The 117,135-nt window shown below is 45.7% G+C and overlaps 2 protein-coding genes across 6 annotated transcripts in view; both read right to left on the minus strand.

The window, feature by feature from the left end:
- Nucleotides 1-3,760, minus strand: part of GPI (glucose-6-phosphate isomerase) — a 23,305-nt gene extending 19,545 nt beyond the window's left edge. Inside the window, exons 1-4 of the mRNA XM_035023480.1 lie at nucleotides 3,554-3,760; nucleotides 2,388-2,478; nucleotides 1,976-2,044; nucleotides 533-652 (exon numbers count right to left, since the gene is read on the minus strand). Of these exons, the coding sequence (XP_034879371.1) occupies nucleotides 533-652; nucleotides 1,976-2,044; nucleotides 2,388-2,478; nucleotides 3,554-3,675 (402 nt within the window). The 5' untranslated portion in view covers nucleotides 3,676-3,760. The remainder of the gene's footprint in view (nucleotides 1-532; nucleotides 653-1,975; nucleotides 2,045-2,387; nucleotides 2,479-3,553) is intronic.
- A 7,483-nt stretch (nucleotides 3,761-11,243) lies between these two features.
- On the minus strand, nucleotides 11,244-92,422 carry GARRE1 (granule associated Rac and RHOG effector 1). 5 transcript variants are annotated; one of them, XM_035023484.1, is made up of 15 exons: nucleotides 84,500-84,608; nucleotides 72,880-72,934; nucleotides 62,416-63,700; nucleotides 37,936-38,142; nucleotides 32,810-32,950; nucleotides 32,496-32,591; nucleotides 32,216-32,377; nucleotides 31,169-31,327; nucleotides 28,584-28,681; nucleotides 22,974-23,099; nucleotides 21,028-22,049; nucleotides 16,831-16,996; nucleotides 15,914-16,051; nucleotides 14,363-14,441; nucleotides 11,244-13,872 (listed from the first exon to the last, which is right to left on the minus strand). In XM_035023484.1, the coding sequence occupies exons 3-15, from the start codon at nucleotides 62,908-62,910 to the stop codon at nucleotides 13,564-13,566; spliced, it is 3,198 nt and encodes a 1,065-aa protein (XP_034879375.1). In that variant the 5' UTR covers nucleotides 62,911-63,700; nucleotides 72,880-72,934; nucleotides 84,500-84,608; the 3' UTR covers nucleotides 11,244-13,563. The 5 variants fall into 5 exon arrangements, with proteins under 5 accessions (XP_034879375.1, XP_034879377.1, XP_034879376.1 ...); XM_035023486.1 differs by lacking the exons at nucleotides 72,880-72,934; nucleotides 84,500-84,608 and adding an exon at nucleotides 92,356-92,422; XM_035023485.1 differs by lacking the exons at nucleotides 72,880-72,934; nucleotides 84,500-84,608 and adding an exon at nucleotides 85,366-87,390.
- Between the last annotated feature and the right edge of the window lie 24,713 nt (nucleotides 92,423-117,135).

Below are 117,135 nucleotides of genomic sequence, written 5' to 3' on the forward strand. Positions count from 1 at the left end.
GTGTGTGTGAATACATGTGCACACGTGTTTCAAAGAGGAGGACACAGATGTACACATACATAGCACACGCACAGGAAGCTTCCAGAAGATCTCACAGGAAACCCTATAAATGCGGCTTCTGGAGAGTTGGCTGGGGGTACGGCCAAGCAAATGTTAACACACTGATTTTATCTAGTTCCAGCCTAGAAAAGGAAGGCATATCGCTAAAAAGATTAGAAAAGGCAAGTCTCTCCCCTACTATCCCACCCCTCAGGGGCCTCGCTTTTCTTTTTGGATCTCCGCCCTGGCTGGATGGTCACCACGAGCCCACAGGTGTCTAGAGTTCGGCGAGAAGGCTGCTCTGTGGCCGCCCGCGGTAGGTTCCTTCACCACAGGGGCAGGGAAATTCCCTCAGAACACGGGGTGATCCCGCAGATCGCCTCCACCTCAGGCTGCAGTGAGGCCGTGGGTCCTCTCCAAGCAAGGCCCCCAGATTCCCAGACCCACGCGCACACGCGTGGCCAAAGGCACGTCCAGCGCAGCAGCGGCCTACCTGGCAGAAAGACTTCATCTTCTCCAGGACCCTGTTGACCTCTGGCATCACATCCTTGCCATCTACCAGAATGGGTGTGTTCGCCCGGTTCCGCAAGGCCACGTGCAGCACCGCCCGATCCTGGGGACGACAGTCAGTGCGTGAAGACCCCCACCCCAGGGCAGCCACCCCGGCTGGGGCAGTGAGGGCCCGGTGCAACATGGCCCTCACTCCACTGGACACACCCCCCCGAGGTCTACTGACAGTCACAAGGGGAGGGAGACCTGGAGAAGCCCAGAACAAGCCCAGAGGGCCCGTAGCTGTTCAGGGCATGAAAAGCCAGGGAAAGAGGAACAGAGTGAGCAAAGGCAGAGAATGGGGACAACACAGCAATAAACAGCTTCAGAGGACCAGGGTTCGTTAAGGCTGGTCTCATTGTCTACATGAGAGCACATTGGTGTCTTTGCCAGCCCCTTCTAAAAAGTACGCCCAGCCGCCTGGATGTGGAGCAAAGCAGGCAACTCAAACGGCCCTCGCCAAGCAGCCCCATCATGCTAACTGCCAAAAACCAAATGCACCTGTAGGCCTGTGACAGGTGCCAAGAAGCTGGCCTTGTCATGTGAGAGCAACAGTCCCATCAAGCTGAAGCCGGGAGAGGAGCCCTTGAAGGAAACAGATCTAAAGACTCCAGGTGGGCAGGAAAGGGATGGTCGCTGGACTCCAAACCAAGGAGAGGCCCACTAAGGTGGAGAACTTCATGCCACTCTGCCCTCACCCTGCCCAACTTCACTCCTGTCCCCCATTCCATAGGAAAATGCACTCCTCCAGGAAGCCCTCCTTGACTGCAGCCTCCCTTAGCCAGCAGCAAGACAAGTGGAGTTTGAAACCTCTGTCTCTTACAGATATGATGTCTCGGGTAAGTGATTTGCCCTCTGAACCTCAGCTTCCTGGGGCATAAAAAGAGAATGCTAACCCTGTGAGTAAGAGACTCTGAGCACCCAGTGATTATTATGCCCCCAGGCTGCCACAGCAATTCAGGAACAGGGCCCCCAAGCCCTGGCCTTATCGCTGCTTCTTACTGACTGTACCACAGAGGAAGCGGAGCTTATGTCCTAAGATTCCTCTTTTCACTAAAAAAACATGCAGCAAAGATAGCCCCGAGGTAAGTTTTCTAAGCATGCCTTGAGAAGCCATCTCCCTGCAAGCCTGAGACGTGCTCTCCCCAGGCAGACACTGGGAGCCATTCCACGCTCACCAGATCGAGACAGCCAGTCCCGGGGAGGATGCACCCCACGGCCCTGCAACCCACCCTAGGAAACAGGCTTTCATGCCCCTCGTTAGGCAAAAACATTGCTTAAGAAGGGAGATGAAGACACAGTGTGATGCTCTCAGTCAGATGAACCCCAAAGGGAAGGAAGAGGCCCTGAAGGGTAGGCAGTGTCTGCCGTCCACAGACCAGCTCACCTCTGTGAAGTTGATCTTCTCGCCGCTGAACATGCGCTCCCGGGCAGCCTCCACACCCCTGGACTTGGCCTGAGAGGAGAAGATGCTAAGGCTTGATCCCATCCACACTGGCGACCAAGAGCGCAGGCCACCAAGCTCTGGGCTTGATGCAGCCCCCAATGGGGCTGACAGATGGCTGCAGCCTGCTGCCCTCCCCCGCTGCCTGCAAAGGGTCTGCCCTGGGTCCCCTGGGATGCTGGTCAGAACCTGAGCCAGGGGGCAGGAGCTCAGAGCCCTACACTGGCACAGAGGCAGTGACCGAGGTCCACCGAGAGAAGGAAATAAAGCTGCTCAAGGACCGGGGGCTCCCAGGAGCCCAGCTCACTTGCCAAGCCGTGGGTCACAGGTCAAGCCCCCCACAGCAGAACATTACCAGGTCCACCAGCATCTGCATCACAGTTTCGGTCACAAGGTTCTTTGAGTAATCCACCAGAATATGCCCATGGTTGGTGTTCAGGTTCAAGCTGAAAAAGATGGCAGAAACCAATGGCCACACCCCAGTTCTCCCCTACCTATTCTCTGACCAGAGCTGCATCCAGAGAAAAACATCCCCCCGAGCCACACCCCAAACAAGCCTCAGCTGCCCAGCACCGTGGTGGTGTCCCTCACCTGTCTGCCCACCAGCAGCGGCAGCATAGTGAAAGGGACCACCCTCGCAGAAGGGAGGTGCAGACCCCTCCTGAGGAGCCATTCCTCTGCTAAACCGGCGAAGACAAACAGCTGGGTGCACAGCCCCTGCCTAGCCAGGGGAGTGACCATTCCCTCCTAGAGCCTCCACGCTGCGACTCTCTCAGGGGCGGACTCAGAAGGCAGGGCTGGCCATGGGGACTTCCAGTCCGGAGCCACAGACGCCCCCTCCCCAACACACCCGCACCAGTCACCAGAGCACCCCGAGATTCCTGCCCCCCCCCCAAGATTTCCTCCAACAGACTTCCTTCCATTTCCTGGTCGTTCATGGGGCTCCACACCGAGCCTCTTTCGCAGAAATCATGCCCCCTCATCTCCACCCTTCCCCCACGGCTCCCTGCAAATCCCCCAGGCCTGCGCAGCCTGATGGCACCTCGCGGACGTCCCCACCCGCTCGGGGCCAGGAGCGGGGGGAAGGCGACAGCCCTTACCCCGCCTCCTGCGTCAGCGAGGGCCCCTGCCCACAACTGCGGAAGGAGTCCCTTCTCAAATGGCAGGGGCTAGGAGGACAGGGGCGGGGGGGGGGCGACAAGAGGTGGAGAGAGAGAGGCCCCTGCAGAGACGCAGTCGCGGAGGAGCCGGCTTCTCATGACTAAGCAGCCCGGGTGCCGAGCCCTCCGGCGAGCCCGCGAGCCCCCCAGGAACCTCCTTCAAGGAGGCGTCAAGGACGAACGGAGGCCTGGGCCCCGATCCGTGGCGGGGGCGGCCGAGAACCCCCGCCGAGGACGGCCGAGGACCCCCGCCAAGGACCGCCGGCCGCGCCGTGCCGACCCCGGGCCTGCACACCTGACCCCGTGCGCCCGGATCCAGCTCCCGCCCGGCCGCGCCCCGCCTGTGGCCCCGCGCGCGCACCTGAAGTGGCTGAAGCGTTCCTTGTCCCCCTCGAAAAGGCGACGCAAGTTGAGATCAGAGCCGTGCTCGCGGTGCCATTTCAGCAGCTTCTGGAACTGCGGATTCTGGGTGAGCGCGGCCATGGCGACAGCAGCGGGGTACACGGGCTTGGACGAGCTTGGAGGAGGAAGAGGGGGTGGGCGGTGCGCAGCTAGCGGAGGCCGGGTGCGCGCAGCGGCCTTTATGGCGCAGGCGCAGCGTCCGCCCCGCCCCGCCCGCCCCCTCCCCCCACGCTGTCCGCGCCCTCGGGGCGACCTTGGCAGCATCTGCAGCTCTGGGGCCTTAGCTTGTCTCTCCTTGCAACAGGTCAGCCACTTGGTCGGCCAGCCTATGATTGGAAGTGACTGCGGTAAAGAGGCCGAGCTCCCCATGCCCCGGCCAGCTTCCTTCGTCCATTCATTCATTCAGCACCTTCCACATCCCAGGTCGTGCTCCAGGTGTTGAGGATACAAAGTGATAAATAAAATATGTGTGTGGGGGGGTCAGAGGCAGGTAGGTGCTACTGACAAAAGGAAAGCTGGAAGGGGTGATGGGAATTGGGATTGCAGTTTTTTTTTTTAGATTTTATTTGAGAGAGAGAGCATGAGGGAGAGAGAGAGCAGAAGCAAGGGAGAGAGGCAGAGGGAGGGGAAGAAGCAGGCTCCCTGATGAGCAGGGAGCCCAATGTGGGGCTTGGTCCCAGGACCCTGGGATCATGACCCGAAAGGAAGGCAGACGCTTAACCCATGGAGCCACCCAGGCGCCCCAGGGTTGCAATTTTGAATAGAATGGCCAAGGGAAATGACAAGTGGAGGTGACTTTTTGAGCAAAAGCCTGAAGAAGGTGAGGAAGTCAGCCAATTAGATGTCTGGGGGGAAAGTGTTCAGGCAAAGGGAAGAACGGCTGGAAAATTCCCCTGCGAACATGCTCAGGTGTTTCAGAAGCAGAAGGAGGCACGTGTGGCTGGAGTGGGGTGAATGAAGGAAAGAGAAACTGAGGTCAGAGAGAAGGAAAGCAACAAAACCACATAGAACTTGTAAATCCAGGTTGCCTGCGTGGCTCAGTCGGTTAAGAGTCTGCCTTTCGGGGGCGCCTGGGTGGCTCAGTCAGTTAAGTGTCTGCCTTCGGCTCAGGTCATGATCCCAGGGTCCTCAGGGGGAAGGCTGCTTCTCCCTCTCCCACTCCCCCTGCTTGTGTTCCCTCTCTCACTGTGTCTCTCTCTGTCAAATAAATAAATAAAATCTTAAAAAAAAAAAAAAGAATCTGCCTTTGGCTCAGGTCATGATCCCAGTGTCCTGGGAGGCATCAGACTCCTTGCTCAGTGGGGAGCCTGCTTCTCCCTGTCCCTCTGCCTGCAGCTCCCCCTGCTTGTGTGCTCTTGCCCCGTCTGTGTCAAATAAATAAAATCTTAAAAAACAAAAACAAACTTGTAAGTCCTTGTGAAAATTTTGGTTTTCTGAGAGAGATAGGAAGCCATCGAAGGGTTCCAAGCAGTGGAAGGACATCATTTGACAAGCTTTACAAAGGATCAGACCCACAGTGTAGCAGGAATGGAAGTAAGGAAAACAGGTAAGAGGCAGGCCAGGGAAGAAGGTGACTGAGTCAAGGTAGTAGGAGTTGGGCATGGTGATCTAGACACACTGAGTGAAGAACTAAGAGACAGAAAAAGAACAGTCAAGGTAAACATCCAGTTTTTAATACAAGTCCCTGGAAAAATGGAATTGTCCTCACATCTTGGAGAGATGAAAGTTCTTTTTTGGGGGGGGGGAAGATCACAAAATCTGTTAGAAATCTAAGTGTAGATATCGAATTGGGTGTTTCTGACTGGAGTATGGGGAGAGAAGTTTCGAGCTGGAGGAAAAACTTGAGAGTCATCAGTGGATAGATTGCATTTGAAGTCAGGAGCCTCGGTGAGAGTCTGGATGAGACAGTATGTATATATGGTTCAGAGGAGCAGAGGTCCAAGAACTGGGCACCCAAATTGAGCCTCTCCATTGTCTGCTTCCCCTAGAGAGGCCAGCCACCTGGGACTGAGCCCTGTCCTGCTGCCACCCCGGCCACCTCCCAGCTCCATGGAGTCACTGCCCCCTCTGACCTCTGCAAATGGCTTTTCCCTTCCTGCCCAGGAATATCCTGCCCAGGGGTCCTAAAGACTCAGGAAGAAAATAGGGAAAGGCTGAAGACTGAAGAAATGAGTGGTCAATAGGACTTTACAGGGAGCCACCCTGTCCACATGGGCCCTTACTCACCCAGAGTTTTGAGTCAACTGTCAACTCTGAGATATAACTGAACTTTCCATACTCAGCACACCCGACAGCACTGAATGGCATCTGTTCTGGAGTCCCTGAGAAATACTCCAACCAGAGTTTCCCATGCAAGCCAGTGCCTTGTCTACACAGAATAGCACATCCCATCGCTAAATCCTGTGTTTCATAACCTCATCCAAAAGGAAGGCTAGCCTCAGTAGCCACCGCCCCAATCATCACTTGCCCTGTGATTCCTCAGATGACCCTAGCCCAACCGTAGCCACTGACTGCCTTTTTCTAGTAGGCTCTTTCTGGTGACCACAGTGGATGTCTGTTGTCTTTATCCAAAACCACTGCATCCCACTCCCGTGTCTCTTTCTTTGCCTCCCCGATTGCATCAGCATGACCTAAATCAGCCAAACAAGTACCAGCAGGAGAAACTCAGTTTTGTGTAGGGTTAAGTTGCCCCTTCTGGAAGAGTAGGCCGGAGGATCAGTCTGGTCTGAAGGAAAACAATGCAGAGAGCAACCCCCGGAGAGATGCCAGAGTCAACTTCACAGGGCCCGAGTTCCTGGTGCCAGGCCACCTCCGTCTGTGGCTGGAGCATAAGTCAGTGATTTCCCTTAGTGTTGATGTTGTTTGGAGCTGGGCTGTCATTTATAGCTGCAAGTCTTTCCAAAGGTTTTCTGGGTGTTCACCTAAGTACTGCCACACTGCTTCTCTAATGTGGTCTCCTGGCCACTTGAACCCCACAGGTACTGCTTTGGTTATGAAGAAGAGGCTGGACATAAGGCCTGATGATTGCCTTTTTGAAGGCTTTATTTTCTCTTTGACATTCTCTGATATACACCTCCGGCAGTTTGGCCTCTGTGATTCCCAGCAGGTTCAACTACTCCAGATGTCCCAGTAATATTTTAAGTTCGACATTGTGCTTTGAAAACCCAGTTACATGCATTTTCTTTCTTTCTTTCTTTCTTCTTTTTTTAAGATTTTATTTATTGGGGCGCCTGGGTGGCTCAGGGTTAAGCGTCTGCCTTCGGCTCAGGTCATGATTCCAGGGTCCTGGGATCGAGCCCCGCAACAGGCTCCCTGCTCCGCGGGGAGTCTGCTTCTCCCTCTCCCACTCTCCCTGCTTGTGTTCCCTCTCTCACTCTCTCTGTTAAATAAATAAAATCTTAAAAAAAGAGAGAGAGAGCGATAGGAAACAAATATGAAGAGACAAAGGAGATCATTATTACTTGAAGGTCATGCATCATCCAACTACTAGCATTGTTACTGCTTCTGCTAGTTGACTGTGTTTGGAGCTCTGCGCCAAATGCTCTCCCATATAATCCTTACAGCAGCCCTGTTATCCCGCTGTCCTCCCCACTTAACAGACAGGTTAAGAAATCTGAAAATAGCCACTCTGTTGCTACGTGGAGCAGCAATCCAAGGTTGCCTGATTTCTTTATCACAAATAAGAGCCCTGTTCTTTATCACAACCCTGTCCTGCCTGCCACTTTCTGGCAATTCCCCATCATCCCAATTCTGTTTTAACCTCAATTAGGCCTCTATGATATTAATTCCAATTGACAGGGTAGAATTTTACAAGTGGAAAAGGCCAAGAATGGCATCTCAAACAGAAAGGACAGGAGCTTAATCATAGGAAACAAACTGAGGGTTGCTGGAGGGGGTGGGATGATGGACACTGGGGAGAGTATGTGTTGTAATGAGCACTGGGTATCATATAAGACTGATGAATTACAGACCTGTACCCCTGAAGCAAATAATACATTACATGTAAATTAACTGAATTTAAATAAAATAAAAAGAAAGGACAGCAGCATGGAAAAAGTCAGAGAGGTAGGAAAATCCAACCACTGTGTTAACACTGGTCCCTTTGTACCGGATCTAAGGATTTGCGTAGGGCAACAGGGAGAAACCCTCCAGGGAAGGTGCTGTGTGTGGGAGGGTGATCAGTTACTGGAGTGTGAGGTTAGCATCCCGGATCAAATCTCGCGGGATGGTTTGGGATTTGGAGTTTGGGAAATTTTCAGTGTAAGGTAATTTTACGTTCCCACAAAAGTTAAACCCTACTGTTTTCTACCACCATGACCACCATCGCCACCACATGTTGTGCCAAAGCCCTGTCTACAACTACCCATAGTGTTCAGATACCTTAAGATCCTGAGGGCAGTGAAGCTTGGAGGGCTGGACTAAGCCACAGACGAAAGAAAACCGGGCTCAGAGCCTAGTGCAGCCTTGGAAAACCTGATGGGTCCCACTGAATATTTGCGAAACTAGCACTTAGTGAGCCCGTGGCGAGCGAGCAAAGTTCCAAACAAGAGCCCTGTTCTGTAGATGGGGAAACTGAGGCATGGGCGTTTAGGTAAGTCAGGCCTTAATTCGGGACAGCTGGACAGGAGTCAGGCAGGATCTGGAGCCTAGGGAATCACCCACTAAAGTAGGAGATGGTGCAGGGGGAGGAGAGGGGAGAGGCAGTTCTGCGGCTGAGTTGAAGGAGCCCACGGGAGGTCGGGCGCGGGGCGATCCACGCCGACGGATTTTCGCCAGCTGTTCTGGGGAAGCGCACCCACCGGGATGCCGAGTCATGGCGGCCCGGCGAGAGCCAGAGAACTGCGCCTCCGAGGAGCCGCACGGAGCTCCTACCACGGTAGCCACTCTCAGGAGAGGGCGGTGCGCACGAGCCTACGTGCAGCCAAGGCGGGATCGGCGCAGGTCGGGGGCGGTTGCGCGCACGCGTCTGCGTGTGGGCTCGCACGTCCGGGGTGCACGTGTGCGCATGTCCCCGCGCTTAGGGGGTTGGGGGGCGCTGGGGCGCAAAGAGAACTAGCAAACGTCTCCGTCCGCACGTCTGGGATGGACGTGCGCGCGCATGTGCGCAAAGTCTGAGTGGGGCGGGTGTGCGCGTGCGCACGCGAGCAGAAACGCGAGTGGGGTCGCCAGCGCCCCCTGCAGGCCGCGGGCTTGTTCTGCGTCGCGATGTTTGCCTGCGCGACAGAGATTTGTCGCTTCGGGATGTCGCCCCCAGATTTTCCCTGTGACTCCATGGTTAGGTGCTTGAAAAAAATTCCTTACCGCACAAAGGCGTGGGTTTCCACGAGAATAGAAAACTATAGTTACTAAAAAGCTATATAATCCTGCTTGCAGTTCTAATGTCAATTTCACGTCACAGTTCTGGTACAAACTCTGGTCATCATATATTATTCTTTTAGATGTGAGAGTTAATTCTGAGTCATTTTTTTTTTTTTTTTTTTTTTTTTAGCATTAGAATTTGCTCAATAATTTGCCCATCGACACCTCGTTTGGTCTGGCTCCTCTGGAATTGCTTCGCACTGTTCTGCACCCCGGCCATGTGGCCGTGAACAAGACTTGTCCCCTTCTCACAGGAGGCCTTTGTTCTAGTGAGAGGGATAAAGGCAAACTCAATTCCAGGGGAGGGCTAAGTGCTGTAATGAAAAACAACGCGAGGGTGCCTGGGTGGCTCAGTTGGTTAAGCAACTGCCTTCGGCTCAGGTCATGATCCTGGAGTCCCTGGATCGAGTCCCGCATCGGGCTCCCTGCTTGGCAGGGAGTCTGCTTCTCCCTCTGACCCTCCCCCCTCTCATGTGCTCTCTCTCATTCTCTCTCTCTCTCAAATAAATAAATAAAATCTTTAAAAAAGAAAAACAATGCGAGTAGAGGCTGGGCTCTGGCCCAGAAGAGAACAAATGGAGGCAGAAGCAGGGAGCACTGTGGGAACAGAAGGCAGGTGGGCACTGGGGGAGGGATGCTGAGGTTGGCAGAAGTGTATGGGAAACCCTGAGGCCAGACAGGGAAAGGCAGGAGCCAGGTGAGGACCAGATTGTTGGTAGAATATTTAAGAAAATGATGGAATTCAAATGTGCTTGAAGATAGATTTGTGGGACCTGCTAGATGAGGAGAGTAAAGAAAAGAATTAAGAATGTCTTCTAAGATTTCTGCCAGAGCAGCTGGGTGGATGGATGGTGGCACCTCTTAGCAAGGATGGACAAGATGGGGCTGTTGCCCCTAAAAGACTGAGTTTTCTTCTCCAAAGAAGACTGAGTTTTAAAAGCAGAGACTGCACCTTCTTTTCAGCCCTGGCTCCTAGCAAAGGCCTTGCCCCTAGGTGACTTTAGATGTTGAAAGGAACATGACCTCCTAAAACAATCCTTCCTCCTCACTTAAGCCTATATTCCAAACTCAGCCCCAGTACTAGCCACACGCAGTCCCCCCACCAGACATGCAGAGGCCTGAGCCCAGCCAGCCTACCCTTGTGGAATCAGAAGGCCAGCTGTGTGTGTTACTTCCAGGAGGCTGCCCCTGGACGTTCCTCAGCATATGTGGCTGGGAGGCAACCAGTCATGCTTTCCATGTACATGGCTTCTTGGCATTTGAGGAGCTGGCCATTGGAGGGGTCTATTTTCTCTGTGTCTCCAGATCAGAAAGCAGGTCACAACAGTGGTCACACAATGCACAAAGGGCCATCCCCTCAGAGTGCCACATCTGTTCAGGTTTCCACGCTCACCCATCTGGCACGTAGCCAGGCCCCAGGACTCCTCTTCTGTCTCCACCACTGCTGGGAATTGAAGTCCGTGAACAGCACCACGTACTGGTGTCGAACAGGCACATGCTTGAATAAAAGGCTAGCATTTTAATATGCACTTCTAGTGTATTTCCTAGCACACTCATACAACACAGCTGTTACTAAGTAGCCTTGTCCTGAGGTGCATTTTGAAGGCTCTGGGTCTTGGTCCCCATGCTCAGCTTCTGGGCATTTCAGCAGAAAGAAGCCCAAGTGGTACTATGTTCATATCCATTTTCCTGAGTTCATGAAAGAAAGTTTTGATCTGTCTTGCTGTAAGTGAAAAGAAGTTGAAATTCCCCTGTAACCCACCCTCCTTTTGTGGTTCCCACTGAACAAGCTTTCCTTTTACTAAGCAGGATGACATCATCCAATGAGACGAGTCCTCGTCCCTGAAAGATATGGGCTCTTTGCCAGACATGGGGTCCCTGGCAGAGCAGGGGGAGAGCTTATCCCTGGGTCCGTTCCTTGGAAAAGCGAGCTGGGCAGTTCACAGTGCCCATGGTTGGTGGAATGTGGGTGCTGGCAGACCACAACCCAAGGAGAGAACTTGCATCCTTCCAGATGGTCTCCTTCACCACGCCATTGGCTCTGGCCCCACAGAGGCCTCTCCCAGCTTTGGCTTTAGGAAAGCCGACTGGAGAAGTGTGGTAGGTTGTCTGCTTCCTGCCCAACCACCGCAGCTCATCCTAACACTCTCGGTGGTCTTTCCTCTCGCAAGGCCTCAGAACCAGAGGACGAACTGACCTAAAAACCAATGTGGGTGCAGCTTGTCAAAGTCATGAACCAGGCAGGGCTTCTGGCCTGTCTGCTGCAGTTCATTTCAAACAGAGATACAAAATATTATTAAATGTATATTTTTAATAAAGCCAATAGTTATTTTACTTATAGGAGCTTTAAAAGGAAGATACAAAATGTAGAGTTCCAGTTTGGAAGCGTTTAACTATTCACACGATGTCCTGCTGATGCCCGAGCAAGGCAGTCACGCCCGGCCATGCAAAGGACACACACACACACACACACGCACACACATGCGCTTTGGCGAGACCCCTCTGCCCAGCGCAGCACCTGGAATTACCAGTGTTCAGAGCAAGGCGGTGCCGAGAACACAGCACCTACGAGGAGACCACACAAACAGCTTCACACAGTCTCACAGCCCACGGAGATGGCGATTACAAAATGTCCCGCTTAATCGAGAAAAACAGACTGGAGAGTGACAACGTGGCGGTATCAATGTCACCTGCACTGGGGCGTCAAGGGCTGACCTCCGTCCAGGGTGAGGTCTTTGGGGAGGCACTATGAAAACAAGAGTACTTCAGTATAATCGAACTTGAAATACAAGGTACTGTGGACACGTTACGGAAGGAGAACAGAGAACTATCCTACAAGGAAAAGAGCCACAGACGTCGGACAGATTAGTGCACACACTGGGACAGCGAACAGACAAGAGCCACGCAGGGTCAGTGCAAAGCACGGGCCTGAAGAAGTCTATGTACAAAAGAGTTCTCTGTAAACATGGTGAGGTGAACGTTCGGAAGCCGCGGTGAGAGGATCGTAAGTGCAGGCAGCAACGACATCCCCACACAGCACAGAAGACGACACCCGAGGCCTGGAAACAGCCGGGCAACACAGTACTAAAAGGTCAGGTGGCTGGGCTCAGACACCCGAGGGGGCCTCTCTCATTAGTGTGTATACATACATATACATATATATTTTTTCTTTTTGGTATTTTTAAATATAAATTTACTTATATCCGTAGAAAAATGAGAACATAAATGTGTTATTACAATGTCTGCTGGAAAAGCTTATATGGAGTTAGAAAGAATAAACCATTTATTAGTAGTTAACATATATATTAAAATGGTTTAATGATTTAAGAAAATATAAAAAAAATATTAATACTGTCAAACTTTCATACCAGAAAATATTATGGATTTTTCTCAATTAGACTTTTTCAAAGATGAAATATGAAAAATTTAAATAAGTTTTATATAAAGAACTTCTGAACCTCGATTAATATACAGTGGGATGTCTACTCTATAGAGATATATGTATCATTATTTCTCAATTTAAGCACCATTCAATTCTTCTGGATCCATTCTGGCTGGAAAATATCCCTAAATCCACAGGATGTTATCTCTTTAATGGCACATGTTAACTGAAAATGAGGTGGTTTTGTTCTTTTTTTTAAAGAAAAGACTTTAAATTAATTCCTATCTACATCTTAATTGGTTTGTCTTGAGCCAGCTCACAAATGTTACTGCAAGTTCAAGTGCAGGTGTCTCTGTGCAGCCTCTTGACCACACCCCCATGTTTGGAGACTGTGTCAAAGCCTCTGGCCACGTGTGGATCTGAGGGCAGCAGGTGCAACTTTATCCTGCACACGGACGCAGCCAGCTGGCTCATCTCCATGCACCATCAGGAATATGCCCCTGACATCAGTTTTACGATCCTGCTTTTGTAAATCCGGTCAGGACTGCACCCCTTGGGTGCTGCTTGGGGTGGCGAGGGGCTGCCCACCCACAGAAAACCCCAGTGATTGCTTCCAATCACAAATATTCTGTATTTTGCCCATTTTGTATAAGCTTAAATAAAGATAGTGTTGAACAAACCTCCAGCCTCTATATCTGTTATCTTAAAATATTCAATGCTTTTTAGGCGGGAGATGTTTTAACTAGAAACCTATATGAAAAATAGCTATAAAATACAGTGATTGATGTGGTCATCACTCAACATGTTAAGAAGGGGGAGGGGGAGGGTTTCAGAAGAATGGTCAGTTTTGCTCTCAGCCTTCAGGCCTGATGCCTTCCCAACACACACAGTGGGACTACAAACTCGAGAGCCGTGTTTCTCAAAGTGCGGCCTATGGCCCACCTGCATCAGAACCACTGGGGGAGCTATTTAAGCTCAAAGATCCCCCAGCATCTCCCTGAGGGTCAGAAACCTGTTTCTAGCTGGCCCTTCAGGGCTCTGATGCCTCAAAAGTTTGAGAAGCCAGGCCTTAAAGGCTTGGAGCTGCCAACTACCCCCATGCCCAAGGATCCCTGCCTGGGACAGGGGGGCACTGGTCCTCTGGGGGGCTGGTGCCAGCTGGTCAGCCCTGGGGTGGGGACACTGGCCCCGACAGCTCTGGGCAGGCAGGCAGGCAGGCTGGCCCTGGGTCAGTACTGGGGCAAGTAGGCCGGCCTGCGCTCAGCCTTCCCGGGGAAGGCCTTGAAGCCCTTGGGTGCTGCCTTGTGTGCTGGTGGGGGCGGGGGCTGTGGTGGGGTCTGCACATAGGTGAAGGAGGCGGTGCTGCAGTCGCTGCTCGCGGCCCACACTGGTGACTGCAGCATCTGCATGGTGTCGTTCCACTGGCTGCCAGGGCCGGCAACTGCGTAGAGTGGTGCGCTCGGGCTAGGCAGTGTGCTGGGCAGCGGGGAAGGGTGTTGCCAGGGTGCTTTGGGTGGCCACGTTTTGGTTTTGTTATCCTGAGAGACAGAAGAGGGTTCTTAGTGGCACTGCTGGCAATTCGTCATCTTTTCCCACCTCCCCAGGTCCCTGGGCCCATTTCCACTAGGAGACAGGGTAGGAGCCCCAGCCCTCCCACAGCCTGGAGCAGCGCTGTCCAGCTCAATTTGCAGTGATGGAGGGGATCTGCGTCTGCGCTGCTCCCACGCAGTGGCCACTCACCACATATGGCCAGTGCCACTAAGGAACTCAATTGGTATTTATATTTGATTCATTCCAACTTAAATAGCCACATGTGGCTAGTGGCTATCACAGTGGATGGCACAACCCCAGGGCTTCCTCTACATTTGGCTCGGAGATGAGATGGTTAATCATGGCGGAAAAAAGTTGTTCACCACAAAGAACCCGTCGTTGCTCTGAAGCCCTCTTAAAACTTAAGCTTTGGAACCTCGCTCATGGTCTGCACCCCATACAGCTGGCCCTCCGTGGCCAGAGCAGGGCCCACGGTACCTGGTTCATGTCCTCCACTGCGGTAAGAAGAGGTGGGGAGGGCAGCGTGCTGGTCTCCTGCTCTCCACTGCTGTGTTTCCTGAAAGAATCAAGAGCGCAGTGCAGTGGGCACCTGGCTTGCTGCCCCACTGACCTTGACACGCTAGCCACCTGGTTCTGGGCGCTGGTTCTAGGTGGGGAGAACTTGGGCCCAGTGCATGTGGGGGGATCGGGTGGGCGGCCAGTGAATGGAGCACTCCCAGAAGCCATTCCCGGGCTTGGGGAGGGGCGGGGTGGCAGGTGGTGGCTGTTTCAGCTGCTCTGATCTACTGGCTCGGGCTTTTAACATATTCAACAGATACTGTTCACCATACCCTGGGGAAGTGGGACTTAAAAGACTGTTAGTTTTAACTACAAACATGAAAAATTTCTGTTACAATGTTGAATGAAAAAGGCAGGACGGAGCAGGCTCCGAGCCAAGTAAATGAGTCTGTCCGTGCTCCCGTCCGGGCTTCCGCCTGCAGACAGCAGTCTCTGTAGAGGCGGTTCTACCATTGGCTTCCTCGGCATCTCATCGGCCTCTCCGACTGCCCTTGTCTAAAACAGACATCTTAGCCGCTACCCCTGGCTCAGTCGTGCTCCTACTGCATCCTCCTGTCTCAGTTCATCGGCACCCCCTTTCATATAGATGCTCCAGCCAAAACCTTACATATCATCCCCAATTCTTCTCTCTCACACATACCCCATTGCCAATTTCTCACCAGGTCCCTCATTTTGTTCAGCTGTCTGCTCATCAGAGGCCTCCCTGACTCCCATGTGTGTATGTGTGTGTGTGTGTGTGTATATATATATATATATATATATATATATATATATATAATTATTATTATTTTTTTTAAGTAGGCTCCATGCCCAGTGTGGAGCCCAATGTGGGGCGTGAACTCATGACTCAGAGATTAAGACCTGAGCCAATATCAAGTCGGATGCTTAACCGACTGAGCCACCCACGTGACCCCCATATTTTTCTTCATAGCAACTAACCCAACCTGACATGTTTGATTTTTCCTTTTTCCTTTTCCTTCCCTCCCTTTTTTTTTTTTTTTTTTGGGAGTAGCCTTCATGCCCAACATGGGGCTTGAACTCATGACCCTGAGACTAGGAGTCTCCTGCTCTATCAAATGAGCCAGCCAGGCACCCCTACTTTTAAAAACTTCTTAGACCTGAATATACTCTATTATGTTTTCTTTTCAACTTTGATGAAGAAACTAAGGATCAGAGAGGGCCAGGTTCATCTCCAGAACCCTCCCTTGCCTCATACTGGTATTTTTGGCTACTACTTGCGTGAGACTGTTCTGCCAGCAAAGCCTCAACCCAACGTTAAGTCACCTGGGCTACAAGCAAGCCTGCATGGTAGCCGCAGAAGATTCAGCAAGGCTGTGCTAGCAGAAGCCCTCTGCCTCTCTCACACCAGGCTGACAGGGAGCCATGAGGTTCCTGAGCTTTCCAGAGGAATAAGCTGGGGATCACATTCATGTGCCCCTCTGTCCTTTGTCTTTAGAAATCTCTTCCTACCTTCTCTGCTTGACAGCGGCCACGAGGTCAGGCCCTGAAAACATGGAGAACAAGCTGTCCCCGTTGGCGGAAGACGTCTCATCACTTGAACTGGCGGAGTCCCCCTGAGCACCTGACCAGCCGCTGTGCAGACCGTCCCTGAAAGCCAGAGAGAGAAGCTGGTCCCGGGCCTCCTGCAGCCAGCCTGGACACCAGCCGGACAAGCCTGAGGCCGCCCCCACACCACCAGCCCAAAAGGAACAATCTTTACCCTGCACCCATCTAACAACCAGATGACAGTCTCTTGTCTCCCCTTCTAAAAATCCAAGCTTTCCTTCCTGTCCTCCCTTGTTTCGAAAATAACATGTACTCGTCGCTGCCCTTTATTCTTGCCAGAAGCCTGTGCTTTGCATGTGAAATTCATGTTAGAGCAAAAAGCTGAAATGGTCTTTAGCTGTCCAGATTTATTAACTGGGTAGCAATAAGAGATGTGAAAAATCAACCTCCCGTTGTCTTTGGGATGCAAATCCGCAGTTCTCTGGGTACACTGGCATCTGAGCCATACACCTTTGCTTTTTGGAGGCTACAAGGATCCCATTCCATGAATCGCATAGGTTTCACAGCCATGCCCATTTCAGCATAGAGACCATGTTAAACGCTCAATGACCTCACAAACATCGTCAAATAAGTTCCTGGTTCCGGGCAGAAAAGTCTGTGCTGAAAATCATCACTTCCTACCAATAGTGTGTTCACAGGGACCCATCATGCCACTTGGCATCTTTGGGTCTGTCGCAAAACCGTGACCGCTTGAAGATCTGACCAGATGTCACTCTCTCACAGGGGGCCTCGGAATCAAGTTGCCTGATAAGAGTGCACGAGGGCCCCCTGGGGGATACCCAGTCCCCAAACTCAGTTTCCCTGCCACCCCCAGCACTCACCCTTCTGTGAAGAACTCCGGGAAAGGCCAGGTCCGATGGGCATCGTCCATGGGGGGCCAGTGGCCCCGGGGGTGGCCTGGGCGGCGGCCGTGTTGCACTTGCCGCTTCTGCTGCATTGCCTGGCTCACTCCTGCCACATAGCGAGCAAACTCGGGGTCCGAACCCACTGCGTTAAGACAAAGGGACAGAGAGGGGCTGGGGACACACTGGCCTCTCGTTTCCTTCCCTGCCTCCCGAGCATGTGTTGGTCACACATGCAGTGACAAGCGGGGAGGTGCTGCCAGGCTTGTGGCCTCGAGAGCCAAGGAGCTGGCTGCAGGATTGGGGCTTTCAGCCAGGTGTCTGACCTGGGGTACAGGGTGTGCACAGGGACTGTCAAGAAGGGTTATGCCCAGGACAGAGGCAGCTGAATGCGACCGAAAGACCGAGAGAGAGAACACAAAAGAATCCATGATTAAAGTTTAAAGACAAATACCAGATACTTAACAATGTTCCAACGTCTGTTGCTACGTACATAACAACTTAGAAAATCACATGCTTGATGTCTTTAGCGAACTGATAACCTGCAAGTTGTAAAAGCATCAGGGTCAGCCAGAGAGAGGTATGTCATTGCCACGTGACCCAACTCGAACCCAGGATTTTCCTGGATATTGGATGGCAGACCTACTCATTCCATGTGAAGATAGTGAGAGTGGTAATGAATGAGATGACATTTCAGAATTTCAGAGGTATTAAGAGGTGACTGGAAACATACTGGCCAGAGCTGAGTAAGGATGGGCAGGACAGTACAAGTGGGAGAAAAAACAGCATAGAGGACATTGAGAGAAAAAGTCAAACAAGAAGATACGGCAGGAGGGCGCCTGGGTGGCTCAGTTGGTTAAGCGTCTGCCTTCGGCTCAGGTCATGATCCCAGGGTCCTGGGATCGAGCCCCGCATCGGGCTCCCTGCTCCACGGGAAGCCTGCTTCTCCCTCTCCTCCCCGCTCATGCTCTCTCTCAAATAAATAAATAAAATCTTTAAAAAAAAAAAAGATGCCGCAGGAAGGTATCTATTGCTCACAAGCTGAATATGACTCAGCAGTGTATACTTCTCAGCTTCCGGCTGGGAAAGATACTAGGACAAAATCTCATTCTTAGCTCATCCTCAGGGCACTGCCACAGGACTGCTGGTGAGTCTGCGCACTGCACAAAGATGCCCACACCAGGGGAGGGGAGGGGCTGGGCCAAAATCAAGGCCCCCTTCTCAGTGGGTCAAGCCATGCCTCCAGGGGCTGTGTGCCCTGTCCAGACGGGGCACTCTGCTCTCACTGGCCCTGCCTGAGAGGGGGCTTTCTGTGATTCATCTATCGGGAGGAGTGCCCTTCCTTTATTTGGGGAAAGGGCAATGTAGATCTTATGCCCTCAGGGCGGGGTCTGCAGGAAGCTACATTAGGGACCTGCAGGTCAGATAGGAACTAACTCACGGAAGATAAAGCTAATAGGATTTGTAGCTTAAAGACAGAGAGGCCATCCAGGCCTCATCAAAGATCAAAGACGGTAAAATTCTGCCAAACACTGTTTATACTCTGGATTTAATTACATGACTATCAAAAGATGTAGACTGTTGAATAGCAGTTGAAAAAAATGTGCCGTGCCACGCCCACCCGTCAGTGGCAGCTGGGTGGGGCCTGCTCTTCTGGATGGGCGGGGGGAACCCTGGGCCCTTCCTGTGCCCCAGGGTCCAAGGATGCTCACATCTACCACCCATGGGGAGCAAGAGCAAGAAAGCGTGAGCAGCAGCATGAGGGATTCTTAGAAGACCTAAGAAAACATTTCTTTTCATTCGTAGCTAATGCTGGGTTGTTTTAGTAGGGAATTCCTCTTCTGCTGGTTATTTATATAAATATTTGCAATAATTATATATTTCACAGTATTCTCCTTAAATGAAATATATTTTCCACCTGTATACCTTTTGCTAAATTAGAGAAAAGAGTAACGGATTTCTACATATTTATCTTGTATCGACCCACCTTACCAGATTCGCTAATTCTAGGGGTTTTATTTTTTTATTTTATTTATTTTTATTTATTTTTTATTATTATTATTTTTTAAATTTTTATTTATTTGACAGACACACAGTGAGAGAGGTAACACAAGCAGGGGGAGTGGGAGAGGGAGAAGCAGGTCTCCCATTGAGCAGGGAACCCGATGCGCGGCTCGATCCCAGGACCCTGGGATCATGACCTGAGCCGAAGGCAGACGCTCAACGACTGAGCCACCCAGGCGCCCCTAGGATTTTTTTTTTTTAATCAAGGAGTCTCGTTGAGTTTTTCCCCCCCCTCCAATTCTATTGCCAGCAAAGAGATGTGCTTTTCAATGTATCTTTTTCTATAGCTTATACATGTCTTGCTATGTTTGCTAGCAAGTCCAGGACAAAAAGTTAGTTACACGCTATGGGCAGTAACAGTTGCCACCCTGTCTTGATTTTAACTGGAATGATTTTGTTTCACTATACAGAGTAATACTTGCTCCCGGCCCTTGGGACATAGTCTTTCTTTAATTGAAGAAATTTATTTCTATTCATGTCTTACTTGGAGGGTTTTTTTTGAATCACTGGTGGCTTTTACCAAATGTCTTTACAGCATCTGTTGTTGTCTGGCCGCTCCTGCAAGTGGGGTGATGCCAGGCATTACTGAGCAGCGGCAGAGCTGGTCCGCTGCCCCACCTGCCACCCCCGCAGTACCGGAGCAGTAACGGAGCTGCTCTTCCCATCACGGCTCCGGGGTCCAGCCTCCATCCACACTCCTACAGAGAGGACTACGGTTTGCTTTTTAAATAACCCTTATAACGTTTTTAAATCTTTTTTTTTTTTTATTTGGCAGAGAGGGACACAGCGAGAGAGGGAACACAAGCAGGGGGAGAGGGAGAAGCAGGCTTCCAGCTGAGCAAGGAGCCCGATGCGGGGCTCGATCCCAGGACCCTGGGATCATGACCCGAGCCGAAGGCAGACGCCCAACGACTGAGCCACCCAGGCGCCCCAACCCTTATAACGTTTTTATGGTAAAACCATGTTGGCTTCATAATTACTGTTCCAATTTCTTCCACTGAAACAGATCTGGGCAGGTTTTCCACTTCTTGGTACAATTTTGGTGATGTGCATTGTATAAGGAAAGAAGCCATTTTTCCAATCAGTTTTCAAAGATGTTGTCATATGTAGAAACGTCTTAAACTTCTTTTACTCTCTCCTGTTTCTGGAATGACATCTTCTTTCTCTTTCCTTTTTTTTTTTTTTTAAGATTTATTTATTTATTTATTTTAAAATTTTATTTATTTATTTATCAGGGGCGGGGGGAGAGCGTGCACACAAGCAGGCGGAGCACCAGGCAGAGGGAGAGGGAGAAGCAGGCTCCCCGCTGAGCAGGGAGCCCGATGCTGGACTCAATCCCAGGACCCCGGGATCATGCCCTGAGCCGAAGGCAGAGGCTTAACCGACTGAGCCACCCAGGCACCCCTCCTTTCTCTTTCCTAAATCTCGTTTCTCTTTGCTCTCTCTTATTGAGGCTTACAATAAATTGGTTTATCTATTTTGTTGGTCTTCAAGAGACCCTTCTTTTAGATTTTTATAATTTATACTATATTTTTCTTTTAAATTTCATCAGTCTTGGCTTTTCTCCTTAATTATAATTACTTCCTCCTCCTAGTTTATTTTTGTTTGTTTCTAAGTTCTTTTTCTAATTTCCTAAGATAACTCTGGTGGTATTTTCACACTGTTCAGGCCAGGAGAAGCCATATTCTCCGAAGGCAGGAGGGTGCTCTACCACCTTTCATAGGTCCTAGTGTTTAAGCAAAGAATCACAGAACAGGTTATGTAATCAGAAGTGCAGCTCACAAAGGGCCTGCCGCCTTGGCTCCCACAAATAGGAGGGCCCACACAGGAGCCCACTTGAACTATGAGACATGGAGCCATTCAAGGAACTTCTCTTAGCCTCAATCCAAGCTTCTGTACAGTGAGAGAAATAATGGTCCTGACCTTCTTAGCCTCACTCTCACCAAGGCTGCCTATCTTTGCTGGATGTGTCCCATACTTGCCATCCGACAGCGAGAAAGGGTCTTTAAAGAGAAATTAGGTCACTTGCCAAGTGTCGGATGGGCCCTATGAAGTCCTCAGTGATTATACTGATGTGAAAACCCCAAGGGGAGGGGAGGCGGGTCCACATACCTGCAGGATCAAAAGGCAGAATCTCTCCCAACATCCCAAAGACTCCATCATTTTGGTCACGGTTTGGCCAGGTGTTATTTCTAGGTCCCTGCGGCTTCTGCCCCAAAACCTCCGACATCACATTATCCATATAGCTGCTCACCAGACCCAAGCTGTACAAGTCAGAACTGAGATCAGATATGCCAGGCCACTGGCCAAGAGGAGACAGACCTGCTCCGACAGGCTGGGCTGGCTGCTGGGCTGAGCCGTGCAGCCACTTCCCCGGGGCCCGAGGCTGGGGCGGGGGCTGCTGAGGTCCAATGGGCTGGAGCAGGGGTTGGTAGTACTGGACCTGCGGTTGCTGCTGCTTCGGGGACTGCTGCTGGGGCGCCAGGCCCGGCTGGGGGGTCAGAGGTGTGTGGGCCCCAGCCGGGGGTGGCCGTGGAGGAGGGGGCACTGGCAGTGGCGGCTGCATGGCTCCGGCCTTCTGTTCAGTCACTGTGGCTGCGGCAGCGGAATTACGCCTTGTCACCAACGGGGAGCCCTGATGTGACTGGCCCATGTTAAAGCCCGAGAGAAAATCGATCACCTCCTGCATTTCCTGATCGGTTGGTAGGTTCATGCCCTTCTCGTCCTTGCCATCATCCCCTGGCAGGAAGCCATCACGCCTCTCCAGGAGAAAACCATTGGCCGTCTGGTTACCGGAACCCTGCGCTGACTGTGAAGGGTCTGTAGTCCTAGGGAAATTACCAATGTTCAAAATGCTTTGTAACCTTGAGTCAATACTGCTGGGCATTTTGGCCTTCTCTTCTGAACACCCAGCTACGAAGAGGTTTTTGGAAGGGGTATTTGGGATGGAATAATTTGTGCTGCTGGAGCTGGTGCATGAAGCTTTCTTGGTGAAGCGGGATGTCAGTTTGGAGAAGGTCTTCTGCAGGCCGCCTGAAGATTTGTTTCCGTTCCCAGAAGGCAGGTCGGCCTGATTCCCAAAATCGCAGATCTCCCTCTGAAGCTGGATCTGTATGCAGGGTAAAGCTTGTTCCCTATTTAAACAGAAACGTATTGAAAATTACAAAAAAGACAAACATACAAATTGGACAATGAAATGGATCTCTCTGCATCTAAGAAAGACTCTAAGGACAAAAACAGTCTCTCTGGTTGGTTGGTATCAGGTTCACCTATTTTACAGATAAATAAAATGAACACCCCAGACTTTTAAGTGTACGTAAGACTGATCCAGCAGAGGGATGTGGGTAAATACACACAGCAAGGGTGGGGGTAGTGGTGAGTGGGACTCAGTGACACCACGGGGAACTGTTGACCTTGGAAGGAACTTATGGACAGTGCCAAGAACAGACGCTGGTTACTTCCAAGGTTTTCCAAGCACTTTCCTAGTACTGAAAGAGAGCCCCAGGGATGGAAAGTGGTTGGGGCTGAGGCAGGCAACGGCTGCTGTGACCCGGGACAAGCCACCGCAGTGTTCTGGGCCTCAGAGCTCGTGAGTTCAGAAAGGGGGCCCATGGCTGGATGTTCGAGGTCCCTACCATTCTGAAGTTCGTAATTCCCAGAGACAGTCTCGCAACTGTCAGCTGCTTTCAGATAGAAATAAATTTCATGCAGGATATAAGTAAATTTTCTACACATTTCTCTGGTCTTCGTTCATGAGAATATGAGTTGGGCTAAAAGCCCCTTGATGGACTTACTCTCAAATGATAAAACAAATGAAGACAAACATGGTAAGTAACTGAGGAATCTGGCCAAAGGTCAGAGAGCAATTCTTGGTACTACTGCAACTTTTCAGTAAGTTTGAAATGATTCCAAATTTAAGTGACCAAAAATTTCTTTTTTGCCTTACTTCCTCACATACAGTCAGTGATGTGAGCGCGCAGGAGACTGTACGTGGTCACACTGACCCTGAGTATGGGCCTGAATGTAAGCTACTTCAGGTGACCGGCAGGGACACCCACCTCCCTGCCCTCCAGCGGCTGAGGTCCAGCACGGCTGTGTAGAGCACGTCCACCAGCCCCAGGGTCTTCTCAGGATCGAGGCTTCTCTGCAGCAGGGACATGGTAGCGGGGTCTTCTTTCAGGCACCTAGGCAGGAGGCAGGCCGCATCAGTCTGGGCGGCTCTGCTCTGAAAAAGTGTCTCAAGTAGGCCTCATACAAAAGGTGACAATGTGTACATGCTTTTGGCACCAAATAAAAATTCAGTAATTAAAGACCAGTTAGAGAAAGACAAGGCTAACATTGGAACGTGCTGCTCTGCAAGAGGAGGAGCCACAGGGGCCAGGATCTCCCTGGATTTCTAGTCATCTAGAGTCTGTTTGGTAGGAAGAGAAGGGTTCGGTGGAAGGGCTACCTTCTGGGGCCCTGATGCCCTCTTACTGTCCACACTGGCTCCAGCCTTGACTTTCTGTTCCACTGTGTTCAGAGTCTGGGATCAGTATCTACTCCTCTGCAAACCCTTCCCAAAACACCCCTGCCCCCAGGAAACTAAAGGTCAATGGAGGGAAAAACCCGGACTTGCTGCAAACTTCCGGTAAGCCGCAAACATAGCCTTCTCACGTTAAGTGACAGTTTTCCCTTTCCAAGCTGACCACTTGAGCCCGCATCCCCTCTCCTCAGAGCTCGGCCATCCCTGCCGCTTCTCCTCTTCTTTCCCATCACAACTCTCACATCACTGAGAGGAGGTCTGCTCCCCACCGTCCCCACTAATTCACCAGCTTGAGTGCCCGTGCTCCCGATGTGCCTCTCTGGTCACGGTCAAGGTGGAAGACAAGCCCCACTCTGCCACCGGCTGCCCCTCCAGCCGAGCACTGCAGGCTCTTGTACCCTCCTGCTTTCCCGAGGACCCCGCTCCCCTAATCTCCCCTCTCTCCCCGTGACATTCCCCGGGGCCAACAAACAGGCCTCACGGACCAGCTTCTTTCTCTTGGCTCCACATTCCCCTCCAGATACTGCCGAGTTCTCTGCTCCCCCTTTTAGCAAAACACTTGGTCTCCTCCTCTTCCTCCTAGTCTCCCCTCACCCCACTCCCACTGGGCTTTGGTCCCCATAACTGCACTAGAATGGCTTTGATCAAACACCTTTGATCTCGCCAGTGTCAAAGGTCAATTACCTGTCTCCACCTTACTCAATCTCTCAGCAACGTGGTGCAATGCTTCTTTCCTGCCCGAGCACTATCTTCTGTAGCTTGGCGACCCCAAACTTGCTCAACTTTCCTTCCACCTGGCTGGCAAGCGCCTTCCCGGTCTCCTCTGCTGACTCTTCCTGCTCCACTTCCCCACTCTGTGTGGCGGCGCGTCCTAGGCTTTGTCTTTTCTCCCCACAAGGCTGCATCTGGGCCTGCAGCTGTATAGACCATCCTCCACTCAAGACTCAAATTTCCTTCACCAGCCGACCCCCTCCCCCTGAACCCCACTCTCCTGTATCTGACTGCACACTCAACATCTCTTGGGTACACCTAACAGGCAGCTTGGTCAGCACGACTGCTTCCTCTCCTCCCCAAAAACCACTCTGAACCTATACACTTCCTCCATAAGTCCACACACAGCTGTCTACCCCAAACTGACACATCATCCCTGGCTACCTACAGCCCACGCCAATCCATGAGCAAACCAAGCACTTCTCGCCACCTCTCTTATTATGACTCTACTCCAAGAAACCACCAGCACTTGTGTCTCAGGCCCAACCTCCCAGCTGGTCTCCTGTCCCTACTCCTGTCCCTCCCAACCCTCTGCACAGAGCCAGAGTGAGTCCCTGGTAACACAAATCAGAACACATCACTCCCCTGTTAAAAACTCTCCAGTGGCATCCAGTCATGATCGAAATAAAATCTAAACAGCCCTCGAGGGTTTCTGTGACCTTGTCCCTCCTGCCCCTGGCCACAGGTCTCTCCACTGTCACCTCCATTACCCTTGTCCCAGTCACAGGCCTTGGCTTGCTCCCTGAATATATTGGATTTGCCCACATCTCAGGACCTCTCCTTTTGCTGCCTCTGCCCAGAATGCTCTCCCGAGAGCTGCTTCCCACCATTCAGGTCCTCACTACCCATTCAGGGTACCTCCACCAAGAGGACTCTTCTGAGAGGCAGAACCAGGAAGATGTTGTCTGCTGCTAGGCACTCTGGGAGTTAAATGGTGAAATCGACACTTGCAAAGCCATCCTAAGGAGGCAGCAGCACTCCCCAACATGCCTTAGGGCTTGAGAAGAAATAGGTCTCTGAGGATATGAGCCAGCCAGCCTCAGAAACACTGCAAAAGGCAAGCTCTGCCAGTGCCCAACCAGACCCTGGACTCCTGGGAGAGAATCTTGGTCAGCAGACCTGGCCAGGGTTCACGGACCCGATTCTCTCAGCCTGGAATTGCTGATTATTAGGACATCCTTGCTCTGAGCTCCCAAGCCACTGATGGCTGTGATTTGGCTGGTCACATATGTTTGCCCACTAGGGGAGCATTTGCTGGTCATGCGGAAAGAAGCACTACACTTGCTGGTGAGAATAATTTCTCTTTCTGAAAATCAACAAATCAGCACTTTTATTTAATTCATCAGTCCTGAGAGTTGATCAACAGAATCCCCTTAAGAGACTAAACCCATTCTTTTGGCAAATCATGTAGACTTGCTTAAAACCCTCTACCTGCTCTTATATAAAAATCCAAGTCCCTCGGGGACCCTGTAAGCCCTGGTTTCTATGACTCTCTCTTTACGACCACCTACCACATCTCCAGCCATGCCAGTTCACTCCCCAGAAATCCTTTCCTCATCTGCTCTCTGCATGGCCGGCTCCTCTCCAATGTCATATCTTCAAGGAAGGACCCTTCGTGACTGACCTCATCCCAAACAGCCTCCCCTCCCCAGCGCCACCCCCGTTATTCTCCATCATATGACATCATTCTGCTCTTATCCCCTCATACATGTGCTGGGGTTTGAACTGAACTCTTATGTTTGCTAGCTGTCCCCTCACTCTCCCTCCCGTTACAAAGTCAGCTCTATTAGGGGCAGAGACCCCATCTGTCTTGTTTATACTTAAATTCCCAGAGTCCAGGCAGTGTCTGCCACACAGTAGGTATTTAGTAAGTATCTGTTGAAAGAAAGAATGGATGGACTAAACTTAAATAAGACAGTTTAAAAAATCTAAATAAGGTATTACTTTGGGAAAAAAAAACACATCTGGCAGTGGGACACTCCATTTTATTAAAAGCAAAGCATATAATAAATTCTTGACTGCCTTTGCTAACAATTTCATTTTTCCGAAGATGGAGTAAAGCAATCACTTCTGCTTGCATTCTTCTCAACAAGCGTGTAATTTATACTTTGAAAGAAACAAAAACATGTATTTTGGAAACTTTGTATTTTTACTAAAAGCAACCAGCAGAGGGAGCCTCTCCAAGAAATTATAGTTTATAAGGTCTTTCGTGGAGGTTCAATGAATTACAAAGGAAATCAATCATACATGGAGAGTTCTGGAAGTAAACTGCAGTGTTAACCATTTTAGTACTAGTCGTTTGTATTCACCCAATTATTCAAAAGTTCAAACTATTTTCTCTGCAATGAGAATCCTGGTTAAGTTTAATATTTTTCAATAAGAACCTGAATAGGAAAACAAATTAAGAATTCAGGGACACAAAAATCTTACAGAAAAGTGAGCTTTTGGTAGGAGTGAAGATATGTGTATAAATTACAGGTATGTCATCTCGGGGTGCCTGGGTGGCTCAGTCGTTAGGCGTCTGCCTTCAGCTCAGGTCATGATCCTAGGGTCCTGGAATCGAGCCCTGCATCGGGCTACCTGCTCAGCGGGAAGCCTGCTTCTCCCTCTCCCACTCCCCCTGCTTGTGTTCCCTCTCTCGCTGTGTCTCTCTCTGTCAAATAAATAAATAAAATCTTTAAAAATAAATAAATAAATAAATAAATAAATGTATGTCATCTCAATAATCAAAAAACTCATGGGGGGAGGAAACTGAAAGAAGGGAGGTTTTGGGACATGAAGTGAACTGCTCACCCTTACTTGATACATCAACAAGTCCTAAAACTTCTGGCAGCGTCTACCACTGGACCCTCACATTTCAGGACAAATGGTTTAAATACAACTCGAACGCATTATCCAGCTACCATTTTAGTCCACAAAGGCACCAAGATGCCATCATGCCTTACTATCTCTCTCTCTTCCTACCAAAATGTTTCAAAATTTTTCTATATGGTTAAATACTCATTCATATCATAATCTTACTAACAGAAGTCTTCCAACACATGCTCAATTTTTATTTTTTTTTTTAGATTTTATTTATTTATTTGACAGAGAGAGAGACAGTGAGAGCAGGAACACAAGCAGGGGGAGTGGGAGAGGGAGAAGCAGGCTTCCTGCCGAGCAGGGAGCCCGATGTGGGACTTGATCCCAGGACCCTGGGATCATGACCTGAGCCGAAGGCAGACGCTTAACGACTGAGCCACCCAGGCGCCCTTCAATTTTTACTATTAATAAAGTTATGATGCTGCTCCTTTAGCTGGATTCCTATGCATATCACAAGGATAAATCCCCAGAGGAGGAACTGTGGAACTCCTGAGGTCAGATCTCTTATTTTAGGCTTCTCATACACTGAACCCCTCCAGAAAGGCTGTGTGATTTATCCACCTCCTGTGCCTGTTTTTGCACAGTCTGGCCGAAACCTTATTTATTTTTTAAAAATTTGTTTATTATTCTAAAACAATTTAACAACATCTGGGCAAAATAACATCATATTGTTTCTTTACTCCGCCTTTATTGGGTGAGGTTACTCATTTTCTTCATCTATGTGTTGACAGCTGTGCTGTTTACTATATTTTTTCGTTACCTATTCATGCATCTTGCCCATTTTCTTACTAACTTGTAGGAGCTTCTGTTTTAATAAACTAAGAAGAGGGGCACCTGGGTGGCTCAGTCGGTTAAGCGGCTGCCTTCGGCTCAGGTCATGATCCCGGAGTCCCGGGATCGAGTCCCGCATCAGGCTCCCTGCTCGGCGGGGAGTCTGCTTCTCCCTCTGACCCTCCTCCCTCTCATGCTCTCTGTCTCTCATTCTCTCTCTCGCAAATAAATAAAATCTTAAAAAAATAATAATAAAAAAAAAAAAAAAGCTAAGAAGAATACTTTATCTACTGTAAGTTTATAAATGTAATTAAATAATTAAAAATAAAAATGGCTCAGTCTGTCCCCACACTTGTAATGGCATGAGCTCAAGATCATCAGGGTTGTTACTGGAACAGAGAAGAAGGGATTCTATGTTCTGTGCTCAGCTTTAGAGAAACACTGGTGACTTAGAGAAAATGATGGACTCAGTAACAAAGAGAAGATAATATTGCTCATTATGATCCATGAGTACATAACATTTTACTTACATGATTGGTCAAAAAGACTATTTTTCAGACATCTTGGCTTCCTTATCATGGCCTGAGAACCAGGACATACCACTGCACGTGTACCTGCCCAAGTAGCAAGACCTGATGTGCCACCTAACATGGGGTTTGTCCAAAACAAAGCAATCTTTTCAAAGATGTGCAAGCTTCAATCAGAGCCTAGGCTTGTGTTAATATAAGAGTCACGTTACCATGTGGACGGGACTTGAACCACAATTCTGGAGCCCTCTAAACTGATCTGGGGGGCATAGGCTTCTTTATTTTCAATCTGTGCTGTGTCAACTACCACCTAAGAGAAAGAGAGAGAGAGAGAAACAACAATCAGCTTTCCGAGAGGAAAATGGATCACAAACAAATCTAATACATGAGCCTGCTGATGCTGAGTGAGTCTGGCAAGAATGATTCCCATGGCAAGGAAGTTGTACAGAGGCCAGTCAAGAGCCCCATGAAGACAAATGCAAGTAATAAAGATGACTGAAGACAGTAATACTTCAATGAACAGAAACCAAATTCTGCGTGCAGGATGTACTGAACTTTGTAAGCACTTTCAGTACTTTTTCCAAGCCATAAATATGTTAATTAGGAATTATTTTGTTTCCTCTTAGTTTTTTTTTTTTTACTTTACGCACTGGAAAGAAGTAAAACCGTTTTTAAAAATCTAACCACAGCTTCAGAAAAGGCCATTTGTAATGCCTGAACACAAACTAGAAGTGGAGGAAGCTTTTTTAAAAGATCATTTTATCCTCAGCCATCAATAAAAACAGAACTAGCTCAGAAAGGTAAAGATGATTCTTCTCTCAATGACTTATTTTCTTTTCCTTTTTTTTTTAAGAGACACAGAGAGAGAGAATGCATGAACAGGGGGGAGGTAATGAGGGGCAGAAGGAGAGAGAGAATCCCAAACAGGCTCCACGCCCAGCATGGAACCCGACATGGGGCTGGATCTCACAACCCTGAGATCATGACCTGAGCCAAAATCAAGAGTCAGAGGCTCAAGTGACTGAGCCACCCAGGTGCCCCAGTGATTTCTTCTTATTTGGAGTAGAGTCTTTAATATTACACAGATGATGTAGTAGCCTAGGTAATTTAGAGACTTTGACAAAACCATGAATATATTTTCAAATAACTAAAAGAATTTAAGAAAATAATCACAGAGTGCTTTAAAAATAAATCTGTTATGGCGTGCCTGGCTGGCTCAGTCGGTAGAGCATCCGACTCTCTTGATCTCAGGGTCATGAGTTCGAGCCCCACACTGAGTGCAGAGATTACTTAAAAAGAAATAAATAAATCTGTTAGATTTCAAAAGCCATGCAAAGCTGCTTATTATGATTCCAAATTCGGCCTCTAATGGAGCTGATTTCCACTGCTGTAAACAGAGTTCCCACAGCTGGTCTGCAATGTCCTTTGGAAAAGACTTCCTGTCCACGTAATAGCCATTGTTGGACCAGGCAGGTGTTTCCTCTCTCCGCCCATCTCTAGAGCCATAATCTAAAGGTTCTTTGTCAGTCACACACAAAGGTGCCCTGGGAGCAAGGAGTAAGGAACTGGAAGAAGTTTCTGCTCTCTCAATAACATGGGCCTTTTTTTTAACCTACAATGTTTTCCCAAAACAGCCTGTGTGTCCTTCTGCCTTACTTTTTACTCCTTTCTGGAGAATTTACGCCATGTTTCTCCTAGTTTCAGCTAAAATGATCTCTGGGAATATGGATCAATTTCCTAGAAGCAGCAGGCTCTCACATACTTCAGCAGGGAGCCTCCAGCTTACTCCTTCTCTTAGGGTGTTTCTGTATCAAGAACTACATCCTAAAAAAGGTATAACTTACCACTGTGGACAGGCCCTCACCTGGCCCTACGTAAGACAGCACCACCCTGAGCTAGGCCACCTGAGCCCTCATCCGCATGAAACAAAAGGACAGCATCCTCCCCACAGTTCCATTCACGAATAAAGTAGGAATTAGAGTAAGAAACAGTTTTTTAAAATTTTCTTAATCTCGAGTTAGTCTCCTTTAACCACTGACTGAAATGCTGTATCTTTTCAAAAAGTAGTCATTTAGTTCTAGAAAGTGGGATCAAGTATGTAAGGTTATATGGGTCTTAGATGCCAAACAAAAAGCTAAATGGTGCTTTCAGATGCTGATTTCCTGATCCCATGCAACTCTGGCAAAAAAGTCACTCTTCTCTCCAAAGGTGAAAAGACTAAACCAACTTCTGAGTTGATGCCGTTATTTTATGGCTAAGAAGGAGATAAACAGAGAGCTGGGATACAAAGTGACTGGTGGGGGGACTACTTATACCATGGAGGTTTCTCAGAGCTGACATCAGGGAGCTAAGGAGTGAGTCACATAGAGACTAGAGAGGAGTATTCTCAGGTAAAAGGGGCAGCCAAGTGCAAAGGCCTGAGATAGGAAGAAGCTTGGCATGTTTGAGCATCAGAAAGACATCCACTGTCACTCCAGGGTAGGCAAGCGAGGCAAAGAGGCCTTCCCCATCAAATCATTATTAATGTATAGGTGTCTTTAAAATGAGGAAAACCTGCAACATCATTTTGCAACTAAGATCCCAGCAAATACATATTATATTATCAATCTATAAAAGAAAACAAAAAGGCTTTTTAATGCTGCTGTTCCTTTACCTTCTCCACGTGGTCTGCACCCTGCAGGACTGAAGAACTTTTTAAATTATTCAGTATTTCCACACCTGTGCCCACACCACATGTTCCCCTGCTGGAGGCATGGCTCCCGGATCTCTCTCCCATGCATCCCACATGTCTGCTCACCAGTCCAGCCTGGCCAAACAGCAGCTGCACGGCAGTCTTGCAGGCGCCCCGCCACGTGGACGGGCACACCTGGTTCAGTACTTCGGTCACAGGAAGATCATCCCTGGGTGTGATTCCATTGTAGCAGCCCGCCTCCTTGATCAGCTGTAACATCGTATGCTATGGATTGAAAAGACGAGAGCTCACTGCTCAAGATAAAGCTGTACAAGATTCTAAAATGTGTTGAAATGAATTTACAGGCACACAGTAGCCCTCAAGAAGAAAGCATTTTGTTTCAGTCCCCACCCCCCCAAATCACGTCATTTTAATGTCTCAAGTAATTATCATCAGATACCCTCAGGGAATACGGATACATGTACATTAATATGTACATGTGATTTCTATACTAGCAAAAAATACAGCATCATATAGCCATTTGCTGATGCAAGTTGGTTGAGGAATTTTGAAATTCTGAATCCCTCTAAATAAGGAGACAAAATCATCTGGTAAAAACAAATACCAATGAAAACCTCAACTTTATTTTGGATGACCAAGTGGTCAGGTATGCAGGCTCTGGAAACAGACTGCATAACCTCAAATTCCAGTCTACTCCTTTCTGGCTGTGTGAGCTTGGGCCTTCGTCCTTCTATCCGTCAAACAGAGAACAGAGCAGCACCCACTTCATGGGTGAACATTAAACAAGACAGTGCACATGGAGCCCTTGGCTCCATGCCTGGCACACATGATGCCCCACGAATGTGCATAGTTACTGCAGTTGTATGACAAGACTTCTCATTTAATTTGTGTAAGTCCACTAAACCATCAATTGTAAATAGCATTTTATAGTGCACTTTCAAAACACTTCATGTTAAACATTTAACAAAATTATGAATAAAACTTGCCAAATGTCTCATAAGTCACCATGGTCTGTTTTTAGACACCAATTTACTAATACCACCTGCTTTGACTTCAGTTTTGTTTAACCTATATTCTTTACAAGCCCTTAGGTGTCCCTGAAGCACTGTTTCCACGTTCACACCCGGTTGCTAAAACCCCATGGAAAGCTACCGTCTTAAGTTTCAGGTTGTCGGCGGCTGATTCGTTGAAGGAGACGCCCTTCAGGAAGTGGGATCCTATCTGCACGGGGACGGTGGGAAGCTCACACTGCATGGGCTGCGGCGGGGTCTGCCGCCGCCCCGTCTGCTGTGCCTCAGCCTCGCTGCAGCAGCCCTGCGAGAGGTTTGGAGAGGAGAGGTGACCCACGGCACACCTGCCCAGATACCTGGTTCACTTGGGGTGGCGCATCTGCCATACCACAGCTCAAGAGCAACCAGAGAGAAAAGCATACCTGTAAACTGGCTTCAATTGCCTTTGGATTCAGGTGGAAACCAGCTTTCATTGCATATTCACAGTGGCCTAAGCTTTCCAGAGCTATTTTATAAGCCTGCAAAGAAATTGTTTTTTTAAGAATCAAGATTATACGGCAGATCATAAAATGACAACGTCCAGTGACAACAGAAATGGAAAATTTCTATAGTTAATTAAAAGACTTCAGGTCAACTACCATCTTACTAATCTTTCCAACTGGTTCAACATCACAACTCTACCTCCCTCCCATGTTCCTGTCCTCGGATAACTATGTGCCAGTTCTAAAACACTTACTTGCAAAGCACTGTCAATTTTCACGTTCAGTTCTTTGAGCTGGTGTTCAGGAATTGCTGCGCTCTGAGAACAGAAGAGCTGCTGAACTTCAATGCCTGCCAGGTGGCCGTCGCAGCCTCTTTCCCTCAGTCTGGATGTTGCCTGCAAGAAACAATGGCAGATAGGTGACAGAGATGTGACAGACATTAGCAATATTTAAAAAACAAGAAACAAAAAACAAAAACAAAGTTAAAGCGAGGAACTATCTAAGCATTAGATGTACACCAGACTTTCCGGATTGTCTGTATTACCAAGTGAGCAGCCAGAAATTTAGGAAGATGAAATCAAGCATCTTTTTTTTTTTTTTAAAGATTTTATTTATTTGACAGAGAGAGACACAGCGAGAGAGGGAACATAAGCAGGGGGGAGTGGGAGAGGGAGAAGCAGGCTTCCCGCAGAGCAGGGAGCCTGATGCGGGGCTTGATCCCAGGACCCTGGGACCATGACCTGAGCCGAAGGCAGACGCCTAACGACTGAGCCACCCAGGTGCCCCCCCCTTTTTTTTTAAGATTTTATTTATTTATTTATTTATTTGACACAGAGAGAGAGACAGCGAGAGAGGGAGCACAAGCAGGGGGAGTGGGAGAGGCAGAAGCAGGCCTCCCACAGAGCAGGGAGCCCATGCGGGGCTCGATCCCAGGACCCTGGGACCATCACCTGAGCCGAAGGCAGACGCTTAACGACTGAGCCACCCAGGTGCCCCGCTGAAATCAAGCATCTTGAAGAGAAAGCAAAGCTGACACAGCACCACTTTACTTAAGAAACCCTCGAAGGAAGATGTACCCGTCTGTTACTAATTTTTTTTATATGTCAAACCTTCATTTTTTTTTTTAAAGATTTTATTTATTTATTTGACAGAGAAAGACACAGCGAGAGAGGGAACACAAACGGAGAGTGGGAGAGGGAGAAGCAGACTCCCTGCCGAGCAGGGAGCCCGATGCGGGACTTGATCCCGGGACTCCAGGATCATGACCTGAGCCGAAGGCAGTCGCTTAACCAACTGAGCCACCCAGGTGTCCAAACCTTCACATTTTTTATTTCTTTGCTTTAAAAGACAGAGAAGCTAGAATATTGGCACTTGGAGTTTCCAGAATAATAATAATAAAAAAGAACACATAAGGTTAGGTGCTCCTCTACACCAAAGTAAAAAGCCACACCAACACAGAACAGGAAAAAAAGGTACATTGGAATGCTAAAGGAAAAACAGTACTTCTAAAATTTGCACAAAAAATTAAATACTTATTTTTCGGTCATTAAATATTTATGAAGAGCACATAATCAAGACAGAGAAACAAGAAAAAAACGAATCAATGTTTTGTTGCGATGAAATGTAAGTTACCTATCCATGTGGGTCAGGACCAGAGACTACAGAAAAAAATATATTTAATTTCTTAGACAGGAGGAAGAATTCAGGATGAACTGTCTTTCAATTTTTCCATGTCTATTTTTGTTGCAACAATATCTGTGCCACAAATGACATTTTTTAACAGCTAATTTTTGTTCTTCTTCTGTTCTTCTGGTGTAGGAGTTGTAATATTTAACAAGATTGCAGGAAGGTCATTAGTAGCTATAATGCTATAAAGTTCCCAAAGCTCCACAAATTACCTATGACTACCATTCCATCCAGTCCCTGAACTCTAACAGTTTCACAGTTTAAAACCATTTGACTCTCCTTCTAAGACTGTTTCACTCAAATATTTAACCCGCAAGGTCCTGTGTTGGGTGTCGCTGGATAGGCAGTCAGGTCCACAACCTGGTCCCTGCCATCTTGGAGCTGACAGCCTCATGGGCCAAACAAAACATTTACAGCATCTAAAATGGAGGAAAACACACCAAGGAAAACAGAACTGTAACAGGGAGCATCCTAGACACTGAGAAATCAGCATTTTGGTTATGAGTTTACGGAGAAGGAGGCAGTCAGCGGAAGTGTGGGATGGATGAGCAGACATGTCAGCGAAGAAACTAGAACCCAGTGAGCAAGGAGGAGAGTGGCCACAGATAAGGCTGCTGAGCAGGGCAGGAATCAGACTCTGTGGGACGAGGTAGGTCAGGGTGAAGGGTCTATACTTTACCCTAAGGAAATAGCAACATCATCCACTTTTTTTTTTTCTTATAGAATATATATATTTTTTATTTTATTATGTTATGTTAGTCACCATACAATACATCATTAGTTTTTGATGTAGTGATCCATGATCCATTGTTTTCGTATAACACCCAGTGCTCCATGCAGCATGTGCCTTCCTTAATACCCATCACCGGGCTAACCAATCCCCCCTCCCCTCTAAAACCCTGTTTGTTTCTCAGGTCCATAGTCTCTCATGGTTCATCTCTCCCTCCAATTCCGCCCCCACCATTTTTCCCTTCCTTCTCCTAATGTCCTCCATGTTATTCCTTATGTTCCACAAATAAGTGAAACCATATGATAATTGACTTTCTCTGCTTGACTTATTTCACTTAGCATAATCTCCTCCAGTCCCATCCGTGTTGATGTAAAAGTTGGGTATTCATCTTTTCTGATGGCTGAGTAATATTCCATTGTATATATGGACCACATCTTTATCCATTCATCTGTTGAAGGGCATCTCGGCTCTTTCCACAGTTTGGCTATTGCGGACATTGCTGCTATGAACATTGGGGTACATATGGCCCTTCTTTTCACTACATCTGTGTCTTTGGGGTAAATACCCAGTAGTGCAATTGCTGGGTCATAGGGTAGCTCTATTTTTAAATTTTTGAGGAACCTCCACACTGTTTTCCAAAGTGGCTGTACCAACTTGCGTTCCCACCAACAGTGTAAGAGGGTTCCCCTTTCTCCACAACCTCTCCAACATTTGTTGTTTCTTTCCCTGTCCATTTTTGCCATTCTAACTGGTGTAAGGTGATATCTCAGTGTGGTTTTGATTTGATTTGAAAGGCCCTATCTCTTGGATTTACAGAGATTGTAAAATGCTGATGGTTAATGATGATGAACATTTTTTCATGTGTCTGTTAGCCATTTGTATGTCTTCTTCAGAGAAGTGTCTTTTCATATCTTCTGCCCACTTTTTGATTTGTTTTTTGGGTGTTGAGTTTGAGAAGTTCTTTATAGATCTTGGATACTAGCCCTTTATCTGTAGTGTCATTTGCAAATATCTTCTCCCATTCTGTGGGTTGCCTCTTTGTTTTGTTGACTGTTTCCTTTGCTGTGCAGAAGCTTTTTATCTGATGAAGTTCCAAAAGTTCATTTTTGCTTTTGTTTCACTAGCTTTTGGAGATGTATCTTGAAAGAAGTTGCTGTGGCTGATGTCAAAGAGGTTACTGCCTATGTTCTCCTCTAGGATTTTGATGGATTCCAACATCATCCACTTTTAAATGGAGAGTGATGGAGGATGGCAAGACAGGGAGGACAGAAGGGAGTTCATTTATTGCAGGGGTCAGGGGAGAGTAGTGATTCCCTAAATAAGGGCAGTGACAGAAAAGGACAGATCTGGGATAATACTTTGGGGGTGGGACCTTCAGGGCTTATGGACTGGATGTAGATATGACACAAAGACAGGAAGAGAACTCTCAAGTTTTTTGCACAAAGGACCCAGTGTGGGATAGCAGCACGTGCTAGCCTGGGGAAAATCTGGGGATCCCCAGGGGTGTGGGGAAAAGCTAAGCCTGAGCCACCTGGATACCTGAGGTAAGCAAGAGCTGAATACAGAGGCCTGAAGCCCACAGAAGTGGACGGGTCACACATATTTGCAGGTCCCCAGCACACAGGCAGTTCTTAAAGTCCCAAGGGTAGATGGCGACCCTATAGGGAGAAGGGCACCCAGAACTGAGCCTTGAGAAACTGACATTCGTAAGTTGTGTTGGAGAGCGGAAGCTAGCGAAGTAGATGGAGAGGATGACCCAAGAGGTTAACACTTGGCTCAGGGAGGCCACAGGGAGAGAGAGTCTCCAAGGGCCCATATTGCCGAGAGTGCCGACTGGAGTCAAACGGTTCCCTGGATTTGGGCACATAGAAGACACCAGTGACCCTGACAAGTTAATGCCTGTTCTTGTGTAGGAGTGGAAGTCAGATTTCAGTGAGCTGAATGATGCCATTTATATAAAGTTTTGTACTGGGCAAAATAAATGTTATCTATGGATACATGCAGAGTAAAAATACAAAAATATGCACAGGACTCACAAACTCCTAATTCAAAAGAGGCTATCACTACAAAGGAAGGGATGGGAGTAAGACTGTAAAAAGGTACAAAGGGAACTCAGCTGCATTTGTAAATAATATTTTTTTTCTGTTAAAAATAAAAGGCATGAAAGGGGCACCTGTCTGACTCAGTTGGCAGAGCACGCAACTCTTACTCTTGGGGTCGTGAAGTCAAGCCCCATGTTGCACATGGAGCCCACTTAAAAATAAGTGAGTAAGTAAGTAAATAAAAGGCATGAAGCAACTGGTAAAAAATTAAGATTCACTTGAAGAAGCTAAAAGAAGACAAGAGGGTATATGGGACATTTCCTAAATGCTTGAACTGTTTCATAATAATGTCTTTTAGAATGACTCAAAGGTGAGGTGGACAATTCCTCCAAGAAACTGGCTATGAAAAGAACAGAAAAACAGAGGCAGGACATCTCCAGACACCAAGGAGTATTAAAATGCCTACAAGAAATGTGTTGTCCCTGACCACATCCCACCTGGCTGCCTGGCTGAGCACTTACCCTCCGCAGCCAGCTCTGGCCCGTCTTTCCAGACTGAGGCTCCAGCCTCTTCTCCCTGGCCCCTCTTCCTTGAAGCTCTGCGGCCCTGCTCCTAGTTGGAGGCAGGGCCCCTTCTCTGGGCTCCTGCACACCTCCATCACAGCCCTTTCACCCTGTTTTTGTAGGCCCTTTCTCTTAGGAGGCTGGGAGTAGAGGCTGTCACCCCGGTGCCTGGCCCGCGCCCGGCACAAAGTGGGCATTCACAAAGGCATTCACTGTCAAATGAATGAACAAGCGAACGGTAACAGTTTAAAACTAACACCTCTAAATAAAACACCTCTTTTAGGAACCAACAGGCAAAGGTCCTGTGGAGCCTCCGCTATTTGAACACAGGGTTCCCATCTCCCCCAGGTCAGGGTTACCTCAGCAGCCCCCCGCCAGGAGCGCACAGCTTCCTCCAACTCAGGCGTGTGGCTCATGCTGGAGAAGCCGCCGCCACCGCTGTTCTTTTTCTCTGGCACAACCACCTCGGCAAAGCAAGAGTGAGCCACCGGCTGGACCTTCTGTAAGGCCTGGGTCAAAAACTGGAAATGGACCTGCACCACTGTCAAGAAACATCGCCCCAACACCTGTGAAAACAAGAAAGCCAGGGGGTTTAGCTTGTGTGTGCTACTGCATTCGTGCAATACACTGTTAACTACCAATGTGGGCAGAAGGTAACAGTCCCCGGAAACCTGAAATCACAGGGAATTAGAGAGTCACCATGCTTTAGAAGGATCTTTGCGCTCATGTATGCACCTGGGTGCCAGATGTCTACAAGACAAAATGCTTCAACCAAATAGCAAACCCCAAGGTTCAAATGGGTCTTCCCAGTTCCCACCCAGCCCCCCACTCCTCGTCTCCATTCCCCTCACGTGCACTCTGGCTCACGCTAACCCTGGTTGCCTTTGGGCTCCCAATGAACCAGAGGAACTCACAGTTCCAGTTATATACACACAGCATTCAGAAGGCACAGTAAAAGCCATGTGATTGAAAATCTGAAAGGTCAGTTTGACTCTAAGAATTCTATTAGAAATGGAATCCAAAGATACAAGTTATTTTGGTAACAGTGTTATTAACATAGCTCTATGTCATAATTTCAGTCTTAGGAAACAAAGCTGACAGACCAGTCTTCTAGAAGTCAACAAAACATACTGGATGACTCTATTTATCACAACAGTATAAACTCACTCTCCTGATACATATCAGTAGTTAGTTGGTCGATGGAGCACTCCATTAAAGTAGGGAATTCATTAAAAAAAAATACTATATACAAGGGCGACTGGGTGCCTCAGTCGGTTAAGCGTCTGTCTTTGGCTCGGGTCATGATCCTGGGGTCCGGGGATGGAGCCCTGCCTCGGGAATCCCTGCTCAGCAGAGAGTCTGCTTCTCCTTCTTCCTCTGCCCCTCTCCCCTTCTGTGCTCGCGAGCTCTCTCTCAGGTAAATCAATAAAATCTTTAAAAAAAATACTATATATATAATACTATGCTAATATACACTGTTAATATGTAACTATAATAATTTATATGCCAAAAAAACTATATACCATAAGTATTTTAAGATACAAATGTGCATTTATCTGCCACCCTTGGCAATCGCCAAAACTATTCTCTGAATTTTTTTTTTTTTAGATTTTATTTATTTATTTGATAGAGAGAGAGAGCGAGCACAAGCAGGGGGAGCGGCAGGCTGAGGGAGAAGCAGACTCCCCGCTGAGCAAAGAGCTTGATGTGGAGCTCGATCCCAGGACCCTGGGATCACGACCTGAGCCAAAGGCAGCCGCTTTAACCAACTGAGCCACCCAAGGTGCCCCTATTCTCTGATGTTGTTATTCCCTGTTTGCTTTCTTGAGGTAACCCTAGCTACAAGGTGTTCTCTATGATTTCCTACTTCTTTTTCTTTAAAGGAGAGCAAGAGAAGTGCCTGGGTGGCTCAGTCAGTTGAGCATCTGCCTTCAGCTAAGGTCATGATCTCCAGGTCCTGGGATCGAGCCCCACATTGGGCACCCTGCTCAGCGGGGAGCCTGCTTCTCCCTCTGCCCCTGCTCTCTTTCAAATAAACAAACAAACAAATAAATAAAACTTCTCTAAAAAATTAAAGGAGAGTAAGAACTTGTCACTCACAAAGCAACTTGAGCAGAGAACTTCCAGATTATTGACATCTTCCCTTAAATTTTTAGTTGTTTTGCCCATACAAAATTTGACAACAATAACAAAACTATCTGCAACTCTTCTATCATGTTCCATAACATTCACATTTTTTCCATGGAGGGTCTATCATATTTCATTGGCTCACACAGTAGATTACTTACTCAAGAAATTACTCTACTGAGTTTGCAATTTATTCAACTGTTAGGAGCACAGCTGAGAAGGCCCACTTGCTGCCAGGACTCAGTGCACTGCCTCGGGGAGGCAGTAACGGTTGGGGAATGGTTTCCATTGCTTTTACAAGGAACTAAAATCCGACCCCAGTGCCCACCCTCCGGCCTAGTCCTGTCCCTTGAAGCACCTAAAAATAAGACCCAAGTCGGGCCCTCTCACCTCCCAGCACACATTTTTTAGATGCTGTCCTTTTCCATCCCCACTGGTCAGAGCTCTGCTTCCTGGAGAAAGAGTCAGGCAAGTCTCAGGGGTAACTTGTAACCACTTGTTCCCTCTGATTTTCCCCTGTGGAAGTCACCAGGGCCAGACTAAAACAAACAAACTCACACAAATCTCACACCAAAGCATCAGCCCTCTACGGAGAACAATTAGAATTGGAGGCTGAACTCTCACCCAAACCTCCTGGGTCTCCACTCATACCTGCCTCAAGGCTCCTCCCCATCAGTGATCTGTGCCAGACAGGGCAGGGTGAGGGACACAGAGGAAGCGGCCCTAGCAACCTAGAGTCATGTGACAGGAACAGAATAAACAGCATATATTTTGTCTTGTACATACTAGCAGCCAGCCTTCATTGAACACTCCCCATGTACTTCACCTATGCTAAAGGTCTACCATGAATTATCTCATTTCATCCTAGGTACAACTGTATGAAGTCATTCCCATTTTACGGACAATAAGACCAAGGCACAGAAAGGTTATGAAACTTTGTCACGGGAATACAAATTGGATGTAACAGAGTGGTCACTTGCCTCAAGTGTCTGTGCCCTTTGCCACTGTGCCCCACTGCCTCCAACAGGCTCGAAACAGCTGGGTACAGCTGTGGGCTGGCAGCGCTGAGACCAGGCACACGACAAACTCAACCTTAACTGGCCTAGGCCAGAATGAGGGTATCCCAAAGCCCCACACAGTGCAAACACAGGAGGAGGAGTGGAGCTGGCTCCTAGGACACACAAACTCTTCCTCAGCCTCTTGGCAGGCTATGGGGAAGAGAGGAAGGGGGAAGTGGAGATGCCGGGTACCATTTGCTCTGGGGTCACATTCTTATGGCTTCTGACCAATACAATTAAGTCATTCATTTGTTCAATAAATATGTAATATGTGAATGCCTGATATGTACAAAGCACAACATCTACTGCCAATGGATACTACAAGAAAGACAATGAGCAAGTCCTTGTCCTCATGAGGGTTTCTTTCTTTGTTTTTTTTTTTTTTTTTAAGATTTATTTGTTTGTTTATTTATTTATTTATTTATTTATTTGAGGGAGAGGGAGAGAAGCAGACTCCCTGCTGAGCGTGGAGTCAGATCCAGGACTCAATACAGGACTCGATCTCACGACCCTGAGATCACGACCCGAGCTGAAATCAAGAGTCGGATGCTCAACCAACCAAGCCACCCAGGTGCCCCATGAGGGTTACTTTCTAATGGTGGGGAACAAACTGCTAAGTTGATATGCTAAGTCAGAGGCTAATGGAGAAGGAACACAAAGGGGCGAGGTGGGAAGGAGAGGCTCTCTGAGGGAAGGACTAAGGGAACAGGAAACTACCCCTCCCCCTTCTAAAAGGGAAAATTCTGGGAAAAGCCTGATGCAGGGTCCCCGGCTCCAGAATAGGACAGTGCTGCTTGATGGGAGGATGAGGCTGGGGCGGGTGTCCCTCTTGGTAGGATGGTGGAAGGAGGATGCTGCTGCAGGAGTAAGTGGGGGAAAGATGCAGGACAGTTTAAAAGGCAGACATTTGGTATGTTGTCTCTACTGTTTTTACATGTTTGACCTTGGATGAGTCATTTAATCTAAATTTCTTCCCTGTAAACACGGAATGATGAGAACCAGAGCTCAGCAATCTTCCTCCCCACCCTTCCTTCCCCCACCACCACGATACATGGAGCATCAGTTCTAATTACAGCTGCAACAAAATATCCGTGTTGTGAACAATTCACTAAAAGCCAATCAAATCAATGGCCACGCTGGACTTTGGAAAAGCTATTTCACAGGATATCTGCTCTAAAGGCTTAAAGTAATAGATGCATAAACACTACTTTCTCTTGAGAGAGGACAGAGCTCAATCTCCAGCCTGCCTCTGCCCATCTCCTGTCACAGCCCAGGTCTCCTCCTGTAATAGACCCCACCGGCCTCCCCCCAGACCTGGGCCAGTCCCTGGGGCCTCCTGACAAACCTGGAAGGAAATACAGACTCTAACGTTGTGAATTCAAAAGCATGCGACCGCAGGGCCGTGGGCAGCTATTTTGTCCTTCATGTGGAGAACACTGCCTGGACTGCGGGATTCCGTGAGGCTGCAGAACAGATGTGACAACCTGGGGAAATGGGTGAGTGGGGCGGTCAGAGACACCGGAGCTTACAATGTCAGCAGACAGGGCGCCTGGGTGGCTCAGCTGGTTAAGCGACTGCCTTCGGCTCAGGTCATGATCCTGGAGTCCCGGGATCGAGTCCCGCATCGGGCTCCCTGCTCAGCGGGGAGTCTGCTTCTCCCTCTGACCCTCCCCCCTCTCATGTGCTCTCTCTCTCTCAAATAAAAAAAAATAAAAAAAATAAATCTTTAAAATGTCAGCAGACACCTGCAGCTCTATCAGCAGCTACCATTCATTGAGTGCTTAAACCCATACCAAGCACTTTACTTGCAGTGAAGCAACTCTGTGGGGAAGAGAAATGCATCCATTTTACATATGGTAACACTGAAACTTCGAGAAATAAGCCTGCTCCAATGCCATGCAGGTGATAAGAGGTGGAACAGAGACCTGATGCCAGATATGTTCCAAAAGCTGTGTTCCTAACCACCAGGCCACTCTGTCTCCCTAGGATAGGATCCAGGATGCAGCCATAATAGTGGTGGCTACTAAGAAGAGGGGAGGAGCCCTGTGCAGTAACCCTGACTTCTCCTGCATGGTGTCAGGCCCTGGGGTGGGAAGAGAGACTGACAGGCATGGCTCTGTTTTCTCTGGCAGTGGAAAAGGGCCTGGGACAAAAGTATCAAGTGGGGTAGCCTGTGGCACTCCTGGATGGCATGAGTCTCCAAGTTTATGATTCCACAGCAGAGCACAGCTGCAAAGACTGGCTGGAAACAGCAATGGGTGAAACAGGGAGAGGGTACAGAGGGCTTGGGAGAAAGAGAAGCTTCTCCCACCTCTTTTTTTTTTTTTTTTTTAAGATTTTATTTATTTGAGAGAGAGAGAATGAGAGAGAGCAAGCACATGAGAGGGGGGAGGGTCAGAGGGAGAAGCAGACTCCCTGCCGAGCAGGGAGCCCGATGCGGGACTCGATCCTGGGATTCCTGGATCATGACCTGAGCCGAAGGCAGTCGCTTAACCAACTGAGCCACGCAGGCGCCCTTCTCCCACCTCTTGAGGAATTCCAAACCCAAAAACATCTGTTCAGTCCTTCAGCACATCAGTCTCATTTAAGAATTATGAATAAAGCAATCGGAATTAATTGGCATTTGCATTTTTAAAAGATTAATCTATGGGCACCTGGCTGGCTGTCGGAGAAGCATGCAACTCTTGATCTCAGGGTTGTGAGCTGGAGCCCCAGGTTGGGTGTAGAGATTACTTAAATAAATAAAACTAAAAAAAAAAAAAAAAAAAAAAATTAATCTATCCATAGCATCTCGAGTTGATGGAATTTCAGACTTCTGCATTAAAAGAAACCTTTTACTGTGACTTAAATTCCTCATAAAGGCCCAAATCCTGAATAGAAACCATCAGTGACCTTACCACTCCTGTCTATCAATGTCCACGGAGCATTCTGGATATAAACAGCCTCAAGGATCTACCAAAAGGAAACCTTGTTTTCTGGAACTCCCTGATGGTGGCGGGAAAGGGTATGAGTTCACTTTCCCATATCCATGTACACATACCACATCTACTGCTAAGAGTATTGTGTTGATGGACAGAACCAGAAAACCTTTTCTTTTTGGTGATGTTTACATTTTATTAATTAAAACAGATTTTAGTTTAAGGTCATCCTATTTTGAATCCCAAAAGACCATGCTTTCTACATCACCACTGATGCGGAGGATCAATGGAACTCTACCTTCTTAGAATATTTCAAAATTTGGTTTTAGTTACTGCTGTTCTATGGCCAAGCAAGGCCTAACTCAGCCCTGAATATACGCCTGTGGTGGGATGATGGAATGCCCAAATCTACTCCATCCTCCAACATGCCTTGTGATTTTCACATTAAAACACACAGTGTCTCACCAAGTTCATTTTCTACTTAACCTCACTTAACAATCTGTCTTTCTCACATCCCCAGAGTGAAGAACAAATAAAACTGTCACATACACCACACTGTCAAACATTTCCAGGAATTCTAGCATTTATTTCTGATCAGTTTAAAAATCTAGAGTGAATGGAGTCGATCTGGACTGGCTGCTTTTATTAGAAATTCCAAAGTCATTCAATCATTTCTTTCTCTGTAATATTTACTTTTACCTTAAACATAACAGTTGGTTCCAAGTATCCTCAACCTTGCTCTTTTGTTCATATGATAATTCCAGAGTTATTACATAATGACCTAACCAATAGACCAGAATGTGATATAGAGACCTAAATGTGTCTCCAGAGAAATAGAGAATGCAGTGGACCATGCCCAGGCTATGGAAAGTGCTCTGCAAAGATTAGATTACGGTATAAAAATGTAAAAAACAAACTTACTGAAACTATGTATAGTCTGACCTAAAAACCGATTACAGCGAGTGTTTAAATATTTAAAAAATTTTAAAAAGGCAACTAACAAAACAACAAAGATCTCTTTGCAGTCGGTATTAACCTAGAGCAAGCTGCCATGCTATGTATAGGAGAGAGAACAAGGAAAGGAAAGAAAAGCTAACACGTGCCCAAGGGTGGCTGAACTAACACCAAATGCTAATTATTCACACAAGATTATATATATTCTGCCTCTGGACATGCTGCTCTCGCCTGCTGGTGAAAATATCAACAGAGACAGTTTCAGAACTCCTACTTCATGGGCTGAGCACTCTGGTGCACAAAACCTTTCACATCAGTAATACATAATCACTGCAAACAAATTAGAGGAAAAAAGATCAGCTAAATAAAAATCTACCAAATAGCACTAAACAGATATAACCACTGAATAAATGTTTCCTATACAGCCTATTATTGTACCTGTAGATGTTTGTTTTTGTAAAAACTAGATTATGTTTATATGTTCTGTTTTATAGCCTGCTTTCCAAAAGAAAATGTATCAACAATTTATTACCATGTCAACACACATAGGAAGTTTTATATTTTAGCTACATTGCTATAAATCTTAACATAACTAATAAGGATAATTATAAAATATCATTCAGGACATGAAAACGTGAAAGGCTACTCAAGGTAACTAAGTCCACATTAATTATGGTAAACAAAGGACTCTGCTCTTCTAGTAATTTTTCATTGAAAATGCAAGTTTCCTCCATAAACAAGCAAAGTAATAACTGTGGGTTTCTACAGGGCAGAGATAAAATATATTTAAGTCACCCAGACAAGTTTATGGCCTGGGAGCCTATTAGAGTTCAGGAAATTCTTTTTGTTGATATGAGTGTATTTTTCATTAAAAGTTGTCACTTCAGGGACGCCTGGGTGGCTCAGTAGGTTAAGCGTCTGCCTTTGGCACAGGTCATGATCCCAGGGTCCTGGGATTGAGTCCTGCCCGCATCAGGCTCCCTGCTCAGTGGGGGCCTGCTTCTCCCTCTGCCTGCCACTCCCCCTGCTTCTGTGCGCTCTCTCTCTCTGACAAGTAAATAAAATCTTAAAAAAAAAAAAAAAAAGTCATCACTTCAATCAAGAAGAAAATATTACCATTGGGACATCCGAGTGTTTAAGGCACTGGGACTTAAGAAAATACTAAACTATCTCAACTGGGGGCGCCTCGGTGGCTCAGTCGGTTAAGCATCCGACGCTTGGTTTCAGCTCAGGTCATGATCTCGGGGTTCTGGGTCGGGCTCTGCGCTCAGTGTGGAGTCTGCTTGAGATTCTGTCTCCTTCTCCCTTTGCCCCTCTTGCTCATGCTGTCTCTCTCTCTAAAATAAATAAATCTTAAAAAAAAAAATTTCTCAACAGATAAAATGATTAAAAAGACAAATGGGGAATTCACAAGTGGAAATCCACTCCGTCAACATTATCTTCACCCTACAACACTGAGCGGAAGCCCTCTGCATCCCAGTGACATGTCAGTACAGGGCAGTACATGCCTCACCTGTTACTTCACTGAGCTAGGGTTCACCATGCCCATGTGACCGACAGCCTCTGTTATTCACGTGGTATTCCTCCTACCCTTGAGCGTTGTGGCAAGTGTTGGGCTGAGGTGGGGAAGCGGGTCTTCCACCTCTTCCCAGCAGCATGGGAGACAGTGGGCCGCTCCCCCCCTCCTGAAACACTGGCTTCTCTTGGCTTCCAGGACACTGCACCTGCTCCATCTCTACCTCACTCTCTGGCTGCTTCCTCAGCAGACTCCTAGGCTGCTTCCGAGTCATCTCCTCACCTCTAAATACTGGAGTGCCCCAGGGCTCACTTGTCCTTGGATTCTCCCTCTGGCTCGCTAGTTACATTCACTTCCTTGATGACCTGGTCCAGTTTTACAGTTTTAAATACAGTCTATTGACTCAACTGTTCCCAAGTTCCTATCTCCTGACTGGACCTCAGCCTTGAACTCCAAATCTGTATATCTGACTATCCACTTGACATTGCCCCTGGGATGTCTAAGAGGCACTGCAGACCTTTATTCCAACACACTCTTGCCCCACGGCTCCCCATCTCAGTAAAGAGCACGACCAGTGGTCCAGGTGCTCATGCGGTAAACCCCGGAGTCATCGTCGACCCCTCTTTCTCTCATGCACGCACACACATGTCCCACAGTGCTATATTCAAATAAAACTGCTAGAATATCAATCGGCCTTAAAAAGGAGAGCAACTCTGACACATGCTACGATATGGATGAGCCTTAAAGACATAATGGTAAGTGAAAGCAGCCGGTCACAAAAAGACAAATATTGTACCATCCCACATATAGGAAGTACCTAGAATAGGCAAATTCAGAGAGACAGAAGGTAGAAAGGTGGTTTCCTGGGTGGAGGAGGGTGGAATGGAAGGTATTGTTTAAAGGGAACAGGGTTGGGCGCGTGGGTGGCTCAGTTGGTTAAGCGGCTGCCTTCGGCTCAGGTCATGATCCTGGAGTCCCCAGATCGAGTCCCACATTGGGCTCCCTGCTCGGCGAGGAACCTGCTTCTCCCTCTGACCCTCCCCCCTCTCATGTGCGCTCTCTCTCTCTCTCTCTCTCTCTCTCGTTCTGTCTCAAAAAAAAAAAAAATCTTAAAGGGAACAGGGTTTCAGTTTGGGAAGATGAAGACGTTCTGGAGATGGATGGCCCTGAGGGTTGCATAACAGGGTGAATGTACCTAATGCCTCCGAGCCATACACCTAAAAACAAGTCCAACTGCTTCCAGTCACCTCCTCTGCTAGCATTCTGTTCCAAGTTATGATCATCTCTTGCTCGGATTAATTACTATAATAGCCTCTTAACTGATCTTCCTGTTCCATTCAATTAGGATTAGGTCTGTCTACACACAACAACCTATGCAGTGGCTTAAGCAAGAGTGATGTTTACTTCTTTCTAAGGGAAAAAATAAACCTAGGTTTCGGCAGTCCAGAGCTGGGATGGGGACTCCCGGGCATTCCAAGGAACCCAGTTCCCATCTTTCTGCTCTGCATCCTCATGCAAGGCTGACATTCTTCCATTGCCTCAGGTCTAAATGGCTAAATGACCTTCAGCCATTCGCCTGCATTCTAGAGAGCAGCAAACTGGGGCAGCAGACTCATCCCAAACCTCTAGTTACATCTTCACAGACCAGAACTTATTCAAGCGACCCCTAGATGGAAGGAAGGCTGGGAGCATACTCCCTTTTCTGCGCACAATATGCCTGAAAACCAAACAAAACACAAACAAACCCAGAGTTTTGTTGCTAAGGAAGAAGGGGAGGCTGGATTTGGGGAGGCAACTAGCAGCATCTTCTCTCTCCCCTAGAGTCTACTTTCCACACAGGAAACAGATTATTATAAAACAGAAACCAAACTGCACTCGCCTGCTCAAAATCTTCCAATGGCTTTTCACTGCCATCAGAAGGAAATCCATAGTCCTCGTTCTGTCCTACAATACCCTCCATGATCTGGCCCCTGACTGTTCTCTGAACTTATCTCCTGTCCTTCTCTCAGCCCTGGCCACCCCGCTTTTTTGCTGTTCCTCAGAAATTCTGAGCACAGCCCCTGTCTCAAGTCTTTTGCATAAGCCAGTTCCCACTACCTCAGGGTTTCTCAACATCAATGCTATTGACATTTGGGGCCAGAGACATCACTGTTGTGGGGGGCTGTCCTATGCAGGGCTGTGTGTTGTCAGCGGCACTCCTGGTCTTTACTTGGGAGACGCCAGCAGCACTGGTTGGAGGTGCAGTAACCACGACCTCTCAGATCCCATTGTTTTGAATACATTTTCAAATCTTTACTTTTTTTTTTTTTAACAAAAAGCAGAGGGAAACCCCTTCCCCCTACAGTGACTTCTGAGAGACCAAGAGCTGCAGAAGAGCACGAATGCGGCAGCAGAGGGGAGCTTTTGAGTATCCACACTTCTGCTCCGCTGCAGGACTGAAACACAACCTGATGGGCTATGAGGAGAGTAATACCAAGATTCCGCCTTCTCCAAATAAATTTGAATTGAAAATCAGATAAATCGAAGAGCTTTGTGCCCCTGCAAACTTATGTCTTTCAGGATCTGGGGCCTGAGTCTGGTTGCCTAATGTTCCATGGTTCCTTCAGAAACACCATCCCACCATGGGTGTGTATGTGTGGGATAAGAAGGATGGGATATTGGTCAGAAGCAGAGAGGGACACTGAAGTCTTAAAAGATGGCAAAAATTTGTTCCTAAAATATACAGTGAGTCAGTGAAACTCTGACTCCCTAGCATGCAAGTTCAAACCTGCTCCTTCAAACCATTCTGGGTCTGGGGTAACAGTCAAGTTCTTCTCAATGAGTAAGACTTCTCTTACCCTACCCCTAGCATGGAAAAAAATGGGAGATGTCATTTTTGTGACAATCAAAAACACTGCTAGACACTGCCAAGTGTCCTCTAAAGGACAGCCTATCCTGACCCACTGGTGAATGAACCACTACTCCATCTGGAGCATACTGGCCCTTGGAATTCATATGGTCTGATGGTCTTTGCTCAAATGTCCCATCCTCAGCCTTTCCTCTACCTCTCTCTCCCCCCTTATCCTTCTTCATCTCTCTTCACAGCACCCCCTACTACCTGACATTACCTTTGCATGTGCTATTTATTTTTCTATTTTCCCACCTAGGAGCTAAGCTGGATGAAGGTAGGGTCTTTGTTTTGTCTCTGTTGCGTTCTCAGTGCCTGGTGCATAGTAGACAATCCCTCCTATGTATTTGTTGAAAGAAGGGAAGAAAGCAGTTGCTACCCTCCACGTAAAAGTGCCAAGCCAAGGGGTGCCTGAGTGGCTCAGTCTGTTGAGTGTCCGACTTTTGATTTCAGCTCAGGTCATGATCTTGGGGTCCTGGGATCTAGCCCCACATCGGGCTCTGCACTCAGTGCGGGGTCTGCTTGAGGATTCTCTTTCCCTCTCCCTCTGCCTCTGCCTCTACCCCTGCTCACACACATGCTCTCTCTCAAATAAATAAATCTTAAAAAAAAAAAAAAAGTGCCAAGCCAGGAGCAGCATGATGACTACAGGGCTGAGGGCAGGGCATCAAAAATGCCAGTATCTTTGTGCAAATGACATCGGATTCTTCCCCCCAAAACTCTTCCTGCTTTCTTTCCCTGGACAGCTCTTCAGCAACCAGCTCGCCGCAGACACCAGCTGCAAACCTTGAGATGACTTTGAGGGTGACACTACCAATAGGCATAGGAGAGATCACAACTATTATGCAGAAAGGAAGTCTGTAAACCATGCAAGGCTTTCCTGTAAACAACACACTCATCCATGAATGAACAATCAGGTATAACATTTGTTATGGCTTGGAACTGTATGCTTATTCTTTCAAACTAAGAGCCAGTATGTAATTAATGGGTATGCTGTTTAGAGATATGCATAAGGGAATAAAAAGATGTATTTTCTCTATATGTTTCTGTGTACATATCTATTTGCTACTACCTACATAGATACATAAGACAGTAGTAGTTATATCTGGCACTGGCATGGAGTTGGAAGGGAGAGTCAGTATTTTTGAAGAAGGAGACTTAGGTCATTCAGAAATATTTGAATTTTTTACCATAAGCATGCACCACGTATAAGAAAAATTAATTTGTTAAAATCAATAACTAACAGTAATATATCCAATGTATTTCCATTAAAATAAGGACCAAAACAAGGATGCTCACTCTTAAAGCTGATTATTTTATATATTAAAACTTACCGGGGTGCCTGGCTGGCTCAGTCAGTTAAGCATCTGCCTGCGGCTCAGGTCATGATCTCAGGGTCCTGAGATGGAGCCCCACCCAGTGTTGGGATCCACGCTCTGCACTCAGCAGGGAGTTTGCTTCTCTCCTTCTCCCTTTCCCTCTGCCCCTCCCCCAGTTCATGTGCTCTCTCTCTCAAATAAATAAATCTTAAAAAAAAATTATGGGGATACCTGGGTGACTCAGTCAGTCAAGCATTCACAGATGAATAAATAAAATCTTTAAAAAAAATTATGGTCAGCACAACAAGATATATAACTATTGGAAGGGAAGAGATATATGCAGATGGCATGACTACATATGCCAAAAAACCCCAAGTAAACTAATTGAAACATCAGAATGACTGTATTCAGTCACATGGAAGGAGACAAAATCAAGACTGTTTCCATAGCATAGAAAAAAAAAACTTTAAAATATTATTTCATTCATTATAGCTACTGAAATATAAATTACTGAAGATTTTTTTTTTTTTAAGATTTTATTTATTTATTTATTTGAGACAGAGAATGAGAGACAGAGAGCATGAGGGGGAGGAGGGTCAGAGGGAGAAGCAGACTCCCTGCCGAGCAGGAAGCCCGATGCGGGACTCGATTCCAGGACTCCAGGATCATGACCTGAGCCGAAGGCAGTCGCTTAACCAACTGAGCCACCCAGGAGCCCCTGAAGAATTTTGTTTTAAAGATTTTATTTGTCAGAGAGAGCACACAAGCAGGGGGAGCGGCAGGCAGAGGGAGAATGAGGCTCCCCGCTGAGCAAGGAGCCCGATGTGGGGCTCGGTCCCAGGACCCTGAGATTATGACCTGAGCCGAAGGCAGACACTTAACCAACTGAGCTACCCAGGTGCCCCATAAAAATCCCATTTCATTCTCTATAAAACCTAAATTCTTAGCAGGGCCTACCTGGTTCTCTACCCTGCCCTAACCTCTTCAGGCCTGGGTAGGAAGGTCTGGGGTAGGGGCCTGGGTCCTGTCAGGGTGAGTGGAGCGTGAGAACACTGAACCAACTGGCAGTCAGCCTTGAGGCTATTCTCCACCTGCATCCCACAGCATCACATCTCATGTCTCAGTCTACACATTTATGTCTCGCCCACAAGGCATAGAGCACTTTTTTTTTTTTAAAGATTTTATTTATTTATTTGACAGAGAGAGACACAGTGAGAGCAGGAACACAAGCAGAGGGAGTGGGAGAGGGAGAAGCAGGCTTCCTGCTGAGCAGGGAGCCCGATGCAGGTGTCCTGGGATCATGACCTGAGCCGAAGGCAGACGCCCAGCGACTGAGCCACCCCGGCGCCCCCAGCCTAGAGCCCTTCTGACTGCCCTCACTCATTTCTGCCCGCTCGCAGCCAGCTCCTGTGTATTTTCTTCCGGAGGATGGGCGGCAGCAGCTAGGGGAAGAGGAAAGCAGACCAGGGCACTGAGGCCTTCTCCAGGGGCTGGTGAGGCCTCAGGAGGGGTCCTGGAGTGAGCAGGGACTCCCGGGGGTTCCTTCACACCAGGCTATTTCTACTTTCCTGGCTCTGGGTAGGTCAGCATTAGCGAGAGGGCCAGGAAATGCAGTCTCATGGAGGAATGGACAGGGCAAGCCAGCCCCTCTGCTCAGAGACCGCAGTGGCCTGAGGCAGCGGAGGGGCAGGGGACACAAGCCCTGTCTATGCGAGTCCCAGCATTGCCGGCAAATGTCATTTCACGCAGATTCAGAATCCTGATTTGTAAAGATGAGGGAGGCTGCCAAAAGAGACTGCTATCCAATCCTGTGAGATCTCACAAGCCGACCAGCAACCATAAACATTTAGAATAAAGAATAATTCAGGAAAGCTAGTTCTATGTAAAATTATACTCCACGAACTCTTTTGTTTCTGTCTCCTTCTAATTCACCCACCAAACCTAGTATTTCCCTTATGTTCACTCAAACCTTTTTAGCAACAATGAAATTTTAAATCTCCTCCTCCTAAGGGAAAGCAACCTTGCCATTTTGGTCACCAAAATTAGGAGCACACCTGACCCCTACCTGCTACTGGGGTCCTGCCCAGGGGATGGGGTGGGTTCTCTGTTCTCCTTTTCTTCCTTGATTCACTTTTATTTTCTTAATTTTTCTGGAAAGTACCTGCTTTTCTTTTCATCACTACAACTTACTCAATAATACACCCTGTGATACTGTGATTTACAGCAAGAAATGTCTCTTTTGGTCTTCTTCCAAGGTTCCCGGCACAGAGCTCCTAAAACCGTTGGAATTTTCTCGGTGATAAGGGAGATAAAGTGTGCTTTGTTATTCATAACAAGCCTCTCTGAACTATACCTGAGTTTATGTTAAGGAGGTGACTTTTGAAAAGCCCCTAAGAATGGGGGCTGGTTGTTAGGGGAACCAACCACTGATTAGAGGTTTGGAGCTTTCAGCCCCACCCCTTTGGGGACGGGAGAGGTTAGAGGTTGAATCAATCACCAATGGCCAATGATTGAATCAATCATAGCCACAGATTGAAGCCTTGAGAAAGCCCAAAGGAGGGTTCAGAGAGCTTCTGGGTGGGTGAACATTTGGAGGTGCTAGGACGGTGGTGTATCTAAAGAGGGCATGGAAGTGCCACCCCTTCCCATATACCTGGCCCTATGCATCTCTTTCACCTAGCTGTTCCTGAGTTAGATCCTTCTATAATTAAGTAAAATGTTTTTCTGAGTTTTGAGTTGCTCTAGCAAATTAATGGAACCCATGGTGGGGGTCGTGAGAACCTCTGCTTCTTTACAGCCAGTTGGTAAGAAGCATAGGTAATAGCACCCTGGCCTTGCGACTGGTGTCTAAAGGGTAGGAGGACACTCCTGTGGGACTGAGCCCTTAAACTGGGGAGTCTGATGCTAGCTTCAGGGAAATAGTGTCAAAACTGACTCACAACTGCTTGGCATGGAAACTCCCCACCACACATTTAGTGATCAGATGTGCCAGAAGTGGACTATTTTGTGAGTAGACACAAAACAGAAGAGTCTTCCTAAATACTCCCATTTCTGTTACAGACCACTTGGTATGCACAAATCCTCCACGGAACGGAACCATTTACGGGATATTCCTGATACGCTACTCCTAAGTTTCTCATTCCCTTTTTTTAAACTTGGAAAATACCCAAACAAACACAAAAGGAGAGTATAACAAATCCTCATATACCCATCAAAAAGCTTCAATAACCACCAACATTTTACCATGTTTTTTTTCACCCTTCTCCCCACCACCACTTTTTGCTGGAATGTTTTGAAGCAAATCCCAATTAACCAAGACCTAGTACATGTTCAAACTTCCCAAATTATCTTTTAAAATGTACTTTGTTTGAATTTCAATCCCAAAAAGCTCATCTTATTTGGTTGTCGTATCTCCTTATATATATACATATATTTTTTTTTTAATATTTATTTTTTAAAGTAATCTCTACACCCAACATGGGGCTCGAACTCCCGACCTTGAAATCGAATTGCATGCTCTTCCGACTGAGCCAGCCGGGCGCCCCTGGTTGTCATATCTCTTAACTCTGTTTTTAGATGCCTTGTACCTCTTTTTTTTTTTTTCCTCTTATGCTACTTGACTTTGTTAAACAAATCAGGTCAACTGCCTATAGAATATGCTACATTCTGATTTGTCTAATGGCTTCCTTGTGGTGTTACATAATTTGCTCCACTACACCCCATATTTTATGTAGACTGGGAATTCGTTCTAGAGGACTGATGAGATTATTTCAGGTCCCCTCCCACCCTGGGGAGAGGGAAGAAATGTGAGAAGTACAAGAACATACTATGGGGGTACTGTGTGGTTCTTAGGATTCATGATCAACTAACTGGCTGTCTCATTTTCAGTGATGTTGAGGTGGACCAATAGATTTGGGTGGGAAAGGCCTGATCTTTCCCTTATGAAGTTCCCCAATGACCTTTTATCAACTGGTTTTATCCTCCATTGTTGACCACTTGCCTGAGTCAGTTAATTCACTATGGTGTGCAAAATGGTGATTTTCCTAATTGTATCATCCCTTTTACACGGAAGAATACTGAGATTCTTCTAAAAAGAAGAAACTTCCCCCATCCATTAGGGCTATTTGGTTACCCTGAAAAACAGCTGTACTAGAGAAGAAGGAAATTTGCTTAATTCCTTATTTTTCTTTTAATTAGCAATTTTCAGAATAATGAGGTGGTGGCATAGTGTGTCTTGGCCAATCAAAATCAAAAGATCCAGTGCCTCCAGAAGGGCATATGCCCTCTGGCCCCAGTGGCTTCCACCCACACAGAATGGGCTCGGCAGACAGTACATCTTGTTCCACATGAAGTTTACAAAATCACTCAAATTCCAACTGCTTAAATTAATTATAGGTTCTTCTAAAACCTAAAATCTGAAGACAATTTAAATAATAGAAGAGGCACCTCAATAAAAGAATAAGCCAAAAAGAGTGGTTAGAAATTAACAACAGCCTGAAAACCAGAACTATATAAGCTATTTTCAGTTTCTGATTAATAGCAGCAATTTGGATTTTCATTTGGCACATACAGTTAGGAAATATTTACTCCACAATCTATTATGGAAGATCTACTAGTCAAAACAAGAAAGGAAAGAGAGAAGTAACACTGAATTTTACCTTTAGGCAAAAAAAAAAAAAAAAAAAAGAAAGAAACATGCAAATTTAATTCCATTCAGGTTAATGAAAATTGTATTTTGAAACCAGTCCCTAATACTTTCCATTACTGTTGCTCTACAGTATTTCTGGCATATATCTACCCAAAATAAATTATTATTTGGGTCTTATGAATTAAGGTTCTTAAGAGTCAGTGAGTACTCACAAATGAATTATTTCAAACAGATTCATGGGTAATCACACAGTTACACAAAAGACATTTGTCAGTGCATCAAACTAAGAGCCAAGGTTCAATTACATAAAGATTTGATTTAAGGTCTGCCTGCCCATTTACAAGGTGATGATACTTGGAAGGCAGCTAAAATCGTAAGAACTACAACTCATGGGATCCCTAGAGCTGCCCTGGGCTTCTGGAATGCACAGCACCTGCCCAGAGGGCCACACCCTCCCAACCCTAAGGCCCCAGAGGGAGACCAGAGCCCTGGAACAGTCAAAGGGTGGAGGCCAGAGGAGAAGTGACAGCACTGCTCACTCACACAAGGATCCTGTCCAGCTGCCCGCCCTCCACCTTCCCTTGAAAGGCTGACCCCACCCTTTTGCTGTTTCGGCCACAATAGGTCCCCTCTGCTCTCCATCAGGTTCATTCTGCCTCAGAAACTCCGCAGTAGCTGTTTCCTCTGTCCGGAATCCTCTGTTCCTGGTCATCAACAGGGTTTATTCCTTCACCTGCTTCAGGTCTTTATTCAAAAAAAGAAACAAGGAGCCCCAGATGGAGTCACTTGTGCTAAGCCCTACATCAGCAAACAAAGACTGAACACTTAACCAAACTGCAATTTCAGCCTCTCCCAGGAATGAAACCTGTAACCTGTCACTCTGGAATGACCTGGTGAGGTAATTCACTGGAGAGACCCCTTCTGTCTCCTATAGGAAGGTGGACTTGACTGAACCAATCCACTCTGCTCCAAACTTTCTTTTCCTGCTCCCTTCTGCCTATAAAGGCCTTTTATTCTGAACAGCTCTTTGGAGCTCCTCTCCATCTGCTAGATGGGATGCTGCCCGACTCATGAATAGTTGAATAGAGCCAATAAAATCTTTAAAATTTACTCAGTTGAATGTTGTTTTTTAACAACTCAAATGTCACCTTAGTGATGCCTTTTCTAACCCTCTTATCTAAGATTGCAGTCCCCTTTTAACTACCTGAAGGGAGGGATTTCTATCTTGTTCACTACCATATCCTTTGTGCGTAGAACGGTACCTAGTACAAATAAAGTGTGCAATAAATATCTGTGGAATGAAGGCATGAATCACAAGTCAATTTGATTCTTTTACTTACATTTCCATTGAAAAAGAATTCTATTTAAGACAAGTGACAGATGCTTGTAAAAAGAGGTGGACATTTGTGACTTTCTAATGAATAGAAAACCACATTATAGGGCTGTCTATACTGCTTTAATATGAACTACATGGTTTAATTTGCAAAGGATAACCCATTTCTCTGACAAATGATACTGAGGTAGATAAAAATCTAAGAGAAATCAGCCACTCAATTTAGCTAGCCTGGCATTTTACAGGAACACTGGAATTAACACAATCCTAACGACCACCAGTGGAGATGCTCCTAGACTCAGAGAAAGGACAGATAGCAGGTCCCGTGCAGTCTATTTCTAAAAAATGTGTGGGTGGAATATTCAAAGCTTTGTATAAAGAACAAATGCAGCATGGGAAACCATAGTTTTCCTGAATTCACATTCGGCTGGACTGATAGTTTGAGACATATAAAGGAATTCCCATGAAGCACTTAATTATGATCACATTTCTTATTTCGACAAAAATCTCACTCCATATACAATGTAAACTATGTATTTTCTTTTTTAAAAAACATTATTTATTTATTTGAGAGAGAGAGAGAGAGAGTGTGCTCATGAGTGGGAAGGGCAGAGGGAGAGGGATAATCTCCAGTTGACTCCATGCTAAGAGTGGAGCCTGACGCAGGGCTTGATCCCAGGACCCTGAGATCATGACCCGAGCAGAAACCAAGATTCAGACACTTCACTGACTGCACCACCCAGGTGCCCCTATATGTTTTCTATAAATCCAGAGGAGGAAAAATCCTACCTAAACTGTCACCTGGCTTATCCAAAGGTTCTTGGTTACTGCAAGGGTATTTGCTGGATACCCTACCCCCTACCCCAATGTCCCATTCTAGGCACAAGGCAAACAGCAATGACTATTGGTAGAAGAGGTCCCCTTGGGCTTTTATGATGAAAAGGCCCTCGCAGTTGCTACATCAGGCAGGTTGTACTGCGGCTGCCGTATAAGGGAGGCGCCTACTTCAAGAACCAGGGAAGAAATGAGCAGAGCTAATGTTCTGGGAGTGGCAACTCTTTCCACCTAAAAGGGTTTCAGTTAGAAGAATAACTTGCTGGAGTGCCTGGGTGGCTCAGTTGGTTAGACATCTGACTCTTGATTTCAGCTGAGGTCATGATCTCAGGGTCGTGAGACTGAGCCCTACCTCAGGCTCCCTCGCTTAAAAAATAAATAAATAACTTGCCCAACATTTCTCTCTGATGGTGGGTTTGTACATAATTGTGCTCTGCACTTCAGAGAAGGGCTCATAGCGCCTTCTTTTTTTTTTTTTTTTTTTAAAGATTTTATTTATTTATTTGACGGAGACACAGTGAGAGCGGGAACACAAGCAGGGGGAGTGGGAAAGGGAGAAGCAGACTTCCAGTGGAGCAGGGAGCCCGACATGGGGCTCGATCCCAGGACCCTGGGATCAGGACTTGAGCTGAAGGCAGACGCCTAACGACTGAGCCACCCAGGCACCCCTCTCAGCACCTTTCAAGCCATGTTGGAAGCAATAAGAATGATGATGGCAACTAACTGGGTACAGCCTTTCAGACACACTAACCACATCAGATTATCACGAAAACTTGAACCCACAATCCCGAGATCAAGAGTCTCACGCTCTTCCAACTGAGACAGCCAGGAGCCCTGATTAATTCCATCTTATAGATGGGCAAAGTGAGGATTAGAGACGTTGGGAGCTTTGTTCAAGGCCGTACAGATGGTAAGAAGCAGAGTCATTTTTTTTTTTTTAAAGATTTATTTATTTATTTGACAGAGAGAGAGAGACAGCTTGAGAGGGAACACAAGCAGGGGGAGTGGGAGAGGGAGAAGCAGGCTTCCCGCCGAGCAGGGAGCCCCGTGCGGGGCTCGATCCCAGGACCCCGGGATCATGACCTGAGCCGAAGGCAGACGCTTAACGACTGAGCCACCCAGGCGCCCAGCAGAGTCATTTTTTAACCCAGATCTTCTGACTCCATGCCCCCTAACAGTGTCATAGGTGCCCATTACCTAGTGAAACACCATGGTCACAGCTCATTCTCTGAGAGTGAGATTTTTATTTTAACAGTGAGATTGTGAGGGTGAAGCACAAGGGTAGGGGCAAAGTCACTGAAAAGTACAGACAAGACAGGACCCACGTACACCCTGCCTGCCCCAGAGCACAGAGTGAGCAACTGGAGTTCCTAGAGATAGGCACCGGGATCAACGAGCATATCCCAAACCTGGCTGTAAGTAAGGGAACATGAGAAGCATCTCTGGCCCCCCCCTCAGGGGTGGGCCAGTGGGATCAGTGCTTTCTCTTAGGTGTAAAATGGTCAAGGGGCACCTGGGTGGCTCAGTCATTAAGCGTCTGCCTTCGGCTCAGGTCATGATCCCATAGTCCTGGGATACAGCCCTGCGTTAGGCTCCTGCTCAGCGGGGAGCCTGCTTCTCCCGCTCCTCCCCCTGCTTGTGTTTCTTCTCTCGCTTTGTCTCTCTCTGTCCAATAAATAAAATCTAAAAAAAAAAAAAAAAGGTCAAGCATTTAAGGGGCACTTGGGTGGCTTAGCTGGTTAAGTGTTTGCCTTTGGTTCAGGGTTGAGCCCCGTGTGGGGCTCCCTGCTCAGCAGGGAGTCTGCTTCTCCCTCTCCCTCTGCCCCTCCCCTCTGCTCCTGCTCTCTTTCTCTTTCTCTAATAAATAAATAAAATCTTTAAAAAAAAAAAAAAGAAAAAGGGTCAAGATTGGAACACTGAGTTCAGGTTTTTCCTCACTCACAGTCCTGGACTAAGCACCTCAGAAGAGGTCCGTACCTAGTCAGTCAAGTTCAGCATCATTAGGCCTCAGGGATGAATGTTAAAAAGCCTCTCAGGGCCCTTCTGATAAAACCCTAAAAAGACCAACAGGAAAAAACCCAAATGCCCAGTCTTTCCATCTGAACTGGTGAATATTCTGAGAGTGAGACCCTTATTGGCCTAGGGCAGCACATAAGTTCCAGAAACAACAAACACTGCTCTGTGGAAAAGGTAAAATGTTAAGTCTGCAGGCCGACACTTGGCATCACATTTTAGAATTTACTTATAAGTCAACTGTTTGAAACTCAGAATATACTCATAGAGTCTAAAACGCACCAATAGCACTGAGTTTCCAGTCTAGCCTCCAAAGCCAGTTTAGCCTATTATGTACAAAAACATGGTAGTATTCCAGCTCTCCTAATCGCATTTCAGTGGCAAAAGCCAAGTCAAAATTCCAAGCCACAACAATCAGAAATATTTCTCCTTCTCAGCTCAAGTGGTCCATGCTGGTCTTAAGAAAGCAGAAGGGCCAAGAGAGGTGCAACTTCAGCCCAGTGGCTTCCTAAACCCCCAGTCCTCAGGGTCGGTTCATCCTGCTCTAGTGGTCCTGACTTGGGGGACAAGAGCGCTTGCCAGGCAGGGCTGGAAGGCAAAGGGCCACGCATGTCCAGCTCTGTCTCCACCAGTACCTGGAGGCATAGACTGAAAAAGAGCTCAGTGATGTTCAGGTTAAAATAAAAGCATTCGACCTTATTTTTCAAACCACTCTTGCCTGAAATTTTATTTTTTTTTTTAATTTTTAAAAATTTTTTAAAGATTTTATTTATTTGACAGAGAGAGACACAGTGAGAGAGGGAACACAAGCAGGGGGAGTGGGAGAGGGAGAAGCAGGCTTCCCGCGGAGCAGGGAGCCCGATGTGGGGCTCAATCCCAAGGACCCTGGGATCATGACCTGAGCTAAAGGCAGACACTTAAAGACTGAGCCACCCACTAGCTTGATTTTAAATCAAGCTAAAAGTGCTGATGTCACAACAGGAAAGAGCTGTAACAGGCTGGGTCTAATACGGTATAACCCTTTCTGAGAGGGCAGAGTCCCTAACTGCTCTCTTGCCACATCTCTGCAAAGTAGCGAGGAGGCACACTGGTGGCTAAACAACACGGTCCTTTCTGTAGGACAAACAAAAGCTAAAGCTGTCCATTTGTGCATGCGCATGCATGTATCCAGACAGCAGTCTGGGAAGGCACACGCCAGCCAGCTAATGGCAGCCACTTCTGGGAAATGGAATGGGATGGGAGAGTAAGTCGGCACTTTTACGTTTCACCCTTTGAATTTCTTTTGAGAAGTCCATTTAAAAAAAAAAGCTTTATGTATGCTTTACACGTGTTAACTCAAAAAATACTTTAAACTATCACAACCCATTTTAAAAACACTTCAAAACGGTAATTTCCCTGAATATAAAATGTGATCATAGAAATACTCAGAAATTTAAAATATACTTGGGATAGATTCAAAACAGAATGACCCATGGAGGCTATTATACATTTATACCAGCAGGTTCAGCAAACGACAACCCGTGGGCCAAATCCAGTTCAACAGACAGGTCCACAAAGTAAGACTGGTTTTTACATTTTTAAAGGGTTATTAAAAAAAAAAAGGTGACAGAGACCACATGTGGTCCACAATTCCTAGAATTTACTATTTGCTCTATACAGAAAAAGTCTGATGATCCCCAATTTACACCAATAGTACTATGTTTTTTCAAGTACAGTTCTCTTCTTTTTCTTCTTCTTTTTTTTTGTAGGCTCCATGCCCAAAGTGGGGCTTGAACTCATGACCTTGGGATGGAGAACTGCATGCTCTGCTGACTGAGCCAACCAGATGCCTCTCAAATATAGTTCTAAATTCTCTTGGAAATGCCTTCAAAATAACTTTTTTTTTAAGATTTTATTTATTTTTTTGACAGAGAGACACAGCGAGAGAGGGAACACAAGCAGGGGGGGTAGGAGAGGGAGAAGCAAGCTTCCTGCGGAGCAGGGAGCCCGATGCGGGGCTCGATCCAAGAACCCTGGGATCATGACCTGAGCTGAAGGCAGACACTTAATGACTGAGCCACCCAGTGCCCCTCAAAATCACTTTTAAACACGATAGAAATTGGTCATATTACTTAACAGCCTACGTTTTTTCCCCCTAAACCCACAGCAGTATAAATTAGCTTGTTTAGCTACCCAGCCATCAGAGTTGGCTCAGAAGATGTGATTTCCTAAAATCAAATTCACCCCCAGGATGGGAAAGGGACATTCTCTCTTCTAGCATTCAAGAACCTAACCTCTGATGTGCTGCTAAAATGTACAAGGACTCATGACATCAAACTCAGAAGAATTCTCTGAGCAAATAACAATAATTTTTAAAATTTAGCAGTTACACTAGTGACACTAATCTGGCAGCAGATCAGTTGAATAAATGATTTCCTAAATGAAGGAAGGAAAAAGGTCATCTTTTATTCTGAATGAAAATTGTATTCTAATCTTACATTCTAATCTAGAGCCCTGAAGGAGGGAGGATATTTCACTTTGATTATCAAAGACCCTAAGAAATGTACTGAGTAAGAATCAAACACAACAAAATGGGAACAACTATGAATGTAGAACTGGAAAAATAATTTATCCTGTAAACATGGGTGAACTTTCTACATTAAACCAATGGTTCTATAGAATGACAACTCACAAATACAGTTCATAATCATATTTAGAAATCTCAGTCCCCACTAGGTACTTTTAGCAGGATGTTATTTGGAAATTAAGTTTCACCTTCAAAATGCAAAGAACATAAAATACCGGCTGATTTGCTGGGTTTGTTTCACAGTCTTTGAACCTACTTAATTTGAAACGAAAGCAATTCAGAACCTGGAGTGCACCAATTTTATTTTTTTATTTTTTATTTTTAAAGATTTTATTTATTTACTTGACAGAGAGATAGAGAGAGAGCACAAGTAGGCAGAGTGGCAGGCAGAGAAAGAGGGAGAAGCAGGCTCTCCACTGAGCAGGGAGCCAGACGTGGGACTTGATACCAGGACCCTGGGATCATGACCTGAGCCGAAGGCAGATGCTTAACTTGACTGAGCCACCCAGGCGCCCCAACATGCACCAATTTTTTACAAGGACAGAGTATCAACAGAAAGAAGATGGAGATCACGACTATAGTAATTTGGGAAACCACGAAAACGACACTCTCACTTACCTCTGGGACACGTTTTCCTACCCAAGTATGACACAGAAGATACCCTACCTCAATGTCCTGGAGGCTGAACTCCTTCTGGTCTGTAAAGTTTGCGGCCCCAGCGCTAAGTTCCATCAGCATCTTGGCGATCTCGGGCTTTATGGCTGAAGTCAGCCGACTGGCTGCTTCCATGACGTGCTCCTGCACATCTTTAAGCTGCATGGCTGCCTTGGAGTAGTGAGAGTTCCTGAACACAGTGCTGAAGAGATCTGTGAGGAAGGTGCTGGCCCGGCAGAAGACGTTGAGGGCATCCAGGTACTTGGAGATGCCCTGCTGGATGTCGGCGATAGGCGTGGAGTGGGGCATGGCATGGTGGCAGCTGCCTGCAGCGGTCAGACTGCCCAGGGGGGCCGCGGGGGCCGCCGACGCCAGGGGAGCACTCAGCGCTCGGCCCAGCTCGGGCATCGGGTACTGCTGGTGCTGCTGCACCTTCTGCTTGGACCCGCCAAGCAGGAAGCGCCGCTTGTAGTCCATTTTACTGTCCTGGGCACTGCAGCAATACATGCGGGAGGGGGAGCTGTCCCAGTGGGTGGGGCACGGTTCGGATTCCTCTTCTTCCCCCCGAAACTGTAGCTAGGTATAAAAATAGTGGAGTTCTGCAAATCTAAGTTTTGAAAAAGGCATTTCCATGAGGCAGGTGACCGTGTGATCCAACGTCGATGGGAGAACGACGGGTTTATGTAAGTAATATTTTCAGAGTAGGCGAGACCTCTGACAAAAAAATAAAAGTGTGTCCAAAATGCTGTATAAGAACTGTTAGCATTCCGCTCTCTTAATAAAAAGATATGCTTGCGGAGAAAAATGTTTACCTATCATTGCAAGAATATTTCGATACTTGTATTTACAATGGCAGAAAAATAACTTAACTTTAAAAAATGTAATATAATGTAATATAATGTATCTTCAATATACCAGAAAAATTAGAACCCAAAAACCCACAAGCTGATCAACAGCAATTCAAAAAGCAGTACAGTTACTTCACACTAAGTCCTTAGGAAGGAAGATCAAACTGCTGCAGAGTTTGACAGAGCCCGCCTGCCAAATCCATTCACCTGTAAATCTTATTCTCAATGCAAAAAATTTCCAAGTTTCCTTTAACGTTTTCTGAAAACAAGTGTTTTTCTTAAAAATGGCATTTGTTCTTATAAGTCTTCTCCTCCTTTCCTTCTGTTTGCTGAGGTAGCAGTTTCCTTGTAACAGTAATGAGAGGTGCTTCCAAGACTGGGTTGGCCCTCAATTGTAAAGTCTGAAGCAAGAATGCACAGATGTATTTGTAAGGCCTCTAAGTCATTTCCTGTGAGGGGGGAAAATAAGATAAAGTTAGGAAAGTTACAGGATGACGAGTAATTCCAAAACATTAACTCCTGAAATGCTACAATCCACAAAGGCGGGCTTGAAGTAAGAAATCATATATAACCTTACCAAAGCAGGTGCGACAGTGAGAGTTCAACTATGACATGACGACTACTAGAAAATTCCTCAAGTCGTATAAAACTAGTGCAACCAAAAAAGTTTGATTCCGCACCAACCACTCCAAAGCTGAGGCTAATGGGGCCTGAACTCGTGTTTGTGTTCGGCATACCCTTGACTCCTCCTAAAAGAGCTCATAAATCGGCAAGAGGATCAGGAGAGTACCCAGATCGTGGGGAGGGCTGTCAGCAACCACAGCACTCCCAACACTTTAAGGGGGACTAGAACAGAGAGGGAGAAATCGGGAAGGCTGTGATAAAAGAAATGTTACTTTGAGGGAGGCCTCAACCGTAGGATAGGTTTTGACAAGTGCAAAAGGGATGGGTGGGGCTCACCAGGTCAAAGGACCACCACAGACAGCAAGGCCCTGAGCAGCATGGCATGGGGTCCACTCAGGATTCCCAGCTCGGCCAAAGTGCAGCGCACGGACAGAGCCTGGAGTGGTGAGTGGCGGACAGGAGGTCTGCAGACAGGATTCTCCTCACCCTCTCCCAGGTTCCCTCTGGATGTTCAAAGAGAAGCCTGGCAGGTGTGCCCGTTCTTACACCTGGGGGTAGCTCCTGTAGAACCCCTGGCTCTGGATAGGTTCAAAGAGCAACGTCTGGACATGTGCGGTAATAGTTTGATACCTCCAACAGTGGAGTGGTGGGATTCTTCTCACAGAGCTACTCTTGGGGTTCCCATTTGCCTGAACTCTCAGTTCTCTCAAACATACCACGAGTTCAAGTCTATTTTACTGAGTGTTATATTTAGTCTACACTGAACTTAAAACCATGTGATATCTCGATATAGTTTGGACTACTTATTGATAACTAGGTTTTCTTTCTTTCCATCTTCCTTTTTGGTTGATTAAAAAAAAATACAAGTCACACTTTGTCCCTCATCATGGCCAACTACCATGCCTCTATCATCAATCGCACAAGGAACCCAGGAAGGTAGGGGGGTTAAAAGAGGAAGAGATGAGAGATACAAACACGTACCCTGAAAGTGTAGGAACCCTAACCCAGCTAGCATGTAAATGCGACTAAACTGGCCATCTGCAGCTCCAATTCAAGAGGATCTTGACTCAAAAAAATTTCAAAAACTTTTCAAGAAACAACGTATCAAATGACTACTTGTAAGAAATCTGTTCCCAAAAGGTCTTTTTTCAAATTTATGACAATAAAGAAATCTTATCTATCCCTACCCAAATGCTCTGTTGTAATCAGTGTAGCTTTACAAATTCTGATGTACAACAGATGCCCTCAACAGGAATGTTGTTCATACAGAAACTGTGAAGTATCTGAAAGAAAACCATTGCCTTGAGCTGGCTAGAATGAGCATCTTGAGCAGTCCTGAGGAGCACTTTCTTCCTTCTGTGTTGCACACCGCTGCCTTTGGCTCTGAGAGTCCACTCCCACTGCTCTGTTAGTTGGTCCTAGAAGGCCAAGTAAGATGCATCTACTTACCTAATTTTAAAGAAGGCATCGTAACATTATACTTTTTTTCACTTTACATGTTTCCAAAATTTATTTGAATGAAACTTATAATGCTTAAAAATATACGTCACCAAATTCACCTACAAATTCAAAATCAAAATCTGAATCACCTTTTTTTAATAGAAATGGGCAAGCTGATCCTAAAATTCATATGGGAATGCAAGGGACCCATGATGGCCAAAACATATATTGGAAAAAAAAAATATGTTGGGAGGATTCACACCTCCTGATTTGAAAACCTACTACAAAGCTGTAATAATCAGCAGAGTACTGGCATCAGGAAAGAGAAATAAATCAATGGAATAGAAATGAGAATCCAGGATAAACCATACAATTATGGTCAAATGATTTTAGACAAAGATGCCAAAGCCACTCAGTGGGTAAAGAATAGTTTTTCAATAAATGGTGCTGGAAGAACTAGATATCCACATGCAAAAGAAAGAAGGTGGACCCCCACCTATATCATATGCAAAAATTAACTCAAAATGAATCAGACCTAAAAGGAAGAACTCAAACTATAAGACCCAGAAGAAAACACAGGTGGAAATCTTTGTGATCTTGGATTAGGCAATGGTTTCTTAAATATGGCATCTAAAGTACAAACAACAAAAAAAATAGGTGGGACGCCTGTGTGGCTCAGTTGGTTAAGCGTCTGCCTTCGGCTCAGGTCATGATCCCAGGGTCCTTGGATTGAGTCCCAAATCGGGCTCCCTGCAAAGCAGGAAGCCTGCTTCTCCCTCTACCTGCCGTTCCCCCTGTTTGTGATCTCTCTCTCTCTGACAAATAAACAAAATCTTTAAAAAAAAAAAATAGGTAAGTTGAACTTCATCATAATTAAAAATATTTTGGGATTTCTGGGTGGCTCAGTTGCTTGGGCGTCTGACTTCAGCTCAGGTCACGATCTCATGGTCCTGGGGTGGAGCCCTCTGGCGGGCTCCATACTCAGCAGGAGTCTGCTTGTCCCTCTGCCCCTCCCTCCACTCATGCTTTTTCTCTCTCTCAAATAAATACAATCTTTAAAAAAAAAATTAAAAATGGGGACACCTAGGTGGCTCAGTCGTTAAGTGTCTGCCTTCAGCTCAGGTCATGATCCCAATGTCCTGGGATCGAGCCCCACATCTGGCTCCTTGCTCTGTGGGAAGCCTGCTTCTTCTTCTCCCACTCCCTGCTTGTGTTCCCTCTCTCGCTGTATCTCTCTCTGTCAAATAAATAAATAAAATCTTAAAAAAAAAAATAAAAATGTAAAAAAACGTTAAAAATGTTTGTGCATTAAAGGTCACTATCAAGGTGAAAGGACAACAATATTTGAAAACCTGGGGTACCCGAGTGGCTCTGTCAATTAAGCATAGGACTCTTGGTTTTGGCTCAGGTCATGATCTCAGAGCCCTGGGATTGAGCCCTGCGCTGGGCTGTGCACTCAGCAGGGAGCCTGCTTGAGAGTCTCTCTCTCTCTCTCCCTCGCCCCTCCCCCTGCCAGTGCATGTACGCATGCTCTCTCTCAATATATTCGAAAATCATACAACTGTTCAAGTTCTAGTATCCAGAATATACAGATTCAATTCAACAAAATAACCTAATTAAGGGGCACCTGGGTGGCTCAGTCGGTTAAATGTCTGACTCTTGATTTTGTCTCAGGTCATGATCTCAGTGTCCTGAGATTGAGCCCTGTGTCAGACTCCATGCTCAGTGGGGAGTCTGCTTGAGATTCTCTTCCTTTCCCTCTCTCTGCCCCTCCCCTGCTTGCACACTCTCTCTCCCTCTAAAATAAATAAATAAATAAACCTTAAAAGCAAATGAAAAGATGTGCAACATGATTGGTCATCAAGAAAATACAAAGCAAAACCATTTCACACATGCTAGGATGGCTGCAATAAAAACAACAACAACAACAACAGCAACAACAAATAAATGTGGACAATGTGGAGAAACTGGAACTCTCACACATTGCTGGAATGTAAAATGATGCAGCCACTGTGAAAATCAATTTGGCAGTTCCTCAAAACGTTCAAGAGAGTTGCCATATGACCCCAAAATTCCACTCCTAAGTATGTACCCAAGAAACCTGAAAACATAAGTTCATATAAAAACTTGCACATGACAACTAAATAAAATCATAAATGAAAAACTTGTACATGAATGTCCATAGTATTATTCATAATAGCCAAAAAATGGAAACAACCCAAATGTGTATCAACTGATAAATGGATAAACAAAATGTGGTATAGCCATACAGCATTATTCAGCCATAAAAAGGAATGAAGTACTGATTAATACTACACTGTGGATGAACCTTGAAAATATATGGTAAGTGAAAGAAGCCAGACACAGAAGGCCATATAATGTGAGATTCCACTGACATCAAACCTTCAGATAAAGCAATTCCACAGAGTCAGGTAAAAGTAGATTAATGACTGCCAGGAGTTGAGGAGAGGAAGGGAATGGGGAATGACTGCTAATTAACACAGCGTTTCTTCTTGGGGTGATAAGGATGTTCTGGAACTAGATGGTGGTGATGGTCATACAATTTTGTTAATACACTAAAACCCACTGAATTTCACACTTTAAAATGGTAAATTTTTTAAAAAGATTTTATCAATTCGAAAGAGCGAGCAAGCGCACAAGTGGAGGGGGAGGCAGAGGGAGAGGGAGGGAGAAGCAGACCCCCTGCTGAGGAGGGAGCCCAGGACCCTGGGATCATGACCCGAGCCAAAGACAGATGCTTAACTGACTGAGCCACCCAGGAGCCCCAAAATGGTAAATTTTATGGCATGTGAATTATGTATCAATAAAAAAAGAGAGAAATAGGAAAACATATATACTACTGGCCTCCAGAAATGTTTACTTAGAATAGATGAACAAAGGTCTGATATGCTACTTCTGAAAAATGACCCACAGTTACTGGGCAGATCTGTAGCACTGTGGGTAGCTCTTGACTAACCAGGGTGGTGATTACCTGCATGTTTACTTGGAGGTAAAAAAAAAAAATCAAACATTGTTAGTATACTTTGTGTACTTTCCTACATTATTCTTCAGTAAAAAAAAATAAATAAATAAAGGAAAAAACAAAGAGTTAACTAGCACAGAAAGGAGGGAAGCTTGGGTAGGGAAACTGTCACTCCAAGCGGAACGGCACTGAGGGTGGGGGAAGGGGGGACCTGAGAGGGAGCAAGACAGAGATTACTGAATGGCCAGTCTCACTCAAATCTCCTTCCTTCTTTACAATAAAGCAGTGGGGCCAAGAATATGTGCACTGCACTACTCAGAAATGTATGTGTTTACATGACTAACTTGGGGTGTAAGTAAAAGTCCTAGATTAAAGGCTTTGGCAAACTCTAAGATTCAGACCTAATCTAAACTGCAATTTCACTATTAGGAAGAAAGCAACAGATTCATGAAAATAAAAACCTGAAAAGGAAGGGGAGGGGAATGATGTCATCAAAAATGGCAGAGTAAAGACCTCAAAAAATTCTCTTCTCCATAAAAACAGTAAGAAAACTAGCAAAAATGGTCAGAATCAACTTTTTCCAAACTCTGGAAATTAGGAGACTTGCAACAATTTGGGGGAATATTTATTCTAGAAAAACAGCTGAATTTCAGTAAGAATAGTGAGCTTTGCAAGCATTTTAACTTGACCTAGTTCCCTTCCCTGTTCTCTAACTCTGCAGTAGCCTTGAAAACTAACAGCAGCATTTGCAGTGAAAAACAGAAGGCAGGCGGCCGCCAGAGGGAGAACTGGGCTAGAGCTCCTTCAAAGTTTCATTCCCAGGAAATTATCATTATTTGACCTATCTGGTGGTTCCCTGGAAGATCCCACTTCTCTATTTGAACGGACATGGAGCTCACTTGGAAAGGGGAGAAAATCTGCTTTCCAGAGTTCCCCCATTATATCATTTAAAATTTTCAAGTAAAGTTTACAAGACATGCAAAGAAACAAAGTATGGCCCATACACAGGAAAACAAACAACAGAAACAATTCCTGAGGAAACTGGATTTACTAGACAAAGACTTAAAATCAGCTACTTAAAAATATGTTGAAAGAACATGTAACATATGTAGCAGATGTAAAGAACTAAAGGAAAGTATGATAGTGCTGTCTCAGCTGATACAGAATACTAATAAAAGATAAAAGGTGTATTTAAAAAATTGATCCAAAAAGAAATTCTGGAGTTGAAAAATATAACTGATATTCTTGTGTTCCCTCTCTCGCTGTGTCTGTCAAATAAATAAATAAAATCTTAAAAAAAAAATACACTAAGTGGTTCAACTGCAGATTTTAGCAGGAGTCAGCAAATCTGAACATAAATCAAGATTATTCAGTTTAAGGAGCACAAAGAAAGAATGAAGAAAAAAGAAATCAGCCTCAGAGACCTGCGGGGCACCATCAGGCATATAATGTGATTCCCATAAAGAGAGGAGAGAAAGGCACAATCACTGAACTCTACCTCTGAAACTAATAATACATTATATGTTAATTAGTTCAATTTAAATAAAATAAAAAAATTTTAAAAGGTACAGAAAGAATATTTGAAGAAATAAGGGCTAAAAACTTCTCAAATTTGATGAAAAATATGAATCTACACATCCATGAAGCTCAACAAACTCCAAGTAGGATAAACACAAATTATAATCAAGTTGCCTAAAGTCAAAGAGAATCTTGAAAGCAGCAAGAAAGCAACTCATCACATACAGCTGACCTCATTATTTACAGTAGTTATATTATATAAGGTCACCACGTAAACTGTTATTCGCAAATACTGAATCAGTTCCCTTAGAAGACATAGAGAGTTAAATTCCTATGAGCCTCTGGTCATAACATTTTCATCAAGCAATCAATACATATGCGTGTTCTTTTCAAAGATATTTAATATATATTGTTGATTCATTAACACTGAACTCACAGCCAACAGCACTATACCCCATACCTGAATGAAGCTTATCTAACACACACATTTTCTCCATATGGCACATTACTGCTTTCTTGAGCTTAGGAACACTTAATAGCCCTTCAGCTCTATGCTGAGGGGCCATTTTATTTTATTATTTTTTAAATATTTTATTATTTGACAGAGAGAGACACAGTGAGAGAGGGAACACAAGCCGGGGGAGAGGGAGAGGGAGAAGCAGGCTTCCCACGGAGCAGGGAGCCCGATGCGGGGCTCGATCCCAGGACCCTGAGATCATGACCTGAGCCGAAGGCAGACACTTAACGACTGAGCCACCCAGGCACCCATGAGGGGCCATTTTAAACAGTGAAACTGCCAACATAAAGCATAAAATGTAAAAAAACAAAACAAAAACAACCCATGGCAGTAGATAGACTATGGAAAGGATACTTGTTTATAATCTGAGTTGAAATAAGAAGGCAGAATATCACCTTGTTTGACCTCAGCCAAGGGTGTGCACATTGGGCAATTTAAAATTTTCTGCCGCTCTGCACATGTTCACCAACGATCATGAGAGGTTCACAAGTACTGATTTTGTGTTACAAATAAATTTTAGCCAGTAAGCTAATCCACAAATACAGAATCTGAGAATAATGAGGATAGACTATATAAATACATGGCTTGAAATACTTGTATCTCCAACATAATGGGGTATGCCTCTTCTTAAAAAATCCTAAAAATACAGGGGTACCTGGGTGGCTCGGTTGGTTGGGATCCGACTCTTGATTTCGCCTCAGGTCATGATCTCAGGATCATGGGATGGAGCCCCACGTCAGGCTCCCTGCTCAGCGCGTCTGCTTGTCCCTATTCCTCCCTCTCCTTCATACTCCTTCTAAAATAAATAAATGGATAAAATCTTTTTTTTTTTAAGATTTTATTTATTTATTTGACAGAGAGAGACACAGCGAGAGAGGGAACACAAGCAGCGGGAGTGGGAGAGGGAGAAGCAGGCTTCCCGCTGAGCAGGGAGCCCGATGCGGGGCTCGATCCCAGGACCCTGGGATCACGACCTGAGCTGAAGGCAAACACTTAACGACTGAACCACCCAGGCACCCCATAAATGGATAAAATCTTTTAAAAAAAATCTAATATACAAAAACATCAACCTTTGAAACAAATAATCAGAGAGTTACTGAACATCTTAAAAAAGATACACAGAGGGTGCTCTTTAAGTAGTGAACCCTGAGTATATTTAATGTAATATATCAACAGTTCCATCATGTGTAACTTGTCAAGATTTCATTTTGATTTTTAAAGGCTCAAGCCTATATATTTAAGGTACAATCCATGTGATAATTTAGAAGTGTGTAGTTTACAAAGACAAACTTATGCTTTAAGAGAACAATTACATCTGGTGAATCATTTACTCCTTTTTCCCCTTTAGGAATGTATTATTTTAATTTTTATTTATTTTTAAATTCAAGTATAATTAACATACAGTATTATAGTAGTTTCAGATATAAGGAACATATTAATTTATTTTTTAAAGATTTTATTTATTTATTTGACAGAGAGATAGAGAGAGCACAAGTAGGCAGAGCAGCAGGCAGAGGGAGAAGCAGGCTTCCCACGGAGAGCAGGAAGCCCGAAGCGGGGCTTGATCCCAGGACCCCAAGATCATGACCTGAGCCGAAGGCAGACGCTTAACGACTGAGCCACCCAGGCGCCCCATCATGGAACTGAAATACCATTCAAGTTCTATCATTTTCAAATGGGATTTTGCCAAGAAATAATAAGCAGAAAAGGTGGTGACATCCATTTAAGGAGTTGTCTTCATGGCAGTGATCATTTCCCCTGACAAATACTGTTGGAAGCTGGGTGATGGGTACACGAGACCCATCATATAATTTGCTCTACTGTTGTGTATGACTGAACATTCCCATAACAAAAAGTTTAAAATGCATACAAACATGCACAGAAGCACCCCTTTTGTTATTTTTTTTTTTACACAGAATTCTTCTCAATGCTTAATATTTTCCTAATGCTTTCCCCCCATATTTATCAGCCTGAAGGGCTAAAATATGTTCAATCCATTCAAGGACATTTCTGTATTTTTTAAAAAAGAATTTTCACTGGGAAAATATTCATCATGTATAAACCCATCATTCATATATATTGTGGAATCAATATACATTGTGAAGACCCCAGAAATTAGCTATAGCCAAGACTTTTGAGAGTTAAGTATTTATTCATAAGTTTTAATGATGCCTGAAGAGTCACAAACACATAGCTAAAAAGGACATTTTAGGAGATAAGTCACATTTTTTCAACACCACAGCAGTTTGCTAAAATTCTCAATAGATTAAAACTGAACTCAGACCTGATTATGTCATTTAAAACATTCCTTTCTGCAACCAAAGTCATCAGCAATCTCAATTTCACACAGTAACAAAGAACATGCTTGAAACTAGACAAAGATTAAGTATAAAAGGGTTTTCTTATACCCATAACTGACAAGATATAAAAAGTGGTTTGGTCAGCCTGAGAAAATCTGAAGAGCTTCCCTTTATAGAGAGTACTGTGGATAAGAGAGTGACCTTGGGGTCTGACTAACTGGGTGGGATCCTGGCTCTGCCACTTACCAGCTATGTGACCTTGGGCAAGTTCTTTAACCTCTCTGTGCCTCAGTTTCATCGTCTGTAAAATAGGGATAATAACAGTAACTACTGTTATTGAGTTCAATGAGTTTATACATATAAAGCACGTAGAATAATATCTGGCATATACTGAGCACTGAGTGTTAGATGATCTTGTTATTATCATTCCCATACAATAAGTGAAAGTAAGCAAGCCTTGCTAGCTCTGCTTGTCTGGAAAAAAGTATAGACAAAGGTCCTGTAAAGTCACCTGATCCCTGAACTAAGTAGAAATCTATGTATTCTAGGGTAGGAGGCATCACATGCTTCAGTGATGTGATAGCTATGACTTGTGAACACAGAGAACAATTTTAAATCCATTTCAGTCATTAAGCCAACAGAGAAAATGGGAATGAGAAGCAGTCCTGTTGTCCGCAATAGGAATGGCACAAAGTAGCTTCATTTCAGGATGACAGGCTAAAGAAACAGGCACATGTACTTACCTTCCCACTGGCCCCAAATCCTAAAGACATAATGGTAAAGACATTCACAAGGGAATCACAACATAACAGTGATGAGAAGGGCTGAGGGATATAGTCTCTTTAAACGCTGCTTACTTTCTAGAAGATGAAGAGAAAGCAGAGGGAACTGTATGATACAACGACCACAGCAGAGTTGGACACTTCCCAGAACATGCAGGGCCAAAGGCAGGCAGAGAGGCAGAGCCCTTTTTCCTGGGGAAGCTGGAGAGACGCCCAGCTCTAAGTAGGCAGGTACAGAAATCAGGAGCGGGAAATAGGTTCATCAACCTGATTTCCTCCACACTTCTCACTCCTGGTCACTCACTCAACCAACTCTTACCAAGGCAAAAAGACTGCTAGAAAAACAAGAACATTTTCTCAATTACCTGTATCATCAACCCACTTTTTCATTGATAAGGATCACCAGACAGTAGGAAAAAAACCCCAAAAACCAAAGGACAATAAAGGACACCTAAGATGAAAAGCAGATCAGACTCCAGAAGAAACATATATTTTAGGTCCCTGAAAAGAAATTCCAACTGGTATCCTCAGAGAGATATAAGATAATGCAACCTTAAAACAATAGCAAGCAAACCATAAACAAGAAAGAATTCTTGGAAATAAGAATTATGATTGCTAAGGTAAAAAAGAAGGGAAAAAATAAAATGAGAGTGGAGTAGGGTGCACACATTTGCTTATATATTTTAAAATAAGCAATGGAAGAATAAATCAAAAACCAATAAAAATTTTACCTATGTGGTATAGAGAAGAACAAAGGCAATGAAAGGAAGCCAAAATTCTCTCAATCTACCTTGCTTTATAGTTTTATCTTTAGAATCAAGTAAATATTTTATACAATTAAAAAATAAAAGTCAAAAAGAAAACAATCCCTAAAAATAAAAAAAACAGACAAATGAACCTGAACTATTTATCAAATTGGTGGCATAACCACACAGAGAAGGATTACCTGAAGTTTAAACAGTGTTTTTTACTATACCTCTCCGGTGTTAGGAGAACAGACATAAATATAAAATCAAAGAAATAAAAATCCTTTAACCCTTCATTTGAATTTGAAATATCAGTCTGAAATCATGATTTACCTTTTAATTTCTCTGAACATATTTACTTTACTGAAAAGACCTAGAAGGATTCAAATTCCAGTTGTAATGAATGCCCCTAATTCTTTTTCCCACCAAAAAATCAGAGCTCCTAATAAAAATGGCTGATTTTAGATCTGGGGTAAGAAACAAAAAAAGATAAGCCAGGAATTCTTATCAGGTCAGAAAGCAAAGAACCCCTCTAATCTGGCTTGTGTCAAAAGGACTCAGAGTGAACCTGAAGAGTAAGCTGTCCTAATGACCAATAATGGGACAATTTAAGCATACAAACAAAACAAAACAAAGCAAAAAACCTCCCCTGGAGCAAAAATCATTAAATATATAAAAATTAATGAGTTTGGGGGTGGCTGGGTGGCTCAGTTGGTTAAGCGTCCGACTCTTGGTTTCCGCTCAGAGCCTGATCTCACGGATCTCATGGGTCGTGGGATCGAGCCTTGTATCGCGCTCCGTGCTGTAGGAGTCTGCTTGGATATTTTCTCCCTCTGCCCCTTCCCCCACTCATGCTCTCTCTCAAATAAATAAAATCTTTAAAAAAAATTAATGAGTTTGGACTTGGCAATAATTTCCTGGATAAAACACCAAAGCACAGGGACGCCTTGGTGGCTCAGTCCGTTAAGCGTCTACCTTCGGCTCAGGTCATGATCCTGGGGTCCTAGGATAGAGCCCCGCATTGGGCTCACTGCTCAGCGGGGAACCTACTTTTCCCTCTGCCTGCCGCTCCCCCTGCGTCTGTGCTCTCTCTCTGACAAATAAATAAAATCTTAAAAAAAAAAAAAAAACAACCCACCAAAGCACAGGCAACAAAAGAAAAAATGGACAAACTGGACTTCATCAAAATGAAAACTTTTGTGCATCAAAGGACACTATCAATAGAATGAAAAGGCAACACACAGAATGGGAGAAGATACATGTAAATCGTACCTCTGAAAAGGGATTCATATCCAGAATATATAAAGAACTACATACAGCTCAAGAACAAAAAAACAAACAATCCAATTTTAAAATGGGCAAAGGACTTGAATAGACATTTGTCCAAAGAAATAGACAAATGGCCAAGAAACACATGAAAAGATGCTCCACGTCACTAATCATCAGGGTGAAGCATGATGATTTGATCAAAATCACAATGAGATACCACTACAAATCCATTAGGATGGATATTATAAAAAGAAAAAAAAAACACACACAGAAAATAAGCTGTTGGCAAGAATGTGGAAAAACTGGAACCCTGAGCATCACTGGTGAGAATATAAAATGGTACTGCCACTGTGGAAAACAGCAGGGCGGTGCTTCAAAAATTTAAATATATAATTACCATATGATCTAACAATTTCACTTCTCAGTATATACACAAAAGAAGTGAAAGCAAAAATTTGAACAGATATCTGTATACCAATGTTCTTTGCAGCATTATTCATAACAGCCAGAAGATGGAAATAAGACAAATGTCCATCGATGGATGAATGGATAAACAAAATGTGGTACAACCATAAAACAGTATATTCTTAAGCCTAAAAAGGAAAAACGTTCTGATACATGGTTCAACATGGTGGCAATATCAATGGACTTAAGAAGGCGGAGATCATGCTCTCTACTTCCAAAGTCATAGCTAGGTAACAGGATCTCAAGCACCCTGTTTCTCAAGCTCAGGTGTAGAGTGAAGAGTATAGGTGGGTGGAGAGTGCTGGCTATTTCTCTGGGGGAGCCTGTCCTTTATCTTCTACATCTGTTTATAGCATCTTTCACTACGTGTGCACATGCGTGCACACGCGCGCACCCCCCCCCCCCCATTTCTCTAGTTAAATATGTTCATCTGTTCTTTCAGTTTCGGGTTTTGCAACTTAATTCACCTTGCCAAAATTAATGATCAAATGTAGATGAACCTTTCAAAAATGATATATAAATGGTCAATAAGCACACGAAAAGATGCTCAACATCACTAGCTATCAGGGAAATGCAAGTTAAAACCACGAGATACCACTAATCACTGGGATGGCTTTAATAAAAACAGACAATACCAAATGCTGGGGAGGATGTGGAGAAACTGCCTGTGAGGATGCAAAAAAGGTGCAGAGACTCTGGAAAACAGTCTGGCAGAACTTCAAAAGGTTAAACATAAAAGTACCATATAACCAAGCAAGAGTATACCCCCAAGAGAAATGAAAAACATGTTTACACAAAAACCTGTGTATGAAGTTTACTATTCATAACTGTGAAAAAAAGTGGAAACAACCCCAAAGTCTATCAACTGATGAATGAATAAACTAGATATAGGAGAGCCATGCAATGGAATATTATTCAGGCATAAAAAGGAGAGAAGCACTGATCCATGCTACAACATGTATGAGCCTTGAAAACACTGTGCTGAGTGAAAGAAGCCAGACACAAAAGTCCACATACTACACATGATTCCATTAATATGAAACGTCCAGGACAGGCAAATCCATTGAAATAGAAAGTAGATGAATGGTTGCCTGGGCTGGGGTGGATGAGAAGAATGGGGAATGACTGCTAATGGATACAGGGTTTCTTTCTGGAGTGATTAAAAATGTTCTAAAATTGATTGTGGTGGTAGCTGTAGAATTCTGAATATACTAAAAAGCACTGAATCATATACTTTAGATGGATGAGTTGTATAGTATGTGAGTTATGTTTCAATAAAGCTGTTAAAAAAAAATAAAGATGAACCACTCCATAAACAATTCCCTCTTCAGAGCAAAAAACACAGAAATTTTTTCTCCCCTCCAGTCTGTAACAATGTAAATCTAAATCTACCCTTGATAATATGGAGACGCCACAGGAAATTCTTCAGGGAGATTAGTGAAGTTATTGTCTGTCAAGTTCAAAGCCCAACCATTTCCATGTTTTTTGTCGGTTCAGAATGACACGAGCCATATTTAGAAATGCACTCCAGAAAAATGCTTTGAAGAATTTTATTCTCAACATTCATGAATTTAAAATATCTATCCAGGCAAAAGAAAATGCCTGAAAGATTTAGTTTTGTTCTCTCAGTCCTAGGACGCTACTTTTTTGGCTCCCTTTGTAATATGTTATCACACTAAAAAGAGTGAGGCAATTCTGTATGGGAAGATGCCTGTCCTCCTTGCTCTCCTCCCGCCCCTCTGGCCATTCTTAGTTGCCTCTGGGAGCCACTCCTGCTCTAACCTGAAGCACGTGGTTCCCCAGAGCTCTATGCTGTGCTTTGTCTGTTTCTATGATCAACATGGTCTCCCTAGGAGGATCCCCCAATCCATCTCTCCAGCCCAGATCTTTCTCCTGTGCTCCACATCCCAAATATTCAACTGCCTACTGGACAGGTCCCCGAGTCAAGTGCCCATCACCAACCCTCCCCAGGCTCTCGTTCCTTTCCTGCCTTGATCTACCATCTGCCTGTAAGCCAGAAACCTGGCAGTCATCCTCTACTCCTCACTCTCCTTTACAGCCACTTAATCATTTAGTCATACACCTCCTGCCTCCTTAATATGTCTCAAGTCTTTTCCCTTTTCTCTACCTTCACTGCCAATCCAAAGTTCACACCTTCTTTTCCTCTTGCTGGAATTACAAGAGGAGCCTCCTGAGTGATCTTCCAAACTCCTGGACTGTTCCCTTCTGGTTGCTGTGTGATTGTTCTAGAGCCAATGTACTCACCAATGTAATCACCTATTCTCCTGCTTCACATCTGTTACAGCTCTCCACTACCCTTCCCAACTGTTTTCCCCCACCCCTCTGCCCACCACTGCCCACTTCTTGCTGCTGCCGTCTTCCCACTCACCGTCTACATGCTCAGTTCCCTCCACCTGGCATGCTCTTCTAGTTTATTCTCACTCCTCCTGGATGTCTAACCTAGAAATCACCTCCTCTGGGACACGACCTTGGCAAAAAGTGAACTAGGAGCCCCTCTGTGTGCTACTGGAACACCCTGTTTTTAGTCCCCATCTTGGCCGAATTGTGGCCGTACTGTAACATACTGCCTCATGTCACCAGTTTCCGTGTTTCCCCGCCACCTCCAGCCCTTGGGATCACCGAGCTCATTCAGGATAGTCAAGAGTGCTAAGCACACTGTAAACATTCAACAGGTATTTGTTGAATGATTAGCTCATCCTCAGTATTTATTTAATGGTGTTTTTTTTTAAACAAGATTTTTATTTATTTATTTGACAGAGAGAGAGACACCGAAAGAAGGAACACAAGCTGGGGGGAATGGGAGAGGGAGAAGCAGGGAGCCCAATGCGGGGCTTGATCCCAGGACTCTGGGATCATGACCTGAGCCGAAGGCAGATGCTTAACAAATGAGCCACCCAGGTGCCCATAATGGTGTCTTTTTTTCCATACAGTGTTTCATACAGTCAGTGTTGCCATCCACAGAAGCAGTAGTTAAGTGCTAGAACTAAGCCTCTGCTTAAATCAATAAATCAATAAATCAATAAATCAATAAGCGACTGACAACGTGCCATGTTCACACAAGTACTCCTCAACAAAACAGACCATTCATTAAGGGCCGACAACCTGTCAAGCATTAAACTGAGCTTCAGATACCTAAACTCATTTAATCCTTGCTAGAACCCTAAAATAAAAACAGCTGACATTAACTGAATGGGTATTGGGGCCAGGCTCTGTGCTATGCACTTCACCTGTATTATCTAATTTAATTCTCACAATGACCCTGTGAGGTAAAGCATCTAGAGAGGTTAAGTGAGTTTTTCAAGGTCTTGCCATGTGGTTGAGGTGGTTGTCACCAAGAGAACTGGGTTTGGGGCTTGGTAATCTGAGGCTGAGCTCTCCACTGCACTAATCTACCTCTGTCAAATATCTAGACCTTGGCATTCAGTTTATCACTCTTAGAGGAGATGGCTGAAAGCTGTAGTCTTCTTGGAATTGACAGGAAGTTGAGTTGGAGTAATGAAAAGTAAAGTGACCTCTGTTTGGGAGATCATACCCATACCTATTGCTGATGACACCCAAATTCAACTCTTTGGTCCTCTCCCTGCCAGGACTAGACTCATGAGACATCTCCTCAGGTCCTTCAAACTTTACCTAGTCACCCTTCCATTCCCTGAGCCTCCTGCTGTATGTACTGTTTTGGCTAAAGTCACTACCAACCCTGAACCCAAACCTAAGATGTTGTCCCAGATGGTCCCTGTCCTGTTCCCTCGGCTTTCTATCCCTTACAGTCAATCCTGCCAATTCTGTTCACCTGGTCTACAGCAACTGCTCCATGAATGTGAGCTACTGTTACTGTTACATTCTAGATACCTTTCATTTTCTCCTTTATACCCACAGTGTTCAGCTTCCCAGGAACTAGCCTTCTGGAGCAAGCAAGATCAAGACAGAGAGAATGCTTTCCATGAGGATCAGAAGCCAGGCTGTCAGATGCTCAGGCCCCAGCTCTTTCGATGGAAGCACACAGAAGGGAAGATATACTTCAAAGCTGACTGATAGACAATAGCAAAATCGAAGAGGCAAACCAAAAATGTATGAGAATGTTACATATTGGAATAGAAACTAACAAATGGCTCCAATCCCAAGGAACCAAACATTCTTTTTTATTTCTTTTTACAAAATTAGAAGTTAGCCTTCAATCCTTTAACACAGTGGTTCTCAACAAGTAGAGGAGAGGATGCTTCACACACATACACACACCCAGCTCAGGGGACATTTGGCAATGTCTGGACACACTTTTTGGTTGCCACAACTGGGGAAGTAGGGGAGTGCTAATGGGTAGAGGCCAGAAATGCTGCTAACTATGCTACGAGGCACAGGACAGCTCCCTTGTTCATCCAAAGCCAAAGAATTATCCAACCCAAGATGTCAATAGTGCCACTACTGAGAAACTCTGCTAAACAAGTGCTTTGAGCACCTTCTGTATTCAAGTTACCTAATGTATAAAAAGTTACTTCTTTCTGAGAAGATGATATAAACTTCTCCCTAAGCGAAGCTCCCACAGGTCCACAATACGATAAGAGTTGTCATGGGAAAAGAAGAGGGGTAAATGCTAAATAGTGGTTTAGAAGACAAATGCCGGGGCGCCTGGGTGGCTCAGTTGGTTAAGCAACTGCCTTCGGCTCAGGTCATGATCCTGGAGTCCCTGGATCGAGTCCCGCATCGGGCTCCCTGCTCGGCAGGGGGTCTGCTTCTCCCTCTGACCCTCTCCCCCTCATGTGCTCTCTCTCATTCTCTCTCTCTCTCAAATAAATAAAAAAAAAAAAAAAAAAAAAGAAGACAAATGCCATGAGTTCAGAGGAAGGAGAGCACCACGAAGGCTGAGACCCTCTTCAAAGATCTCAGAGAGCAGACAGGGCCCCTACAGTCAGGGCTCCCACCCTGGGAGGACCAGAGTCCACCTTCCCAGCTTTACTTTTAGAACAGGTCCCTTCAAGCCACCCTTTGCTTCTGCCAAACTATTCACCCACGACAGCAGCTGGGCCACATGGCTACGATGTCCCACTCCTACTGTTATAATGGAGAAAACCTCTTACCTATTATTTCACCAAAGCGCCGCCCTCCAACTGAGCAGCACCCAACCCCACCAAGGGTGAGGAGGACATGTCATCATCTCAACCCAATCACAAAATCATGTTCCTATGATTCCTACAGGAAGGAGGTAGTGAAAAGACCAAGGAGGAAAATGTTTTAAATGGCTCAGGCCCTTGTCCTCTGCCACCTAAAATCAGTGCTTAGGAGCAGTCAGCCAGGAGCTGCCTCATTTCCTGTAGTTGCTCGGTAAAAATAGGAAGTGGGGGAGGAAGTTCACAAAGCAGAAACAAAAGTAATCACTGCCTCGCTTCCTGAACACAAATCACCGAGCAGGAAGGGTATCATTAAAACATCAAAATGGAAAGGCAGGCATGGAGAGCCAAAGCCAGAGCAAAGGAAGTGACACTTCTGGGTCCACCAAGCCTGGATTATTTCTGCGCCCGGAGACTGCTCCCAAAGAAAAATTATGTGCAAAACTGAACACTAGCCTATTATACAGAAACAGTTCTCAAGGAATTAATACTAAGCATGTTAATTTAAAGAATCGTCCAGGGGAGCCTGGGTGGCTCAGTTGGTTAAGCGACTGCCTTCAGCTCAGGTCATGATCTTGGAGTCCTGGGACTGAGTCCCCCGTCGGGCTCCCTGCTCAGCAGGAAGTCTGCTTCTCCCTCTGACCCTCCCCCCTCTTGTGTTTTCTCTCTCTCTCAAATAAATAAATAAGAAAAAAAAATTTAAAGAATCGTCCAAAAACCCTGGAGACACTAAAGTTCTATCAGAGTAAAAAATGTCAATGAAAAAGTTTAAGGAGGCCAAGATTATTTTTTTCTGTTCAAGAAATTACTAAAACTGCTGTTAATACAAAAACTAAAAACTTAGTAAATAACTGCTCAGTTGACGAAATCTGAAGCCCATTTATCCTAAACTGAGCTCTGAAAACTCAAGTACATAGGAAAATGAACAAACCCTACTAAATAAAAATTTTGATCAACGTTCAATCTACCATAGTTAAAAGGAAGACGTTTCTATACGCATCCTCCAGTAACACGGTCAACCCTACGAGTGGTGCCTGAATGCTGTGAATGCTCGGGGCACTCAGGATGCAGAGGGAGGGTATCTGTGCCTGCCCTCAAGGAGCTTCTGGTCTAATGGGGGAACAAACTGCCCCCACATGGTGACATCTGACTGCCTCTTGTCCTGACACTTGCTCTGTAACATTTATCACCATAAAATAGGACATTCCTCTATAATAACAAAGCAAGATACCATTAGTGGATCTGAAAAGCTTTTTTATTCAGTAATCTACAAACAAGTAATAATTTAATCTAAGCAGAAGAAAAAATGTTCTAACCATAAAGTCAACAGAGTTGAAATGTAGTTTCAAAATAGCACAGGTTTAAAAAAAAAAAAAAAAAGGCCAAATGTGTTAAACAGTCATACAGATGAAGGGCAATTTTGTTTAAATTGAGGATATTTTGGGGTTAGGGAGAGAAAGAGGAAGATCGAAGGCTATTTTTTAAACAGTCAACACATAAATAAGTAGAAAAGTAAATGAAATGGATGGTAATCACCATATATTCAGTTTCATACCAAGAAAAACGGTGAACATTTAGTGGGGAAAAAAAAAATCTATTGCCAGTCCTGTGGAGGGCTGATCTAGCTATCTGTCAAATTTTCTGGTGATAAATCAACCTGCTGTATTCTAAGACTTGTGTTTAGTTTTCTTATAAAATCAAAAGAGTAACTAGAAAAAAAAAAAATCAAGAGTAACTCAAACCTGTTGCCTTTAAAACAAAACAAGTATTAGAACTTTTTTTTTAATATATATATTTTTAAAGATTTTATTTATTTATTTGAGACAGAATGAGAGAGAGAGAGAGAGCTCATGAGAGGGGGGAGGGTCAGAGGGAGAAGCAGGCTCCCCGCCAAGCAGGGAGCCCGATGCGGGACTCGATCCAGGGACTCCAGGATCATGACCTGAGCCAAAGGCAGTCGCTTAACCGACTGAGCCACCCAGGCGCCCCCAAGTATTAGAACTTTTGAAAGAATTTTATTAGAGAAACACTCTGAGCCAAAACACTTTATTAAACAGAAATCTTCAAAAGAAGTTAAAGCAGGAGACGGGAAGCAGTCAGCAAAGGTTTATCTACAAATGACTACCACACATCACCAAAGGATAAATGAATTTGGCTCTGAAACTTCTGAAAAAGTTTGCTCAGGTAAAACTAGGTTTTTGATAAACTAAAATGGCGTTGGACCATTAGAAGTTTTCACATCCAATACAGCCAAGCACGATGAAAATATTCACAGCAAAAAATTGTGACACTGATGGAAATTTGGGTATAAATTAAGGAGAATGACTTAAAGTAAATCTTTTTTTTTTTTAACTGAAGTACAGTCGACTGAGGAAAATCATTTTTTAGAAGTCACAAGCATTGATGTGATTTTTTCAAACCCAAATTGTTAAAACATTCCAAAAAATCTACATCTATTAAAAACCACTAGTTTATTTTTGTTAGTATGTTACAGCATGAAAAGGCCTTGATCCACTCAGCTTTGTTTGAGCCTAGTTTTAGCCTTCATTACCCAAAAAGTTTCCAAACATAAAAGCAAGTTGAACTAATGAAAACTAATGTATCCATTAGAAAGTTATTTAAGAAAACTTAATTATGCTACTTATTCTTAACAATTTACACTATGGAATCTGTCTAAAATTAACCTCAAATGGGGAAAAACAAGTACTTATCAAGAAGCTTACATACAAGGGCGCCTGAGTGGCTCAGTCGTTAAGCGTCTGCCTTCGGCTCAGGTCATGATCCCAGGGTCCTGGGATCGAGCCCTGCATCGGGCTCCCTGCTCCGCGGGAAGCCTGCTTCTCCCTCTCCCACTCCCCCTGCTTGTGTTCCCTCTTTCACTGTCTCTCTCTGTCAAATAAATAAATAAAATCTTTAAAAAGAAAAAAAAAGAAGCAGCCTACATACAGTTAAATCAAACTGTAATGTATAAATTATTTCTCTTACTATGGAGAGAAATGATATAAACTTTAGATATAAGCACTTCAGATTCGGGACCATTTCTGAGAATTTAAGGCACCCTTGAAAAATTTGATCAGTGGATAATTACAGCAGCTCCTGCCTCCAGGCTGGGAACACTGACTCCAGTTCTGCACACCCAGCAAGCCTTCCCATCTCTCAGAAAGAACAGCAAGTCAGAGTCAAGGCGAGGGAGCCTGTTCTTCCCCATAAACATCGCAGCAGGTCAGGTACTGAGCAGTAAGGACATTCAAGAAGCCTCCTCCCCATCCCTCCGGTTATTCCCCAGGCAGAGAAGACAGCCCTACAGTGCAGGCCTGCAGTGGCTTACCACCATATTGACTTCCAGGACCTCATTTACTGAGGTCCTACTACGTGCCCGACACTGCTCCAGGCACTGGGGGTACAGGGGTGAATGAAACAGACACAATTCCTGCTCTCCGGGAGCTTACAACCTCATGGGAGAAAAACCTCATGCTTTTACCTTGTAGGTAAGATGCTACACAGTACATGGGACGCCAGGATGGCTCAGTCAGTTAAGCGTCTACCTTCGGCTCAGGTCATGATCTCAGGGTCCTGGGATTGAGCCCCGCATCGGGCTCCCTGCTCCGTGGGGAGTCTGCTTCTCCCTCTCCTTCTGCCTGCCGCTCCCCCTGCTTGAGCTCTCTCTCTGGCAAATAAATAAATAAATAAATAAATAAATAAATAAATAAAAATAAAATCTTAAAAAAAAAAAGATGCTACACAGTAACAAAGAGATTTCCTGGAAACAGGCAGTGACAAAGTGCAGCAGTTATGGGTATGGGAGTCAGACTGACCTAGATAAGAATCCCAGTTCTCAGTAATTATCAGTTAAATGAACGGCACTTATTAACTCTATGCCTCTGTTTCTTTGAACTCTGTGCCTCAGTTTCTTCAGTACAGTGGTGAGGCTTAACCCCATAAACCACAACACTTGGCACACCTTGAGTCTCACTCAGAAACTGGAGCTCTCTGCTCTGAAAGAAGCTGGACACTAGTCAGAGAAAAGCATTTTATCTTCTTTTTTTTTTTTTTAAAGATTTGATTTATTTATTCATGAGAGACAGAGAGAGAGAGAGAGGCAGAGGGAGAAGCAGGCTCCCAAGGAGCAGGGAGCCTGATGTGGGACTCGATCCCAGGACGCTGGGATCATGACCTGAGCCGAAGCAGACGCTTAACCATCTGAGCCACCCAGGCGCCCAAGCATTTTATCTTCTAATGAAATACTTCACGCTAGCCTACTATTAGTGAAAAAAAACCCAAACAAACCCAAACTCTTCCTCCTCGAAATACCACACAGCTACCAAATTTTTCAAAAATATTACTTACCTTCCTGCTGCTCTGGCCCCAACTCTCAAGGTCCTGGCAACAAACTAAAAGGAGGGCTGCCCTGTGTCCTCCAGAGGGGAAGGAGGTCATGGCTCCTCCCATTTCCCTGCCCACCACTCCCTCCCCTTTCAGCCCCAAGCTGAAGGAAGACGGGCAAGAACAAGGCTCAGGAAGGGATAACCTCGCACTGTAAAGTACAAAGCTACTGTGGCCGCATTCTCTGCTACCTTGAGACCCAGGGGTAGGATAGGTCTTTGGGAGCTGGGGAGAGGGACCAACTGCTCTTGCCTCCCCTGCCTAGGTTATCACAGCCTGCAGCACTCAGGTCTGGGAGCTGAGTCTGGGAGCTGAGCCAGCTTCCCTCTGCCTCTGTTCTCAGGCATACACCTGGGGGTGGGGTGGGGGAAGACTCAGGTATTCCCAGGTTCCCCGACGTAAATACCATCTCACTGACACCTAATCCCAAAATTATTTCTAATAAGAAAATTAGATTTTTTCCCCCCAGGTAATCTCTAGCTCTAATTCTGCACTCAAAAACTATCCCATTAAGATTCTTTGCACAATTTGAAAAAGCACAGATTGGACAGCGACCCAGACACAAGGAACACAGTCAAAAAAAAAAAAAAAGTGATACCATCTAGGAATGAATCCTAGAAATAGACTCAGTAAATGTAGAGGCCTATATCAGAGACACTCACTGGCAGCACTGTCTGCAAGCTTCCATCTGGAAGTAACCCACATGGGCTGCATTAAGGGATTCATTAAGTAAATTACACAGGAACACCTCATGGCCATTTCAAAGAGCAAGGTCCAGCTACCCCGTCTCATCAAGCTTAAGATGTCATTTATAAATCATATCATTATTTTATATAGGCTAAAAAACTCTGCCATATAACAATGACCTGTCATCACACGCTATATCCCAATTTCGGGCTCCCCTCAGGCTCTTTCCTGTCTCATTTCTCCATCTATCTGGGGCACACATCACCCCTGGAACAAGTCCCTGGGTGCCCTTTTCTCCCCTTTCACTTTTTCTAGAAGTTACCCATTTTTAAGAGTCACTGTTTGGATGACACCATCCTGGGTCCCTTTAGTCCCCACGAAGCCTGTCCAAGCTCCACTGCCATTGCTTGTCGCTAGCTCTGTATGCCTTCCCCTCCCAGAGGAACTGTAAGCGCATGGAGGCAGGCTGGCCCCCTCTTGGTGCGCACTGCGGTGCCCAGCACTGGGCCATAATGACTCTGCCGCCAACAAAAAAAACATACCAGTCGGGAACTCTGGATGTGTCTAAGGACTTCACAAATATTAAGTCACTAACACCTGATTATTAACTCCAGGAGAGAGCTCGTGATACCTCCCCCATTTTCAGAAAGGGTAAAATGAGGTAAAGAGAGGCTGGGTGACTTAGAGATGAATGACTAGTAAGTGGCAGAGACAGAAACCGAACCCAAGCAGTCTGGATAGAGTCCTTGTTCTGAGAGTCTGTGCTACATTCCCTCTCTAAATGACTGCTTACGTACATAGCAAACACTTAAAAATTTGTTTTTATTATCTTCAAACTGAAACTATAATACACATATATAGTGAAAAGAAAACCATCCTGTACAAAAGGGTACGCAAAACAAAGCTAGTTCAGTCTAACAGGCTAGATTTCTGGGGCCTCATCCCAAAGGCAACCACTGTTTCTTCTCTATCATTCCAGAAATTTTTTTCTACACTTAGAAACCTATTTCATGTGTATCTGTCTCTCTCTCATTTTTTACACAAACGGGCCATATACGCATCGTTCTGCATCTTACCTGTCTCACTGACTGACATTTCTCTGAGCTCGATGCATATCTGCACCTATACTGTGTTTATTCCATTCTAAGATACACATATTTTCACATTTTAACCCAAGATGGTTCCATAAAGCCAGAAGATCTTGGTGGGCTTGGACTTCACCAGGTAATAGGAGTCACAAAAGCTTTTAAATGTATTTAAGAAGGACGCCTGGGTGGCTCAGTCAAGTTAAGCGTCTGCCTTCGGCTCAGGTCATGATCCCAGGGTCCCGGTATCAAGTCCCACATCAGGCTCCTTGCTCAGTGGGGAGCCTGCTTCTCCCTCTGCCTGCCACTCCCCCTGCCTGTGCTCACTCTCTCTCTCTCTGACAAATAAACTCTTAAAAAAATTTTTTTTTAAAAAAAGGTACAGGGGCGCCTGGGTAGCTCAGTTGTTGAGCGTCTGCCTTCGGCTCAGGTCATGATTCTGGTCCTGGGATCGAGCCCCGCCTCGGGCTCCCTGCTCTGTGAGAAGCCTGCTTTTCCCTCTCCCACTCCCCCTGCTTGTGTTCCCTCTCTGGCTGTCTTTCTCTCTGTCAAATAAATAAAATCTTAAAAAAAAAAAAAAAAGGTACAAAAGATATTAAGTGTTAACCTTGCAACCGTGTGCAGGCTGAATCACCAGGCAGAGACCAGCAGCTGACACTGGACACTAACTTCTCCTGTAACGTAAGCACCTACATCACAGGGTTGTTGCGGAGATGAAACAAGGTAATATACACAAAGCACTTGGCACCAAACCTGGCTAGTACAATGAGTGAAGGGATTAACATCACACCTGACACATTGTTAGTGCCCAATAAGTTACATATTGTCATTAATTATTTCTTCAAGAGCTGGCCCCGCTTTCCTCTCCAATCTCATTTCCCTCCACTTCCATATTCATACCTGTCCACCCTTTACCCTAAAACTCCTTCAGCTCACATACCACCTGCTTGCTCACCTATTCCTCTGTACCCATCATGGCCTTTCCCCTTACTGTGGTGCTGTACTACCACTCTCCCAGCGTACTCAGCTCAAGCCCGTCCTTCTCCAGGAAACCTTCCCTGACAACAGCAGTTGGATTCGCTGGATGAGCAGCCTGGGCAAAGTGTATCTGTCATGACTTCCCCTCCGGTTCTCAGCTTTGTCAATGCACCCAGGAGCAAGCAGGTCCAGGGCAACTGAGTCAGGCCACCTAAACTCAAAGATGACTGTGTACTAACCAGAAGACCAGTTACTAAGTTTATAAATACTGATGAGGGCTAATATTTACTAAGCACTTAGCAGGTGCCAGGCAACAAAGAGGTAGGTCCTACCATTCTCCCCATTCTACAGAGGGGCAAACAAAGAGATTAGCCAGCACCCCAAGACGAGGATCTGATCTGAGCGGTTTGGATATGGAGTTCTCAACCATTCACATTCTCTCCTTGGCAGGAAATCTCCATGTGAAGCCACGTTCTAATCAGAAGGTATTAGGAGTGTGGAAGCAAAGCAAGGGAAAGATTCTCCTGGCTAGAGGCATCAACAGAGATGCACCCATCTGTTTGGTGGTGCAGAGGCTCACTGGGGGACTGCACACAGCTCCTCTGGCCAGGGCCCCCAGGCAGTGCTCCCAGGCAGTGCTCCAGACATATCACCCAGTTCCTCTCTTGGACCCGTCACCCCAATTTCCATAGACACCATCCCAACCCTCTTCTAGAAATGCAGTCTTTCTTCTGAGGATACAAAATTAAGTTTAAGCATTCTGGCTACGAACACATTCCAAACATCCCTTCTTGGGGTTACAACCGGGTCATTTTGGTTGAACTTAAAGTTTTCCCTGAAATTCTCCAAACTGCACTTAAAAAATGTCTCTTGGTTTATATCTTTTCTATAGACAGCGTTTTATTCTCATTTCATTCTCAGATGATCACTGATTCATTCAACAAATACTTGATTGTTCCCAGAACACTGTGTTCTAGGTCCTGGAGCAGTGAACATGCAAGATCTCTGAAACCTGGGGGAGCTCATTACGTGTCCCCCCACTTCTAAGCACTTAGGATACTTTATGGCAATTGCTTTTTTGGCCTTCTTGTCCAGACTGTGCCTTTCAGCTCTGTATTTTACTTTTCCACTACAGTAACTAGCTCATACTCCGAGTACTCCATCAATGTGAGTTAACTAAATTAATGAATAAAACCACTGGGTCTCATCTTTCTCATCCAGGGTGGGACCAGATGATGTCTGAAGTCCCTAAGAGCAAAGATACAAAGTCTAAATCAAGTTGTAGGGACAGAAAGCAAACAGCAAATACAGCCCAAATCAAGAAGGAAAAGGAGATGGGCTAGGTCCTTACAGTTATGAAGGACAGGCCACCTTGGCAAGCAAAGAAGGGCTCCCTCAGCTGGAGAAAATATGGCCTTGAGAATATGACCAGGGGTCAGCTGGAGATAAAGAAATGACTTGCAGGGGCGCCTGGGTGGCTCAGTTGGTTAAGCGACTGCCTTCGGCTCAGGTCATGATCCTGGAGTCCCTGGATCGAGTCCTGTATCGGGCTCCCTGCTCGGCAGGGAGCCTGCTTCTGCCTCTGACCCTCCCCCCTCTCATGTGCTCTCTCTCTCTCATTCTCTCTGTCTCAAATAAATAAATAAAATCTTAAAAAAAAAAAAAAAAGAAAAGAAATGACTTGCAGCAAAGTCTGACTTGGGGTCACTGCATGCAGACAGGAGTGGGGGGGTGAAGCGGTTCTCTGCCCAGAAGTCATATACTGGATGAGTGGGAAGGAGCATGTTTTTTGGGAAAAGAGGTAGAGGCATGAAGCTAGGCCTTGGAAAATGCTCACAGGCAGTGTGGAAAGAGAACAAACTCAAGTGAAAAAGCACAGTCACAAAGTTAAGAAGATGACCACAATAGCTCCAACTCAAGAAGGCCAACCAAGAGGAGATTGACAACAGCAAGAAAATCTGGCTCACCATGCCAAATATTTATGGTCAAGGTCAAGGGAAAGAGTAAGCAGCAGCCACTGCATCCATCAATTGGACCTTAAGAGCAGTTTCAGTAGAGATAAAGACATTTGAAGCATAACCCCTCACAAGTTCAGGCTGTGAACTTGTACTAAGAGAAAAAGGCATCCCCCCCCCCCCCAATAACTCCAAAGTAAAGCAATTCCTTTTCAAACCAACATTCTTTGTCCACCTAGGAAGGTCACCATTTTCCACAAAGGACAACATTTCAAGAGGGAAAGAAAGAGACTGGACACTTAGTCCATGTGATGCCCCAGCCTACTAGCTCCTAGATACAGTTACTTTCCTACAGACTTGGAAGACTCACTTGACATAAAGCTTCTGGTGTATTAGGCTCCAGGATTGAAACAGAATAAACATTTAGTAAGATTTCAGCAGAATCATGTGCAACTTGTTTAAAAAAAATTTTTTAAAGGATGCTTAAAACATGCTGTCTTCCAAAAATCCAGAGATAATTTTAGATTGAAAAAATGTAGGCTTGCCAAGGGAATCTGAGAGCTTTTCTATCTTGGTCTCCAATGCTAACCTACGTATTCGTGTGCAAAAATAGAGGAAGATTAGAATCTCAAATGCCAGACTGAAAAGTTGCCACAACAAACCTGAACTCTTCATATGGAGTTTGTTATCTTGTCAGCAAGAAAGCAAATGAAACAATAAACTTTTCACTTTAAAAGATAAAAAGAAAAAACCCTTCAAACATGAACTATTTCCTAGACTTGTAAAGGAAATGATTAAGAAAAAAAAAAAGATACTGCGAATGAAATGTAAAAACAGCATATACAAAATCTAAATATCAATTTTGTGAGTAGTCCCTTATAAACACATACTATGTCATATAAATATGACAAAACAGCAGTCAGAGCTTATTCAAAAAAACTGGGTCAACTAACCATTTGGAAAATATTTCGTCTCTTACACCGAGACGAAATTTTAAGTAGAAATTTTTAAGCTGGAAGTTAAAAAAAAAAAAAAAAAAAAGGCCATGAAATGAGAAGCAAAAATGAATGGAACTTTTTGTAACACCGGCATGGAGAAGAATTTTCCAAACAGGTCAACAAAGGAAACAAATATAAAGCTATTTTTTAAATGAATGTTACCTTTGACCTCTTTTGTAAATTTATCCTAAAACAATCAGACAAATCCCTTTGGCAGAATTATCTTGTGACGAACTGGAAACAATCTACATGTTCATCTGTAGGGTTTGGTTACATTATGGTATACGATGGTAACTATGAAGTCCATACAAGTGATTATACAAGTGAAACAGACTATTTATCGGTATTAACAAAATGTTAGCAACGACTGTCACTAAGTGGTAGGTGGGCGGATGATTGTCATCTGAAAAAGTATTGTCACGATACTTTTTGTGTTGTCTCGAATGCGAAGAGGACGAATTGCTTTTATAATGGGGGTGAAGGGGCGGGAACAAGCGACTTTCAAATTGGGGTCCCCCAACCGGAGTGTTCATCTGGCAAATTTTGTGAGGAGTATAAACAGAATTCTTATCGTGCCAACCAGGCATACTTCTTTCCTCGCACCGCGCGGAGCAGGAAGACACACCCCTGACCCTGCACTCGCCCCCAGGCGTGGGTCCTTCATCCCCGGCCCCGGCCCTGGCCCTGGCCCTGCCCGGTGCCCGCAGAACCTCCCCCGGCCCAACCGCGCCAGCAGGCTCCGCAGAGCCGAAAAATCGTGTTCCTCGGCGGCCCCGCACGGCGGGGAAGGTGCGCGCAGCCGGCCGGGCAGCCGCCGGGCGGCGTGAGGGCCGCGTCCCCAGCCAGTCCCGGCGGACCCCGGCCGCCCACAGGCCGCCTGCTTCGGCGGACTGCTCCGCCGGCTTCCGGGAGCGGGTGCCCGCGCCAGCCCGACCTCCCCGGCCCCGGCGGCCCGAGGGAGCGCCCCCCGCCCCTCCCGCCCCGCGTCTGCGGGGTTCCCCCCCCACACCCGGCGCCGCCGGTCCCGGGCACGAGCCGGGAGGCCCCTCCGGGCTTCCGTCCGCCCGGCCAGCGCCCCCAGAGCCCGGCGTCCTCCACCGCGGACGGGCGAGGGGCGGGAGCCCGCGGCCCCGCGCCCCGCGGCCCCGCGCCCCGCGAGCTCGTCCAGTCGCCGGCCCCGGCCGCAGCCCACCGGCCACCCGCAGCCCTCCCGCCTGCGCCAGGGAGCGCCCGCTCGCGCCCTCTCCTCACCTGCGACGCGCCCCGGCCCTCAGCGCACCGCCCGGACCGGCTGTGTACACCGGAAGTGACGTCTCCGGCCGGCCCCGCCCCCGCCCCAGGCGGACGCCTGGGTGGCTGCGGACCCCGGGGTTCGAAGCCAACCCCTCTTGCGCGAGCCGGGAGGGGGCGGCCCTGAGCTTCCTACCTCAGGCGCCGAGGACCTCCCTACGGGACCGCGTTAGGGCGGGGGTTGAGGACGGGCGGCCAGAGCCCGCAGGGCCACCCCGCTCCTCCACTTTGGCTTGGCCCCTGGGCGGGAGGGGTTGGCTGCGTCCTCACGTGTTTATTATTGAAATAGATGACTGAAATACTGAGTACTTACTGGATGCCGGGTCCTGACGGGCACCGTAGGGACCAGGGAATGCATGCCCTCACCCTCATAGGTTGATTCTCTAATGGAAACACAATAACGTTGTCACAAATACACATGATGAGATACTGCCAATTGTGACAAGCGGTAGGAGGGGAAAGTGGAAGAGGGAGGGGGGGAGAGTCCCCTGACCTAGTGCAGGAGGGTAATCAGGGAATTCTTCGCCCAGGAAATAGAGCGGGAGTTGAGGTCCTAAACGGAAGAAGGAAGAAAACAACTTGGAGAAGCAGAGAGGAAAGCACGGTTAGGGCAGAAGAAACAGCAGGTGTTTTCAATGGCTTTGTGTTCAAGAAACTAGGGTAGTAAGATCTTGCCTGAGAGCACTGGGGAACTAGTAAGTTTTAAGCAAGGGGTGGTTTTACCATACTTGTGGGCTTAAAGGGATTACTTGGGCTACAGTTGCAGGGAAGGACTAGAGAGGGGGAGGCAAGAGTGGATGTAGATTTCTTTACCCACGTTCATAAGCAGCATTATTCATAATAGTCAGAACGGTGGAAGCAACCCAGATGTCCATTGATGGATGAGTAGATAAACAAAATGTAGTCTATCCATGCAAGGGAATACTATTCAGCCTTAAAAAGGAAGGAAATTCTGACACATGCTACAAATGTATGAACCACGAAGCATTATGCTCAGTAATAAATAAGCCAGTCACAAAAGGACAAGTATTCTACAATTCCACTTATATGAGATACCTAGAGTAGGCAAGTTCATAGAGACAGCAAGTAGAAGGTAGTTGCCGGGAGTGGGGAGAGGGGAGTATGGGGAGTTCGTATTTAATGGGTATAGTGTTTCAGTGGGTGAAGATGAAAAATTCTGGAGATGAATGCAGTGATGATGCACAGCCACATCAAAACCATACACTTAAAATGGCTAAAATGGTGAATTATATGTATATTTTATTTTTATTTATTTATTTATTTTTAAAGATTTTATTTATTTATTTGACAGAGAGAGAGACAGCGAGAGAGGCAGGACAAGCAGGGGGAGTGGGAGAGGGAGAAGCAGGCTTCCCATGGAGCAGGGAGCCCGATGCGGGGCTCGATCCCAGGACCCTGGGATCATGACCTGAGCCGAAGGCAGACGCTTAACGACTGAGCCACCCAGGCGCCCCTATATGTATATTTTAGATAGACAGATAGATAGACAGACAGACAGACACCAGGAAGCTATTTTGATTGTCCAAGCAAAAAAATTATTCTGATTTAGAACAGGGCTTTCCAAATTTTGTTGTTGTTGTTCTTTTTTTTTTTTTTTTTAAGATTTTATTTATCTGACAGAGAGATAGAGAGCACAAGCAGGCGGAGTAGCAGGCTGAGGGAGAGGGAGAAGCAGGCTCTCTGCTCAGCAGGGAGCCCGATGTGGGACTCGATCCCAGGACCCTGGAATCATGACCTGAGCTGAAGGCAGACGCTTAACCGACTGAGCCACCCAGGCGCCCCCAGAAACAGCATTTTTTACAAATTCAAGGTTCGTGGCAACCCTGCATCGAGCAAGTCTATTGGTGCTATTTTTCCAAAGCATTTGCTCACTTTGTGTCTCTGTGCATATTTTGGTCATTCTCCCAATATTGCAAACTTTTTCATTATTTTATTTGTTATGGTAATCTATGATCAGTGATTATGACTCACAGAAAGCTCAGATGATGGTTAGCACTTTTTAGCAATAAAGTTTGGGCTGGTTTTTTTTTTGTTTGTTTGTTTGTTTTGAGAGAGAGAGAGAGTAGGAGGGGAGAGGCAGAGGGAGAAGGAGGTCGAGGGAGCATCTTAGGTTGTCTCCATGCCCATGTCCTGAGATCATGACCTGAGCAAAAATCAAGAGTTGGATGTTTAATTGACTGAGCCACCTAGGCACCCCAGCAATAAAGTATTTTTTAATTAAGGTATATACATTGCTTTCTTAGACATAATGCTATTGCACACTTAATAGACTATAGGCTTGTATAAACATAACTTTTATATGCACTGGAACAAACAAAAATTTCATCTGACTCACCTTATTGCAATATTAGTTTTATTACAGTGGTCTGGAACCAAATCTGGAATATGTCCAGGTATGCCCATATATCCACTACACTACTCATATACTATTTACATTATGAAACAGAAATAAAGAATTTTAAAAGATTAGAAATAAAACAGTCTATATAGAAGTTCTAATATTCTCTCCTGTACTCTAATAGATTGCTTTCTTACACTAGTGGGTATGTGAACCTCACTTGGAAAGCCACTCACAGATTATGGTGGTGGCAGTAGGGAGTAAAGCAGATGCAAGTCAGTGATGAAATGGATATGGAGGGTCAGGAAGAGAAGGGAATCCTGGATTTCTCCTGAGTCTCTGGGACAAACCATTGTAGTGGTGATAGTGCTGGGAAGTTCCTGAAGACCACATTTGGAAGGGTGGAAGATAGAAAGAAGGCCATGAGTTCCGCTGTGAATGTGATATCAAGGAGGCAACTGGGATGAGGGTCTGGAGCTTAGGAGAGTGCTGGAGATGTCACTGGAGCTTCGGTGGTCGTCCAAGCTGTGGGGAGGAGCTGAAGGTGGGTTTAGATCGAGGGGAGGCTTTTTAGTGATTTAGTTTTGTTTCATTCTGTTTTAAGTAAGCTCTACACACAATCCTGAACTCACGATCCTGAGGTCAAGAGTCCCATGCTCCACCGGCTGAGCCAGGCAGGTGCCCGTTTGGAGATTGGTTTTTTAAAGTGGAAGAAATTTAAACACATTTCATTGTTAGAGAGGAGAATCCAGTTAACAGAAAGAGGCTGAGTATACAGTAGAGACATCTGGTCATTTTGTGAGGTTCTGACAAGGTCTAAGATGCTTTGCAGCAAGGGGCACCTGGGTGGCTCAGTCAGTTGAGCATCCAACTCTTGGTTTTGGCTGGGGTTGTGATCTCGGGGCCGTGGGTTCACACCCCCATCAGGCTCTGTGCTGCTGGGCATGGAGCCTGCTTGAGATTCTCTCTCTCCCTCTGCCCCTCCTGCGCTTTCTCTCTCTCTCTCAAAAATTGCTTTGCAGCAAAGAGAGAAGGGAGCTTGGGGACAGAGGTGTGAGGAGAGTGAGAAAGGTCTGAAGGCAGAAAGGTGAGTAGAAGGAGAAATGTGGTAAAATTTACAACTTGCACTGAGGATCTATTTCAGGTTGATAGTCATTAATTCAGAGTAGAGCCCTCCTTCCTAGAAAGCGACTTCCCCCGCAGCCTTCAGGTCAAAGTGAGGAAGGTGGAGTGAGGATTCACCCGGCAGTTGAATACAAAGAGTGGGGCAAGAGTGTTATCAACGTGATGGGCTTGAAACCCAAGCTACAAGAGGAGGGATGTGAGGCGGGAGAAGACACTGGGTTGGAGGAAGTGTCTCTGGGTGCTGGGGTCATCTTACCTGTGGAGGCTTCAGAGAAGGGACAAGGGATGATGGCTGGCTTCTATGTGGGCCAACTGTGGTTCCTGCAGTCTCAGGACAAGCCCGTCCACCATGCGGAGGTCCTCCTAGCTCCTAGGATAGGCCCCAGAGACCTCCAGTGGCTATGTAAGAGACCTCCAGTGGCTATGTATCACACTGGATGGGACTTTAAAGAGGCTCCCTCTGCACGTGGCAGGCTCTGTTCCATGTGCTTAACTACTGCTGTTCACTTCACTCCCAACCTCATGGTCCCAGAGTGATGTGCTGGAAACTCCTTGTGCCTGGCTCCGTCTGGGCCCCTTCTATAGACTTCAAGCCAGGACCAGGAGGTTCTAGAGACCCATTCTGCCACGCATGTGGTTCTTCTTTTTTCTTTTCATTGAAGTATAATTAATGTACAGTGTTATATTAGTTTTGGGTCATATGTGCAGTTCTTATTTGGGATTGGTGTGAACCTTGTCAACCTTGGGGCCCTTCTGGTGACTTCTGTGGTACTCTGAGCACCAGGCCGTCTTGGACTTCTCAAGCTTCCCTGAGGACGTTTTGTATCATGCACATTTCAAGTCTGCTTTGCGAGTACATCTACAGTTCTCATACCTACCTCCTAGAGGTTTGAACGATTTGTTTTCCTTCATCAAATACACATACATATGGAAAAGGAGGGAAAAAACATCCACGTACCCACCACACAGGTCTGAGACATTTGTCATGTCAGGTCACCTCATCATTCCAAGCTCCCTTGCACAGGAGTGCCAAGAAAAGAGAAGGGAGCCCACGGGGTCTAGAGATGGAGGCCAGGCCCTCCTGGAGCCCCCATGTCTTTAGGGACAGGCGCTGTGATCCTCCAGCTTTGCAGAGAGGTCTGTGATTGGAGGCTTAACATGCACATAGGGATAGGATGGCAGTCCAGAGACCACCAGACCAGCACCTCAATTTGCCACGCAAGAGGCCAAGAAGGCACAGGCCGGGAACAGGGTCTCTCTCTGAATCTACCTGACCCCCTGTGTATCTGGTTAGAGGCACAGTTGGTGGGAGCCAGATCCCGCGGAAGGGAGGAGACCTCAGAGGTCATCACCGTGGGAAGTGAGAATGAAATTTCACGAGTTCCTCAGTGACAAAAGAGCCCTGCATTAGGGAGATGGGCCAGAGATGCACCTTGACCTTGGCATGAGATGCCTCTCTTCGCTGAGGGGAAAAAAAAGCAGATTCACATTCCTAACGTGAAAGGCTGCAGAATACAGATATCCACACCGAGGGGCCCATGAGGAATGAGAGAACTAATTTTCTTAAGCAGCCAAGGTTATTACTGTTGGCTTGTGCATTCTTCATGGCAGTAGAAGCCAGGGCTCCCAGGCTGGGCTTTTCCGTGTTAGTTTTAGTGGGCATGTCTGAAAGAAGAGCCTTCAGGGAAGGGGTTATCCCAGCCAAGTTTTGGGGGTGGGGTAAGGGGCAATGGAGTTGGTTTGGAGAGAGTACCTTTTCTCCTCTACTTTACTGGTTTCCCCTGGGCACAGTGTGAAAGCTGCAATATGGACTGGGAGCCCCGGGAAGGGTAGCTGCATTCCAGAATCCACAGGATTGGGGAGCAAGTCTGGAGAGGGCTGGCCAGACGTTCTGGACACAGAGCAACCGGCTGTCTGCTGGGCATGGAGAGAGGCTGGGGCGAGGCCAGTCTAGTCTAGCTTGAGTGGCATGGCCCAAGCAGGAAAGGGGGTGAAGGTGGTGTGAGTCACGTGCTGAAGGGGAAACTTCTCCCCCAGTCTCCAGATTACCTCCCTGAGGAAGTCACTCCTCACTCCTCCCTTTCCCCTGTGTGTAAGCATCTGAGCATCCTGTTGTCCTTTCTTCACTGGTTGTCCTGTGGCCAAGAGGCCCTTGCCGGGCAGAGCCATCTGCTTCTGTCCATCCATACCCTAAGATCCCAGGTTGCTTTTCATTGTTCTGAGGGGCTGGGGCTGGCCAGGGTCCTGGGAGATCCCTGATGGGGAGGGGAGCTGAACCCCAGGATTCTAGGCCCTTTCCCCTGAAGCCAGGACAGGAGGTCTGGTCCCATCTTAGGGAAATGCAAGATACAAGCAGAATGAGCTGCTGGGGGCTCCTTGGGGGCTCTTTGGGGCTGGGTGAAACAGAGATATCTGGGTTATGGGGAAGGTGCTGGATGGATTAGGCTATGCCCACCAGAGTGATCAGCTGTGAAAGTCTCACAGTGGAGAGGGATATAATCCAGGCCCCACAGACTTCCAGGGGTTCCCAGGGCTCATGGGCAGGAAAGGATGGTGTGCTGGGGAGGGAACCAGGCAAGGTTCTGGTACTGGTGAAGCCATAGGTGTTACTGCCTCCAGGTCAAGTTACCCTGAAAGCCGTGGGCAGCTCCGGTCCATTTCATAGCTGACAGAGTCAAGGCCCTACTCTCCTCAGGTTCCCGTATGTGAACCCGACCATGGGCCCTGCCCTTGCTCAGAAGGTCTCTGCTGTGGTTCTGGTCCGGCAAGACGTGTCTCCCGAGAACTGCGAGAGAAGAGTTGCAGAGTCGATTCCATGGCCTTGTGGAAAGTTCGGCCTTGAACACTTGTTGGAGTTCTGAGCAGTTACATTTATGAAAATCCCCCTCAGATGTGTACACCCACCAGGCACCAAGATGGAGGGGCCTGAGAAACCTTCTCGGGTCCATCTGGTTGAAGAAGGCAGAACTCTGTCCCCTTTCCTGAGTGCGCGCGACTTTCTTTTGGTTATCAAAACGTAATAACCCCAACTCCTTGTCATGGAAACAAGAGGGGATTTATTAGCCCTAACAAAAAGGGCACTGTGGCCACTCGAATGGCTGTCCTTGGCAGCCGTCCTGATGCCCGGGAATAACTCACAGACTGCTACCCTGCAGCTTGCGTGCTCCCCCCGGACACAGTGGGGAGGAGGGCCTCGGGAGCTGGGTCTTCGTTTCTGCAACACACGGTGCCAGAGTCCTCCAACCCGACAACTCTGACGTTCCTGTGTGGCTCCACTTAGAGATCTCTCCATGTGGTTGCCCCTAGTTACAGGCCAGTTAGGGCACTTCAAGTGGGTCTCCACTCGCTAGCAAGCAGGGGCAGGGAGCTGCCACCGACGGAATTTCTAGTGGCGACGGTGATTTATGAGACCTTAGCAACTGGCCGCAGAACCCGGACTCCCTTCCTTCCAAGGATATGTGGGGTGATGGAGGTGCTGGAGGGCAGGAGCGCCTAAGCATCAAACAGCTGGCTGCTCCCCACGTGCAATTTGGACAAGCAGGTGTTCCAGCCAGGTCAGAGAGCAGTGGGGGTTTGAGTGATGAGAGGCGAGAAGGGGCTTCTCTGCTCCAACCCCCACTCACTCCACGGGGAGAGATGGGCTCAGGGTCCAGACCCCCAGGCTTCTCACTGCCAGGCAATGTTGTACCTGACCCTAACGCTAACCTGCACAGCTGCCAAGTACTCGTGCCTTCCATTTAGGGGCAAAGCTGGGCAGAATCAAATCACAGTTTTAAGCCAAGTTATTAGAAACATTTGGGGAAAGGCTGAGTGGATACACTACAATTTGGTTCTTTTTAATTTAATTTAATTTAATTTATTTATTTGACAGAGAGAGACACAGCAAGAGAGGGAACACAACCAGGGGGAGAGGGAGAAGCAGGCTTCCTGCTGAGCAGGGAGCCCGATGCGGGGCTCGATCCCAGGACCCCGGGATCATGACCTGAGCCGAAGGCAGATGCTTAACGACTGAGCCACCCAGGCGCCCCTACAATTTGGTTCTTAACCTGCAATGATTTCACGACCACGAAACATTGCTGGTAAAGTGCAAAACAGTGAAGCACGGTCACTCTACACGACACCAAATGAGGGTGCGGTAGCATCCAATTCTGAGCCAACAGTGAGGACAGAAGAGGGAGCCGACAAAAATTAAAGCCACCTTTCCCTTGCCATAGCTCCGAGCTTCCCACCAGAATCACCAAGGTGATTGGGCTGATGCCCTCAGCATATATGGAGAAACCCTGGAAGCAAAACATCACCCCACACAAAGCCTATCAGATCAGTAAAAAGAAAGGAGATTACCTGTGATCCCATAAAATTGGCAATTCAAGCTGATTCCACATCTGCCCAGGTGCAGTCACTGGCAAATCCAAGGGGACCATGAGTCCCAAAGCTGTCACAAGTTTGGCCCCCTCCCAGAACAAGCCTCTGGTGGTGGGGCTCTTTAAAGCATGACCTCATGGGCCTCCTCCTCCAGGAAGCCTGCTCTGAAATCCCCAGCTGTTTACTGTCCCATTATAGTATTTATCCCGCAAAACTGTAAGTTTTGACCTTTCGGGACTGTGAGCTTAGACAATGTCCATCTCATACTCAGCTCTCTCTCCAGCACTGGGTGCTTGCATATAGCAAACAGCAGGCATTCACGAAGCGGCTTCATTGAGTCAACACATTTCTGAGCACCTACTATGGGCCAGGCACTGTGCCAGGTACTGGGGATGGAGTGGTGAATACCACAAAAGTGATCCTTCCACTCAGTTGAGGGGGAAGACAGAGTTGAACAAACAAAACCCACAAAGAGAAACATAATACAAACATGCAAGCACAATGAGAACATATTGCAGTGAAGAAAAAAAAAAATACCAGGAGACTATTGCAAGGAGAGCTTAACACTTTCTGGAAGGTCCTAGAAGGCATCCCTGAACATGTAATGTTTAAACTGGCATTTGAAGAATGAGAAGCAATTACAGTGGACCCTTGAACGGCACAGGTTTGAACTGTGTGGGCCCACCTACAGGTGCATTTTTTCCCAACACAGTTCTGGATTTTCTTATGATTTTTTTTTTAAGATTTTATTTATTTATTTGACAGAGAGAGACACAGCGAGAGAGGGAACACAAGCAGGGGGAGTGGGAGAGGGAGAAGCAGGCTTCCCATGGAGCAGGGAGCCCGATGCGGGCCTCGATCCCAGGACCCCGGGACCATGACCTGAGCCAAAGGCAGACGCTTAACAACTGAGCCACCCAGGCGCCCCCTCTCTTATGATTTTCTTAATGACATTCTTTTCTCTAGCTGTATTGTAAGAATACAGTATATATAGTATCTATAGTATATTGGGGCGCCTGGGTGGCTCAGATGGTTAAGTGTCTGCCTTCAGCTCAGGTCATGATCCCAGGGTCCTGGGATCGAGTTCCGCATTGGGCTCCCTGCTCCGCGGGAACCCTGCTTCTCCCTCTCCCACTCCCCCTGCTTGTGTTCCCTCTTTTGCTGTGTCTCTCTCTGTCAAATAAATAAATAAAATCTTAAAAAAAAAAAAGAATATAGTATATAATACATATAACATACAAACTACGTGTTAATCAATTGTTTATATTATCGGTCAGGCTTTTGGTCAACAGTAGGCTATTCAGTTTTGGGGGGGGTAGTCAGAAGCTGTATGTGGATTTTTTATTGTGTGTGGGTGGCCAGCACTCCAAACCTCCGCAACGTTCAAGGTCAACTGTAGTTGGGGAAGACCTGCAGGTGAAAGGACCTGCCTGTACAAGGGCCCCGGAGCAAGGACTGTGGCTTATTTTAGGAACTGAGGGAAGGCTAAGGGATTCCCCAGGGACTAGATCATACAAGACAGGCTGGGCAGCATGGCTCTTTCTTAAGAGAAACAGGAAGTCACTGGAGAGTTTGATGCAAAAATTTGTTTCCATAGCACTGTGCTGGGGGAGGGGGGGTGGGGGGGTGGAGACACAGAGGTGAAGGCAGTTAGCAAGGTTCTCAGGGGCCTGTGTGTGGTATCAGAAGGCCAGAGCAATGGAGAAAATCCAAGGTCCCCTTCCATGGATCTTTAATACTGATGTTCATTTTACATCAAGTACACAAATCTTTTTTTTTTTTAAAGACTTTTATTTATTTATTTATTTGACAGAGAGAGACACCGCGAGAGAGGGAACACAAGCAGGGGGAGTGGGAGAGGGAGAAGCAGGCTTCCCGCGGAGCAGGGAGCCCGATGCAGGGCTTGATCTCAGGACCCTGGGATCATGACCCCAGCCGAAAGCAGACGCTTAACAACTGAGCCACCCAGGCGCCCCTCAAGTACAAAAATCTTAAGGGCAAGTTTAAATTCCTACTCACGTATACATATGGTACCTCCCATCCCAATCAAGATATAAAACTTGAGCAGGCCCTGCCTCCCCCAAAGATAACTGCTACTTCATCTCTACTATTATAGATTAGTTTTGCCTGTTTTTGAGTTTCCCGTCGGTGAAATCAGGTAGTATGTACTCTTTGTGCCTGACTTCTTTCACTCATCACAATGCCTGGGAGATTCATTTATGTTGCGTAGAACAAGTTTTAATTTTTTTTTGCTGTATTCCATTGAGGAACATACCACTACTCATTCTATTGTTGTTGAACATTTGAGTTATTTCCAGGTTTTGGCTATTATGATTACAATGAACATTCCTGTCGGTCTTTCGGTGGACATAAGCTGATCACTGCTACTGGGTACATACCCAACAGTGAAACTGCTGGACCATAACTACATATATACTTAGCTTGAATAGACACTACCCATTAGCTTTCCAAAGTGGTTGTACCAATTTACATTGCCACTATCAAAGTGTGTCCATCCCAGCTCTCCCACTTCCTCACCAACACTTGACATTCCGGTCTTCAAAAAAGTCTGTCGTTTTTGTGGAGGTAGAATGGTATCTTGCTGTGGTTGACATTTGCATTTCCTTGATGACAAAATGTCAAGGATGTTTTCACATGTTTATTAGATATCTGAATATTCTCATTGTCTGTTCAAGATGTTAAAAATTGAATTGTTGGTCTTTTTAAAAAAAATAAAATGGACTAAAAAAATAAATAAAACAGACTTGTAGTTCTTTATATATTCTGGGTTATGAGCCCTTTGATGGCTAATATTATATGATGTAAATATCTTCTCCCAAGCTGTGGCTCCCATTTTCACTTTCTTTTGATAATTTTTACTCTTAATGCAATCATTTGTCAACATTTTTTCTCTTTTATGGTTATCATTTTTTGCTTGGTAGATCTTCGCCCAGTCGAAGGTCTTAAAGTTATAACTCTATTTTCCTCTTGGAAATGTTCTGTAGATTGCAGTGTGAAGGTCTTGCACATCTTTTCTTAGATTGCTAGGTATTTGATTTTTTTGGGTAGGGTACTATCATAAATGGTAATATTCTAACTTACCATTTTCTAATTACTTGGTGCTTGTTTAGAAAAACATTTTTGTCTATGTTGATAATTCACTTATTAATTATAGTAGTTTGGATATAGGTTTGGATTTTTTTTTAAGATTTTTATTTATTTATTTATTCGTAAGAGACAGAGAGAGACAGAGAGAGAGAGAGAGGCAGAGGGAGAAGCAGGCTTCCCGCTGAGCAGGGAGTCCGGTGCGGGGCTCGATCCCAGGACCCTGGGATCATGACCTGAGCAGAAGGCAGATGCTTAATCGACTGAGCCACCCAGGTGCCCCTCTTTTTTTTTTTTTAAGATTTTATTTATTTATTTGACAGAGAGAGAGACAGCGAGAGAGGGAACATAAGCAGGGGGAGCGGGAGAGGGAGAAGCAGGCTTCCCACAGAGCAGGGGGTCCGGTGCGGGACTCGATCCCAGGACCCCGGGATCATGACCTGAGCCGAAGGCAGACGCTTAACCATCTGAGCCACCCAGGCGCCCCTAGGTTTGGATTTTATACATATCCCCTCATGTCATGTTACAAATGACAGTTTTCTCTTTTTCCCAATCTTTGTACCTTCTTTCTTTTTCACACCTTATTGCACTAGCCAGGGTGGCCAATACAGTGCAAAATGAGAGCGCTGAGAGCTGACACCAGTCTCAAGATGAGAGTTCAATATTTCACCATTACATGTACTATTGCCTGACATTTTTGCTAAATATCCTTTATTAGATTAAGTTTCCATCTATTCCTAATTTGCCAAATTAAAGAAAAAAGTCTCTTTCTTTTTTGAAAGGCTGAAGACTGTGTGCACACCCAGTTTGTTCATGGTGGAAGGGGGTGGGGAATCAAATGTGAAAAGATGTCAGCCTGCTCCAGAAGGCACCCTGGGGCTCACGTCAACGGTTGCTGGGGGTATTTCTGGCCTCTCTACCAACAGTCTGTGCGGGCTCCTGCTTGCTAGGTCATCTGTAGCCGGCTGTCCTTTTCTGGTAGTTGGCTGTGACTGACATTACTTGGGCTAATATTTGGTTCTATACTTCCCTGCCTCCTTAAGTGAGAATGAGGTAAGTTCAAGTTGGGATAATGCAAAAATGAGCATGTCTGACAGCTCCGTTCCATTCCTGGGAAAAGAAAAAAGCAGCCATCTTCTGACCACTAGGGATAGACACCAGGACAGTGGCCCATCTCTGTTCCATGGAAGGCTGACATCTGCAGGATCTCCAGATTTAAACCAAGTAGAGCTGCAAGAGAAAAGTAAGCCGGCCCAGACACTGCGGTATGTTTTAAGCATAAGTCATCATCTGGGTTGATGAAAGCTGCAGAGCAAAACCACTGAGTCTGGAAACGGAAGCACAGAGAGGCCTCTGACTCATGGACCCAACCAGGGAGATGGTAAAGTATGAGCTGGCCTGGCCTTTCTTGTTTTGTCAAGAAGCCCTTTAGACACTTGCAGAGAACAGGTCTGAGGTTCTGGCCACTCACAACTTTAAGATAAGTCCAGCACATGGTTAGGGGCAGCTCTGAGGCCTCGTCCCTGTGGGAGCCGAGCCGAATCTCCAGGCTGTCCGGAGCCTTAGCAGTGCTGGACGTGGGGACTCGCTGCCGCGGAACACCAGCTCGCCAGAGAACCAGAGGTGTGCAGACTTGTGCCTTATTTTTAGATCTGTGACTCAGAGGCCTAAACCAGGACCAAGGCCTTGGGGAGAGAAGAGGCCCCGCTCAGGGGCTGGCTCTTGGGAGTAGCACGGGACTGGCTGCTTCACACCATGACCCTGTCCATATCAGACCACACGTAGGTCCAGCGATAGAAGTTCCAGTAGGACACAATCTCTTGAGGCCTTCCCCTCAGCGGCCCTTCTCTAAGACATGGGATATCATTTGACGATCAGATTTGAGTTCCCAAAAATTCATTCTGGCTGCTGCATAGAAAATGAATTGGGGGGAGTGCAGTAGGGATGGAAGGGGACCAAGGAAGAACTTACTGCAGTAATACACGCAAGAGGTGAAGGTGCTTCACACTAGAGGTCAACAGATCTCTGGTTCAAGATGGTAAACCAACTATAAATGTTTTCTTCTTTTTTTTTTTAAAGATTGTATTTATTGGGGCGCCTGGGTGGCTCAGTTGTTAAGCATCCGCCTTCAGCTCAGGTCATGATTGAGGGGTCCTGGGATTGAGCCCCCCATTGGGCTCCCTGCTTGGCGGGAAGCCTGCTTCTCCCTCTCCCACTCCCCCTGCTTGTGATCCCTCTCTCGCTGTGTCTCTCTGTTAAACAAATGAATAAAATCTTAAAAAAAAAAAGATTGTATTGATTTCTCCCTCTGCCTGCCGCTCCCCCTGCTCGTGCTCTCTTGCTCTTTCAAATAAATAAAATCTTAAAAAAAAAGAACATTAAAAGGTCATTAAATGAGTAAACTACTATTTGTAATATAAATAGAATTGGGCAGAAAGGAATCTGTGAGGTATTTTTCGACAAATTTCTAGACTGATAAGAGCATATGGAGTCGGCTTGGCGACCCAGGGCAGAGCAGAGGGTGCAGCCACCTGGACCACGCCTGAGGGTGCCGCTGTGCACGAGGAGCCACTTGGCTGAACTCTGAAATGCTTCAGACTCTGAGGCAGCAGGTATGACAAGAGGGCAAGAGTGAGGAGGAGGCTTGAAGACAGAAAAACTAATTTTAGGTCTGTCTGCACAATAAGCAGTGAATAATCCTCTCGCTGCTGCAATTAGAACGACCTATAATTAGGGAACAAATTGCTGGGAAAAACAAACACAAGGAAGATTCTTCTCTGCAGATATCTGTGGGATCTGTGAATATTGGCACCTCTGGACAAAACCTTCTGGAATTCAGAGATCTCAAGTATAAAGAGCACTCACTACCTTAAAGCAAACCCTGCCAGATGACAATTCTGGCCACAAAAAGGGCTCCTGGCAACAATTCTGCCTCTTTCTAATGAGATACAACCAAGAATCTTCAGTTATTTGAATAAAGTATGTTACAGGAGGGAAACCAAGATAGAAAATGAGGATAAGGAAAGAGAATACGAGGAAAAAAAACCCCACAGCAACAAAGACACAGAGGATGCATCTGAAGCTCTCGTATCTAAGAGGGAGATTTAGTGAAAGAGCAGTGTGGGTGGCATTAAAGAAACTACCCAAGAAGTAGTTAAGAAAGAGTTAAAGGAAAGACAAATCTTTAAATCCAAAGAGTCTACGAACTGTTCAGGATAATACTGGGATAAAACAGAAAAGACCCATACCCAGAGAAGTCATTATAAAGTTTCTTAACAAAAAGGACAATGCTCAGTTTCCAGAGAGGAAAAAACCTGTCCTCTCTAATGAAAAAGAATCAGATTGGCATTGGACTTAGCACTATTGCATCAAGGGTCAGCAATTGAGCTAAGAATGGTCTTTATATTCTTAAAGGGTTATTAAATTTAAAGAAGATGATGTAACAGAGACCATACTATCTGGCCCTTTATATATACTTTCTTAGAAAGCTCCCTAAGGAAGAATTCTAGCAAACAAAGGGATGGAAAACATGGCATCCATGAAGCTCTCTCATCCATGAGAGCAATGAAGAGAAATCCCAGAATCATCACTTTCCTGAAGATCTTGAAAGCAATGTTTGGATTTTAGTAGGATGGCAGAAAGTTACAGAACAGCCTCTAGGAAAAAAGACGACTTCACAGACCAAATTGGAAAGATAGCATGGCTGAGAGTTTAGAAAAACTTTATTATATGATAAAAGCAACAAATACAAGCAAAGAAGAACATTCAGGGGGGCACCTGGGTGGCTCAGATGGTTAAGCGTCTGCCTTCGGCTCAGGTCATGATCCCAGAGTCCTGGGATCGAGTCCCGCATCAGGCTCCCTGCTCCTTGGGAGCCTGCTTCTCCCTCTCCCTCTGCCTCTCTCCCTGCTCATGCTCTCTCTCTCTCTCTCTGTATCTCTGTGTCTCAAATGAATAAATAAAATCTTTAAAAAAAAAAAAAAGAAGAACATGCAGCAATTCCAGGAAAAAGAAAAAGCTGTAGAGAAAGTAATGGTCCAAGGAAAAAACTGTCTAAAGTATATTAGAAAATTGTTGAGCTCAAGAAGAATGAGATTCCAAGTAACAGAGAATATGAGAGGCAGTCAGAGGGAAAATGAGACGAGAGAGAGGAGAGAAAGAAAGAGAGAGAGAGAATATTTGCAAAACCAACCAGAAATTCTAGGGATAAACATTGTAAACATAACCCAAACCCAGAAAATAATACACATAAAATTCAGAAGAGCGGTTTCCTTTTGTGTGAAGCACAAATGAACAGGGGAGCTGTACACAGATGCAGGTTGTTGTAACACTAGTTTTTGGGTTAAAAGACTTACAGTTCCTCATCATAGTACAATTACATATTCTTTTGTGTACATTAAATGTGAAAAGGGAAGAAGATAAAGGAAACACAATTTAAAAATTGGAGAAGAAAGGCAAAGTCCAATCATGAAGCAAATTAAAATGTGGATGATTTTTTTTAAGCTTTTATTTATTTGACAGAGATACACACCAAGAGAGGGAACACAAGCAGGGGGAGTGGGAGACGGAGAAGCAGGCTTCCCGCCAAGCAGGGAGCCCGATGGGGGGCTCGATCCCAGGACCCTGGGATCATAACCTGAGCCGAAGGCAGACGCTTAACCGACTGAGGCACCCAGGTGTCCCTGTAACCTCATATTTTACTACTCTCCTCCTTTGCTCCACTCCACCCATATCAGGTTCACTCCTGTTTCAGGGTCTTCGCAGCTACAATTTCTTCTGCTTGAATATTCAGTCACTTTCTTGAGTCATTTCTCAAATGTCAGCTTCCCTAATTTATTATCTTTTAACTTTATTTATATTCGCTACATCAAACGTGGGGCTCAAACTTACAACCCCCTACTGACTGAGCCAGCCAGGCACCCCTCTAACCTATTTTATTTTTTTAAAAAGATTTTATTTATTTGACAGAGAGAGTGTGAGAGCACGAGCAGGGGGAGTGGCAGGCAGAGGGAGAGGGAGAAGCAGACTTTCCGCTGAGCAAGGAGCCTGATCCCAGGACCCTGAGATCATGACCTGAGCCGAAGGCAGATGCTTAACTGACTGAAACACTCAGGCGCCTCCCTTCTAACCTATTTTATTTTATTTTTAAAAAGATTGTATTTATTTATTTATTTGAGAGAGAGAGAAGGAGTGAGAAACGGCATGAGAGGGGAGAGGGTCAGAGGGAGAAGCAGGCTCCCCACCAAGCCGGGAGCCTGACGTGGGACTAGATCCCAGGACTCCGGGACCATGACCTGAGCCAAAGGCAGTCACTTAACCAACTGAGCCACCCAGGCGCCCCCTTCTAACCTATTTTAAATCGGAAGCAGAAATCCCTCCTCCGGTCCATATGCCCTTTCTTGTCCCCCTTTTCCTTCATAGCACTTAATGATTTTCTTAATATATTACATATTTTACTCATTTATTTTGTCTCCTCTCAGTAGAAACAAGCCCCAGTAAGGGCCGGGTTTATTTTGTTCACTGCTGCTTACCCTGCAATTGCAACTATACCTCTTCCACAGTAAGGGCTCAATAAATATTCGTTGAATAAACAAACTCTTTCCCTTTTTCCATAGAGAATCAGCAAAACTAAAAACAGAAGACTAGGTGTAGAAAGGGTTAAGATTGTGAGCATGATTATTGCCTTTCATTAAAATCCTGATTTAGGGGCACCTGGGCTGGCTCAGTTTGCTAAGCATCTGCCTTCAGCTCGGGTCGTGATCCCAGGGTCCTGAGATCGAGTCCCGCATATGGCTCTCTGCTCAGCGGGGAGTCTGTTTCTCGCTTTGCCTTTGCCCTTCCCTCCTGCTCATGCTCTCTCAAATAAATAAATAAATAAAATAAAATCTTAAAAAAAAAAATCCTTTCTGATTTAAATAAAAACACAAGGGGCGCCTGGGTGGCTCAGTTGGTTAAGCGACTGCCTTCGGCTCAGGTCATGATCCCGGAGTCCCGGGATCGAGCCCCGCGCGGGCTCCCTGCTCAGCAGGGAGTCTGCTTCTCCCTCTGACCCTCCTCCCTCTCATGCTCTCATTCTCTCTCAAATAAATAAAATCTTAAAATATATATATATATGTACACACATATATCTCCTATCTAAACAAATTTTTTTTAAGAAAGAGGTTATCATAAACGTTTAGGAAGTAGACAAAACTTGGTAACAGGTGTGATGCTGGTACAGAATGGAAGGAAAACGGAGTGTCAAAGATAGGACTGCCAGATTTCTGGTATACTCCGCTTAGTAGCTGGTACTGCTCCATACTGGGATCAAGAATGCTGGATGAGGGCGCTTGGGTGGCTCAGTCTTTGGGTGTCTGTCTTTGGCTCAGGTCATGATCCCAGGGTCCTGGGATCGAGCCCTGCATCGGGCTCCCTGCTCATCGGGGAGTCTGCTTCTCCCTCTGCCCACCCCCCGCTTGTGTTCCCTCTCTCGCTATGTCTCTGTCAAATAAATAAATAAATAAAATCTTTTAAAAAAAATGCTGGAAGAGGGGCACCTGGGTGGCTCAGTAGGTTAGGCGCCTGCCTTCAGCTCAGGTCATGATCCCATGGTCTTGGGATCGAGTCCTGGGTCAGGCTCCCTGCTCAGTGGGTCAGGCTCCTTGCTATCTCTGTCTCTCTCAAATAGATAAAATCTTAAAAAAAAAAAAAAAGAATGCTGGAAGAAAAGTATAGGGGAGATCACTTCAGTTTGGGGACACTGAATCTGACAGGCTACTGTTAAGACATTCAAGTACAGGTAACAATAAGTCAGATCTAGACTCAGAAAAGAGATCTGTGCTAGGTATGTGAATCTGAGAATAACTCCGTATAGTTAAGGCCATAGAAGTTGAGGCCAGAGAGTATGCAGCTTTAAAAAAGATCATGACCTGAGCTGAAGGCAGACATTTTTTTTAAAAAGATTTTATTTACTTATTTGACAGAGAGACACAGCGAGAGAGGGAACACAAGCAGGGGGAGCGGGAGAGGGAGAAGCAGGCTTCCCGCTGAGCAGGGAGCCCGATGTGGGACTTGATCCTAGGACCCTGGGACCATGACCTGAGCCGAAGGCAAACATTTAATGACTGAGCCACCCAGACGCCCCAAGCATCATTTTCTTAAAAAAGGAGTTTGTCACATAATAAATATGCTACATACTTTCAATTATATATTAATATATATTAGTACAATGGGATATAGTATGCCAGCATATTATTAAATGCAAGTGAAAGGATCCCTTATCAAGAAAGATGTTGAAGACACAGGAAGAGAGAGGCAAATCAGTATTTTATGTCTGGGAATGGTAGGAGTTAGGGAGCCTGAGACAAGCTGTTTTTTGATAGGTGTTTTATAGGGCCACCAGGAAAAGGCTGGATGCAGATGGGGTTGGCTTAGGGTGTGGTTTTAAGTATTGGGAGTAGTTTCCATCCAGTGTCCTCTAGTATTCTTTGAAATAGATGGCAAGGCCTATTGTTGACTGCAAAGAGGTGATTCAAGGAAAGTACTCAGTTTTGCTGGCAATGTTGAGGGCCCAGTAGAGAGCAGTAATGAGATTTGCAGTGGTACCAATTTACTCCATTGTGATTCTCTTCTGCAGGATTCAACCAACCCTCTGGGTGAATACTGACAATGTGCAAGGATGGATGCTTTCAGAGTTGAAGTTCCTCTAGGCAGGAGCAGAAGCAGCTCAAGAGGTGTAAGGGGGTTCAGGGTAATTGCAAGATAAAGGATGGATCAAGGAGTCTAGGCTGCTGGGAGATGGTGGTGGGGAAAGCAAAAGAGAGGAGGGAGCTAAATGAGTTCAAAGTAGAAATATCCGTGACCTGGAGATTTCCACCAGGCTAAGAACAGTTACTGAGCAAGGGAGTGGTTAGGTCACTATTATATTTTAACTTTTTATTAGAAGATTTTATCTTATTATTATTAAAGATTTTATCTATTTGAGAGAGAGAGAGCGAGCGAGCATGGGAGTGAGCAGTGGGAAGTGCAGAGGGACAAGCAGACTCTGTGCTGTGCCTGGAGCCTGACGTGGGGCTCGATCCCATGACCCTGAGCTGAAATCAAGAGTTGGACGCTTAACCCACTGAGGCCCCCAGGTGCCCCTTATTTATCATTTTAAATTTATTTTTGAAGATTGTATTTACTTGACAGAGAGAGAGAGAACAAGCAGGGGGAACAGGGGAGGGAGAAGCAGGCTCCCTCAATGTGGGACTCAATCCCAGGACCCTGAGATCACGACTTGAGCTGAAGGCAGACGCTTCTCCGGCTGAGCCACCCAGGCGCCCCTCCTTTATTTTACAAGATTTTATTTTTTTAAGTAATCTCTACACCCAAAGTGGGGCTCGAAGTCACAACCCGGAGATCAAGAGTCACATGCTCCACCAACTGAGTCAGTCAGGTGCCCCTAGAGTTATTTCTTGTGTAAGCCAGTTGGAAGATCAGTGTGGGGTGTCTAAATCCATGATTCAGAAGTGATGCAATTGATCTTGATGTGCAGGGTCCAGGTGTGTCCACACCTCTGGGTAGGAGATGGAGGGTGAGAGGAAAAGGTCACAGGACAAGGAACAGGAACCAGGGTGTGGGATGGGCCCAGAAGAGTTAACATACTAGGCCTGACTGCTATCCTTTATAATTCCTGCTTACAAGTTTGGTCCTTGGCTGCTATCTGGAAACTTGGATTTCAGGAGGGTTTCTACCACTCCCAGACCTGTAAGAGTGGCTCACTGTGCCTGAATTGTTTGTACAATCAATATGGTTTAATTGTGCTTTACTTCTGGAACTCTGGGATCTGGGGATGTGCCAAGCAGACGGTGCCTACATAGCCAGCCCCCAACCAAAACCCTGGGCACTAAGTCTTGAATGAGCTTCCCTGGTAGACAACATTCCACACATGTAACAACTTGTTGCTGGGGGAATGAGTACATCCTGTGTGGTTCCACTTCAAAGTTCCCTCAGAAAGTTTGAGCCTGGTTTCCTCCAGATGTTGCCCCTCTTTTCCCTTTGGTAACTTTGCTTTGTATCCTTTAGCTGTAAGAAATCATAGCCTTTATTAGGATTATCCTGGGGTCTCTCAATGCAAATGGGTAAACAACACAGAAGCTGGACACTCGGAAGAATGGAAGTGTGGAGGAAGAGAAAGGCAGGCATCAGACTTTTTAAGAGAATGGGTAGTAATGAGATGATTAGATGATCATAACCAGGAGGGTGAGAGGATCACATGAGCCTCAACAAAGTACGTAGGGGTTTCACCACGAGGGGAAGGAACAAGGACACCAAGGCCACATCCTGAACACTGGTTTGCAGGGCAAGAACTACCCTAGTGCCCCTACTGGGAGGGTGGTGGGGGGAGCAGGCACAGGGGAGGATTAACCCTCTGTCTGCTCTAATCTATACACCTCTCTCTGTCTACATCTATAGTACATCAGGGTTTTCTAGTATTTCATGGTCAGTAGCAAACTACTTGCAGTAGCACGCTGGTGTGGGGTGGCACCATAGTTGGGCACTACCATCTTTTACCATACTCCAAGTCCTCAAGAGGTGTAAATCAGTGTTCCTCTCACCTCCTGCAGCTCTGGCTTCTCTTGCAGAGGAAAAAACAGTGCTAGCATGATTGCCAGCCAAAAGGTAGAAATTACCTGAATATGGCACCAACGGTAGAATGGCTAAACTGTGGGCTATTAACACAATGGAATATTACGTTGCAATGAAAACAGTTCACAGCCAAATGCAACAATATGAACTAATCCCACAAACAATGTTGAGCAAAGCTAAGCACAAAAAGAATATATAGTGTATAATTCAATTTATATAAAGAACAAAAAGCAAAAGCCATCTACGCCGTTTTAAGTCAGGATAGTAGCTACCCCTGAGGGGCAAGGGGATACTGGAAGGGAGTTATGGAGGGGTTTCTGGGGTACTGTTAATAAGCTGAATCCCGAACTGGGTGCTGTTTACAATGATGATGCATGTACTTCGCTGTATATATTGTACTTCAAAACTAAAACAGTGCTATTCAATGTATTAAGTGACAAGAGCAAGTTTCACCGTAGTACATATACTGTGAATCCATCTTGGCTGAAAAGCACATGGCTGTACAAACAATGTCAGGCAGAATATACCCCATAGTGTTGACGATGGTTAGCTCTGGGTAATGGGACTGTAAATTTCCTTTTCTTCTTACCTGTTTTTAAAAACCATTTCCATACTGCCCATATTCTTTTTTTTTTTTAAAGTAAGCTCTATGCCCAATGTGGGGCTTGAACTCACAACCCTGAGATCCAGAGTTGCGTGCTCTGCTGACTGAGCCAGCCAAGAATCCACACTGCCCATATTCTTTCTAAATGTATGACTTTTACAAAAACAAAACAGCAATACCTATTTCCATTTTATAAACTGCAACCTGCAAGGTTCCACATACCCACTTTGGGACAGAGCAATGCTATTAAACACTGAGGAATGGAGCAACCCATAAAGAAAAAAACTTACAAAACCATTTCAGCACAAGCACTGAATTGCAATGTTGGGATTTGCATTCTCATCAACAATCCTGTGTGAGTCTAGCACTGAAGGATTACCAGGATTAGGCGAGCATCAGGATTACAGAGGCACACTCCAGACATCTAGTAAACATGTTCCCGTCCTCGGTACTGGGATGACTGTCAACCAGCCACTGGAATTCATTACAGTGTTACCTGGGGCCCCGACTTCTCACACCCCCTCAAGACTGGCATTCTTTCCTCTCTCCTTCCACTTTCAGACTACTCTTCAAGTCTGGAGGCAAAGGCAAGGCTTACTAAATGGGAGTCACTCTAAGAAAGCCTTATTATTGAGCTGAAATATGCTTTGGCCTCGCAGTGCTACTTTGTTTCTTTATGAACCACAACATGGACATCAGTGCATTTTAAAGCATTTCCTTAAAATCAACATTCATTATGAACTGGAGTCAGAATCAGGTTTATTTTGACATGTTTCTGAGCTAAACCTGAAAACATTTTTACCAGTCAGCCAAGTTCGTTAAATATGAGCCAAGCTGGAATTTAAAGGACACCCACACCACTGGCTCACAGCTCTGCACCATCACTGAGAACAGACACCACATTAGATTCATAGTCTCCCCACGTGCTCTTGGGAGCCAGGTTTATAAATGTCTCAAAACCACAAGTTGGCTTTTGCTAACACTGGCTCTGAAAAACACAAGAACCTGCATCACTCCTCCTCAGAAGTTTGGGATTATCCCAAGACCAGTGCCTGGGACCTGTACCTCTAGCTTCCCAGTGCACACTAGCTGGCTGCCTGGCTGCCACTGGCCTCCAAGCCACTGTTGCTCAAAGCTACACTCCCTGGCTTCCCTCACTTGACCAACTCCTAGTCAGGGAATACCTCTTCCAAGAAGTTGTCCTTGTGTCTCCTTCTTGGGAGGAGCTAGGGCAGCCTGCTCTGAGCAAACCCCAATTTAGCATCCTCAGATTCTGAGATTAACAGTGCTACTTTACTTCCCTAAATTGACTGCCAACTGTATTAATACTTATCTTTTAAAAACACAGTTGAGGGGCGCCTGGGTGGCTCAGTCGTTAAGCGTCTGCCTTCGGCTCAGGTCATGATCCCAGGGTCCTGGGATCGAGCCCCGCATCGGGCTCCCTGCTCGGCCAGAAGCCTGCTTCTCTCTCTCCCACTCCCCCTGCTTGTGTTCCTGCTCTCGTTGTCAAATAAATAAAGTCTTTAAAAAATAAAAAATAAAAATACAGTCGAAATGGGTAAAGTGACATGCACATGTGGGCTCCTAAGAGAGCTCACTCACTTTGATTACTTTATCCCATAATCTCTCCCAATAGTCACAGTTTAAACCAGCTCTGAACTAATAGGGCCGGGGCATCCCATCACACTGCATCTGGGCATGATTAGACCCAAGTGATTAGCACACAGCCGTGCAGAAGGTGCAGCTTCTCTTTCAGACAGATAACCCACAGAGACAGGGACAACGGCCATGTAAAACTGAGACACAGAAACAACACACACCCTTTTCCTGTATGCTAGGAATAAAAAACTAAGTCTTAGTACTCAAATCAGCCAAACCCATAGGAAATTTGAATCTCTGTCTCCGTTTTCCCCTGGATTCTGTCCTGCAGAAATGCCCCCTCCCTCCTCTTAGTCCTCTCTCCCTTTTCCTACAGCTGTCACAGCCTGGACGTACTGGATTTGGAAGGATGGGGAAATGGAAAAATAATCCAGTGAAAACTTTACCAAGGCCCTTTAAGGAGGGGGCTAGATGAGGTGAGCTGGCTGTGCTGTTTTCCTAAACCTGCTTATCAGAACTACCTACGGGCTCCTCTACAGAACTTCAGACTCGGACTCGAGGTGTGGGGTATGGGAATTTGTACTTTACAAATGCTACTGAGCAGATCTGGAGAAGAGATTTGTGAACCATTTCTTGAGAGAGACTGGGATGAAGTGGTAATTCCTGTGATAATGGCTTTCCAAAACACTGACTGTGCCACTGGAAGTAAGGTCCCTTTATACCTTGTCCTTTCATATTCCATGTAGACAATTTCTTCAGTAAATGTTTTCAAATTAATTCCCTACTCATCGTCTTTTCTTGTAGAGGAACCTCAGCTAGTATTTCTGAAATTGGAAGGGTCACCATTGTACTTTGGGCTGGATAACCGATGATGTGGCACCATCGAGCATAGTGTACAATTTTGCCACCCTGGCCCTTACTCTTAAATGCCAGTGGTGGTCCCTAGTCACTGTGACAACCCTCACACATCCCCTCATACTCCTAAATGCTCTCGGGATGTCAGTTCAAACCCTGATTAAGAGCCATTGAGCTGGATTAACATTCCTGACCCCTCTCCCTACCCCCTGCTAAGTCCTGCTTTTTCAGGGGGAGACACGGTCTAATCCAACAAATGAAGTTAGGAGTCAGCCCTTCCCTCTCTCCTCTTTTACACCTGCCTGCCCACAGAGGGAGCATTTTAGCCTGAGGCTTCCAGCTTGGCCTGTGCGTGGCTGGCTCAGTCTCCTCAAGATGCCAACTGCAAAGCACCCTAGTGGGGGACAAAGGGGCTCCCAGCTTCCTAAGCACCTACAACAATCAATCAATCTTAGGAAAAATGTTAGAAATTAGTTACTTTAGGGAATATAAACATAACCATAATTCCATTCCTATATTTAAAAGGTCTTTCATTATGTTTCTTTCTATGGTAAAATGATACTACTATTTAAAGAGAAAGAACTTTGACGAACATTTTTTATTTAACAGTTTTATTCTGTCTTAGAATAAAAACCTTGCTTTAATATTGTAAGGTGCACTGCAGGTATGCCATGCTGCCAGTTATTATTGGGGCACCAAATGCCTTAGTCAGTGACCCAGAGGGCTTGGAAAACACGTGAATTCATACTTTCAGAGCACGTAGAACTGGTATTTACAGCTTTTCTTGAAACTGGCCCGGGACATCTCAAACAGTCTACGTAGGTATTATCATAGCACTTGCTTTGATGTTCAGAATGCTTCGGAAATGTGTTCAATATCATGATTTGTGGGTCCTCCAAAAGGTTTTGTTGTTAACATGCAAGCAAACAGTATTAAGCAACATTATCTAAACTACGGCTGCCAAGTACTGGACCTTAAACGAAACCAAATTACAAAACATTTCCTTGTAGAGCTATACAAAAGATATAAAATTAAAATTAAAAATATCAACCATCTTTAAATATTCCAATTGTCCTACAGTGCAGTTTTCCACATCTTTATCACTATTGAATACTTTAAGGAG

This window comes from Mirounga leonina, unplaced genomic scaffold, assembly GCF_011800145.1.
Source record: "Mirounga leonina isolate KUSES-001 unplaced genomic scaffold, KU_Mleo_1.0 Mir_177, whole genome shotgun sequence".
Lineage (NCBI taxonomy): Eukaryota > Metazoa > Chordata > Mammalia > Carnivora > Phocidae > Mirounga > Mirounga leonina.

Bases quoted from the DNA above. Each gene is read 5' to 3' on its own strand.
- GARRE1 (XM_035023486.1), bottom strand. From the start codon at position 62,910: ATGTATTGCTGCAGTGCCCAGGACAGTAAAATGGACTACAAGCGGCGC. The intron at 38,143-62,415 runs GTAGGGTATCTT...TTGTTTTCACAG, and splicing joins TCAGCCTCCAGGACATTGAG to GTGTTGGGGCGATGTTTCTT. The intron at 23,100-28,583 runs GTAACGTGACTC...CCTCCTGCCTAG, and splicing joins GTTCAAGTCCCGTCCACATG to GTGCCTGAAAGAAGACCCCG.